General features: G+C 36.7%; 2 long non-coding RNA genes and 1 pseudogene across 2 annotated transcripts; 1 reads left to right on the top strand and 2 right to left on the bottom strand.

The window, feature by feature from the left end:
* Positions 1-10,846: 10,846 nt before the first annotated feature.
* LOC150007780 (uncharacterized) lies at positions 10,847-24,338 on the bottom strand. Its single transcript, XR_016511839.1, has 3 exons — positions 24,299-24,338; positions 19,393-19,463; positions 10,847-11,062 (listed from the first exon to the last, which is right to left on the bottom strand). It is a non-coding gene; the product is annotated as an uncharacterized LOC150007780 (long non-coding RNA).
* A 27,902-nt stretch (positions 24,339-52,240) lies between these two features.
* On the bottom strand, positions 52,241-133,786 carry LOC150007778 (uncharacterized). Its single transcript, XR_016511838.1, has 3 exons — positions 133,733-133,786; positions 97,985-98,037; positions 52,241-52,304 (listed from the first exon to the last, which is right to left on the bottom strand). It is a non-coding gene; the product is annotated as an uncharacterized LOC150007778 (long non-coding RNA).
* Positions 88,770-89,694, top strand: LOC150007779 (small ribosomal subunit protein uS5 pseudogene; annotated as a pseudogene).
* Positions 133,787-144,179: the final 10,393 nt, after the last annotated feature.

Genomic DNA, 144,179 nt, shown 5'->3' with positions numbered 1-144,179 from the left:
AGTGCCACCAAGAAGGTGGGGAAGTGAAAGCTGTATGTGAAATGATACAAAAAGTATTCTTTTAAAAGCTGCAGGACCAAGAGTGGAATGGGAAAAGGACAAATGGAGGCAATGATCCAAAGGGATAATCTTTCAAAGCACAGAGACGTAAAATATACTCTCTAAATGCAGTGATGCTGTGCAATGTTCCATATCATTAAATTATACCTGCCTGGAGTTAATTTTTAAATGTGCCATTTACAACAGTTAACAAAATGAGTGAAGGTGATCCTTTTATTTTCATTCTACTTATACTGTGTATATAAGTAGTATTTCTTGGAGAAAATTTCAGAAACCATAGCATTTTCTCAAACCAGATGGCCAGTATTACTATCACCATTTCCATTTCATATATTTAAACACTAGGCAGAATGTTTGAGTCAATCTGCAATAAACCTAAGAAAATAATTCAAGTTCATTGAAGATCAGGCCAACTTATATTCTATTTGAGTGTCTTGTTTTTCAGCTCATGCATATTAACAGGTATGATGTGAGTGTGAATTTACTGAGGCACAAGTCAAAACCTGAGATTTGTGTTGTAACTGTGTGAATTAACAGACTTGCCAAAACCTGTACTGACTGAAACTCACAGCTCCTTCTTTCTAAGCATATCATGTATTAAATATATCTACTTTCAGTCACCTGCAAAGATATCCCTAGCTTGTGAATAATTGTGCTTCCCATGCAAAAACAAATAAAAAATAAAAGTAAGCTTGCTTTCTTCAGAATAATGGTAACCCATATAGTAACTCATAAACCCAAGATATCCAAAACCTAGTGAGCTCATTTATTTGGTCATATCCTATTAGGCACCTACATCATTGTAAGGATGACCTTAGCAGTCTCTCATTTGTCTCTGAGTTTTCCTACAGGCCCTGTTTTTTAAAAGTGACTGCGATTGTTTTGTTTCAGACATTTTTTGCTTTTGGTTTTGACACCCCTTCCCATGTTTATTTTCTATGGATGCTAGGTTCTTTTGGGTATTTGACAGTAAGCAGAATATTACATTTTAGAATCAAAAGACACAAAATACTTACTGTTTTGTAAAATGATTAAGAACAAAGAAACAAATTTTCTGATCATTTAAATACATATACTTTCAGTGGTATTAGGTTCCTCTAGATAAAGCACTCTCATTTTTATTCATATTAATTTCTGAAACAGAGACTAAAATATCTCAGAAAGCTTTCCAAGAATGTTATCTTTTACACCCAACTGAAGCATTCATTGCCAACTACAAAGCTCACAAAACTTATTTTTATAAAAATAAGCTCCCAATGAACAAGACATGGGTATCAAAGCATTATGCATTATTTAACCATTTAGCCTACATATGTGCTTGTTATCATCCCTGCTTTCAGTTGTCTGCATCTAAATCATTGAAACATAAAAAGAAAACAGTTTCAACTGTTGGATGATTATGATTCTATCCAAATGATTCACTGATGAGTAGCCTTTGTTTACTTTTTATTTTTGTTCTGATTCTCCCCTACAAATCTTGGACATTAGCAAAAGTTGCTTCTATAAATTATTCTTCATGAAAATCCTCTTTACATTTATGTTTTATAAGACCATGTCAAACAGTCTCCTGAAGTTCTGAGAAACTATCTACTAGCAAAAATCCTTTGTAAATCACCGACACTTTTCCCTTCACCAGCTGAACAACCCGAGGCAGGAGGACAAGAGCACGTGATACAAGGCAGCATGTTGATCTGCGAGCTCTTGGCTTCCATGTCTTGGGGAATTCTGACATGGGAAAACATTGCAAAGTTGTGCTGCCCTCCGGAAGGGCCCAGTTGCAGCTGTTTTCAAGGTATCAAAATGTTATCAAACAATTACTAAGCACCCTCCATATTTTATCCAGGCTTTTGGCAGGGCTCCAGGAATACAAATATAAATAACATAAATAAAATAGAGTCTCTGATCTCAAGAGGCTCATAGACTAGTAAACAGAAACACACTGAGGAAAATTCAACATAGAATGTGATTATAAAGCATATTCATTCACACTGAGACGCTCTGATGCCAGGCACTACGCTGATTGTGAGAGCAGGAGGAAACTCAGAATTAAGGCCCTTAGTCTAACACAGATGACAGGGGCAAGGGAATTCTGGGTAAATAAAGGACACAATCAAAAGCAGAGTGGTGTGAAATGTCAGGAGCAATGCAAGAATCTATGCTACACACAATTTCCGGAAGATTAAATGCTAGGATTCGAGAAGTGGCCAATGAGATTGGAGTTCTGTGAAGAGGGAAGAGCTGGGTTGAAAATGATCAAAAAGTACCCATCTTTTCAAGGACCCCTTGACTAAAAGGCACTCAAAAAGTTTGAAGGCATTCTCTCAGCAAAGAGAGCTGTTGTATAGAATTTGAATAAAAGTTTCCATGTGATGTAGACAAAAAAAGATTAGAGAGGTACCACGGAAATGAATAGGAAGGTTAGCTTGACTGAAGAACTGAATATTTCACAGACAGACAACACACATATTCACATACACACAAACTCTAGGATAGCAACTTATTTGTATTAGCTAAAAAATATTTACTTAAAACGCAGTGTGTCTAAAGCCACTAGCCAGGCCATGATTACCCTGAAAGTGAGTGAAAACAATCTAACCAGTTTAAACCAGACTCCTGCTCACCTCAGTTCCATATACACGTCCTAGCTTCTGCAACATCTAAAACTGGAGACATCCTTAGTATATGCTTCTGTGGGGAGATTAAGGAGAAGACAGAGGAGCATTATCTCTAGATCGTCCACTTTTTCCTAATCCCTTTCTGACTGTCCTTCAAAGGGCTGGAGAAAAATCAATTCTGTGATGTGAATTGCATACTAACTATTCACAGCTGACCACATCCGCTGGGCAAGACTCACCAATCCCAAGGAATGTACAAAATCAGGTTCCAAAACACAGCCTGTCTGATCATTCTGGCCGTCTAAATTGGGAACTAATTAAATGTTTTAACTGGAAGTTTCTCCTTGCTGCAGCAGAACAGAGTCATTTTGAAGGAAACATATCAATGAAACACTTCTTTGGGAAAATGCAATTCAACTACAAGAAACAACTGCTTCTGGTTGGCAGCACAATCTATTCCTACTTGATCCCTATCCCCACCCCCACCCTGCAATGCATACACACAGGTTAAATATCACTTAGGCTGAGAAGTGTGACCACAGAGAAGGGATGACATTATATCTAACAGATGTCAAAGTCGTCAGAAACTGTTTGTTCTTATGTAGCTAGGATTTTAATCCAGCCACTGGAACTGATGAAAGATTATATAAATTATTTGTGTAAAGGAGCTTTTAGAGCAGCACTTAAACATGTTGGGTATCATTCAAATGCAATAAGATTGAGAGGTTAAGTTATTTATTTCATTTCCATTAGTAATTAGATGTTGGCTGAGCATTTTTCCTGCTTGGCAATCCCTTAAACAGGTATAATATTCTGAGGCAGCAAAGCTCTAATTCTCTCCAAGTGAGGAGTCTCCACTTGAACTTCAGAGGGACAGCTGAAATTATTAGATTAGCCTATGCAGATCTAAGAAGTGAGTCTGATCAGAAACCCCAAAGGCCAGAAAGAGGAAGCTGTCAAGTGATTTGAGATGAGACACCTCCACTTTGATTAATAGCCCAAACTTCTTTAGGAAATCAGGAGCCTTTAACACCGCAAGTCTCATTTATTTTTGGATATCATCCCACTCAATTGTTCTGGATGCAAAAAATTGGTGTAAAACATGAAAACAGAGGCAACAAATACACAAGTAAGACTTCAAGTTGTTAGCAACTGGTCTTAGGCAAAACCTGTCTAGATTGAAGATAGCCGTCAATGTTGAGTGACTTGCATACTTAATAAGAGTCAGAAGTTGTGCAAGGTAATGGTGCAAAAATATAAAAAAGACACATAAAATAGGGTAGACACATAAAAGGATAACTTTGATATTTTAAGGTAAGTTCAATAAGCGTTGTGTGATACACAGAGATAAAGGTATGATAAGTATAGTGTGGTATAGAAGCTCAGGGAAGGAATTCTGAAAGGAAATCAGGCCTAAACTATATTTTTCACAATTTAAATTTTGGTCAGTTTAAGGAAGAATGAGATAAGTACTCCAGATAGAAGAAGAATAACCCAAATAACGTATATGGTTTTACTATAAGCAATTTGATATTACCAGACCGCACCTTGAGAAATGAAGCTTGGTGGGTAATAAGAAGAGAGAACTCAGTAAAAACAAATATCTTTATTTACTGAAAAAAACAAAAAACAAAAAACACTGTTGGAAAAATAAAGAACTCTCTTAAAAATCAGAAAAGACCAATTTTAAATATGATGAAAACGTTTTAATAAGCATATAAAAAATTCAATAGCTGAATAACCAAAAAACTTATGAATATTTGATGATCTCATTAGTAGTCATAGAAATGCAAGCAAACTTTTGTTATGATAAAGACCTTGAACTTTATCCTCTGAGTGATGGTAAGTCATAGAATAAATCTGACAGAAAATAGAAAAAAACAGACAATAGAAGTAGATCCACAGAGGATCCAGATATTGATACAGCAGTTTATATGGGTATAATGGGCCAATAATGGCCAGAATATTCTTGAAAAAGATGAATAAAGTTGCAGGACTTACTTCATCAGATAATAAGACTTTTTATAAAGAAGCAGTAGTAAAGACATAGTGTAATAATGGGCAAATAGTTCAATGGAACAGACCAGAGGGTCCAGAAATAAACACTCAAGCAAATGCTATAGTTTTGATTAAGGCAGCACTACCCAGCAGAGGGCAATGCACTATCTCTTAGCAAATGGTGCTGCATTATCTGGATATGAATATAAAAAATTACTCCTACCTCACATTACAAACAAAGATCAGTTCTAGATATTGTAGAGGTGAAACAATAATACTTCTAGAAGAAAACATAGAAAGATATTTTTTATGATTTGTGGGCAGGCAAAATTTACTTAAACAGGACTCATGAAGGATTAGTCTTAAAGGAAATGAAAAGCTGGGTTACATTTTAAAAAGCAGGGGCTCTGTTAAGTAGGTAAAGAATCTTCTACCTAGGCAATCCTATGTTTCCCATCATGAAGCATTGTTTCTCCGTCAGTTACTTTTTTTGCTGCTTTAGTTCATGCTTAATAAGTGATACCTGTACTTTCATGTTAAAAAAATTAGAACCTTCTGTTAATTAAGACTATTACGAGAGTGTAAATGCTTATATATAATCTGCATCATATCAATATCGCTCCATCCCACAAAAAATGTTTATTCAAAATATATAGTCAGTCAGGGCACATGACTAGGTTGCACGTCAGGTCCCCAGTTGGGGGCACAAGTGAGAGGAAACCACACAGTGATGTTTCTCTCCTTCTCTTTCTCCTTTCTCCTCTCTCTAAAAATAAATAAATAAATAAATATATCTATATATACATATATATATATATACATATATATATAAAGCACTCTTACTAATCAGAAAAAAAGGCAGTGAGCCCATTTTTTAAATGAATAAACACATTACAAAATATTCATCTGAACACAAGAAACATATGCATATTTGATTAGTAATCAGGGGAATGAAAAGTAAAACCACAGTGAGAGTATTAGACATCCACCAGACTAAGTAAACTAAAAAGGACAGACCATACCAAATGCAGGCAAGTTTACAGAGCTATGGGTGCTCTCAAACAATGATGCAGTCACTTTGGAGAACCTTTGTAGAGACCACCAAAACTGAATAGCAGTGTACTCTGTGACCTAATAATTTCATTACTAGGTATGTATTTTCTCAACATACATGCAAAATATTTTCATCAAAGGAAATGTTCAGAGAATCTTTATTTGTAATAGTCCCAGGCTGAAAACTGCTCAAATGCTCACTAACAGTAGAATGGATAAACAAATTATGGTATATTTATATAATGGAATACCACACAAAAATGAGAATGAATATTCCACAACTATACACAAGCATACAATTAATTTCACAAACATAAATGTTAGAGGAATGAAGTTACACAGGAAAAGTATATTACACATGCTTTCACTTTCCAAAATAAACTATGTTGTTAGAAATCAGGATAGTAATTATCCTTGGGGTAGGTAATAACTAGAAGGTGATACAAAGAGGAGCATTTATGGATGCTAATAATATTCTGCTTTTTATCTGAATGGTGGTTATACAGGAATACTCAGTTGATGAAAGTTATTTTTTGTGCACTTATGATATATGCCCCAGTCGGTATATTCTGTTTATTTCACTTCAACATACAGGCTAAAAGGCATCTAGAAGAGCCAAGCAGGTAAAGTAAATGAGAGAATCAAACTGGGTGTAAGAGTACCAACTATAATTATTGTTGTAGTTTGTTCTTAACATTGTATGTTGATGAAAACCATATTAAAACACAAAAATATAGAATATACCCTGTTAGTTGATAAAGGATATAACCACTAGCTGAAACTATTAGGAAACCGGCATAAAATAAAGGCAGAAGATCTGACCTACTCAAAAGCATACTGCTGGTTTCAAGGAGACTTTAATAAATGTGCTCCCACTCATAGTTGCTGAGTATCAGCCCAGTGCATTTTTCTGAAGGAAATTTCTGAGCTTCAAAGAGCCACCTTTGGGAAATATGCAGAGAATAAACTCAAACTTTCACGTGTAGGATTTTCCCTCAATTATTTGCAATCTATTTCAAAACACTGAATATATGTTAGATCATATTATGGTCTATCCAGAATGTATCTAGCCATGTAATAGGAAAAACAGAGACACTTATTGAAGAAGATACAAGAAACATTGTACATAGGACAATGATGTCTCAGTCCCCTTCAAAGTAGGCATGTTGGGACCTCACACAGTTCTCCCAGTTGCCACCAGCTGCCCTGTCATATTTTCCTTAATATCATCAATAATCTGAAATTTCTTCCCTTTCAAATGTGACTTTAGTTTTGGGAAAAGCCAGAAGTCGCAGGTTACCAAATCTAGGCTGTAGGGGGGCTGAGTCACCTGGGTGATTTGATGTTTTCCAAAAAAGCTCTGACAAGATGTGATATATAAGCAGGCATGTTGTTATGATGAAGCTACCAATCACCAATTGCACAACAGCTGTGGCCTTCTAAACATCTGACTAGCTTCTGTAAAAGTATGTTCAAGTTTAACACAAAATTTGATGCAGATTATTTGCTCTACTCACTCAGTCATTTTGTAAAAGGCTAAAGATTGATACGATCTGAAGAGAAACCAGAGTATAACACTCAGTCATTTTGAATGCTGTGGCCACACAGTACACATGCTCAGTCAATGGTGTCTACTGGCCCCACTGACTCATACAGTGAAGTCTTCATTATTCATGCAAGTACATTCCAGTGCCCTCTCCTTGGTTGCCAGGTTACACTGATGTCCCTCAAACCATTCTTGTTATATTCACAACGGCCTCAGAATGCTAAAGTACCGTATATTTCAGCGTGGTTTGGCTAATTTTAATTTCTTTTTTAAAAATTAAGGTTTTTGTTCTTGTTTGTTTGCTGTTATCCTTTGAGGGGCTCTGATAATTTTCCTCCAGATTAGCATCTCCATTATTGATTGTAACTTTCAAAGTCAGTCTATGATGTCATTACTTTTCAGCAGTCCCCAGAGTGGCTGAATGCTCAAATGATGCTTCATATATCCACAGATAATGTCTTCACTTGGCCTGCTTGAGCATGCCCTCCTTCAGAGCATGACAGCTGCTTACATCCACTTAATGGGGAAGAGAGTAGAACTAAGCTAGAGCAAAGGAGATGTAACCAAAGACAATGCACTGTTTGAAGCCCAAGGATGAGAGTGGACATCTCTGTATTTAGTTATTCTTTCTGTATCACTCATAAGTAATTTTTACAAAGCTGCTGCATACAGCTTTTCTTGAAATGTAGCAAAGCAAGCAATTGCATGGGAACCTCCTTTATACGTCTTTTCCTCTCACTGGTTACTTCAGATGAAACATTTAGGAAGCAAAAGAGAATGTTCATATCCAATCCCAGGATGATTAGCTGAACATCTAGTTCTCTTTGGTTACTGTCACAGTGGGTGACACTAATAAGGGAGGGAAATTAACAGGATGCCAGGGCAGCTGGACTTGGGATGGTCTATGTGGAGCTCCAAAGGGCCCCCCATTCACAAGCTCCCCAGGCCAAAGAGGAGGAAGTTGCTAAGTGTCGCATTCGGGGGCAGAAGAAAGCACCAAGACCTGATGACCTAGCAGTGGGGGGTCAGCAAATCGCAAACACCTCTTGGGATGGCAAGTCAGCACAAAGTTCCCGGAGCAGGATATTGGGCTTTTCTCAGGAGAGTGCCTGTGTGTCTTTGGCCCCCGCTGTGCCGAGGCTGGCATTGGGTCTGTGCTATTGTCCACTTCACTAAAACCAGAACTGAGGGAGCTGAGGTAAGCCATTGACCAGAGTGTTTCCTCAGCTCCTGAGGAATGTTTACTGAAGGGTGGTGTTTTTCAAAGCCTTTAATAAGAAGTACACCATGTCCTCCGTACCTTTATTTTTCTAAATGTGTGGAGAGGACACACTGTTTTTGCTTTCTGCCAGCATTCCAAAAGATTCTTTGTCGCTGTGAGTTCCATGGCTTCCTCTGAGCGTGGATAGCATGACCAGGGCTCTGTCCTGCAATACTACATTCAGGTTTTCCTACAAGAAGAACCTTACTCTGTAGACACCCCAAAGCTAAGGCCCATCAAAGGTGTAAACTAAAAAAAAAAAAAAGCAATGTGGATGGGAATAAAAGTAGAATTCATGTTTGTCTTCAGGGCTCTAAGACAGAAATAAGAAAAAAATGTTCTATTTAATATCTTCTTCATGTCATTTTGATCCATCCTAAAATTTAATGACAATAATGTAGGCAGGCCACAAGACATTATACCAGAAAATAAACTTTGTGTTTAATAAGGTAAATATGTGTTTTCCTAACTCAAGCACTGATACTTTGCTGATAATTCCACTATGCATCAACCTTTTAGACACAAAAGATGTTCCTCCTTGCAAAACAACTAGCCTGGTGTGGGGCTTACATTCTCCGCTGAAAAATAAAACAATATGAGAGATGGAGGTTTTCTAAGAATCCATAGGGAAGAAGTTTCTCAACTAACCTAAGAACAGTTTGCAGACACTCCTAAAATGCTCCCCAATCTTGAAGGATATGAGAAATTCTGAGCTCTGTGATCTGAGGGTGCCCATTTTTTAAAAAAATTATATTTATTGATTTTAGAGAAACATTGATTTGTTGTTTGACTTATTTATGCATTTGTTGGTTGATTCTTGTATGTGCCCTGCCGTGGGATCGAACCTGCAATCTTGGCGCATCAGGACGATACTCTAACCAACTGAGCTACCCAGCCAGGGCTGAGGGTGCCCATTTTTAAGAACTAGTTTGCATTACGGTTTTGGATTTCTTCTGAGAGCATCCCAATTACCTTCAGGCATCATTTTCCAAAGCAGGGCAGTGAGATTTAGGTGTCAGAATTACTTTCTGGAGAAACATGAAGGGGAAGCTTGCACACAGTCTCTAGAAACTACGGCAGCTGAGCAGGTAGAAGTGTCATCAGAAGGATCTTTGTAGGATCCAAGGGCAGAGCCCTAATTTTTGAAGGGGACAAAACAACGGGTGCTCTGGACATCAGTGTTTCAGAGACTAGACAATGGATAGAAAATTATAGACACTGCCTTAAAAGAGAAAAACTGTCACCTTAGATCTTAAATATCAAAATGTGAAAATAAAGAGACTTATCTGTAAAGAAGAAAAGCTCTCCTTTTCAAAAATCGGAGACTTGGGAAAGATACAGAAAATTCAGGAACATAGTCTGCTGTAAAAAAACACATTTTTTTAAAAGGCAAGCATTCTAAATGGCTCTTTTTTTAAAAAATAAGTTAAAAATACACTCCTCTATTAAATTAGCATTATCAAGGATATTTCATCCATTAGTCTAATATAAGTGCCCAGTGCCAACAGGATCTGAGATTTTTAAACATCTACAAAAATTATTGAAACCTGAAAAAAAAAGTATTGGCTCTAAACTGAAAAATGAAAGCTGTAAAATGGAAATGAATAAATAATTAAATGTCTACAAAAAATAACATTACATCAACTAGTCAACTGCAACTCTAATTTGTAATTGCAGTATAAATTATATTTAATGTGGAATATGGGTGGATTTTAACTTGTTTGATACATTATACATGTAGGGCAGCCAAAAATAAGATCACAATTTCCTGAAAACAGTCCTGAATAACATCAATATGATAAAAATGGCAACCTGTTTTCCTAAAGGCACTGGAAGTTAAACTAAAGGAAATAGGAGAATTAGGAAGGTCCATGTTAAGTACCAAAACAGTATGTCTTGAAGAGAATAATGCCACCTCTCTCCCAAGAACAGGCAATACTGGCTGAAATCCTCACCTCCCTCCCCCTGAATTAAGGCATTGCTGTATAGTAATGTTTTTTTGCGGGGGGGGTGCGGGGGTGGTTGGGGTTTAAAGTGCACATTTTTCTTAGAAAAGGTAAATAGGCCATTTAGAAAATCGATTTGATATTATTCTTTGGGGGGTGACATCTAGTGAGTGTGGGCGGTTAGGGGTATGGGGGTGTTTTAAAGGTGAAGAAAGACCCAGCTCTGAGCAAGGCAGACCTGACTGAGAAATAAGTAATGTCATACACTGGGTATGTTACAGAACGGAAAGAGTTTGCCCACCTGGCAGTAGCAGAGCCAAACCCTAAACCCCAAGAATTGCAGTGGAGAAAAGACTAGCTATTTTATTACAAATCGCGCCACCCAGGAAAATAGGAAGCTAATGCTCAAAAGCTCAAACAGATGGCATGTAGGTTACAGATTACATAAGGCAAAACCACAAGACACGGTGGGCTAAGGGGGTTGGGACAGGCGCTGGAGGCTGATTGGTCGGAGGTGAGGTAAGGGTGATGAATCATTTCTTCAGGTCTTGAGGAAAGCTCTGAGGTCAGTCTGCCTTAAGGCCTAGGAATTGAAACATAATTTAGGTCAAGATGTTATCTTTAGGCTGCCAGAGGTCCAAACCTTGTGACCATTGTCAGGTCTGGGCTACTGTCCTCTGATGCCTTGGGTAAGTCTAGGTCTCTGAGGAGCATTATCAGTTCTCTCTCTCTCTCTCTCCCTCTCTCTCTCTCTCCCCCTCCCTCCCTCGCAGAGAAAGAGAGAGAAAGGTGATTTTGAGAGCTAGGGTTTAAAACTAAATTTAATCAAAGTCAAAACAACCCTCGGTTTCAGGTGGGGCAGTTAAGGTTGGGACTAATTTTAGATTTTGATATCCTCACTCGATCTTTCCTATTGAAGGTAAATGATCTGCTTCTTAGTATCCTCTAAGCATCCAACAAATGCAGTACTAACCCATTAGTGGATACCCTAGTGATATAATCTACATTTAATGGACACAATGGAAAAATAATGGAAAAATATTTTCTTTATTCCTTAAAAACTGCTTCTTAAAACTTTTGTGACCTCTCCCTCTCTCCCTCCCTACCTCCCTCCCTCCCTTTTTTTCTCCGCCTTCCCCCAACACAATCACAAATACAGAAGTTTTGTCAAAAAGTCTGTGATGTTAATTGCTAAACCAGGAGCTATATAAAACCAAGCTGGGGGAACTAAGTAAAGGGTAGTTCAGCACACAACTAAGAATCTTGTGATTCGAGGAGCTGTGGTATTTTATGCAGTGTCAAGTCATTACAGGCTATTATGGAACAAATAATTTTTAGATTTTTATTTATTATTCATGAAGTGGCTTCTGGACCTCTTAAACTGAGAAGGACAAAAATAAAATCAGACCAGGAGGTAAATTAGGACTAAATGAGACATGCCTACAAAGCAGGGTGTGGATCAGGGCAGGAAGTTACTCAATTAATTTAACAAAATTAATTTTGATTTCCTAATAACTCCTTGGGTTTGGCTTTTTTACATAATTGTCCTCAACTTGCAACAGTTCTGTTGATTTGAAGGAAAAATCAAGATTGAGGTTCACAGGCAATTTAAATTTGTTATTATTTTTTGCCTATTTAAAAAGCTGCTCACTTGGACACATTCTTTCCTGTCATCCTAAAATTTTTAGAAGCAGCTCTTTAATTCAACTTTATTTAAAATAAACAAAACCTGTCTTTTTTCTTGAATGAATAAAGCCTTATGATTTTCACTGAGAGAATAGAGAAAATGTTGTTTTCTTTGTATACAGTTTTTAAATATTTTTTCCTCATTCTTTTTCATCTTAACCCTTAGAATTACACAATCCATTCTTGTTTACACATTTATTTCTTTTTAAAATTTTTTTCAGTATATTTTATTGCTTATGTTATTAAAGCAGTTCCAGTTTTTTTTCCCCTTTGCTCCCCTCTGCCCAGTAACCCCTTTCCCTCCAGCAACCCCACCCCCCTTAGTTCATGTCCATGAGTCATGCATATAAGTTCTTTGGCTTCACCCTTTCCTATATTATTCTTAATGTCCCCCTGTCTATTTTGTACCAACCGATCATGCTTCTTAATCCCTGCACCATTTCCCCATTTCTCCCCCTTCCCCTCCCAGCTGATAACCCTCCAAATGATCCCCATACCTAAGATTCTGTTCCTATTCTGGTGTGCTTAGTTGGATTTTGTTTTTATTCTTTAGATTCAGTTGTTGATAGCTGTGAGTTTGTTGTCATTTTAGTGTTCATAGTTTTGATCTTCTTTTTCTTAAGTAAATCCCTTTGACATTTCATGTAATAATGGCTTGGTGATGATGAACTCCTTTAGCTTCACCTTTTCTGGGAAGCACTTAAGGTGACAACAGAGACTTCTGTTTCTGATAAAGTGGCAATACAGCCACATCCTGGACAAATAAGAACAATTTTCTCCCATACCCATAATTTTCCTGAGTTGAGTTTTCTCAGGAAGCTGAAGTATTTTCTATAATAGATGGTGTTTTCCTGTATAAAATGTAACCATCTCTCCCCTGACTGCTGTGGCTCAGTGGATTGACCACTGGCCAGTGAACCAAAAAGTCACTGGTTCAATTCCCAGTTAGGGTACATGCCTGGTTAGCAGACCAGGTCCCCAGTTGGGGGCATGCGAGAGGCAACCAATCAATGTTTCTCTCTCACATCTATGTTTCTCTCTGTCTCTTTCTCCTTCCCTTATTCTCTCTCTAAAAATAAATAAAATGTAACTATTTCTTTTTATGTAGCAGTTGGGAATCTATCCCACAGGAATACTAACATCTGTGTGAAAGACATGTGCAGAATAATGTGGCATTGTTTGCATCATTGAAAATTTGAAAACAGTCTTAAATGTCCTATCAAGAGAGACAAGTTTCCTAAGGAGTTATTAAAAGGATTAGATGAATCGATATGTGCTGATACAGAAATATATTTTGTTTGATGATGAAAGCAAAGAAAAAAAACATGATTTATTAAATGCCAAAAGCAAATTACTGGATATGTAGTCCATGATTACACATATATGCAAACACACACACATAAAAAAATAAACCTGTTTATTCCCAAACTTTTCTACATATTTACATGTATATGCAATATATATGTGATATATATAATATGAAGTGAATGTCAGAGAATGACTTAACTGCGACTAATCTTAGAACTAAAAAGAATTGTCATCTATATTTTATCCCCCTTTTTAAAAATCCTCACTTGAGGTTATGTTTATTGATTTTAGAGAGAAAGGAAGGAAGACAGGAAGAGTGAAAGAGAGAAACATCAGTATAAGAGAGAAACATGGATAGGTTGCCTTCCGTACATGCCCCAACCAGGAAACAAACCCACAACCTAGGTACGTGCCCTGACCAGAATCGAACCCCCAACCTTTTGGTGTATGGGACGATGCTGCAACCGACTGAGCCACCCAACCAGAGCAATATTTGACTCTTTTGATGAACTTAAAAGAAGGACTTCCTTTTATCCTCCAAGAGTCATGAGGGAGGGGATTTTTATTTCTTTTATTCTTAGTTAATCTTGCATCTGGAACATGATGAGCTCTCAACAAAAATGTGCTGAGTGAAAGGACAAACTTTCCTGACCTTGTATCAGGAGCACTGCATTTCATAAATGGTTGACAGATTGGGCCCAAAGTAGAGAAGGAAGAAAAACAGGACACTATTTATAAAAAAAAAATTCTATAAAAAATAAATCTATAAAAAGAATTAGGAGGAGGACAGAACAGTGAAGCGGTGGAGGGGCTATCGTGCAGAAAGAGGAGGAGGAGTGGGAGGAGAGAAAGCCTTGACAGGAGACTACTCAGATGAGGAAAGCAGAGTGCTGGTCCCAAAGGGGAGACTGACTGTTAATGGGCTCTGTGTTCATGCTCTCCCAAACGTTCAGAATAGTATAAAGGACATGCAGTGGTATTAGGAAGTAGATTCAGAAAGACAACTGTGACATTGCAGAATAACTTCAAAACTGGGGGAAAAAAGTGGCCCAGAGGATCATTGTTTGTATTTGTCTGAATATGGCCCTTGATTCCAGTTTTGTGACTGCAAATTATACATTCTCCTTCTTCCTCTTTTAAAGCTAAATGTCTTTCTTTAGTTTTTGAATAAAGAACTTACACTTGAGTCACAATTGAAGAATTTAAAGCTTAAGTTGGTTTAATTAAAATATATTTAAAGTGGTAGACACAGATATAAATGAATTTTACCATAATGTATTTCCATTTTCTCTGATGGTTATTGATTTCAAGTTTAATCTGTTGTTTGTGAATTGATTAAATTGTTTGTCCTTCATGAAGCACTTGAAAGTGGCTTGTAAGCCACTTTCTCCTATGACTAATTACTAACTTTATACAGTACAAGTCTGTATGTGTATGATCTCTTGGAATTCTTTAGGGTCACTTATTTTACAATTAGTTATACTCATTCTTTTTCAAATCATGAGTTTTCATTCCTGATAAGATCAGAGGTAGAGAGCTGATGCAACACCAGATATTCTCACAAAGATATACAGTGTGGAAGAATAAAAGCTTACACTTTATAAAGGCTAGATGAATTTTAGTTATAGAAATAATATATTAAATTTGGAAATATGATTCTCTGTGGCTAAACTGACTACATGTCCCACTTAGCCAGGACAGTTCTTACTCCTGCAGTCCTGCTATAATTAATAAGGTCTCCTTTTGAATTTGTCTAGGTTTGTAAATAAGTTACATAGTTATCCTATACTAAGGAAAAAATGGTTGACCTTACCTCAGATTTCTGTCTTTACTCTCTTCTACTCCATATCATATATTTTCAGAAATTATAGGACATTGCTTGGATAATGATTGAAAAATAATGATATCTGAACCTCCCTCAGGATGTTGAGGAATACCTGTTCAGTTGAACTACAACAGGGTCCCAACTGTGACAGGTCAAACATTTAGAACAAACGTTCTAGGTCGTGTTTTTGTAGGAAGAAAATTGCTTGCAATTCCACCTTCTTACTAAAATGAGAGTCTTTGCTTCTCCTTATCTCTATCTCCTCAAATCCCCCTGATTAGGACAAATAGCATTATAACAAGGAAATTGCTGGCCTAATCCCTGCAAATCATAATGGATAAACTAAAATTCCAGTGCACTAAAATAATCTGGGCTTTGTCTTGAGATAGATTTTAACATGCACAACAAAATCAATTCAATACTTTGAGAAATTGAGAGCCTACACCACTTCAGTCCTATGTAGCTTTCTGAGTTTATCACTCTACTATTTCTAACTGTCATTAAATGAGCACACTTATTTGATATTCCTAAGAAGCACTTGATAGTCTCAGGATATTTTTTCCAATTTAGTAATCACTTTCTAGCTTCAATCTTTCATTTAGATACTAATTTAACTGACTGTCAGAGAAGGAAAACTCTGACTCCAAAAAACCTCCGCTGCCTTGCGGCATGCCTCTTCAGGGGAAAGGCTAAGGGAGTAAACCCCGACAGAAAACCCGGAGCCGGAGTTCCTAAGGCGGTTTGATGTTGTAGTCAACACCGGCAACTCCTGCGGCGCACCTGAAGCCAAGCTGTATTGACTCCGTCTTTCCCTTGGACCCTTCAGCTGCGAAGAGAGGGGGGGTCTGCTGCATGGGCAACAGCAGACCCTCCATATCACCCTGCCCAGGCTCTGTAGCTTCAGCTTCAATGGAGAGGACACTCCAGCGTCATCACAAGATGTCGATTCAACATGGGAGGAGACAGATACCATGTCACTCCCGAGTCGGACTGCACAGCCATTCTCGGCGGTGCAGATAGACTCTTAAGAAGCTACACCATCGTCTCTCGAGACGGACGGCTGCCGAGATTAACTGACTGTCACACTTTAATTAGGTTGGAGGCATGTATATTAAAGACAAGAAAGAAGTAAACTAAATTGGAATGTACCATAAAAAATGATGGCTCTGCTTTTTTTTTTTTTTTTTTAATGTTGTCAGTAGTGATGGAGATAGTTCTTGATTTTTTAAGCTGTGGCCATTACCATGGTTCATATATGATAAGGCATGTTGGAAAGCAATCTCTTCCTTCTCATACTCATTCAGTAAGCAGTTGATATTCTTTTATAAATACCTAAAACTAAACATTCTTTGAGTTAAAATGGCATTACAGAGGAACCTTGGTTCTTGAGCTTAATTTGTTTTGGGAGGCTGTTCGAGAACCGATTTGTTTGAGAACCGAATCATTTTTTCCCATTAGAAATAATGTATCAGCATGAAAGTGTTGTCAAGAACCAAAGTTTTGTTTGATAAATGAGACTTTTTTTTCCTTGAACAACTTGGTTGAGATCAAATTGTTTGAGATGGGAGATGTTCAAGAACAGAAGTTTGGCTATATTGTATTAAAACCCTTGTAGAATGTTATTTTGGCATTTTAGATTTCAATCATGAGCTGTTAAAAAAAACAAAAAAGCATTAACTCTTGTTTTATTTCCCTTTCCAAACATGTTTTGCATTTTATTTGATTATAAGGGTATTCATATAAAATTCTAATTTCAGATATAACAAATTCTCCCTTGCTCATGTACTTATTGACCTTTGGAAGTATCTTGCTTTCTTCAGTCTCGACAGGGTCATCTTTGATCATTTCTCCTCTCTAACAAGCCTGGACATGATTGTCGATGTCTGAGCTTCTCCTCCTGCATGTCTTTTTGCCTCTAATCTCTTCCCTACATTTATGCCAAACTCTCAGGTTAGCATAACTGTTTGGAATCCTTCTTCAAAGCTGCAATGACAAAGTGCCCAAATATGATCCAGCTTTCATGGGGAGGTCTTCTCAAAGGAGCTTCCATACTTTCTCACACTATTTATTCACATCACAAAAGCTGGCCTAAAAGGGATCAGGACATGTTGGCAGCCTAGGAGCCATAGTTATAATACACTTGAGCTGCTGTGTGGACCTGCCCTCTCACCATATCCAGAGGCACAATTCCCAGGCTTTGGTCTTCATTCGGTCTTGCTGGTTTCTTGTTTCCATGGACTCTTAATTCACGACTACATCCCGAAACTCCGCTCTGGACTGACTTCGAGTCTAAATGCTGCACCCAGCCACTTCCTCATCCTCAAAAATGAGCTTTATAAACCTGTTATCTCCATTCATATGTAAGACTCATACCAATGAAAAGAACACTTTTTGCTTCTAGAACTCTCCATCAGCAACAACCTCTAGCTTAATCTACTTAAGCTATTCATGACTGCTGAAACTCTCAAACTTGCTCTTCTTATATAGTATTCTCCTACGATAATCATCAGCATTATCCTGAAACATGAATGTAAGAAAAATGTTTAAATGTCCCAATGTTCATTATCCATTTCTCTGCTTCATAATCTCTGGTAATTCCCCATAAATGATAAGCACATTGCTTGCTTTGGTAGATAAGACTTCTTAAAATCAAATTCCAAACCTTCCAACCTCATCTCTAAGCAGTTTATAATTATCTCTAGGTATCCACACACACCCTAAATTCTAATTAAGCAGGACAAATAACACTGTTCTCCCAACTTATCATGCATTTAAATCTTTTTGTGCAATTACTCTTTCTCTTTCATTTGTCTGCAAATTCTGCTCATATTTTGCCTAGTGAACCTATTCATCCTCTATAAACTTATTAATTGCCAGCTCCTTTAGAAAGCCCTAGAAGGCAAAAATTGCTTATATAGCACCTATTACAGAGCACTAATTATTAGTGTTGTCATGATTTCTCAAGCTGTTGTTACTTGAGGGAAAAATATCAGTGACCATAGGGGGTATCTCTACTTGCCAAATTAGAAAGACATGGATTAGAATATTGGTTGTTTAAGTCTGCAGAGATCATTTGCACTGCAACTATGATGTGAGACTTTCACTAGGCCTACTCTAAAAATCCAAGACCCCAGAGAGAACAGACTTGTGCAACACAGAAGAAGAAAGCACTGTTGGAAGTATGTGGGTTCAAGAAAACTAGCCTTCTTCTGAAATCCTAGTACCTATAGAATTGTAACCAAATGCATTTTTCTACTTTTGTCAAGACTTGACTGTATTAATAACAGAGCCCTTCTAACTATGAGATCAGCAACCATGCTTATACTCTGCTATTTTTGAAGAATTATCTCTCTGTCCATATTCTGAGGAGCTGTTCCTAGTCTTCTATATAGTAATTAATTCATTCAGTAAATAGGTCATTGACCAACTGCTGGGCATTAAACAAGAGAGATCTGGTCCTTGCTCTCATGGAGCTTTAATTTTATTATGCAGCAGGAAAATGTTAACCAACCAATTCTTTTTAAAATTTTCATTATCAGAAGTTCAGCAAAAAGAGAAGTACCGACAGCTTTGGCTTTGTATATAATACTACCTAACCCAATTTGAAGATCAAGAAAGCTTCCTTCAGGAAATTCATATTTATTTAATATTTGATTCTTTTTGCTTATGTTGAATCCTCAGTCTTGGCCTATCTTCGTACTTGATATTTCTTCTGAGTTTTACCTCATAAGGCACAGAGTAAAATAGTTCAGATTCTCACTTGTAAAGATCACACATAACCTAAGGTTTGTTGCATTACTTCTTTACCTTGTAGTCCATTATAAATTGTGTCTTCCTCCTTTCAAAATTTGTTATATTTTTGCTATTGTAATTCTATACTAATAAATACATTAGAAAAATTAACTGTGAAACATTTTATAAGGGAAGACATCACCTGGACAGAGCAGGCGTATGGATATTTACTTTCTGTATTTTGTACTGTTGTTCAGCTAGTAATTTTAAGAAGGAAATCTCATTCTACCAACATAATGAAAAGGCCAGGGTTAGATTAAGGTAAAACTTACTCTTTCTCTTGAGTATGAAAGGGTACTTACTGTCAATATTATTTTCATAACCAATGTACAGGTTATAATGTGAGAGGATTCTATAACCCGAATCATGCAGCCTAGAAGAGAAAGGCATGGTGAGTGAAGTAGTGGGTGGCTGGGGGAGAAGATACATTCACTTTAGCATAGCTAAATGTTGAAACCAACAGAAGCTAAACTTCTTGAAAGTCCATCTCAGTAAAAGCCAACACTCACTTCAGGACAAACAATGGTTTCTCTCATCCTATGTCCTGGCAAGCTCTTCATATTCCATGTAACTTTGTTCAGGATAAAGCAAATCGTGGCCAAGTTTACCCTTTGCATATGAGAGGGCAGAAACATTTGCCCTCTGATTTTGAGGATGTGAAATGCGTGTCTAGTTCCTCTTAAATATTTTATTTTGTTTTCATTGTTTTCCTGTGAATTTGTTAGGAAGATAATCTTTATTACTCTAAGTTTCCATAAAAAGTATTTCTTAAAAATAAAGAGCCTTTTAGCTGAATGGCCATAACTATTAGCTTAGCTCCTATATCCCTCAGACTAAGTCTATTCCATTCTATTAATACATTCTTCTTTCCTTTTTAATTACAGGTAACATACAATATTATATTAGTTTCAGGTATACAACATAGTGATTAGACATTTATATAACTTATGAAGTGATCACCCCAATAAGTCTAGTACCCATCTGACACCACATAGTTATTCCAATATTATCAACTATATTCCCTATGTTGTGCTTTACATCCCAGTGACTGTCTTTATAACTGGCAATTTCTACATCTTAATCCCTTCCTCTTTTTCACTCATCACCCCAACTCCCTCCCATGTGTTAACCATCAAAATTTCCTGGTTAAGTTTACTTGGTTCCCTTAATACATTTTTTTTAGCCTCGAATTGAAATAATTCTAAGCCAAAGAAAGGTAGACACACTGTTTAAAAAAATGAGGAGGTGATCTTTTAAAAGTAATTTTCTATGCCCCTAAGGCAACCTGGATAACTCTCTGCAGTTATTCTATCTAAATTTCATCGGAGAATGAATGTTCATCTCGAGACTATGAAATCCACCCTGTCTGACTAAAGGCCAGCAAATGACTAACTCAAAATTTGATCTTTGGGGTAGTCACATGGCATCCAAGGAAGTAAGACTTAAAAACTCATTGTGTAAATATGAGAGGCAACCATGTGTTCTTTCCATGTAAAATTGGATTTCATTCCCTTGGAAAGGAAAATCACGACAGCAATGATGAGTCACAGTTTTCACATCACCTACCAGCATCTCCCTGTTCTTTTTTCAGAGCTCTGGCATTTTCGAATGGCCTCTGCTCCATCCACAGCAACACTATGTTAATTTCTTTCTCAGATCTGTTTTATTTATATATTTAATTTGTTCTTACCATTTATTTACATTGAGATCCTGGACACCCTACATAAGTTCTTAAGTATGACTAATTGTACCCCAGAGTACTATGACTTCATATTGGGAATAACTAAACATAAGGAACAAAGAACTGAAAAGTCTATGTTGTATGCCATCATCTCAATTAGTATGAAAATCTGTACATAATTTGGAACATATTCTTGGGGAGGGAGTGGCTAAAAAAACCAGACATTGTATTAGTTAACAATTTCTATGTAAGAAAGCACTCTAAATCTCAGAGGCTTAGAACAACAAGGAGTTACTATTTTTCTTAATTCTGAATATTGGCTTGGTGGTGGATATTATTTCACCTGTGTCTGCATTCAACTAGAGAATTAACTGGGATCGTCTTAGAAAAGCTAAACCACGAGTCCTTATAATATTGTGATCTCAGGGTCCCATCCCCAATGCACAAGTAAATATTAAGATCCTGCTTATGTCCATTTGCTGATGTCTTATTAGGTAAAGCAGGTCACATAAGTCAAGCCAAGAGTCAATGTGGAAAGGACTACATAAGGGCATAAATGCCATTACCTACCAGAAATATGGTAATGTGAGAGCATATCTTATTTTCACACTGAGAATGACCCCTAAAGAATAATGACTTACAGACATCTGGGCAAGATGGAAGAATAGGTAAACACTGTGCCCACCCCCTCCCATGACCACATCAAAATTAAAATTAAATTATAGAACAACCATCCTTGAGAACCACCTGAATATTAGCTGAACAAAATTCCTATAATTAAGGATATAAATAAGAATGCCAACAAGACTGGTAAGAGGGGAAGAAACACAAACCAGGCTGGCCCCATACCTGCTTGTGTTACTTAAGAATCAGGAGAGAGACCTCTGCTGCAGAGTTTCCCCCTGGGGAGCGAGGGCACAGTCCTATACAGGGTTCCCCAGCCTGAACCACCAGTGCTGGGAAGAGAAGGCCTTACAACATCTGGTTGTGAAAATCAGTGGGGATTGTATCTGATGAGACAGAGCTACTCTAGACCAGGCTTTCCTCTAAAGTGGCCAGTACACGGACTCATCTGCTCACAAACACTTGTCCTAAGTTCCAGAGCAGGTACAGTTGCTCAAAAAGCACCAGGGACTTATAGAAATGAACTATCTGAAATTGGCAAGGGCTGGAGGGACAATTCTCTTCAAGACTAAGGTGCTGACAGGAGCCATTCTACGTTGTTGAGCCCTCTTCCCCTATAGCTGACAGGGGCACACTGAAGTGCTGGCAGGCATCATTGCTCCTTTGCTGAGCTCTTCCCCCCACAGCCTGAGGTTCAGGCAAGCACCAAATCTGAGTCTTCATTAATCTGGCTAATACTGCTCTTGCCCCATCTTGCCACTCAGTCCATGCATCCATCCTGAACCTCTTTTAGAGGCTAATTCACACCAGTGGCCAGCCTGGGCCTGTGCTGTGGCCTTTCCTAAAATGTCTCAGAGGTCCATAAACCCCAAACAAACAGTGGCTGGTCTTGGCATTCACTGTACCACTTGCTAAGTCACCCAAGACTAACCCTGGTGGCAACTGGCCTTGGTTCACAGCATAACCACTCCCAGGAGCCTCCAAGCCCAGCACAGGCAGCTTCCAACTAGATCACCCTGTAGCTCCTATCAAGTGGTCCTGGGCTGGGCATAGGCCGTGACTGCCCTTGGTCTGCACCACAGCCTTTCCTAAGAGGCCTCAGGACCAACACTCCTGGTGACCAACCTCAGACCACACCAGATTACCACCCAATTAATGCCATAAATGGATTCGGCAGGCACCAGAGTCCCACTAAGGTGCATCCTTCTCCACTGGGGTCAGTCCCTGCACAATAGCTTGTTGGCTATAGTCACAGCTAATCCTCACAGACAGTTAGCCTGAGGGTCTATCCCAGTCACTGATGTGCCATCATAAATGAAGGCTCAACTACAACAGAAGACACACACAATCTACACAAAGATATCCCTGTGGCACCTGGCTTAGGTGAATAGGAAGACTATGTCACTGGGTCTCACAGGACACCTTTACAGAAAGCCATTCTGCCAAGACTGGGAGACATAGCAGATCTATATAATATGTAGAAATAAACACAGGGAGGAAGCCAAAATGGGAAGACAAAGACACATACCTCAAATGAAAGTACAGGGCAAAACTCCAGAAAGTGAGCTAAACAAAATGTAAGCAAGATGTCTACCAGATGTAGAGTTCAAAACAGTGGTTATTAAAAATGCTCAATGAATTTGGGGGAGAATAGACTGTCTGAGAGAGAGCTTCAACAAAGAGACAGAAAACAAAAAAAAAAAAGAGCTAGAAAATATTTTAAAAAGTCAGAAATGAAAAATACAGCACCTTAAATGAAGAATACATAAGATGGCATCAATATCAAATTAGATGAAGAGAGGACTGAATCAGCAGTGATTTGAAAGACAAGGAGCAGAAAACAACCAGAAGAGCAAAAAGAAAATTGATTTTAAAAAATGAGGAAAGCTTAAGGGACCTCTGGGACAATATCGAGCATAAGAGCATTTGCACCACAGGGGTACCAGGAGGAGAGAAAGAGCAAGGCACTGAAAACCTATTTGAATAAATAATGATAGAAAATTTCTCTAATCTGGTGAAGGAAATAGACATACAAGTCAGGAAGTGTATTGTCCCAAATGAGAACTCAAAGTGACGCACACCAAGACACATCATAATTAAAATGCCAAAGGTTAAAGACAAAGAGACAGTCATAAAAGGAAAAAGAGAAAAGCAGTTAGCTATGTACAAGGAATCTCCCATAAGACTGTCAGCTGATTTCAAAGTTTCAACAGAAACTTTATAGGCCAGGGGGGGGTTGCACAAAATGTTCGAAATGATGCAAACCATGAACCTACAACCAAGATTACTCAAACAGTAAGGCTACCATTTAGGATCAGAGGAGAGATAACGTGTTTCCCAGACAAGAAAAAGCTGAAGGAGTTCATCGCCTCTAAACAGTAGTACAAAAGGGTTAAAGGGACTCCTTTAAGAAGAAGAAAAGAGAACATCAGAAATATGAACAAAAAATATCTCAAGGAAAAAATGCTCACTGACAAAGCCAAATACATAATAAAAGCAGTGGGTCAACCAACACTAAAGCTAAAACAATGACTAAAAGGCAAAAATAGGAAGATCATGTGTAATTACAATATAAGTTAAGGGATACACACAAAAAGTAAAAAATGACAAGAATATATTTAGGGAGGGGTTGAGAAAAAAATGGTAGTGCTTATAAAATGTGTTCTAACTTAAGGGACCACCAACTTAAAATAGACCACTATAAACATAGCTTAGTATATATGAAGCACATGGTAACCACAAACTGAAATCTACAAGAGATATACAGAAATAAAAGAAAGGAATCAAAACATAACATTACAGAAAGTCATCAACATATAAGAGAGTAAGAGAATAAGAAAGGAACAGAGAAGAGCAACGGAAGTAGTCAGAAAACAATTAATAAAATGGCGGTAACTACTTACCTACAAATAATCCATATGATTTCACTTTTATCTGGAATCTAAAAAAGAAGATAAACAAACAACAGAAATAAACTCATAAATCAGAGAATAAACTGATGGTTGCTAGAAAGGAAGAGGGTTGGTCTGGGTAAAAAAGGAAAAGAGATTAAGAAGTACAAATCGGCAGTTACAAAATAGTCATGAGGATGTAAAGTACAGTTTAGGGATATAGTCAATAATATTGTAATAACTAGATATGGTGTTAGGCAAATGTTAGACTTATTGGGGGGATCACTTTGTAAGTTACATAAACGTTTAACCAGTATGCTGTATACCTGAAACTAATATAATATTGAATGTCAACTGTAATCTAAAATTTTAAAAATTTAAAATAATGACTTGTATTCTAAATTTAGCATAATTACACACTTGGAGAGAACGTAAATTAGTGAATGGGTTGCCAATATGAGAATGAGGATTACTGATTAAAGGATTATTGATGTAGACTGTGAGTATATACCAAGTAAAATGTAAGAACAACAAGGAAAAATTCATACCTAGACACATTACAAAGAAACTGCATACCATGCATTAAGGATAAATACCAAACATTTCTTTTTCAAAAAAAGAAAAGAAAAAAGAAAGAACAATCTTTACCATTAACAATCTCGTCGGCAGCCGTCCGTCTCGAGAGACGATGGTGTAGCTTCTTAAGAGTCCATCTGCACCGCCGAGAATGGCTGTGCAGTCCGACTCGGGAGTGACACGGTATCTGTCTCCTCCCGTGTTGAATCGACATCTTGCGATGACGCTGGGGTGTCCTCTCCAGTGAAGCTGAAGCTACAGAGCCTGGGCAGGGTGATATGGAGGGTCTGCTGTTGCCCATGCAGCAGACCCCCCCTCTCTTCGCAGCTGAAGGATCCAAGGGAAAGACGGAGTCAATACAGCTTGGTTTCAGGTGCGCCGCAGGAGTTGCCGGTGTTGACTACAACGTCAAACCGCCTTAGGGACTCCGGCTCCGGATTTCCTGTCGGGGTTTACTCCCTTAGCCTTTCCCCTGAAGAGGTATGCCGCAAGGCAGCAGAGGTTTTTTGGAGTCAGAGTACCATTAACAATAGATTATATAATACTGTAGAGTAGTATCTCTCAGGTTCTGAAATAAATAACTTTCAATTAGAATTCTATACTTAATTAAACTATTATTCAAGAATAAGCGTAATAAAAATTTAGAGCAAAAATATCTTGAGAAATTGCTACTTTCAAAGTGATATGTAATGGTTAATAAGAATTATATGGGATTGGGTTTTGTGATTAGTTAAAGCATACTGAGATCCATATCATGCATAAGAGAAGCACTATATAGACATTTTGAATAACTTTAAAGTTCACTTAAAAAAGTATGTACTTAAATAAAGAGCATAAAACTTAATGAGTGTCCACTAAATGAAGAGAAATATAATCTGTAGCTTCAGAATCAGCAAAGGAAATAAAGGTAAATTTTCTAAAAGTTTTAATCAAAGGAAATACAGAAAAGAGAAAAACTAAGCAAATAAAATATATGGAAAATAAGGTCAAAGCTGTTAGAGGTCAGTAAATTATAATAAATGGTAGTAAACTAATACATTAATAGAAGAAATTATTAAATTTATTTTTTAGAAATCCAGCTAACTTTATTTTAAGATGCAAACAAAGACCATAGAATTTGGCAATAAAGGAATACAAAAATATATAACAGGCAAGTGAAGATGAAAATAAAAATTAGTAATACGAATGTGAGATATGTTAGAATTTAAGGTAAAATTAATAGAAAAATGAATACAATAATCAATAATAAAAATTTTATATGATACAGTTTCATATACTGTGCTTTTTCCAGTTTCACTATTTTCACATACAAAATAACTCCTCCTTGAATAATATTCATTTACAATGGGCAAAATTAGTCTCAAATGTGAAAAGAAATTCATAGTTTTAAAAAGACTTGAGGAAAATGTGACAAGAATCCCTTTAAAAAAATATCTACAGAGATGTCTACAAAGGCTAGGCATATGTTTTTAGTCTTATACCCTGTGGGTATTTGTAAAAGAGGAAAGTTATTCTAACCTCCTTGGGTAGGCATTTATGGAGCATCTCAAGCCCTGAATCTTTTGGATGTTGAGGAGACCCACCTGCCCACAGCAGGAGCCTAAACAGGATGGCCAGAAATCCCAAGAAAATAATCAAGACAGAAAAAAATATGCCATCGTCAGCTTCTGAATAAGAAACTGGCTCACAGTCACACACAAAGCCATAGACTAAATAGAAATTTTCCGTTCTAAAAATGAAATGTGTGCAGAATTCTTGGTGAGGGTTGTCCATTACAACCTATACATAATATTATCATTATGTGCAAACCTACTCTGAATTTTCTTTGTAGGAACAAGCTTCTTTCATTAAGATATTTTTGCTTGGTGAATGGGAGATATCAGAAGTGCAATGTGACACGGTCCAAAACTGCACAGCATGAATCCTAAAAACAAATCTGTCTTCTCAGCTCAGTCACAAAATTTTCACTTTGCTACATGAACCAAATTTTCTAGCTCAATTGGTTTTTACATTAGTAAAAGATATCCTCACGCATTCTTAGCAGACTGAAGTCTAAAGATGTAAGAAAGATCGAGATGTCTTGAGGAAATCTGTGAGTTTCTGTGTGTTTCTTTACTTTGTGTTTCTGTGTGTATAAAGAAGAAGAAAATATAGTATTCTACATTTATAATTTGACCTGACTGAGTCTCTTATTTTCTAGCAGTGATGATCTGTTTACAATTTCAAATGTTCTTATGAATATGGGCAAAAAGAAGACTGGGAAAACTCAATGTCCACATAGGAAACATTTGCAATCAGCCCATAGGAGTAATTGAACCCCGAAATGTAGGATAAATTTCTCTTGCCACATCTCCACAATTCATCATGTTAAGTTACTTCAGAATGAAAGGTGTCTCTATCACTGTGTAGTTTAGCAGCAATGTATGTACCTAGACTCCGGTTTCTGTCCTGCCAAGGGCTTAGGTGACCAACAAAAAATAACTCTGGTCCTTCCTGCTCAGTTTCAATATCTATAAAATAAGAAAAAGTGATCAAAAAATGAACAGAAGTTGCAGAATATGGAGTTAGAAGAATTGGGTTGAGGATCAAAATGACAACTCTTGAGGCAGAACACCTGCAGGGTAAGTATACACTGAACAATTTCTGCTGCTTCAGCCTCTAAAGCTGCCGTCAGGAGACGACCATGGAGGAAAGATGCTCAAAAGCTCTCTATCACGAAACGCACCATGTATACTTCCTCCAGTTATCAGAGTGCCTCCTACTCCACATTATTCTGTTTTACTTTAATATTTTATTTAAGGCATTTTACTATCAACTCATTGGTAGTGCTCTTCTGAGAAATAATGTTTCAATGGAATATGGTAATTTTGTGTGTGAATTTACTTATATATTGAAAATTTTTTTCTTGTGATTTAAACTACAGAAACCTTTAAACAAACAATGCCAGATCTTCAATGGGAAGGCTCTGTAAGTGAATCTTAGAACTCCAGAGCCAGAAAGGAACTGTAGACAATGTTTTCCAATAATACCATTCACATGGATCACACAGCCAGGATATGGGAGATTCCTGTCCCTGGGCCCTTAGCCCAGCACTAGTTCTATCATCAAAGACAATAGTTTTTTCATGAGTCACTGATTTGCCAGTTGCTGGCAGCTTACTTTGTTCTGATCTCTCTTCATAAAGAACATAGGACAGTTTAAGTATTCTGAGATTTTTCATTAAAAAAGAGAGAGACCTACCAAACAAAACCAATCAAAACCTGATAAGCTCAGTAAAGTTACCTCCTAAGTACTGTTATGGTACAATAAAAAGTACCACTTTTATTGCAGGTAGTTGAACCTCGTGGTCAGAAGCATATATTCTAGAGTCATGAAGACCTGTGACTCTACTGCTTACTAGTTGCAGGACCTTTTTGAGCCTCAATTTTCTCCTTTAAAAATGGAAATAATAATAATAGTTACTCATATAGGGTTGAGAAGATCATGTGAGATAATCAATGCACATACTCTGGTCAGTGATTAATGTAATACATGTGCCATTATTATAATTTCCTGACATATATATTCCTTTATATATTTTAATGCTATTAATTAAAATAAACTTCTTCAAGTTAATGCTAAATATCGCAATAAATCATATCTTTAATTTTTATGTCTATTAATTTCATTTGATCCACTCTAAAATCTGCTAAAATAAAACACAGAATAGCCAAAAATTTGTTCTAGATTTTCTTTTCTCCTTCATCCTGAAGATGTTTGCTCTGTTAAGGTACTGAAAAGAAGAGCTTAGGAATGACTCTCCGACTTAAATCTCAAATTCCTAACACAAACTCATCTGGATTCAGTAGCTTTCCTGGTGTAGGTGTCGTGGCCTCACAGTGTCGTATTAGAAGAGCAGCTGCCCTCTACTGCAGTGGCCTGGCGTGAAGAGGGGAGGCTGTGAACAGCAAGCACCATCCTCCATACTGATGTGCTTCTGGGAGGCTAAGGGCCTCACACTCATGACTTTATGTCTGCAGGAGAGTTCAAAATACCAATTTAAACAAACTTAGAGAGAGAAAAAATATATTCGCATGTACAATTTCAGCCAGGAAATTAGGCTTAGCTATGACAACAGGTTTAGAAGAATGTGTTCTGTTAAACAGACTAAGTCCAAAGCATCAAAGGCCTAAATCTTCAAAGAGAACATCTCAATGCTTCATGAATAATTAAAGCCCCCCAAATGCAGAGAAGATTGTCTCCTCTGACCAGGCATTTCTCTTAACTGGCTAAACCTTGTCTATTCTTCAGGGCACCAGCATCATCCTTTCTTTAATGCGAATGACTACATTTTCCTAGAAACATCCAACTATTCTTCTCTCCCTGGGGGTAACCAAACCAGATGAGCCTTAGTACTTGTAATACCAAGATGCAGAGGCTTATTTCTGGCTTCTACACAGCTAACAGGGGCCATAGGCTTGATGGTCTGGGGACTGCCCATGGCCTAAACTGCAACAACACCTTATAAATACACTTTCCATTTGTAAATTTTACTATAGATTTGCGTTTACCAATGAAAGGCACCCTTGGACAGGGAGACCGAAAGCCATGAGAAGAGATTCCAGTTCTGCTATAACTGGCTAAACTATTAGATTACTCTAATTTTTGTCTTGTTTTCTTCATCTAAAGAATAACTTGAACTACCTGCGCAGGTCATTCTATAGTTCTGTGCGATTTATCAGTTATCACACAACTTACAATGTCTTGTGGTTGTTTGGGGGGTGCTGTTAGTTTCTTTGGCCGTTGCTTCTGCACCGTAATTCTGGGAAATCCTGAGGAATGCAGTGTTCAGTAGAAACCTCTCTCATGTCTTTAAATACGCAAGGCACTCTGTGTGCACTCATAAAGGGCTCAGACCTACTGCACTGGAAACACCTTTTCTAGAGTCAGAATGAAAGCTGAAGATAGTGCCTGGGAAAATTCAGAATCCTTCCACGTACTTCTACATTATCCTCCAGAGTGCCTGAAATTCCATTTATTCTTCAAGCACTGAAATAACCCTAGTATATATCAGTAACAGCTGAAGAAAGAACATCGTTTTGACCTCACCATGTATGGTTTCAATCCAACTGTTTCCATTTGCACATCACATGCTATTCACAAACCTGACATACAGTCGCTCTCTCCCAAAAGGGCAAAGGACGTTTGCTGGGAAGAGCATAGCAATTTCATCCAATCACTTGGAGCTTTTATTTTTAACCCAGCACCGATAGTGGAATAGCTCATTTCGCTGGTTATAAATAGGTTCTGGAGCTTATCACTCTAGCTCACTGGGAAAGAATGCAAACAGTCCCAGGAATGAAATACTTGAGAAGATTGTCCTGCTTGGTAAGAGCTATTTGACTTTAAATGACAACATTTTCCTCCAGACACAGAGAAAGCCTTACATTTGTAGCCTGTGAGTTTCTCATCCTTAGGAATGATGTGATGTTTTCATATGAGATAAAAAAAAAAAAAAGAGAGAGAGAGAGAGGAAGTTGCATCAGTGGTAAAAATGTGCTGAGCAATATCTTTCTCCCTCAGTTGGCCTTTAAAAGAATGTTCATTATTTTGATCAAATCTGTGTGGTCATACTACATCCTCCAAGAACAAGCATAGTTCATGTAAAGGCCTGTTCAGAAGGACATCTAGGGAAGCCAAAAGCATGACGCTACTAGAAACACATGACAGAAGACTCCAAATTGAGTCCATAGAATCAATAGTTTCAGAAAATAAACTTGTTCTTCTTGTTCACAAAGAAGTGACTGCGAGAAGCAGTCTATATTTTACATACACATTTTTTCTTTGACTAAAAACCAATCAATGAAGACAGTTACAATCACATTTTTCTTGTTTAATAATCAGTAAACTGTCGTATTTTTAAAGGGGATTTTGAAGTTTTAATTTCTAAACCTAGAAATATTTCTCAATTTTACTACAAGATAAGGAGAAGGCTCATGATAAAAAGGCATGGCTCTTGACTGTGGTAACAAAATATAATTCTAAATGGTTTCCATGTTTCTAGGTTTTAAACCTAGATAACTTGCCTTTTACCAGAACTGCCACATCTCAAACTCAAATGTACATGACAGTGATCTCCAGCTTTTATGTGGCTGGTATTCTTTTCTTGACCTGAATCCCTAGGTCTGCAGGTGGGAAGTGGGAAATTTTAGTGATTCGGGATCTTTTGAAGAGTTAGAATAAATAAACTTTGTTCAGAGATGTTGTATAGAAACATCTGAACACACCACAATGATGTTCAATTTAAACAGTATGGTACAGAGTTTTGTATTCTAGTCTGGTCCATATTTGTAATGCAAATTAGAGTTCTAATGATACCCAAAAAATAGCTTGTGTCTATAATGTTGTTAAAGCATTTAAGCAAGGAAGCCTTTAGACTGAAGTGTCTCTAATGCCCCAGTAGCCTACATAAGCAAACCCGAACCTAATCCACTCAATGAACTCAAGAAAAAGAAACTTAAGAGCAACCAATTATAAACAGCCAACTAGACTTTCCCAAATAAGGCAACTGCTTAAGCTATAACCAATCAATTTTTTTATTTGCTTTGGTTTAGCATCTTCGCTGTAAAAACTTTGCTCCTGGCTTCTATTCATGTGGCACTTCTGAATTCAAATTAATACATGCTCAAATAAACTCTTGAAAATTTTTAATATGCCTCGGTTTACCTTTTAATCATGTGTAACTAATGACATTTTTACCAAAATCAGAAAGTGGAAAGAGAATGGAACAATTGTTCTAACACTTTTTCAGTTGACTCTTAGACTAAGAAACATAAAACTATCAAAAATCAAGGAAATGTACATGCATATGTGTAGTAGTGGTAGTGCTGGAGCCATGAAACACCAAAAAACAGTTTATTACATGTTTTTGCTAGCTGAAACTTTAAATGTATCAATATAACTCTAATGACTTGCACACACAAAGGCTTTGCTTCAGGCATTTAAAATTTTCACCTATAGTTAATAGGGTATCTAAATAAAGTTATTTTTTAAGTGAATCTTCTAAATTGTTTTTCCTTCAAAAAAAAATTCTTTCTCTCTTCCCTTTCAATATGAGAATGCCCATGCTAATTCTCATTCTTAGCAATGTATAGAAGATATCCAAGGTGGCTATTAAAATATTCATATACACATGACTGACTATATTTTCTCTAATTTAAATGTATCCTTCAAAGCATTTTTAAGGAGGACTCATTTCATCTTCTTGGCTTTTGGGGTTTTCCCCAGGACTTTGCCAATACAGCCCTAAGAGCCCACATTTCTCTGGGCCAAGTAATTCTTTATCACAGCTGTGTCACCTGCCATCAAAATCCCCAGATAAAATAAATATTTTAATTAATTGCATAGAGTGTAATCAAGCATGGTACTCTTGATGTTAACTTGTGCACCTATAAAGTCTAAGTTTTAAAAAGTAAAACTGAAAAAATAAATCTTGACCTACTTGCTTTTAAAAAGTGGTAAGGCAGTTCAAGGAGCAGAACACTTAGAACACACAAAATACAAAGGCTAGGTTTTGAAGTGGCCCAGAACCATACTTGAGGCTCAGTCTACCTTTACAATTTCCACATACTTAGGAAAATAGAAAAAATGAGATCGTTAGTCATCTTCTCTTGTCAAACTAGGCTGAGATCATTTAGTATCTGGACAACAATTAGTCTAAGTTTTAAATCAAGAAACCATATCCTTCCATTAATTCATAACTACCTATAATGTGATACCAGTGCGACAAATATAATAAAGTATATTATAAGGTGTGGTGTATAAAGGGACACAGGAATCTGAGATATATACTGACCTTTCTAATGAGTATTAACAGTAGTCCAGGTGCTAAGCAAATGGATCTTACTGCTAATAATCATATTACCAAGTAAAAGAAAAAAAATTAATTTTTTTTTTACAAAATACATTTGAAATCAATGTAACTGCAGAGGCATGAGCCAGTAGAAAGTGAATGAAAATTAGAAAATTTTCTTATATTAAAATTAGAGCAATTTCCAGAGCCTCCACTTACTTTACACTTGAATATAATTAGCTTTTATCTTAGTTTCAGTTACAAAACCACGATCCCAGGTACCATTTCCCTTTTCTTTACAGTTTAAACTTTTTAAAACCAACATCAGCAGTTTCACATCCTCTCTTGCACCTGGAAAAGTGCTGTTTCAGACTTACAGGTTGTCCGTCAGCTCTCTCTTCACGTCACTTCTTAGCTCTAAGTACAAAGTTGGGGAAAATGTCCTCTCCAGAAACAGCACCTTTGGTATACACCTTGTTTATCCATTCATTGTGGCCATATAGTTTCCTGGACTTGTCACCCACAGATGTCAAAGCTATGAAGATCTTTAAACTACAGACTGTGCTCTTTGCATGATGAGAAGGAAAACCATACAAAGAGTGTTTCCAAAAGAAGCATTGACATCTGGTGGGCAGAAGGTTGAGTAAGGTTCCAAAATAGAAAGACAAAATTTCCTTTCAGACAAGTCTGTATATCATTCGGTTAAGACATATCATTATATGTCAGGTTATGAAAAGGACTTGACAAGTGATTTTCAATTTTTAGAGAAGATCAAATAATAGGAAATGAATGTGAACAGTATCAATAAATGGATCAATGAAACATAGAAATAAGCCTCAACTCTGCCAACAAACAAGTAATAATACTGAGTACATTTTTTAAAGATTTTTATTTATTTTTTTTAGAGAAAGGAGAAGGGAAGGAGAAAGAGGGAAACATTGACGTGTGAGAGAAACATCGATTGTCTGCCCCTCTCACGCCCCCAATTGGGGACCTGACCCACAACCTAGGCATGTGCCCTTGACCAGGAATTGAACCACCAAACCTTCTGTTCACAGTCTGGCGCTCAACCCACTGAGCCACACTGGCCACGACTTGAGTATATTGTTTTTTAAATTTCAGCCTTTTAAAAAATTTCAACTTTATGAATTATAATGGACAATGAAAATTGTAAGCTATTTCAAGTGTACAGAGAGGTGATTTGATATGCATATATGTTGTGAAAGGACATCCCCAACTAGTTAATTAACATGTCCATTGCCTTAGACATTTATCTTTTGTGTGTGTATATGTGAGAACATTTAAGTTCTATTCTCTTAGCAAATTTCAATTATACTACACAGTGTTATCAACTACAGTTACCGTGTTATACATTAGATCCTCAGAAATTATTCATCTTGTAGCTAAAAGTGTGTATGTACCCTTTTACTGACCTCTCCCTAGTACAGCCAACCACCAAACCAACAGCTACTTTTCTACTCTGTTGCTATGAGTTTGACTTTAAGAAAAAAGGTTTCATATATAAATAATATCATGCAGTATTAGTCTTTCTTTGTCTGACATTTCATTTAGCATAATGCCTTCAAGGTCCATCCATACTATCACAAATGGCAGGATTTCCTTCTTTCTCATGGCTGAACAGTATTTCAGTGTGTGTGTGTGTGTGTGTGTGTGTGTGTGTGTGTGTGTGTGTGTGTGTGTGTGTCACATTTTCTTTATCCATTCATTTGTCTTTGGATGCTTAGGTTGTTTTCATATCCTGGCTACTGTGATTAATGTTGTTGCAATGAACATGAGAGTGTCTCTCCAATATCACATTTTTATTTCCTTAGGATATATACCTAGAAGTGGAATTGTTGGGACACATGGTAGCTCTATTTTTTTAAAACAGTTTAAGGAATCTCCATACTGTTTTCCATAGTGGCTGCAGCAATTTACATTCTCACCAACAGTGTACGAGGTTTCCCTTTTCTCCAGTCCTTGCCAATACTTCTTATTTGGTAGTATCCATTCTACCATGTGTGAAGTGATATCTCATTGTGGTTTTGATTTGCATTCGCCTGATGATTAGTGATGCTGAGCACCTTTTCATATTCTTGTTGGCTATTTGTATGTTTTATTTGGGAAAATATCTATTCAATTTCTCTGCCCATTTTTAAAATCATTTCTTTTTCTTTTTCTTTGCTGAGTTGTATGAGTTCTTTACCTATTTTAGATAATAAGCCCTTTTAGATATATGATTTTGTCCCAGTCCATAAATTGCTTTTTCTTTTTCTTTTTCTGGCTTTCTTTGCTGTACAAAGCTTTTTCATTTAATGTAATCCCACTTGTTTATTTTTGCCTATGTTGCCTTTGTCTGAGTATGCTTTTATGTGCTTAGCATTGCATTTAATATTATAAAGGATTGAGAAGTTTTGACATAATCGTTGCCCTCATAGAGTTTACATTTGGGAAGAAAACACAGAGCAAGCAGAAATGAAGTTTCAACTATGGCACTAACAATAATGACTGACGGTGGAAGAAGGACTTGAGCTGGACCATGGAGGTGAGTAGACTGACTGAGTAGGACTGAGGAAAAATGGAGAGGCGCTGTTTAGAGTGGAGGGCTGAAATAAGCAGAGCCCATAAACAGCCTAGCACATTGAGTAACAGGAGATTATTGAGGATCCTGGTTTGCATGGAGAAAGGTTGCATTGGAAAGTGAGAGGATATTATATTGGAAAGGTAGAGTGCAGCTAGATATTGTGCAAAGAGGACTATAAACCTAGGTGAGAAGGAATGAAGGGCTATTGTACTTTCTTTAATACAAATTAAGTCATGCATTAAGAAAAGTCAGTCTGATATTTTTTTTTTGCGGGACTCTTACAAATGTTTCTCAAATTTGGGCTTGTCTGGAAAATATTGTAAAATTAGTACTTACGGCCTAAGTTTTAAATTTTTGTTAATAAGATGATTTTTATTTGGGCTAGTATCTTATTCTAGTGCCATAAATTATGCAGCTTAAGACTGTAGGATACATTTTGATGTTATATAAAAGCTGTTGGAGAATTATTTTGTATATGCTCCTAAAGAAGTTAAAGTTATATGTAGAATCAATAAATTTATTTATTCACTCCCTCATTAGTTAATTCATTCCACATTCATTGAGCACCCACTCTGCCAAGTACTCTACTAGGCACCGAGAGTAACAAGAGAAAAGAAGCAGTCCATGTCTTCAATAAGTCCAGTGGGAAAGATAAACATAAAAGTCAATAAAAAATAAAACTGTGTGTAACAGAGTAAAATGTCCACTTGCAGCACCTCTTTTAATAAGGAAGATTATTTTGTCAGAGCTCAAAGTAATCCAAGAGACATGCAATCCTAGCCAGGAAGATCAGTTGGTTGTAGTAGAGCCATCTCATATATCAAAAGGTTGCTGGTTTGATCCCTTGTTAGGGCATGTACAGGAGGCAGTTGATTAATGTTTTCTCTCTCTCTCTCTCTCTCTCTCTCTCTCTCTCTCTCTCTCTCTCTCTCTCTCCTTTCTTATCTCTCTAAAAAAAAGAATATCAGTAAAACATGTCCTCAGGTAAAAATTTTTAAAAAGACATACAAATTCCAGGATGTGACAAAAGCAGTGTTTCTAAACACCTCCTATTCAATGCTGGTTATCAAAATGTTACAATGTTAGAATGCACAGGAGGTTTGAGTTATTTGACCTTGAAGCCTCCGTATGAGCAGCGATGGTGAGCAGACTATCTCAAAGAAACTCATGTGCCCTAGACGCCTGTTCCAATTTTGTAAGAAAATGGTAACAATAGGTTATGTGTTTTTCTGTCCCCAGAAACACCTAGGAAATGTCTGCTGCTGCAATTGATTGGTTGCTATTAACCTTAATTTCACCAAAGATGGTAAGTCTAAATAAGCAGAGAGACTATGAGGTGCTGTTCCTTAGGCCCCCTTTCAGTCATATTGAATGGAATAACTTACGAAGGTCTAGCGTTAGTTCAAGGATCTCCCACCCTCAAATTATTTTAGCCAATGGTTATTGAAGGTTGGCATTTTAATGGACTCAAATCCTTCCATTAGAGATAAAACCAAAGGCTTAAATGAAGATGCTTAGTTAATGTAATGTAAATGACTGAAATTCATTCACACTCAAATATGATTGAATCCTTCAACCACACTATAAAGGCTGGTATCAAATGCTCTTGTGTTTACATAGGAGGGGAAGGCTAGAAAGCAGTTTGAGAGAGTGTGCCAAGAAAGGTCAAAAATGCGGAAGCTGAGGGCCGTGTAAAAGGAATACAAATTTCATCAACTTTATAGTTTGCTTTGAGATTGACTGCTCAGCTCCAAGGGTGTGTAAGTTGATGCTGTTCGTGGAAGCTGAACCTTGTATGCAGCTGCATCCCACCAGTTAAGTAAGGATCACATTATGTTGCAGAAGCCAACCCTGTTATACGTGATTATACAGATATTATTTGTTTTCTTTTTGCACAGAAATGATGTTAACTCAAGATTATTTCTCGAAAAATAATAACATTTAAAGGCAGGGTATCTATCCAAGGAGGATTCCAGTCCTGGAACCTCCTCTCTCAGGCTATGTGATCTTGAGAATGTAACCTGACCACTCTGTGCCCAAGTTTTTCTCTGTACAAAAGGATGAGAATAGTACCTAATTCAAAGGGTTGTTGTGATGGTTAAAAGAGATAATACAGAAGAGAGTCTTTATACACAGAAAGCTCTCAAGTCATATGTTATAATAATTTTCTATACAGAACTAAAAATGTCACCCAAAGTCACTGAACTGACTTACTTGGGACAAAGTTAAGCATGCTCTGGTAAAAGAAAGACTGGGAAACTTAATTGATTAGACATTCACATTGTATTCTGAAGACTACCCTAGAATATCCTGCACTTCTATGAGTCATAGAATATGGTGTCATCAGTATCTAACCCTAGAAATCTTTGAAGAATGGGCCAACATCAAAGGCACTTTCCTGAAGGCTTCAATAATAAGCTGCTCAAATATTTATCTCCAAGTATTTAGATAGTAGAGAAGACGGATCACCTAGAGTCTTGGGGTAAGGTACAACTCAGAGGCACCTGTGGCAAGTAGAAATTCTGCCTCTTTTGTGTACATTTTGTGTTGCACACCCAAATATAACTGCTTAAGTAGAGAGAGTCTTCACAAAAATTCTAAGATGGATGTTCCAGGAAGTTTCACCTTGTTCATCCTGCAATATCAACCACCAGCAACCTGGCATGGGTTCTCAAGATTCAGCTACTCTAATTTGAGAAGCATGACAACAGGAAATACAAACAGAATTCCATTAACGCACTGCTACTGAAATAGGTCACACAAATTATTTAGCATAGTTATGAAATGAGGCACAGGGACGATAAAACTTGACTATTCCGGTTCTCTGGCAATTTCCATGTGTATCAACAATTTGAAAAAAGTTAAAATGTGATTATTAAATGCACCTTTCATTCACAGGATTTTATTTTCTTAAAATACATTCAGAAGGTGTATCTGATTCTCAACATACGGTTATCATATTGAGTTAAAGTCATCATATGGATCCCTGATTAATGCCTTGGGCTGACCAAATTACTCTTATTAAAATTTTCAGATATATATATAATTTTATAGCATATAGTTTTTAAAGGTACAATATTTACAATATTTCTTCCCTAATTTTTTTACCTTTTTTGGCCATGGAAGGGATGGGGGTGGGTGGGAACTATTTAAAAGAAATAAACAAATCCACTTAACTTTTGTCATTCTTCAACAAAACAGGAAAAACAGTAGCGACTAGCCAACAATGGCATAAAACTGGGACTTGACACGCTCAAACAAGAAACAAAGCTAATTAATAAAATACTAATTACAACAGTTTATATATTTATCCATCACTTTTGATGGCTTCTTCTCATGCTTCTCAATAAGGAGCATTAAATACCAGCTTCAATCACTTGGACCTTTTCCAATTCCTTGTGGAATTATGCAGGGTATACAGTACCTCTTCTGGGGCATGTAAAAAGTTCTTGGATGACTGCCATTAGTCATTCTAAATATACAAAAATGAACTAGTTTAATTACAGAGGAGATATTTCATGGATATCATTTTGGCAGTGGCATAAGGGTAAAAAATAATCTCTCCATGGAAACCAAGTACAACAAGGAAATTCTAATTAAATAACATGTATTACATAGACATGAGCCACATTGCTTTGGTGTTGAGCATTTATTTTCCAACACCTTTTTAAAAATAGAGTATCACATTCAAGTGAAAGGTGTTTCTTCCCCACAAAACAAAATTAAGTAAAATCAATTCATCAAAATAATGATATGCACTTATGGATAAACATGTTGAGTTAAACACAAAGGTTTATTATTGCTTCAACCCAAAGCTCCACAAAACTACCATTGAAAGAATATAAAGCTTAAAGTAATGAAGATAAAAATAAGAGGATTAAAAATAGAGGAAATGGTGCAGAACTGAGCCATCCTTCCAACTGTCCAGAGCAAAAACCTTAGCATTATCTATGACTCCACTTTTTCTCTTTATTTACTTTCATTTTTTTAATCCTCATCCAAGGATAGGTTTATTGATTTTAGAGAGAGAGGAAGGAAGACAGGGGATGGACTATGTGTGTTGGGTTGGGTGGAGAAATCACCAGCGCCAGCAAGCAGGTCCTTAAGAGCATGAGAAGAACAAGAGGGTTTTTCTTTGTTCCCCTGAGTTTATATTAGTTTCAGGTATGGGACACATCAAGCCCTTCTTTCCCCAGGCTGCACTGTCAGGCCTCTTTGGTTAGGCACGTCCTCCGCCACCATTTTAACTTCTATTGCACATGTGCCTGCCTTCTCCTAGTCCCACCCCTACCTGGTACCAGACGTGGGTAGGACAGCTCTCTCCTCTATCTTGCTAGTCTGGTCCATGCTCAGCATAAGACACCCGCCCCGCCCCCCATGGGAGAGACTCCTGTGGTTCTCCCTCATCTCCTGCCTCCCATGTCCTAGTCTATGTCCTAGTCCGTATATGAAAAGCTGCCCACTCTTGGGACCCACTGACAGAGAGTGACCAAACCCAAAGCCTGAGTAAAGGGACCCTGGAAACTACTCATGGCAGGCAGCACCAGGCGCGGCCTCAGCGGGAGGGGGCAGGGCATCTGCACCAGGGGTGGAGGGTCCGCAAGGGACGAGCTGGGTTCGACAGGGGTTCACAGTCCTGCAGAGGCGCTGCAAAACTCAATGTCCTTGCCATGGCCTGGGGCAGTTTGCGAAGGTATTATCTGTCTGCACACCACGCCATCAGTGCTTGAACCTCCGACTTCAGTCCCTGAGGGACGTGGCTCAGTGTAGAGGCAGCTCCCAGGTTCCATTCCCACGGCCCAGCTCCCCGTCTCCTGATGGTCCCTCCTATCCCCCACCCTCCGCCCACTCCCAGCAGTCTGGGCAGGCTGTCTATTGGTATCCTGATCGGCCAATAAAAGGTAAAACCTTGTATTCTTGATTCTCATACACATCTTTACTCTAAAGAACATGCAACTTATAAGGACTTTAAAGCTTACTAAATAATGGTGAATGACTTTGTGGTATCTCCAGGCAACACAGAAAGCCACCCACATGGCAGCCCTCTTGCTCTCTTTTTATGCTAATAGGCTTGCAAACATCTGAGCTAAGAGAAAGTGACAAAAAATAGTACCAATAAAGTTGCTTAGATACTAGGAATAAACATACATAAACTGTTTTCTGTTCGGCATGAATAGGCATAGATACACACAGTGAAAACAGAAAGCTTAAAATTGTGCATTATAAAGATAGCAGGACTTTTGAAAAGTCCAAACAGCTGTTAAGTAACCCTTAGTACTTAGTGAGGGCTATTTTATACCATGAAGTCTTCTTGTTTTGCTCCACTACTAATAATTGAAGAATATGTTGTCTTATACCTATAATTTGCATTGCTTTGGTACCATACACAATGTAGCTATGTTACAGCTATTTTTAATTATGTTAAAAGTAACATTATTCTATGAAATCTTGCCACTGGCCACAGCATAGATGAACGTAGGAGGTACTGTGCTGAGTGAAATAAGTCAAAGAAAGGGAAATGCCACATGATTGCACTTATATGTGGATACTAAAAGATAAAATAAACAAAACAAAACAGAAACTAAACAAACTCATAGATACAGAAAATATTTTGACCTTTCCCAGATGTGAGGGAGATGGTAGAAAATGGGGAAGGGATTAAGAAGTACAAAATTGGTAGTTACATAATAGCCATGGGGATATAAAATACAGCATAGGAAACATAGTCAGTAATATTGTAATAACTATGTATGGTATCTGATGGGTACTAGATTTATCAGGATGATTATAAGTTATATAAATGTCTAATCACTATGTTGTACACCTGAAACTGATATAATATTGTATGTCAACTCTAATTGAAAACTAAAAAATTATTTTTAAAAAAGTAACATTACTCTAAATAAAACAAATGACTCCTTTTTATTTTTGTAGTTTGAAAATATTTAGGGATAAAGTTTTCAACTCAATAACATTATAGATTTCTCCCTAATTTTAAATTTACTGAAAAATCTAATTTCCTTTTGTTCTTGACTCCAGGTCTTCAATGATTTTAACTCTGTACCAATAGATTTTGTACATACCAAAAAATATGACATTTAATGGAAAAGTAAAAAGTTAGCTAAGAAATTTTTCTCTTGAAATCGTAGTTCTTAAAAATTAAAGCTGGAAGTTCATTAGAAAATCGGTTTTGAAAACTGCCAAACCCAGATCAATTTCAAAATAACTGAAAAGTCTGTGAATTCCAATTTTCTCTACTTGGACTCACTACTAGTTTAAGATTATGAGACTTAGAAATCAGGTGGTGATTTCTCACCCATTGCTTTGCAAATTAATGTTAGCTTCATAATTGTAGGAGGATAAATGATGGGAAATTCTCCCGGGAATTACTCCAGCAGGACCCGGAGAATAGCCACACTTTCATATAGACAAATTATTTTATACTGTTTTTCAAAAGTATATTTATGGAGAGAGAGAAAGAGAGAAGAATGGAAGGGAGGAAGGGGCATGAGTGCTTGCATGCTATCGTCTAGGTGTACGAATGTAACATACAATGGGCATTTTATATATTTATCTTTTATTTACTCTCTGATTGCACCAGAACACCAACATCTCTCAGCAATGCACAACCTCTAGCATCAATGTTCAGTCCTATAGCAGGTCCCTGGTAGGTTTCATGGAACCTTGCCTTACACAAGTCTAACTAACTCCCAGCCAAATATCCATGGTGAATCCTCACCCAGATTTTTTGGTGTCTACCCTCTGTGCAGCTTTCTCTTCCCTGTTACCCTGTTTTGCAACTTCCAGCTGCTTGAAAAACAGCCACAAACTGCTATATATGCTTCTAAAATTCAGCAAGTCTGTGTATCTGCTTGGGCACTCCACCCTTGTGCAGTGGCAAGAATCTGTCCCAGGCAAAAGAATTGGGGAAATAGTAGGGCTCACCTGATGTTTTTCCTTTATCTCAGTGACTATGGTCTCAGGAGGCCTATTCTTCAGGACTGAAACACTGTTTCACATGGTTACTTTTGTTCTTCAGTTGTTTTTAATGAGAGGACAATCCCCTACCAGTTGTTCTGTCATGGCTGGAAGTGACAGTCTCCTCTGTTCAACTACTGATTTTATTTACTAGTTACAGAAATATTCATGTTTCCTGCATTTTCTGGAATCAATTGTGTGTTTCCAGGAATTTTTTATATTTCCTGGCAATAGGTTACTCATGATATCTTCTTGTTCTCATTGTAATGTGTGCAGCATCCACTCACTCCTAATATCATTTTTGTGACTTCTCTCTTTTTCTTGATCAATTGCGTCAGAGGTTTGTCAAATGTATGAGCCTTTTCAATGAAATAATCATTTTTTGTTGGGTTGATCCTCTATTTTGAAGGTTTCTCTACTCTGAGTAGCTACCAAGGTAGCCCTCATAGTGAACTACTATCTCCCTGGGACTGCCGATGCCTCAGGGAGGGGGAGCGGAGCTCAGTGAGATGAAATGCTGCAGGTGAATCTGAAAGTGTAACCATTAGTATTTTCTGGTTCCTTTCTACAATTTTATCAGACAAATGTTTCCTTTCCAATTTATAAATGTGACACTAGACAAAGAGAAGCTTAAAATTTCACAAGTCCTGGTTCAAACACTATGATATTTTGATTTTATGACTCTATTTTTTTAATGTACAGCTAATGTTTTAGTAAAATAGAAAAGGAGCCAACAAAATACTTCTAAACTATAATTAGCTAATGCAGAAACTAACACTTCACAAAGCAAAAGGATCTTAAAATCAAAGAACAACATTTTAAACAGGAATATTAAAGGTATCACTTCATTAATTTTTTATTAATTTTCTAGATCGCCTGTGTCCCATATTAGTAATATGTATAAACAATACTTAAAAGAACTTTTAATTAATATGTTGTAAAGCTAAATTTCCCCTCTAAGCTCAGGAAGAAATACTCAATATGACAGCAGTTACCACCAATGTGGCCTTCATCTGTGCAGTCCAACCACTTCACACTGTGCCACTTATATAACCTGAATATGTCACCCCAATTCAATGCCTTTGCCCATCCATTCTCTTCCCTACATCAAAATTAGTCTTCTTGTGTGCCTCACCTTTCCTTCAAGGTCCATCTTGGATTTAACACCTCAATGGGTTCTTATCTCTGTCCCCTACTCTCCAAAACCAAGTGTGAAATAAGTTTCCAATCTCAAAGCTCCCATGGTCTTTTGTTCTCATTTCTCACCTAAAGATGCTTCTTGATTTACAGTAGAGTTACTTCCCAATGAATCCAGCATAATTTGAAAGTATCGTTAAGTCAAAAATGCATTGAATACACTTAACCTAGCAAACGTCATAGCTTAGACTAGCCAACCTTCAATTGCACTCAGAACACAATATCCAGAAAAAGCTGACAGCATAGTACACTGTAGTTTATTGTTTCTTTACTCTGGTGACCACACAGCTAAATGAGAGCTGCAGCTCACTGCCACTGCCCAGCATCAAGTGAGAATATCAAACTGCATACCACTAGCCTAGAAAAAGATCAAAATTCAAAATCCAAAGTATGATTTCTACTGAATGCATATCATTTTTGCATCATCATAAAGTTGAAAAATCATAAGTCAAACCATTGTAGGTTTGGGACTGTCTGTAGCTTTTTATGCATTGGGGGTTTTGATTTGTTTGCTTTTATCAAGACTTGATTTTTTTTTTTGTAGAGAAGTTTTAGATTACTATCAAATTGAGCAGAAAATTCATTTCTCATATGAGTATACCACTTGCCTTTACACATACATAGTTTCCCCCAATATCAACATCTCCCACCAGAGAGGTACATTTGTCACAAATGATGAACCTAGATTGATGCATCATTACCACCCAAAGTCCATAGTTGATATTACAGTTCATTATTGTTGTAGAACCTTTCATGGATTTGGAAAAATGAAAAATGACATGTATTCATCATTATTTGTGCTTTAAGAAGGCAAAGAATAAATTTGACCAGGATACACAGAAACTGTAAGAGTGAGCAAGAACACAGTTAAGTCAATATCTATACATAAAGGTTTGGTTATTAGTCTTTTCTTCAGATATATGAGGACTTATACTGATGGGATTGTATAAGGAAGGCTGCCAGCTGTTCTCATAATCATTACTAAGCTCTACCATTTTCAAGTAAACTCTTCACCATAGCAAAAGTAGCAATTTAGAAGCCATACTTCTAAACAGAGTCAGTTCAAGGCAAGAATAAGAGTGGAAAATGTGGTAGCCACCTGCCATTATTTTTGTCTGTGTTTCCTTCATCCATTCCACCCTTCAGCATATTCATGCCACCATGAGGGACCTCCACTGGGTATCCCTTGAAGGCCATCATACCTAGGCAAGAGCCCTCACCCCCAAACCTTCCCTTCCCTGCACCTTCCCTATATCGACTATACTTCCTAATGGGCAACTTGTTTGCTTATTTGATAAACTAACTTCAAATGATGGCTTATAAATTATAAACTCAATGTTTTATCCACTCACTATAACAAATCATATCTATTCCCAAGATATTATTAAAATCAGTGACTCATGTGTGGGCTTCAATTACAATGATAAGAATAAGCAGTGTAATGTTCATGTAACAATTTAAAGTCTACAAAATTTTAAACCTATATTTTTTATACTTCAGTCCTTAAACAAAAGAACCCAAAAGCCATTACTGTTCCTGCTCCTTGCCCTCAAAGAACAGGAATGTGTAGTGTAAAATGGAGCCCTGATTAGGCTCCACCTTCTCAGTACATGGGATACACAGACAAGACCCAGACCTGGTGGCCTCACGAACATTTTGCTAATACTTGAGGAAACTTATCAAATGATAATATAAGTGAAAAAAAAAAAAGTTAAATCCCAAGACAGTAAGGACCAAAAGCATTAAAATGAGCTAGCTAAATATATGACTCCTGAAAGAATCTGTTTTGGAAGATTTCCAGAACAATTCAGGACTGTCAGGAAAAAGATTACCTATAAGAGCAACTTTTTAACACCAGTAATTTTAGTTTGTTTCAGTAGTGAATGTCTTTGAGAACTATGAATTGCGATTTTTTAAACACACATACACATTCTTTTTATTGCTCTTCCCACAAACATATTTTCTTTAAATCCTCAGTCTTGCCCTCTGTAGTTTTACATACCACTCCTTCTCACAAGCATATCACACAAAGTTTATGAAGGGTTATCCTATTTCCAGGTAGGTCTACCTCCCAATCCCAGTGAATTGCTCCAAGAGCAAATGCCTGGGCTGTGCACATGACCTTTAGCCTTGCTTCTAAGGGGCAGCTGAGACCATGTAAAAATTGCTTTCAGCATACTGTAACTAAACTCGCCATCTTCCTTTCTGGCTTCTGAAAAAATACCCCTTCTCCTACTTAAAATATTTTGTTTTTGGTGAGTAAGAGAAACAATACAACCAGTTTTTGATAACTATTGTAGGTAATATGTTATTAACATTTTCAAGGTATATCTAAAACATTACACCATTTGATTTTTTCTAAACAATAATATTAAGGTAGATAATATTTCTATTTTACAAGTGAGCCTCATGGCACACAGCTAGAGTTGAGATTAGGAACCAGGTCTCTGAATTCTAAATTCAATACTTTTTCCATCATAGTCTTCTGCTCCACCTTATTCAAGTGGTTTTTGTTCTCTGTGTTTCTCTATATTAATATGAATTATAACACCTGGATAATAGGAGAATACTTTATCTGTTTCTCTTTCTATAGCACATAGCATAGTTTAACTAGTATTTTTAAACACTGTGCATCTAACAAAATTAGGGGTATTGGATTTCTTTTAGTAGGTTGTTATATTTTATGAATGAGAAACCTAAGCATCAAAAAGGTCAAGTATCTTATCTAATTCACACAGTATGTAGTGGAGACAGGATTTAAACAAAAGTCTGACTCCAAATTCTATGGTCTTCCCACTAAATAAATCATCACACCTTCTTCCAGGGTTATCTCTCTGGTAAATTCTACCAGAAGCAAATTTACTTTGCATAAAACACTTAGTCTAAGACTATCCTGATTAAAATTGGTCATGATCTGTCCCTGGCCTAAGTAAATCTGAGGCAAAGCACATGTTCACTTAGCACTAACTACATATTTCCTTCTGGATATTCTCTACAATAACAGTTTTCCTTTGGGAAGAGTCCAATTCCTTAGCCCTACTGTCATAACGCTAGATGACTCAGGTCAAACTAGAGCAACTCCAAATAACCGCTAAACAAGACCCTAAGAATGTCAATGACTCAGGTATTATTGTTCTCAGATTACCTTGGGTGGGGTCATGACCACTTACAAGTGCAAAAAAAGAAAAAGAAAAAGATTAAGTGATACAAGATGGGGAAAATTAAGGAGAGGTGTTTTATTACTTTCAGGCGAAAAAAAAAAAAATTAAATGTACCAATAGACTATAGCATAACCTGATAAATAATAGTCATCAAATTAAACTTATGTTTTCCTCTTTTGATTGAAGAAAAATGCTAGATAAGACCTGAAAGTAGTTGCCCTCTGAAGTCCTCCAGGAAAAGTTTGTTTTGTCTTATGTATAAAAGCATAACTAGTACTCAAATGGACTTGATGTCCCTGTTAAGAATGAAAAAGACGGTAAACAGATAAAGGGGGCTGATAGCATGTTGCATGGAGGCATTCTTTACCAGCCCCTTGGATTGATTGCTCATTTCAAAAAGGAGGAAAACATTTCCTGCCTTAGTGCATAACAGAGAAAGGCAAATAGTCTGGAATGACCTCAGAAGATTTAGCAGTCTTCCAAAGAAAAACTGAGTTTTCTCAACGCTTCAATTAGCTGAACATTTGCCAAACCACTTGGAAATTTTCTGCATTCAAGAAGGAGGAGTCTCACCATGAGAGGTATTCTTCATAAGAAATCATTATAACCACTGAAAATATTGTTATCATTAATTGAATGAGTGATTATATCAGAATTCTTAGTGTGTTTCTCCAATTCCCTTCATTCCTATACAAATACAACTAAAGTAAAGCCTGTGACTTACTGACTTATGTAATCCCTTAGGACTTAACTTACTCCTTAACATTGTTCCAAGCACTGGGGATACAAGGGCATTTGATCATGGATATTTCTTGAGCATATACTATGATACTGGCACTAAGCTAGAAAATGGGATATGATAATGAACTAGACAGTCAACAGTCCTGCCTTCCAGGAACTTTCAGTCTAGTTCAGCGAGTCTTAATCCTGACTGTGAACCGGAACCACTGGGGAGTTTTGAAAATAGACCACTGACAAGACCCCATCCAATACCAATTAAATCAAAGTCACTCGTTCAGAGGTAGATGCAGACAATAAAACAGAAGATTACCATATGAACACAATGTAATGATTGGGAAAAATAAGGTATATTTTCAAATAGCATAGAAAGTACACACAATCCACATTCACGGCTGAGTAACATGTTTTAAATTATTTATCCTTAGCCTTGAAAATAAAGGGAGTAGCAGCATTCTGGACAAAAGGAGCATGAAATTCAAAGGCACAGAGGCACATTCCTGATGCAATACAGTAAGTGATACTGCTACTTTTCTTGAGTATAGCATGTGTAGCATATCCATTGGTTGTATTACAGATTAAGGGGGTGGGAGAGAGTAAAGTGGAAGGGGCAATCTCTGGGACTGGATTAAAAGTAAGACTGAAAGATACATACTTCTTTTACACTGATGGGAACAGGATATACTTAATAATAATATTATATCTACAAGACAGAGATGGTATTCAGAGAGTAAGACAACAATGATGGGCTCTGTGGTCTCTGCTCTGGTGTGGTTGTGCCCAGAAGGGGTCTGGAAAAGATTACTCTGACATTTCAAAGGTGTATGTTGTCTTCGACGCAAAAAGACAACAGGCAACTTCCCTTAAAGTACAGATTGAAAGTATGAGGGGGGAACAAAATTTCCTCTACCCCCAAGGTTCTTCTGACTGGTCTAATAATCAAATAGACATGAGACAGATTGGCGAAAGAAAATTACCAAATCTAATCCATATATATGTATGGGAACCCTGCATACGTGATAGAGTCAGAGACCCCACATACAGGAGAGGTTGAAAGATAGAAAGGGGGACTGAGGTATATACGACATTCGGAGCTAGGAATGAGGTAATGCTCCTTTTGGGGCTTCAAAGGGCATTGTAAGAAGAGAACAGAGGTTTAGTAAATAGAAGTTTGCCCTGCTCTATAAATAGGTCAAAAGAAATTATCTCTAATAAGAACTTATTATGGGCAAGGCTCCTACTTCAAATTTTTCTAGGTAGTTGGGGAAAAGTAGAAGTTTCTCTTGAGTCTACTGCTAAAGTTGTCTTTAGCTCAAAACAATCTGCATATCACAGATGCATACCTTGGGACGACTCATTCTAGATCTCCCCCCACCATAGAAGCTACAGGCCTAGGACATGACTATCTGCCATTACCCACTTTCAGGAATTTTTATGTTCAGACCATCCTACGTGGTTACTCTAGGTCTCTCAGTTTGCCTACCATGCTGGCTTCCCCTAAGTTTGCCAAGTTTAGTATGTGGCCCCTTGCACACAGACAGGAGGAAACTGAAATAAGAAACTAATGTGATCATTACCCATTCTTTTACTTTCTTTACCCCTAGGCCATGGATACTTAAATTTTGCTGGTTGTGAAACAACTACTCAGTAACCACAAACTGTGTCATCTCTTAATCACTGGAGGAAATCAACAACTGATCTGCTAAAGCTATCTGTCATTATCCACTTGAATAAATGTCCAGCTTTCTCTATTTCCCATCCAGCAAAACCAGTCATTTGCCTTGCTCTTAAGACTTTCCCAAGACCAAGCCCTGAAGAGCAGCTGAGGACACTTAATACCCTTGTTCCCAAGGAGAGGAGAAATCATTGGACTATGGATGGAATGATTGGAGTTTCATGCACAGACCTCCAGTGGAAAGAGAAACTATGTATTCTAAAATGGTTATTAAAGCATTTGTCATCTTGCTTACTTGATAAAGCAAGAAAGGGAATAATTTATTTTCCTTGGAAATTATGGTAATTTAAACTTTTTTTCAGACTCTTTTATAATTGCCTCTATGGGTTTCATGAAGCCTAAAACACATTTTTGTTATTTATAACCATATTTCCCCCACTATTCATAAAATAGTGAAACAAAGTTCTTATAAGGAAAAATTTAAGTACAGTACCTGCTTGTTTAACTCAATATTTTGATTTGATTTAAAAATCAATAATTTATTTTAGCTAAATGACAGACATTTTATTCCTATGTACAAAGAAGTCAGCAATTCCTCTCTACCTCCCACATTCCATTTGGTCACAAGAGATAATGGCTGCATTGACAAGAACTATTTCCAGTTCCTGTCAAGGGTCATTTCAGAAAGAAGCAGAAGCAAAAACCTCACACTATTATTTTTATTTTAAAACATTTCAAAATAAATAACTAGTTATTGGCCTCAAGGGTCTTCTTGTTTCTGCAAATGAAAACCTTGGGAGGAAGTAGTTTGATGCTGGTGAAGCACCAGGTTGCCCAGATTAAAAGGGACCAAAGACAACAGCCCACACCTAAGCATTAGCTCTCTGCAGCTACAAGTCAGACCCTGACTGCTCTCCCATTGGGCTCTGTTAGTGGCCTTCTGGGGTCAATCATGGGAGACTAATGCTCACTTGAGACAAATTAGGGTATTTTGAGAAAAGTCAGAGAGAAGAATGCTACATCCTACATCGTCGTCGTCAGCAGCCGTCCGTCACTCCCGAGTCAGACTGCACAGCCATTCTCGGCGGTGCAGATAGACTCTCAAGAAGCTACGCCATCGTCTCTACATCCTACAACATACATATTAATAGCAACTACCATTTACTCCGGTCTAGGCACCACGCTAGGTGTTTCATAGACATGGCTGGTTCTCCCTGAACTGATTTCCCCATCCATACACTGCAAATATAATACCTACTGTTACCAGAATCAAAAACAATGACAATAATAGAGGTGCACCCACAAAAGGTGCTCAATAAATGTGTTTCTTCCTCTCTTCTCCCTGTTTATCTTCATCTGCCTCGTAGTTGCACTTACTAGGTTAATTACGCTGAATCAATTTCTCCTAACGTGAGAGGTAAAAACACTTCAAAGCCTCACTAATCACTGACCTTCTGCTATAACTAGGAAAATATGTCTCTTCTTACCTCATTCCCCAAACAGTCTGTGGATGCACCTGTGCACAAGTGCACACCACATGCTGACATGCGAGTTGCTCAGCCCTGTCCCAACTGATAGCTATAAGCAGAGCAAGGCGGCATCACTTCCAGGGCAGTTTTGTTTAGAGCTCTCCGGTGCCCACGGAGCTAAGTGAAATGTGTGATGTCTTAATTGCAGATGAGCAGCAAAGCAATTTTCCAATAAGAATAAGGTGAGCCATGTCAGAAAACAAGAAGTCCTTATCTAATTTGCTGCTCAAAAAAACATTGTGATATCCTCCGGAGGCCAATATCTGGTTACCTGATTCAAAACAGAAACATAATAATAATGAAATTAAGAAATAGTATTTAGCCCAATTTAGAAGACTTCAGAATATCATAGGTACTCTAGACCCGCTCTGCTCTCTATGGGAAAAAATAGAAAACAAAGTAAATTCTTTCTATCCTTCTCAAATTTCATGGTGACAAAGATAAAAAAACTCTAAGAAAAAGAAAAGCAAAACAAACAAAAAATAAAATTATTTCCATGATGCACCTTACTTATTTACTCCTAAATATATTTCCCTGATCTACTTGTTATTCTGGAACTCACTAGCAGGTACCTTAAATTTCCAAGAGTTTTGAATGTATGACTTATGTTAGGTTGCCAAATAATTACCTTTGAGTATCACCTTCCAGTTTCAGGATCTTTAGTAATAAATTTTGCTGGTAATGAAGAATCTTTTCTCTCCCCTCCCCATCCCCACAGTTCTGGTGGAACGTTCATAGTATGATGTTGCAATAGACAGATGAGTCCCATTTTATGAGACTGCCACCAAACTGATGATGTCAACCCACTGCTCTTTCATATTGTTTGTAAATACTTGAAATGGAAATCTTAGGATCATAGATCAAACATTACAAGGTTAAAAACATTACAAGGTAAAAACGTCATGTGCCTCAATTAGAAGTTATTCTGCTTGTTTCATATTTTCCATTTGAACTTTTTTTTTAAAGAGTCCCAGTTTCTCTGAGGTTTTTCTCAGGAGGCTAAAATGTTATGCCTAATGTGTTTTGCCTAAAATGTTATCCAAATAATTCAGTGGGAAGACAGAGTTTGTCCCAATAATATCACCATTGCTTTAAAAACCAGAGTAAGAATTATGAATAAAACAGTTAAGTCAAAATGGAATGCCTCAAATTATCAGGATTATTTCAGAAATTAGATCTTAGAGTATTTTACACATATATAAGAAGTCAGTTAGCATGTGTTGGGCCTTTTCAAAGACTGTACCATTTGCACAATAAATCACCCAACTTTTAATTATGCTATTCAACCAATCTTTACTTAAATCATCATATTGCAGGTTAGCAATTTGGGCTGGTCAGCTGGATAGTTCTGGTCACAACCAGACTCATTCATGCATCTCAACCAGTTCCTGGAGTTAGTAAAGTTCTGGTTAGTCAAGGATGGTGTGATGGGCCAAATAATAAGCCCACCTCCACCCAAAGATATCCATATCCTAGTCCCTATAATTTGTGAATATATTACCTTATATGGCAAAGGGAGATTAAGATTGCAAATGGAATTAAGGTTAATCAATTCATCTTAAAACAAGGAGACTAACCTGGATTATTTGGGTTCACCCAATACAGTAACAAGGGTCCTTAAAATTGTAAGAGGGAACCAGAAGAGGAGGTCAGAATAATATGAGCTGAGAAAGACTCACCTGCAAATGCTGGCATTGGAGGTAGAGGAAGGGACCATAATCCGAGGAATGCAGGCAGCAGCCCCTCAAGCTGGAAAGGGTAAGAAAAGAATTACCTCCTAGAGCACGGGTCCCCAACCCCCAGTACCCATCTTTTGCCTATAGGAACCTGGATGCAGAGCAGGAGGTGAGTGGCATGCAACCGAGCAAAGCTTCATCTGTATTTACAGCTGTTTCCCATTGCTTGCATTACCACCTGAGCTCTGCCTCCTGTCAGATCAGCAGGGGCATTAGGTTTTCATAGGAGCAGAACCCTACTGTGAACTGCACATGCAAGGGATCTAGGTTGCACGCTGCTTATGAGAATCCAATGCCTGATCATCTGAGGTGGAGCTGAGGTGGAGCTGAGGAGGCGGCAATGCTAGTGCTGGGGAGTGGCTGCAAACACAGATAACCATTAGCAGAGAGGCTTGACTGCACAGAGATCGTAACAAATCAATTGCTTGCAGACTCATATCAAAACCCTATCAATCAAAACCTTATCAGTGAGTGGAAAGTGACAACTAAGCTGCATCTGGTGGCAGGCTATAAAGCTACCCACCACCACCCTGTCTCCACCCCAGGTTCATGGAAAAGTTGTCTTTCATGAAACCGGTACCTGGTGCCAAAAAGGTTGGGGACTGCTGTGCTAGAGCTTCCAGTAAAGAACAAAGCCTGGGTAATACCTTGATTTTAGCCCAGTGAGACTAGTATTGGACTTCTGACATACAAAACAGTAAGATAACAAATGGGTGTTCTAAGCCACTAAATTTGTGATAATTTGTTGTAGCAGCCATATAAAAATAGCACAGATTATCTCATCTGGAACACTTGGTCTCTGCTCGGCATGTTCTTTTACACTCTAGCAGCTTATGTCATGGGGTTTGTTCAGATGAAAGGTAAGCAGAATCCAAGAGGCTGAGTAGGTAGAGTGCTAGGCCTATTGATATCTAAGCCCAGAATTGACACACCATCGTTTCTGCCACATTCTATAGGCTACAGCAACTGACAAGGCCAACCCATATTTAAGGACTAGGGATATAAATTCCACCTCCTACTGAGAGGAGCTGTCAAGTAGCTCAAATAAAAGGAGGAAAGAATTAAATCTACTTTTTTAGTCTACCACAAAGACTAAAATCTTCATACCTCACTATTGTAAATTTTTTAGGAACTGGTTTTAAAATGTGACCAATGATATTATTTTAAAAATAAAAAGTGTGTGGTATAGTTTTAAAAATTTATTAGTTTTAAATTGTAATGCTATTTACTTTTCTCAAGAAGTTAAATCCTATTTTTTCATTTAAATTAAGTTAATATTATTCAGGGTGTCTATGTTACCTGGATAGCTAAAGGAGAGTTATCTGATAGAAATACAATGAGAGTTAAATACATAATTTAAAATTTTAAGAACCCACATTAAAAAGGTAAAAATAAATGGGTCTAGTCAAAGAACATGTATAAATGACCCACAGGCATGGACAACTGGGTGGGGACTGACTGTGGGAGAAGAGGGGACAGGGTGCGGGGAAGCAAGAGGGGTAAAAAAAAGTGGGACAACTGTAATAGAAAAACAAATTTTTAGTGGGAGAAAAATGAAAATATAAAGAATGGAAATGCAAGTTCAGTGAATATCAGAAGGACAAGGATTTTCCTTCACACTGTATACTTTTCTCCCTATCTGATCCCTCCAGCATTTGGCATTCTAAAGAAGTAAGTAATGACATAAGGTTCTTTGCATAAGACTAATAAGACCAATTGTTAATAGAGGTTTTTTTTTTGACCAAGACTTTGACTGGAATGTCATGCCTAAAGGAGACATGCTTGGGCTCTGGTTGTTACCAAAAAGCTCTAAGGAAATGACTTTCGAAGGTAATTAAAGCCCACGAGATAAAAGACTTGGTACCTTGATTGGTTGTGCGGTCCACAGCAATCTTCCCAGGGAAGGAATGAAGGTTGCTTTCCTGAAAGATAGCTAGAAGGAACCTTAAGGCACAATGGAAAACCTGAAGGACTTGGAAAAGACAGGTGTTTACAGGCAAGGCTGAATGACAGGTATGTGGCTCAGCTTCTGTGCCCTGATGGACAGACTGAGGGTCACCCTAAATGTCCCTTGTGTAAGTTCCAGCGAAGCGGAACTAAAGATCATAAGTGATCATTTGCTGCTCTTGTTGTGTTTATGCAAATGAACAGGATAAATTAAAAATGGACTTAATGCAGTCCTTTTAATGACAAGGAGGGTAATCTTAGGGAGAAAAATCATGATTCAAGGAAAATCACAATGATCAGTGGTATACTATAAAGTAGTGCAGCTAACCATCTTTAAAGTTTATTTTCATTTAAAATTTGTTTTCATTTGAAAGTTAAACTAGGTCTGTGATATTATCAAAGATGTTTAATTTACAGGCAAGAAGAATGTCAAATGTCTTGCAACTGGATGTCTTTCCAATAAGACAGTCTTACAGATTTAGAGACTTGTTTGTGGGTTATGTTTCATAAATTAACATGTGTTTTCTGTTTTCAAAGGGCATAAGCCTATCATCTCATTACCTGAGTGATTGTCTGTACATATTGGCCTCACTTAATCCTGTCTGCACCGCTGCCTCCTGAGACTCAATGGTTTGGCTGAACTAAGTGGCTGGGTTGATGAAGTATGGGGTGGTCTGTGGGCTTCACTTTAAAACTGGTTTCTCTTTTCTATCTTAATGGTTTGGACAGAAAGAGCTCAGAGGTCTGAGAGGGGGGAAACCTAAAATATTTCCCTCAGCCCAAACTAAGTATAATGGGCAAAAGGGTTTTGGACAGGTGTGACATGCTTGGCACACCTTCCTCCAAAGAAGCCCTTTTTTCCCTAATGTGGGACATTGAAAAATTAATACCTGCCTTTTGTCATCTAGTGGTTATGGATTGAATGATGCCTTTTAACCCTGTTGCCATCTGTTGCCCCCAGAATACAACAAGGATGCCAGCCTGTTAAACCAAGCACGCCGTGGTCTGGGGACAGTCAACTGACCTGGAGTCTGCACAATCCTTCCCCATGTGGGAAGGCCACCCTTCCCCCAACACCCCACTCTTATTAGCGATTTCTGGACCCAAGGATAGGTAGGACGATGACCATGTCCAGCTTGAAGCAGCTAGAGGAGCTCAAGACCTTCGCCCATTGTCCTTTATAAGATTATAAAGGGTCTTAAGTATGAGAGGGAGAGACTGTTATTTTTTATTGTTAAAATATTTATTTATTTATTTTAAAAAGAAGAAGAATATATGAAAGGGTGAAGTGGGAGAGCTTGTATGTATGACCCATGGGCATGGACTTGGAGGGGGGGATTGCTGGGAAGCGGTGGTGCAGGGCGGAGGGGAGCAAAGGGGAAAAAATTGGAACTATTGTAACAATATAATCAATAAAATATACTTTTAATAAAAGGTAAAAATAAATGGGGAACAAAAATTTAATAGCATATTTTATTTTATTTAACTAAATATACCTAAACATTATCATTCACCATGTAATTAATATAAAAATATTAATGAGATATTTTGCATTTTTTTTGTATTAAGTCTTCAAAATCCAGCGTGCACTTCACACTTCTTAGAAAATCTTTATTTGTATTAGCTATGTTTTGAGTGCTAAGTCATCCCAAGTCTAGCAGCTACCATACTAAGGAGATTATATCTAACGGATTTAACCTAAGGAAGCCCCAGGCAAAATTATAAGCTGCTAGAAGTTTGTCATTAGTATTCCTCTTCTCTCTTTTCTGCATTGAGGCACCTTCCTGATTCTCCTCTCAAGGGCCCCAGAGATTTGCTGCCCACATTCCTGCTCTGGAAAGACAAGAGAGAATAGGGCATGGAAATACATTGTGATTTAGACAGCCCTGGATTTGAAACCTAAAATGCCATTTACTGGACCTTACAACATAACTTAATCTGAGCTTCAGATTTATCATCAAGACATATCTCACTATTCTTCATAAAACTTTTATAAAGTTCAAATGCAATGATCTCTATAAAAGCATTTAGCACAAAGCTTGGCAGAATAAGAAGCTACTATTAAGTTTTTTAAATCACATCTGTCAGGAGAAGGCAATGCCTAATATTAACACAATGGTCTGCTTTAGAATTTTAGGTGGCAGGCACAAGCTGCCCAGGGTATTCCTTCAGAGGAAGGGAATCAGTCAGGAGTACAAACAGATGGTGCGGAAAGTGTATTAGAAAGCAGGTACCCTGTGAGACCCCTGATACTTCTAGACTTCTCTCCTAATGTTATAAAAGAAAAATTAGATTTTAAGAAGCCATATTTCAATTCAACATAATATAATTTATAGTTATTTTCATTGTGAGAACACTTCTCATCAGAATATGGCATAAACGATAAACTGGGTTTATATACAGAGTTCTTTAAAGCCTAGAGGCATATTGATTTTCTTAAATTAGGCAAACTACAGTCTGACTAAACACAGCGATGAAAATCAAAACAAACAAACAAAAAGGACAAATCTTGTAGTTTTTCTTATGAGGTGGACAAATCTAAACGCTGCTACATAATACCAGTGAAGTTCATACTGTCTTAGCGAATCACTGTTCTTACAAAGTGAACAAAAATATACAATTATTGTTAGCTTCCCAGAAAATGAATATAATATCAACAAATTAATATTCACTTCCTGGGTCAGTCAGATTGTCCTTTTGCATTTCCAAGACATACAGTCAGAACTGCAAACACAGTGTCTTTGGCCTTCAGACCACTGATTGCACACCAAATATCCGACAGATGTAATAGTGGGGCAACATGATAAGCAGGTGATGTGGGCTCCTGGGCTAAATGGGCAGCTGGTCAGACATTGGAACACCTTTCTAAGTTACTTGATGGATTACTTTCTTGAGGCTGCCGTAACAAAGCACTATAAAGTGGTGGCTTAAAACAGCAAAAAATTATTGTCTCAGAGTTCTGGAAGCTAAGGCTATGCTCCCTCTGAAATTTGTCTGGGAATCCTTCCTTGATTCTTCCCAGCTTCTGGTGGATTACTGACAATCCCTGGCCTTCCTTGGCTGGCAGTGGCCAAACTCTCATCTCTGTCTTTGTCATCACATGTCCTTCTCCTTGTGTGTGTGTCTTCATGGGACAATTTCTTATAAGAACACTGATCATCCTGGATTAGCAGTCCACCCTACTTGAATGGGATCTCCTCTTAACTATTTACATCTGTAATGACTCTATTTCCAAATAAGGTGACATTCTGAGATACTGGGGGTTAGGACTTCCAACCTATTTTTTTTTTATAATTTATTTGTTTGTTTGTTTATTTATTTTTAGAGAGAGGGGAAAGGAGAAAGAGAGGGAGAGAAACATCACTGTGTGGTTGCCTCTCACTTGCATCCCCAACTGGGGACCTGACATGCAACCTAGTAATGTGCCCTGACTGGGAATCGAACCAGCAACACTTGGCTCACAGGTCGATGCTCAATCCAGTGAGCCACAGCAGCCATGGCCCAACCTATCTTTTTGAGTGACACAAACCAACCCCTAAGACTTAGTTTAATTAGGATTTGAATAAAATGGTTGAGAGGCAATGTAGTATAGAGGCAGTGTAGTGAATCCTTACCAGTCTAAATGAATCCCAGTGAATTCAACCCCGAGCTTTGCTGCTTAGTGTGTAATCTCAAGAAAGTTACTTAACTGCAGGTGCCTCGGTTTTGTCTATAGGAGGATAATGTAGTAGTACCTAACTCACAAGGCTTCCTGAGGTCTGAATTAACATAGAAAATGCCTAATTAGTGCCTACCACATGTAAATACTATAAAGGTGGTTACTAACAGCTATGCTGCTGCTTTGTTTTGATTTTGCTCTTACAGTTATTTTTCTTTCTGTCACTTATGCTTATTGTATGTAAACAGAAAAACTTTCTAGAGAGAAATTTGGCCACACATGTCAAAAGCCTTAAAAAATGTTTATAACATTTGATCCAAGCATTCTATTTCTTTAAAAAAGTATTCAAAATAAATAATTTAAGATGAGTGCAAAAGTTCAGCTACAAGTTTTTTCATAGTCCTATTTATAATAACTAAAAGCTATTTCTGTAATGACTGATTTTTAAAAATCATGGTCTATTAATATAATCAAATATTATCAATAACAAAAACTTGAATCTGAAATAATTTTGACAAGAAAACACATTTATTATTAATTGTTGGGTGAAATGAGAACAAAAGTACAAATAGTAGCACTAGTCAATAGGTTTTCTGCAATAACAAAAATGTTCTATATCTACTCCATTCAATATGGTAGTCAATGGCCACACCTGGTAACCAAACACTTCAAATGTGGCTAGTGAAAGTAAGAAACTTGGTTTTTAATTTTATTTTTAATTAATTTAAATTTAAATAGTCAGATGTGGCTCATGGCAACAACATAAACAGCTAAGTCCAGTATCTTCTGTTTGATTCTTCTGCTCCTTCTTTCTTCACTTTCCTTTAAAGTAAGTCTCTCTCATGTCCCTGTCCCTCCCTCCAAACTCCACTCTACAAGTAATCCCCACTCTCCTCCCTCTATTTTTTTCTACATGTCTCATCTGGTCTCAGGAAATAATGTAATAAAGTACACCTTTTTTCAAGGAGTAATGGCACTTGATGTGCTACTTGTTTTGTAACGTATTTTGGAATTTAATTTGACCTACTGCCAAAATAATCTCATGAGAATTTCACACATTAAGCTGAATATGGAGTCAGTAAATAAAATTATTATTGACCATATAATAAGAGACCTTCCCTATTCACATTTTAAAACATTAAATGTTGCTCTGAGAATAAGCCATTAGACTTATTTAGTGAGGACACTAATGTGCTAAACTATGACTAAAATATAGAGCAACTGCAGCTTTGCTGAATTGGTTTATTAGCTCTTGTAGTTTTCTTATGGAGTCTTTAGGGTTTTCTCTGTAAAGGATCATGTCATTTATGACTAGAAACAATTTTACTTCTATTCCAATTTGAATTTTCTTATTTCTTTTTCTTGTCTAATTGCTCTGGTCAGAACTTCCAGAACAGTGGTGAAGAGCAGTGGTAAAAGTAGGGTTAACTTATTCTGCTCTAGATTTTATGGGAAAAGCTTTTTATTCTCTCACCATTAAGTATAATGTTTTTATTTGCATATGGGCTTTTTGTTTATAAATACCCTTCTCCATGTTGAAGAAGTTCCCTTATATTCCTAGTTTTCTGAGAGTTTTTATAATAAAAGGCTGTTAAGACTTTATAGAAGTGAATTACTTCCAGGTAATTAACATCCTGTAAACAGAACCTAGTATTGAGCTTTGCATGGTCAACAGCTTAATAAGTGTTTGCTGAGTTAAACCAATTTGAAAATAGCAAACACCAAAAACCTGAAATCACATGTCAAGAGACATTCTTCGATAAATTATTCTCAGAGATTCATTTGGAGAGGTTGGCTTTTTGTTCCCCACACAAGCCATATAATTTACATACAAGTCTTTTCTAAAAATCACCTCATATACTAATTAAATTTTAAAATATGTAAAAAGTTAATTCGGACACATAATATCACTAGTAAATACAGTTGTCTAAGAACACTTCTGGATTTAAACAGGCTCAGTCAAATGAGGGCATAGGGAAGCAAAGCCTCTGCCTGAACTCTCTGTAAAGGGTATGCAGCTTGGGAGCCTGTGTCAGATATAAAAGGTTCCTCGAGAGTTCGATGTTAAATTTGAATATCTGAGAGTTTTCTCTAATTAGATCATATGACATAAATTTTTTAAGTCTATCAACATCAGAGTAACGTTTTGTATAAGGGGCCCTGTAGCCTCCACCTGAAGGCTATATTTTTCCTCCTGGGTACATCTGTGGCATTTCTTGCTAGGTATGATGGCCCCAGGTATGTTATTTTCCTTTCAGACATCCTAAGTGGACCTTGCTGATGAAAAAAAAAAAAAAATCCACAAGGAACATGCAGTACAAAATAATATTTGTCACTGATGTGGTAGAAATAGAAAATCACACAAACAATTTGGGAATTATAGGTTCATCACCACTGGGGTGAAAAGTTATAGACCATTTCTCACCCTCAATTATCCATTGGTTCCCTGTTGTGCCTGAGCCAAATACTTGGTTTCTTTGCATGCTCTTCTAACTTCTCCTCACCAAGATCTAACACTCAAAAATGCCAGCCAGGAGTGACACTGGCCAGGTTCTTGGTGAATACCTTGGAGGGCAATAATAAATGTTTACATGTAACTCATAATTAATCATCAAACTTCCTTTTGGGAAAAAAAAAGGTTTGGGGGTATATTTTACTGTCTGGGGGCAAGAAATGACAGGATGAGAAGAGAGGAGAAACAAGTCAGGGGGGATGATTGAAAACATTTGACTTGGCTTGAAATAAAAGTACATATTTCACACATATTTTTAACCAACCCCAAAAGACAGCCTGACTTCGAACATGCTGAACAGGAAGCCATTTACTGTTGGAATGCTTGCTGAGCCCATCCAAAACACACACACACTCCTAATACCCCTGGGCTATCTAAAAAGGGTTGGGGTGAAAATATTTCATTTATATGTGCAATTCTGCTTCCTGTTTTATTTTTTCCCTCTCTGCCAACTCTGTTTTTCAAACTTTGTGAAAAATGATAGGAAACCCATTTCATTTTTCTTCCCACCCTTTATTGACTCAGCTGTACATTCTACCTCAATTTATAGCTCATACCTGGCTTGAAGACCAAAGAAAGAAAGAAAGGTAAAGACGGATGTTAAACTCTCATGGTTACTGTGGTTAAAAAGGAATCTGGGTGGAGAAAAGCTTGCTGTGGTATCAATATCAAGGGCAGGAGGGTGTGGAACAGGGGCTGGCCTTGGCTTTGAGAATGTGTGCATTCAGTAGTATGCATGCAAAAAGAGGGAAAGGAGGAATATGGAGAGGAGGGAAAGGAGAAAAGAGTTTTCTGAGTATTAGATGAGTGACTGGAGACATGGAATATTAGTATATTTCAAAGAAACAGTCTGGTTATCAAGAAGAATTTTTAAGTATTTCCAACAAAAAATAGAAAGATTCAAATAATTAAGAATTATAATTCAAGCAAAAGATTTTCCAAAACTTTCTTTAACTATATTGGAGTGCTTTTATGCTTAGTTTAATGTTGAAGTTATGCTCTTTTAGAATAAAATGAGTTCCAGATGGGTGTACTTTACTTAGTGTACCTGTTGCCCTTATTATGTTATTTTGATTTCATGAACTGCTGAATCAATGTGCAATAAAACATTTGAAAGAAAATCTGAAACCAAATGGAAATCCAGCAAGTTTGAAGTTCAGATTTCAAAATTCTTGAACTCAATTTAATTTTCCCAGAAAGCTGACCACACTCTATGGAAATCCCGTCATAGGAAGGGTTTTATAATTGAGAAGTTTGTTTTAAATACTTCAAAGAGGTGGGGAAACCTGTAAATACCTGAGCTCAAGTATTTCAACACTGGCTCTTGAAGCTATGTTTCAATAATTAATTTCAGATAGATTAACACTCTAAGTGGAACACCATTCTGGGACATTCTACCTGTCACTACGGGCTTTACAATGCTTTAATGCCCAGGTAACTGGTCTGCTTTCAGCTCCTACTTGAAGTTGATAAGAGCAAGGTAGAAAACCACTTCTAAATTCTTGTGGAAATATTCAACTGTATTGTAATACAGTTCCTTGTGTCTTTTGTTAAACCTCCTTTCAAAGTTTATAAACAAGAACCATGATAACATGAATTTGTACTTTTGAGTTCAAAAAGAAAGCCAGACTATATTAACCTAAAAATACTGTGTGGCCACAGATGCACACTGCTGTGAGCCCCACACAGTTCCAGTTAAGACTACATTACTGATCCTTCCCCCTGTAACATATTCTCACAATGCCTTATTTTACGGAAGGTGATTTAAGAGATATCTGATATATTTTCAAGGTAAACTACAGGGGGTGGTCAGTTTCACTGCACAGTTCCAGCAGCCATCTGCAATAATCATTAAGACTACTGTTACAAAATTCCTGAGAGCAGTTTCCTCACAATATTAGATGTTCTGGAACTATGTGCCATTGCACTATTGTATTCACTCACCTATGAAACGTGCCCTTCCAGGGGTGTGCTGGTAAATCAACTATTGAGGTAGGGGAAGAGGCTGATTGCAATCTTGGCCAATTTCTATAGTATAAATTCTCCCATTGTGGTCAGTTCTAAGACACTGACTTGATGATGTCGCTGAACACAGATATAAGCCAGCTCCAGCACATCACTCATGCCAATCCAACACCCCAGGACCAACAGAATGTGTCAGAAGAGGATACCCTTCCCTCCTAAGTGTCCTTGGGATCCAGATAGCTTCATTCTTTACATCTGGTGACCAACAAGCCAAAGAATCATGAAGCCTTAGGCACTGAGATCGACTTTGGGTAGGTAAACGCTCAGCGCTACCTTAAGGAGGCCAGTCAACCTTCCTGACCTTTCTGCTCCTATTTCTCCCACTCTGAACCTTCTTCTGTGCCCTGACTCCGGTATCCAGTTGGCACCCTGAAGGGTCTCCCAGAGATGGGTGATTAGGGATTTACTTCCTCTATTAATTTCTACTAGAATTGTGCCTCCTAGAGTTAAAAATCTAACTCCAGTTCCCTTAACAGTAAGTCAAACCACTTTCCACAGGTAACAACTCAAACTGCGCTTGACTAAGGGTTTGGCTACTGCTAAAAGATGCCAAACCCATCTCCTCCGCTGTTCCTCTGTGACCAGACACTCTAACCCCAGAGGTTGGTGCTTACCTACATTGGAATGGCATTTTTGCTACATTCCCTGAATTTTGGGTTTTCAAGGTTGCAGTCTCTTTGTTGAGGTGGGGGCCCTACAGCTAGTCCTGTATCCATTACTTCCTTCTGCTAAACTTAAATCCCTTCAGTGTCCTCCCTATTTCCACATTTTGATGTAACCCTCCTGGAGGCCATTCCAGATAGGTACTGAGTAGAACTAAACATTCTTCTCAACCTAACATAACCACTTCCAGTTTTTCAAACATAAAGGTCAGTTTAAGGTCAAGAAATGACTCAAACCTTTCCATGTATAACTGTAATTTTAAAATTTTTAATTCGGTGACAATAGTCTGCATATGACTAGATTAGGTATGTACTATATGTGATGCCTAGCATGGTACCTGTATACAATAATAGTACAGAATTCAGGTTAACTATGCTCCAGACACCATACCTCACAATCAGACTTCTAAACAATCTTTTCATTCCAATCTTATCCCTATATAAAGCACATAGCAGGAGCGACCACCTTCAAACCTGCATCTGATCAGGTCATAAAACGTAAAATTATTTAAGCTTTCCAATATTTTCTCACCCAACCAAGAATTAACTACCCAGGTCTTGTCTAAGCCTACAAAGCCTTTCATGCCCTGGCCTCTGCTAACTTTCCTGCTTTCTTTCTGATTCTCATATCAAGCTTCCAGCCTTCACAGGAGCATTGCCTTTGCTGTCTACCACCTGGCATACTCTTCCTCTAGATCAGCATATGGCTATCTCCTTTTTCGTCACCAGATCTTGGATTAAATGATATCACTTCACAGAGGCTTCCCCTGTTCACCTAATTTCAGTAGCCATGCAGTCACTCTATCATATCACCTTATTATAATCCTCTCCATAGTAATTTTATCCTTATGTGCTATGTCTATTGTTTATTCATTTATTGCCTATCTTCCCCATTAAAGTGTAAGTAGAGGTTCTGTCTTTCTAACCAATGTATTCATAGAGCATCTAATTTGTAAAACAGTTACTTTTTTCAGCCTACAAATAATATGTGTGTATTGTTGCAGACTCCTTGAAAGAAATCCTTGGTCTTGTCCCATCTATGGCTGACTACATTAGATATTGCTTCCCCTGAAATCTAGCCAATTATAATCATCACCCAACTATTTGAAACTGAAGGCAATAGTATCTAAGTCCCAAACTTTGCCAGTTAGTTCCTATGACTAGGCTGGCCAATCACTGTCTCCCACAGCAATTGAATCTGTGTTCTTCCAGGCCCCTATCTTGACATGAATAGGAATCACTAAGTACCTCATCATGTAATGGAAAAGGTATATACCATAAAACCTTATCTCTAAAATCTGGCATTTCAGCATTTTAAGTATCACATCACAATAAGTAGATTGATTCATCTCCAGTTATTGCAGGAAAAAAGAATGGGATATGAAAGAGATGGAAAGCTACTTTATAGAAGCAGAGGTTTCTGGGTAATGGTAGAGAGTCTTCTAGGGAGGCCTCAAGCTAGTTGACTTGGTATTAAAGTCATGGACATTCTTGTGCAAGCACTATGCCAAGGTATTTTATAGGAAGTATTTTTGATGAAACTACTTTCACATAGCAGGCAAATTACTTTCTTCACTGTCTCTATATAATTAGTAGAGAAAACAAATTTTAAGAACAAAGAATATCATTCATAAGCTGTGTTTCACAATAAATATGAATTATCCAACTGAGGACTACTGTTGCAGACATACAGGCTGAGAATGTGGCAATAGTGTCTGCCAACAAGTGACAATAGAGACTGAGAATTTGGCACTAGTGACTAATCCAATATGGACTGGCAAGGAATAGAAAAACAGAATGAAAACCAGAGTAAAAGAGAACAGAAATTCAAAAACATGAGGACATGGATACTTGGACTGTGTCTCTTGAAGTTTCACCAAAACATAAAACCACTGGTAGATTTACTCATTTATTATTTGTTGGTGCTATACATGTGGAATAACAAATATGATATGATAAATTGTTAGAGACCTAAAAAATATATAAGCCACTTCATAAGTGTGTTTGATTCTAAACTAGTTATTTCAGTTGAATCAAGACAAACTAAAGAGCACACCTTTTGTAATAATTGAGAGGTATAACTTGAATCAAGTGGACACACACTATATCTTTAGTCATTTATCCAGTGAAGGTAAAACAGTTTACAAATTCCTGTAGCAGGCTTCCTTAAAACACTGCACCCAATTAGGTGTTCCTCAAAGAAAAGAAAAGGAGAAGGTGACTTTGTATGCCCATATCAGTTTTGAGAATACTGGATTAAACAACGTCAAACATTTATGTCCAGATGCTTCAATAAGCTAATGTGCAAGATGTATCTCCAAGGGTATAAGAGGCCACTTTCAGATGATCATGGACTCCTTTCTACATAAAATATCTATTAACCTCTGAAAAAACACTATGCAGGGAACACTGCCACAGGAAATGGTGCCTTTAAAAGTTTCATACTTGTTATACCTCTATTAGGGAATGACAATAAGATTCTCAGTCTTCTACCACTGGGAGCTATAACAAAACAAAACTATGATGTTCTATAAAATCTCCTAGAGCCTTCTGCTCAGAGCTCATTAGCTTGAATTTGTGCACACAACCAGACAGATCCAGGTGCAAGGAATGCTAGAAGAGTGAGATTTAGATTTCCCAGCACCTGTGGTAGATGGAGGTATAAAAGAGAAGTTGGAAACCGGTCTGGAGATTTCACAACTGTAGTTCATGATTTGAAGGGGAAGTATCTGGTTTGTACCAACAGATATTAAAATGTGCTAAATACAGTTACAATATTAAAATAGTATGGTATGGGAGCAAAAATAAACATACTAGAAATAGACCTAATATATAGCTCAGTAACTACATTGCGTATAATATATTTAGTATATTATAAAGATACTTTCTAAGTCCATTAGGAAAGAAAGGTTTACTCAATAAATAATTACAGAAAAATGGTTAGCTATTTGGAAAATACATAACATTAATTTCTACCTCAAATCATAGTCAATATACTTAAGAGTTTAATGCTGTCGTTGTTGTTTTTTAAGGCCCAAAAGAAAAGATGGCTATGAAGATTTTGTGATTTTTAAGTTTACTAAACATAAAAGGTAAGACCAAAAGAATAAAAATACTTCATAGATAAAGGGTCAGTAAAATTGTCTTAAAAAAAAACAAAAAACAATGGCATGGATCACAAAAAGGATCCCAAACAAAATGTAAAAATAAAACCTTGGGGAAACCAGTTGCCAAAATATGACAGATAGCAAGTTGATATATTAATAGGTCAAGAATTTCTACAAATAGGGAAAAGAAAATGAATAGACAACTTATAGGGAAAAAATATATAATAAAAGCATTAAATTTTTTTCTAAAATAGTCAAAGAAATACACATTTAAATTAAGACATTATAATATTAGCATGCAATTACTTATTTGAAATAAAAATTTAAAATTTTGTCATCAGTGTGCTATAGTATACAAGGTCATAAGTTAGAAGTAGGAAGGTAATGTCTCACAATCTTTCTGGAATGCAATTTAGTCATATATTTAATGCTTTTGGTTTTGTATTCCACTTCTAAGAAAATTACCCTAAAAAGTATAATAAGATGGAAAAATGACTCAAATTTAAGAATGCTCATCATGGTTTAATTTTTAATGACAAATATGAGAAATAATTCATTGAACATTTATTAATCATGTGATAATAATAATTGCTTACTTTATTATTACTGACTGGCTAATTAATAATTATTAATGATTATGATTTATAATGGCTTTATTATTATAAGGATACTAATAATTTGTGCCAGAAATTATACTAAATGTTTTGATGAATACAGATTAACCACTTAATTCCTTATAACAACTGTATAACTTTGTATGATTATTTTTATCTCTTTTTTAAGGAGAAGAAACTGAGATACTGAGAGGTTAAGTAACTTGCCCAAAAGCACCCAGCTGGCAGACAGCAGAAATGGGATTTAAACCCAGGCAGTCTGACTCCAGAACCCATGGTCTTAACTCTTACACATATTACCTCACACATCTATCCATAAAATTGAACATGAAATAGTCACTGAAATGTTTTCAAAAACTATTTAATGATGTGGGAACATAGTTTCATTATAATTAGGGAAAATATTATTCCACAAAAATATATGTATTATCCCAATTTTGGTAACAAGAATAATATACATGAATAGGAAAACTTAGACTTCTGGACAAGATGGAGACATAGGTAGATATGCTTCACCTCCTCATGCAACCATAGAAAGAATTACAACCAGATCTCAAAAAATAAATAAATAAGTAACAACCAGGACCATCAGAAAATCAAGCTATGTGGAACTCTGACAACCAAGGATTTAAAGAAGCCACATTCATCTAGACAGGTAGGAGGAGCAGAGTAACAGAGATGGAGCCAAGAGGCAGTGTGGCTTGCATAGGCAGCAGCAGCAGAACAAACAATTCCACATTCATGAATGGGGGATAAAAATCAGGAGGGATACCCTGTGAGTGAGTAATCCCATCCCCAGGCCAGATCACACAGCCCATTACCACTGGCTGTAAAAACAAGTGGGGGTTGGGGTGGCAGAAGAAACTTTCAGATTTTCACTGCTTAAAGGGCCAACATGCTCTTAGAACATATGAAAACCACAGGGCAGCAACGGGAAGGGCACCAATTGCATATGGGAAGAGGGTGAAGTGACTGGAAACAGGGCAAGTGCTGGGAAAATCACCAGAAGCATTGTCTGCTCTCTGAGCCTCCTACCACAAACAGAGCCACAAAATGGTGAAGCTGGTGGCCCCACCCTGGCGATTACCTAAGGCTCTGCCCCACACAATTTACAGGTGCCTTAGTTACATAGGCCACGCTACTAAGACAGGGAGAAAAGCAGCTCTACCTATTACACAGAAACAAACACAGGAAGACTGTCAAATTGAGGAGGCAAAGAAATATGGCCCAAATGAAAGGACCGAACAGAACCCCAGAAAAATAACTAAATGACAGAGATAGCCAACCTATTAGATGCAGAGATCAAAACACTGTTGATAAGGATGCTCAGAGAACTCACAGAGTACAGCAAAAAGATAAAGGAAGAAATGAAGATTACACAAAGTGAAATAAAGAAACATATACATGGAACCAACAGTGAAGGGAAGGAAGCCAGGATTCAAATCAATGATTTGCAACAAGAGGAAGAAATAAACATTCAACCAGAACAGAAAGAAGAAACAAGAATGTAAAGGAAAAAAAAATGAGGAGAGGCTTAGAAACCTCTAAGACAACTTTAAATGTACCAACATCTGAATCATAGGGTGCCAGAAAGAGAAGAAGAAAAGCAAGAAGTTGAAAACTTATTTTTAAAAATGATGAAAGAAAAATTCCCTAATTTGGCGAACAAAATAGACATACAAGTCCAGGAAGCACAGAGTCCCAAACAAGCTAGACCCAAAGAGGACCACACCAAGACACATCATAATTCAAATGCCAAAGGATAAAGATAAAAAGAGAATCTTAAAAGCAGCAAGAGAAAAGCAGAGACTTACCTACAAAGTAGTTCTCATAAAACTATCAGCTGATTTCTCAAAAGAAACTCTGCAGACTGGAAGAGGCTGGCAAGAAGTATTCAGAGTGATGAAAAGCAAGGACTTACACCCAAGATTACTATATCCAGCAAAGCTATCATTTAGAATGGAAAGGCAGATAAAGTGCCTCCCAGACAAGGTAAAGCTAAAGGAATTCACCATCACCAAGCCATTATTACATGAAATGTTAAAGAGAGTTATTTTAGAAAAAGAAGAATAAAACTATGAACATTAAAATGACAACAAACTCACAACTATCAACAACTGAATCTAAAAAAAGAAAAAAAACTAAACTAAACTAACAGAATAACCAGAACAGGAAGAGAATGATAGGTATGGAGAGCATTTGAAGAGTTGTCATCTGGGAGGGGGAAGGGAAAAAATAGGGGGAAAGCTGTAGGGATTAAAAAGCATACTTGGTAGGTACAAAATAGACAGGGGGATGTTAAGAACAGTACAAGAAAGGGAGAAGCCAAAGAACTTCCATACATTAGCCATGGACATGAACTATGGTGGGGGTGGGATTGCTGGAGGGAAGGTGGGTACTGGAGCAGAGGGGGGCCAAGGGGGAAAATGTGGACAACTGTAACAGTATAATCAATAAAATATACTTTTACTTCTATATCTCCTTCTAAGAAAAACTTAGAAGATACGTGCGCGCACACACACACACACACATACACACACACATACTGTATTTTTCACTCCATAAGATGCACTTTTCTTCCCCCAAAGTGGGGGCGGGGGTGTCTGTGCTTCTAATAGAGTGAGTATTGCATCACAGACTGTGATGTGTATTACCTGACCTGTCAGCGGTGGTGACAGCTGTTAGACGAGGAAGTGGTGGGCCATGTAAAGCCCTAGGGATGCTTTACTGTTGAATCTCAGGGTGTCTGGTCAGTATGAAGATAGCGAAGAAAGTGATATCAGTGATTGTGAGCAACTGAGTTTCATAAATTCTGACACTAGTGATGATGAGTTCTTGGGGTTCCCAGAAAACTAGAAGAGTACTTGAACCTTAAAGTCTCTGCTCATTTGTTAACGACAGTGATGATGGTTCTAATACCGCTATTGACTGCTGTTCGCTTTACATGATTGAAATATTATTCTGTTATATTTTATTAAATATTTTAGTACATCATTTGGTTCAGAATATTTTTTTCTTGTTTTCTTCCTCTAAACCTACGTGCATCTTATGGTCAGGTCCATCTTATAGTACGAAAAATACAGTATATGCAAACCTCAAAGTAATTATCCTTGCCTGGTAAGAAAGCTGTAATTTTCATTTCCTTCTTTATATTTTCATGTGTTTATAAAGTTCTAAAGAAGACATGTGTTACTTTTATCATTGGAAAAGAATGCAAGTCATTTATAAAAGTAATAAAAAATATTGGTATATAACTAGAATAATTTATATCCTCTTGCCTTATCTTTCTAATTGCATTCTCAAGCTAGTACTAAATGGCCTAACTATGCTTACAGCAATATGAGAGTTGCAGCTATGCACTCAAAGCTGCCCCAGTTATAGAATTCATTCCCCACTTATGTATCTGAAATGCTGCTTCTAGCACATTCCTCACAGTAATGCTGAAGACATCCCACAAGGACTCCATAGCCATTGCTGAAACAAACACACAAAACCCCTCCGTTATAAAATTTCCAATTCTACCAATTGAGAGATAGAAATATTTATCAAAATGATTACTTTCTTCATTTTTCTTTCTTTCCCTTTCTTTTCCTCACTCCCTCCTTTCCTTCCTTCCTTCCTTCCTTCCTTCCTTCCTTCCTTCCTTCTTCCCTTCCTTCCTTCCTTCCTTCCTTCCTTCTTCCCTTCCTTCCTTCCTTCCTTCCTTCCATTCCTTTCCTTCCTTCTTTCTTTCTTTTTTCTGCAAGGACATTAAAACATTCCTGTTTATAGCCACTACTATGCGCCTTTCAACCATAACCTATTACCATGATTAAAAAAACCCTCTCAATTTGTTTCATGGAATTCAGACACAGCTTGGGCTTCTAAACCAATTTAAAAATCTTATTGTGTAGAACTTGCTTTTCTCAAGCCCCTGACTACTAAAGACAGAAGACAACAACAACACACACACACACACACACACACACACACACACCACTTACCTATAAAGAAAAATTGAAAACAATTTTACATAGTTTTACATATATTATCTCATTTTAGCCTCACAAAATCTCTTTGAGGTCATAAAGATGCAAACCCTTGGGCCACTGGAAAGCTTTCAAAATAAAGTTAAATTATGACATAAAAAAAAACTGAAGTATCAAAGTTATTCACATACCACAGAGTTTCAAAGGCTAAAAGCTGACCACGAGTAATAAAAAGCAATGCGCAAGTAAACGAATGCAGGAGTTATGGTTAGGGCAGATTGCTATTTGGGGTCTGGCTAAAAGATCTGCAATAAAGCACTGGCAAAGCTAGATTGATCTTCTCATCCTACCAAGAGGATTTTTTAAAATACATCCTGAATACAAATTATTTATTTTTCTAGGAGCACTTTTTGTCCTTGTCCTTGTCAAACCTCACTTCCCTAAAAAACCATTCTCTACCCTCAATCACTGGACAGAGGTTTTAAATCCATCAGCCAGCTAAACACAGGAGTGGGTCTCTGGGGCCCTGGTATGACTGTGCCACCAAGGGAGTATGAGTGTCAATAACTAAGTCAGCCCATGGCCTTCATTCAGTTTGCCCAGAAGCAAAATAGAAATAACAGTGCTTATTTTAACTTCACACCTGATTGGGAATGCAGACAGCGCCTTAAAGTTACTCTTCCCTTGCACCTAAAAACAAAGAACTAACTAGGCAAATCAATGGGGGAAATATGACAAGATAGAACTTGATTCCAAACAAGCACAGATCTAATCCAGCCCCTTGCTCCTTCCAATGTCAATGGTTTCCCTGTCCCATGGGCAACAAAATCCAAACCATCTGCACTCTCCTGAAAGAACCTTCCCAATCCGACCTTTGCTTCTTTCCTAAATCAATACTCTTGCCCTAGTGCAGTTTATACACAATTCACAGAATACATCCTGCCCCATCTTGTCTCTGAGCCTCTGCTCATTGGACATTCTTCCCTCCACTTCCACGGGTTGAATTTAACAGAAGTAATTGTGATTATTAATTGAGTTTTCCCTTGTGCCAAGCAGTGTTCTCTAAATTATTAATGTTTATCACCCCACAGGAATCTCACAACAACCCTGTATTGTTCCTTATTATAATTCTTATCACAAATGAGAAAAGCAAAGCATATAGTTGAAAATTTTGCCTTTAAGAACTAAACAATTTTTTGTTTTGTTTTATATTATATTAATTTAATCATTCTTTTCATCTGTGATTGATTGATTGTGCCTGTTGTAGGCCATTACATGACCTGCCTTGTATGACAGCTACTTGTTCAGTGGGCCCTAGAGTGTAGAGAGGGGTGTCTCTAAGTGAGGTCCCAACACTTTGGGGGTCCCTAAGATCCCTTCAGGGGTTCTATGAGGTCAAAACTATTTTCATAATACTACTAGGACCTTATTGCCTTAATGGTGTGCATTATCACACAAATACACAAAATAATTGCAAAAGCACATACTACAATACTGCTATTTTCTGTTAAACCAAGCATCAAAGATATTTTTAGAACATAAAACAATGCCACTTTGCTAATTTTTTTGTTTGTTTTGGAACTAATTTTTATTAAATGTTTATGTTTATATATAATGAGTTTAGGAGTTTATTTTAAGATAAACAACACATACAAATTAAAAAATTTCAAGCAATTTTTAATATGGCCAATATAGATCAGTATAACCCACATAAACAAAAGCTCACAAGTCCCCAGTTTTACAATATTTTCACTGAAGTATCATTTCTATTGAGGGTCACAGACTGCCTACCCCTAATATTACTTAGAGAAGTATTTTTCACCCAAAATTTCAATAAGATATACTGTCTGTAAAATTCTGTAACAAGCTGAAGTGACCAGGCTGACATAGTAGCTGAGTGGCCCCCCATGACACCAAGCTCCTGTTTTAATTGGTCCCTCAGCAAAATTCCAGTTTAGTACACATCATGACCCTTCAATCCAAGAAATTTAGATGTCCTTGCTTCTCTTGCTAGTACAGAAAACAAAGCCATCATCCTGACTTTTTTGTATCTTCACGTGGTTCTTAGTACTACATCTTATACATACTAAGTGCCGAATGAATTTTTATTATATATGTTGACTAGGAAGACAAATTATCTTGAATTTTCATAAAGATTTTTCAAATATACATTTTCTAATGAATAATTAACATGCTAGTTACAATTTTCATTTCTCCTCATTCAAACAGTTGTTGGCATGTTTTGGTTATGAGTTTAAAAGTAATACAATTCCACTTCATTTATTTTTTTTTTAAACTAATTTAGGCTTCATGATAATTATATACTGGATTTGTCCAAAATAGTAATAATTAGTAAATTATATTAAAATATACTAAAAATATACTGAAAATACTATAGAGATGGTATTACATGAACCCTGCAATGTCTTTAAAAGGGATAAATTATTCTTTTGAAGTAGATTAGGACTTTGAACATTAGGAGTTTACTCATCTACTTTAGAAGAGGCAACTGTGATAAATATTAAAAATTAGAATGTTTATCTGAAGCTTCTGAGTATAAATTGGTCTATAAATGTTATAAAATACTTCCTTCTGATCCAGCCAGAATCCCCATGAAATCAACCCAGCTAATGTGAGTTGGTTCTTCTTAGTCTGACACCAAAAAATAAAATTAAATGGGATGCTAGGAAAAAGGGGAGGAGGAAGGTCCTAACAACCTGAACTTGACCCACTTTAAATGTGATTATTTTCCCCAACAACCTTGCATATCTTTGGTTATTACCAAGCAACATGCAACTAAGACCATTTCCTACAGTAAGTTTTACGTGAGCCAATTAAAGGCATACACCGAGAACTAATAATCAAACCCAGATTTCACTGGGCAACTTCATTCCTTTGATTATTGTGTTATTTCCTGCATGTCTAAGGGCATGATTTGTTTTTTAATTTTTAAAGTTTTAGATTTAATTCCTGCTACTCCTTATGTTATGAATTTGCCTGAAGTCCGGTTTACATCCCATTTCCTTCCTGAAATCTTCAATGTCTTTCTTCCCCATGATCTCATCTGGTTTAAATGCCAGGAGGATCTTTTATGCTCACCCATTATGACTTCCTCATTTTACAGCGAGGACAACAAGGTCACAGTGGTGACTTGCCCAAGGTTAAACAACTAGAAACAAACAGGGCCCAAACCAGACTTACTGTCCTGGATTCCAGGCAATTTACTGTCAAAACCACAACACTGCCACTTAATTCTCTTCTCTCATGTTTTATTAACAGTTTCATGACTATGTATTTTGTTTCTCCTCAAAAATTTTCATCTCAAGAGCAAGGACCATAGCCTCAATGTAGCAAAGCCTTGAGCTTATGATCTTAATAAATATCTTAGTTTAAATTAAATCAGAAAAAAAAAATTTTAGAGGCATTTTTAAATAGAGAGGGCAAGCTGCTAAGACAGTGGTATATCTTAGCAATGACTATTCAGTAAACTGAAAGCCAAGGAAGAATAGAGAACGTGGCACACTATTTTGCATAGTGTCAAACTTAAATTTGTGAATTTCCTTGCTCTTTTGACTGAAGTGAAGGGGAGGAGTGTGACATCATTTTTAAAACATAATTTGAGTCCTTGCTTTTTTTTTTTTTTTTTTGAAGAAACAGAACACACAAACTGTTTTCATTATCAAATATTCACACCTTTCATAAAAGCTTTCTTAGTATAAAGATCCATTACTCTGCAGAGTTCAGAGAACTTTGTTAAGGTTTTTAATATATGTTACAACATGGACGAACCTTAAAGACATTAAGCTAAGTGAACTATGCCAGACACAAAAGGACAATTATTGTACAATTCCACTTATATGAGGTATGTAGAATAGTAAAATACACAGATACAGAAAGTAGAACAATAGTTATGAGAGTCTAGGGGGAGGAGGAAAGGGGAGTTATTGTTCAATGAGCATAGAGTACAGGATGTTTAAGAAGTTCTGGATATGAACAGTGATGATTACACAATAATGTGAATGCATATAATGCTACTGAACTATACACTTAAAATGATAAAAATTTTAAATATATATTTTACTATAATAAAAAATTAAATGGTAGCATATGTGATGATGAAAACCAGGGGTATAAAGCATGTATGTGATATTTTAGCTATTTGGAAGCAACCGTTCTGTTTCATTCCATTGTTCATCATCATGTAGACACAGCCTCTGGGAGTATGTTATTGATGAGCATAAAAGACTCCCTTGCAGGTTTTTTCAACAATAAATTATTTTAATTGTCAAGACACAAGTGTTTTGTGTTTAATTAATGATTGCATGCCTTCCTTAGATGTTAAAACCTACTTTACAGAAGTTGGGCCTCAGGAACTTAGTTGCTCAAATTTTTTTTTCTACACTTGGAAGTCTTTACTACCTTTGAACTGTCATATTTTACTGTAGTGTTCCATAATTCATTCTTAGTCATACAAGTTTATCTGGAGTTGTTCCTTGTGGGATGAAACACCAGCAAAACTATGGACTTCTGAAGTATGTTCAACATTAAATACAATGGTTTTCTTCTACATGTAGAAACACTGGCCTCATAATAGATTTTACCTTAGCAATTGGGGAAATATTTTCTAATACAATAAACTCTCAAACAGGATAAAGGGATGTAGGGTAGAATTTTCCTGGAAACTAAAGAAATTGCTCAATTTTTTCAAGAATTCCCAAAATAATTTTGCTAATTAATATATAAACCCTTTTTTAATTATGAAATTATCTACTTATATCTATTTAAAATAATAATTTGAAATAATTATAGTAAATGCTATTTTAGTTCTAGTAATTAACTGTTATTAACAAAGACACACAAGTCTTTTTAAAAAATATAATAACAGTAATAATAATTAGAATGATGATGGAACAGTCTCTTCACTTTTATAGAATACCATAATTGGAAAAGCACCCAAAACCTTATCAATATACAACTTGGTCTCCCCTTTAGGATCTAAATTATTTTTAAAAAACCTAAAACAGAGATGAGAAGAATAAGTTTTCGTCATGACCTTTGTGGTTTACACTGTTCTAAGCAAATAAAGACAAAAAAAAGAAAAAGAAAAACAATAAAGAACTCTAAACTCTAAATGGGACTGAGGATATAATATTGATAAATATGTAAACATTTCCATATACACATGCACATACACAGCGTCTTAAACATTGTGATAGGTTCTACAATTCTATTAGCACACTCTATTTTAGGAGCAAAGTTTAACTGAAACGCCCTTCTGGGTGGGACTGAGAACATATTTAAAAACTCAGTCTTCACTAAGTGATAGTATCTCCTAGTGGTTGGGTACATATGCTCTCAAGCCAGGTTAAATTTAATTCTTAACCCTTCTATTTGCTATCAGTGTGACCTCAGAAAATTTACTTAATCTTCTGTGGCCCAGTTTTTATAATGTGTGAAAGATGGTTCCTACCTAATATGTTTATGAAAGAGGAACAACTTCCTTAATACACATTAACACTTCGGACTGTATCTGCACATACTAAGCACACACAAAGCAGTAGTAGTAGTTGTTGTTGTTGTTATTTAAGATATTATTTTACATAGGTTGCAAATTTCCACATATCCTTATGAACTAGCATCTGTACTCAAGTTGGGGGACCCCTGTAAATTCCTCTGATGAAACATTTTAGGAATACGTTCAACTTGTATTGAGTAGAATGATAGCTTAGAAGCCAATGCATGAAACTAATTTTCAGGAGATGATGTGTAGCATTTCCCTCTGAAAATATTAAGAAAGAAACAACTAACTCTCTTTTCTGAATGACTCAAATATTCACCTGCTCAAAGGCAGACAATTAAACAAGTGAATCGTGTGAGGTTCCCTTGAGCCCCATCATTCCTTTTTCTGCAGGTATTAGTCATCAGGCTCTCAAGAGGATCCATGGCCTTTCCTGTTTGAGGCCTCATGAAGGCTTTACTTCCATTTGCCTTTCCTCTACCTAACAGGATTTTTCAGGAAATGGATAGCATTTCAATATTGGAAATAACTGATGATTTCCAGGGCTTCTTGAGGTTAACACAGTCTTGCTGTGTTGGGCGTAGGCCTCTTGTAGCTGGATGACACAGTGAGAAGGGGCTACTATGTGATATTAACTGGTGTACAGCAAGGAATCCCTTTCATGGCAATAGATTCTATGAGTGCTAATGGGTCCCTCTCTCAGCTCTTGGCACAAAAGGTAGGAGTTCGCATTAACCCTATTCAAATGGGTTCATGAAAAGGGGGCAGTTTCATTGCCCTTGTGACCAAGTGGGTCCCTGTCCAGGCTGCGCTGACCTCTCCATTGACCCTTTACTATGTCACATCAGGGAGCTTCAAAGAGCCAGTCTATTCACTTGTGTCCTTTTCTGTTAAATATCCAATACACTGTTTAGTTTGATAGTGACTCAAAGGGAAAGAACTTAAATAAGTAGTTCTTCCAACCCAGACCAACTCTGTTAGTCTGTTCTCATTCACTCACATTTGTTGTTAGGATATGTTTATTACAGTCTGTTTGGGTTTAGAAAGTAACATATATTTCAGTCCCTGTCTTCCTTTTCATGCAATTTTAGTAATATATGAATAATATTAACAAGAAAATAGCTGGCAAAAGCAAGCTATTACACTTCTACAGTCCAACCTCCTATTGTGATGTTTAGGACACCTTCTTTTTCTCCAATAACACCAAAATTAAGAAAATGCAAACACAGTTATCAGAAACCATTCTCCTCTTTTAATTTGAGAACCTTTATAATTCTAAAACTTTTCCCCACCCAGCCTCTGCTCTCCACAGCCCCTAATATATTATGTATTAAGCAGTAACAATATACCAAATTCTATAAAAGACATAATATCCAACAATTACCTACTAGGTTCACAATCTATGCTACAGCTGGCTGCAAGAGCTAGAAGCTGTCACCTGAGATTTTTTTGCACTTGGAGGTGATCCAAGAAAAAATCCTTCCTATCAAGATTTTTAGTCTGGGCCAGTAATACCTCCTTCAGAATACTTGTTCAGGTGACATTTTACCATTCCAATGATAGCACTAAAGGGATACAGTAAAGAAAAAAACTAATTCTAAAAATGCCACAAATTCCAAGAGAATCAGACTGCCTGCCTATTCACCACCCCAACAGTCATAGCCTGTAACAGCCCAGAGCCTGTGCCTTTGGTCATGCCTTAGACCATTAGTCGCCTATGTCCCTGAAATTAACCCATGAAAGTGGCATGACACTCACAAAACACAGGGCAGATCTGAATTACATACATCTCTAGTGAGAACCAAGTGGAAAATTCTGAACCCTCTCGACTTCCCCCAGTTCTTTCCTTCTTTATAAATTGCCAGAACAATAGCAAAAAGTGCTTTTCTTGGTATTATTTTATGTTGTCTCTCTGTTCTCTTCTCTCCTCTCCCTTCCCACCAAGTCTAAAACCCCTAGGGATCTCTGGCGTCAAGGGTGCTAGTCTGTTACCTTAGAGACTGTTTCTTTACAAGGCAATGGAGTGGCAGAGGGCATGCCTTTGCTGCTTACCTTGGCAGCTGTGAATTGCCGAATGCTGCTCTCATGAATGCAAGTCATTCACTGCCATCTGGACATGCCCACAGGTATAAACATTTTTTCATGAAAGAACCAGGGAATACACCTTGCACCAATAAATCTCTTGAATGACAAGCAAAGCCAACTCACATGTTGGAACAGCTATATCTCATTAAAATGGACAAAAGTCTCTAAAGGCATTGCTGCTAATTGCTTCCAGACAAGGTCAAATTAAATGTTTACTCTATACATCCTTCAGCCTTATCAGGTAAACAGTATGAGTCAGGATAGGGGATGAGGTATGAAAAAGGTATAAAGAGGCTGTCAGCTTAAAGTGGATGACCACTAAGTTTGACCCAAGAATAAATACACTACCTTAAAGAGTCTGGAGAGGTTATCCATTTCTTACTAGCATTTCTGTAGATGGAAACCCAAGAGGAGGGATTTTTTTCCCTTGGCTTGGTGAAATAAGACTGGCACTTACCCCATTCAAAGGCATTTTTATATTCCTCATAAACAAACATTACAGATGAAATTCTTAACATATTTATAAAAGCATAGACTGTACTTGATTGGGGGTGAAGGAGGAGGATGAAAGGGCTTTGTTAATATTTCCTTGTAAACAAAGTCACTATGAACATTGGAATTTAGTGATATCCAGCTTTAATTTTTCTATATATCGAATTTTTTATTGAAACATTGTTATACCTGGTATGAAACTTTTAAATAATTTACTAGTTTCTTAGGTATGATGTCTTTCATATATCTCTGCCATAATCATTCACACACATACACCAACAGAAGTAAAAAATATATATAATTCTAGCCACATTCAAGTTTACATAACCAATATACCAAGACCTCCCCTAGAAAGAGATGAGGGAAGAGAAATCTTAGGCAAAAAATAGTTGACAATATTTCTAATATGCCAAAAATAAGGCAACAGGAATAAAGAACAAAGAACTGTGGGTAAAGGATAAGCAGACATCAGGGTTTTCCTAATTTGGCCACTTGCAAAGAAACAAAGTTATCTAAAAATCTTTACAAACTGATTAAAGGACCAGGGAGTTGACCAGGTAAATTGCTACAAAGATTACATCACTCTTAATACCCCTGCCACACCACTGATTAATCTGGTCTGGTCTCAGACACAACTTGGGATGGAACTAGGACGTTTGTAACAACATATCCTCTTGCCATAACAAGATGTGATATGTTTTCCTTCCTTTGTGATAAAGCGTTCCAGTTTAGTAAGAATCTTTGTTTACCAGACATAAAAATGTTGATTTTCAAGCTGTTAAATTGACCTTGGGTTTTTCTCTCCCTCCCCTCTTTGCCTTTTGCCTTTAAAAGTTCAGGATGTCTTAAACAGTAACTGTTACATTCTGTCTAGCAAGCCTGGACTGTGGACAGTGATCTAACCTCTTGGAAAAAAACATGGAGTTCACCCAAAAACTGAGAGACATTCTCTTGCCCCAGCCGCCAGCTCATAGGTTTCAAAGCTCTAGGACAGATCTCATGAACAGCTTGAGACTCTAGTATGTAAGCTGGTAGCGCCAACTCAAACACAGAGAGCACTTCAACAGGTATAAACAGCAACCACACACCAGCCAGGTCCCAGAAGGCAGGCACTGAGGGGGTAAAAACCAGGCCGCAGTCCCCTGCCTGCGTCACTCTGCGTCAGACCCCTCCTGTGTCTGGGACACATGGAGAAAGAGAACCTTCCCAATTGGACTGGAACTTGAAAAAGTCAGAAGTCGCATGTTAAGTGAATAGAGAAATAGTTTTCCTCTTGGAAAAAGGAAGGTCTTGCTTGCTTACACACATACACACATACACATTCACAACATCTCTGCAGCGATCAGTCACCTATAATCATTCTGATTTGCTTGAGAGAAGCAAAACTAGCCTTTGATTAGATATGTAAAAAATAAAGCCATTACTTTTTCCTTTGGGGATTCTGCTCTCTTGCCTTAGAGTATTCTCAGCATCCACACTTGAAGGGCCTACCACACTCTTTCAAACATGCTTGGCTTTCGATACAGTATTAACATCCATTGCTGGCCTCAAGCTTTCAATACGGACACAGCCACTAACCTCAATGACTCCAGATCAGTATGTATGGCTATGCTGAATGCCACCATAGAGCTTTTCAGACATAAAAACACTGAACTTCCTGGGGAGTATCCCTTTAGTCCACTGAATTTTTAAAGCTAGACTATCAACCATTATAGGTGTTATTAACTTATACAACAATTTTCTAACATAAGATGTAAGAACATTCTATTCCCCTCGGAGAGTTTGTCAGCTAATTACCTTTTTATATAGGCAATTGCTTATTTTTAAGTTCATATTTATTTGTACTTCTTTTTTATTTTGTACTTAATTGTAGTTCACTCAATAAACTTTATTTTGATAACTATCAAATTGTTGGTTTTTACTCATTCACTCAACTAGCATTTGTTGCTATTACAAATATGATAATTTATATCTCCATCATCAAGAAATATGGAATCGCTTTGGAAAAGTAGACTTCAAAATTATACATTAGAAAGTTTGCCATTCAAAATCCCTCAATCACTCCTATATTTTCAGTAACCGCCATTAAATTATCTGTGGAAGCACATATCTGAATTTTCCAGGGAATTTTATGGGGTTACAAGTCACAGAAAACATGGTTTGTGCTACAAAGGGACTCACAACCTGGGTAGATTAAAATGTGTCTCACTTGTCTCATTTATATTTGGAATCTGAGACATAAAATAAGCCTCTCTCTAAAAGCCACAGAGTTACAATATCATTGAATGTTACAACCAACAACAATTAATAAGGCATGTGTGTGGATATGTGCCAGTCAAATTACAAATGACTGGATGTGACCTGTTCAAATTTGAAAAATTATGTAGGGATATTCAAATCAGGGATATTCGAATCATTTTGATTATTAGCTCTGTCTGGAGCTAAATAGAAGAAACAAACTTTTGTCCAAGTGGGGACTGGCCTCTGCTTCAAAGTTATTAAAATCTGAACATGTGTAAAGTACTTTGTAAAAGGTTCCCTGGAATACAGCAGTAACTTGACCCTAACATCACTAATAAGCCTTCATAATGAAGTGACCCTTACATTGGTTTTGAACGCACCTGAAAGGCTTCTCAAATCTGGATGAAGCCATCTGGCTCTTAAAACAAAGGGTTTTGTGTAATGAATAATTATTTTTCTATTTATGAATATACAGAGTTAATCAGCTTTATAAAACTTAGGAAGAAAGCTATTTTTCTTTTGATTTACTTGAAAGTAAAAATTTCAGACTTAATTGGATCACTCATTTTTTGTATTATTACTTTAGTTACAGTGTGGATCCAGCCTTAAAGGTTACATAAATGTCATTTTAGTGAAATTAAATGGGCTAACATGAACTATTGAGGTCTGTACAAAAATAGTCCAGCCATTGTTAATATAACAAGAATAGTTTGAGGGACATCAGTGTAACCTGGCAGCCAAGGAGAGTGGCCTGGAATCTGCATGCGTGAACGATGACAACTTCACTGTACTAGTCAGTGGGGTAGTAGATGGCAATGAGTGAGCATGTGTACTGTGTGGCCGTCCCCATTCAAAATGACTGAGCAAGTAGAGCAACGAATCTGCATCAGATTTTGCATTAAGCTTGAATATTTCTCCATGGAAACTATTCAGATGATTCAGAAGGCTTTTGGGGATGATGCAATGAGCGCAGTGCAAATAAAAATGTATCACAAATGCTTCAAAGATGGTCAAGAATCTGTTGAAAAGGATCCATGTTCTGGAAGGCCTGAAACAATCACAACACCTGAGAATGTCAAACATGTATGGGCTGCAATCAACAAAGACTGGCAACTGACAGTGCAAGAACTAGAAGCTGATCTGGGGATTCCAAAAAATACTGTGTCCAAGACTTTGATGCAGGATCTTGGCATGAAATGTGTCATGTCAAAGTTCGTTCCACAGTTACTGCTACCAGAGCAGAAGGAACATTGCGCTATAATTGCTAATGACTTGATTCAAACCACTACCAATGAACCAGAATTCCTCAAGAAGGTCACATCCAGAGAAGAACTGTGGGTCAATGGCTATGATCCAGAAATGAAGGCTCAGTAGTCCCAATGGAAGTCGCCTGGTTTCTCCACACCTAAAGGAGGCACAGAAAAGTCACAGCAAGATCAAGACCATGTTAACTGTGTTTTTTGATTGGAAAGGTGTTGTCCTTCATGAGTACATCCCTCCAGGCCTAACAATTAATAAGGAGTACTGCCTCAATGCTCTTTGTCAGTTGAGAGATGCAATACAATGAAAACAGCCCCAACTATGGGAAATTGGTGGTTGGCAGCTTCATCATGACAATGCACCCTCTCTTGCATCATGTCTCGTGCAGAGGTTTTTGGCAAAACATCAAATCATCCAGGTGTCTCAGCCCCTACACAGCCCATATTTGGTGCCCTGCAACTTCTGGCTTTTCACAAAACTAAAGTCACCTTTGAAAGAGAAGAGATTTCAAACCATCAGTGAGATTCAGGAGTATACGACGGGATAGATGATGGTGAATGGGAGAACTGTGTGTGGTCCCAAGGTGCCTACTTTGAAGGGGACTGAGGCATCATTGTCCTATGTACAATGTTTCTTGTATATTCTTCAATAAATGTCTATTTTCCATATAACATGGCTGAATACTTTCTGGGCAGACCTCATACATTATGTTAATAGATTATGTGCTCTCAACTAAGAATGAGAGGACAGGTTTCCTGCTAGTTTTACTTGGTGTTCTCTGTTGCCCAAATCCTCTGCAATTTGCATAGAAATCTAGATTTGCTGATTTCAATCAACATCAAGCATTTGTGAGCCTGTTGACATATACCCTTTCTTTTTCTGCTCACAACAATGTTATTTTTATGTGTACTATTGCCTCCCTATTTCAGATACAAAAACAAATTCATAAAGTACCATTCTCAATGCCATACTGCTAATAAACAATGGGGCCAGGATTCCAACCTGGTCAGTCTAGGATCTAAAGTCTTTTGAATGCATTGTGCGCAGTTCCTTACTCCAGACCTTGATATGCTCACATATACCATGTCTGTGTTACAACATATAGAATTTGTACATGGGTCCAGGATAAGAATTATCAGCAACCAACAAAAATCACCATGTTAAAGATAAAACATTAAAGGCATTGCATTTCCACTAAAGACAGGAAAAAGGTACAGAAGTATGTTATCAGCATGATTATTCAACATTATGCAGGGTATTCTGGCTAATGCAAAAAAGACAGCAAGAAAGAATTAAATGTTTAAAAAAAGACAAGTCATTTTTGCAGACATGATACTACATCAAGAAAATTCATGAAAATCAAATAAATTTTTATTTTCATAAGCTATTCAACAGTTAATAGTTTTCCTTTTACACTAAAAGTAATTGATTACTGAAATAACTGGAAAATTTCCATTCACACTAGCAAAAATAATTTAAATAACAAAAATAAGCTTAGCATAAGTGGGGTAAAGCATATATTTTTTTAAAGAGAATTATACTATATTAATGCATTACACAAGGAAAGACCTAAATAAATGGAGACACCATGCTCCTGGATAAAAGGTCTCACTATTATAAAGATGTAAATTATCTCCAAATTAATCTATAAATTCAATGCATTCTCAATAAGATTGAAAATGACAACTGACAAGTTGATTCTAAACTTCATGTAAATATAAGATACATTTAAAAGGTGGGCATTGCTTTTTAAGATATATATATTATTTTTTAAACCCATGGTAAATAAAAATAATGGGATATTAGCCTAGAAGCAGTCATATAGATCAGAACAGAATATATACAAATAGAGCCATGACTAAAAGATAAATTGTTAGATAATAAAGGGGATATTTCAGTCCATGAGGAAAGGATGGAACTATCTATGCCAAAAACATGGGATGAGGGGAGGGTGGAGTATAGCCTTCCTTAGCCTAATAAAAAAATGATCATATAATTCACAGACATGGCAGTACAAATGGGGAAAAAGAAAATAAGTTATATAGTAGCCTTAATACATGCACAAAAATAAATTCTGGATGTCGAAAAACTTTATGCAAAATATTTTTAAAATATGAAATTAATAAGAAAAAATGAAAATGTACAGTGGTACTGCCTTTCTCAAGGATAACTTGATAATAGTTTTAAAATTAAAATGTACATAGCCTTAAACCCAGCAATCTTTTTGGTATCTCTTTAGTGAAATGTGAACAAAAAAAGTATGTTTCAATGATTTAATGATAATTTTGTTGTAATATTGAAAAATCGTAATACCCTAAAGGCTCTTCCCTCAAAAGGAAAATCATTAGGTGAATAAAATATACCCATACAATGGAATCCCTTGTAACAAATCAAAAGGATAAGGGGATATATCTGTATAGACATAAATAAATCTCAAAATAGAGACATTAAAGAAAAATACGTGCCATGTATCATTCAAGATTTTTAAGTAAAGAAATTAAAAATAAGAACAAGTCAGATGAAGAGTATAAAGAAAGATATATATCTGTGAATAGAAAAAATACATACTGGTCTCTGATTCTTTTTGTTGACACATAGCTTCTAAATTTCTGGAATTTGGGGGGTGATAAGAGTCTCTTTTGTTCCAAAGAGACAACTCTTGCTGGGCTCCAGGATAGCTTCAGAAAAACCACACCATGATCCCCATCCTCCAGAAGAGAAAAGTGCCTACATGATAAGGCCTCCATAAAAATCCCAGAAGTACAGGATTAGGACAGCTTCCAGGATGGTGAACACATCCACACACTGGGAGGGTGGCACACCCTACCCCATGGAGACAGAAACTTCTAGACTTGGAACTCTTCTGGACCTTGTCCTATATATCTCTTCAACTGGCTCTTCATTTGTATCCTTTACTATATCCTTTTTAATAAACCATTAACATAAGCAAAGGTTTCCCTGAGCTCCATGAGCCAGTCTAGCAAATCATTGGACCCAAAGAGGGAGTCATGAGAATCTTAATTTATAGCTGGTCAGTCAGAAGTCCTAATGACAACTTGAGACTAGAGTCTTAAGTAGAGAAAGGCAGTTTTGTGGAACCAAGCCCTGAACCTGTGGGATCTGCACTAACTCTGGTCAGTGTCTGAATTAAGCTGAATTTCAGGACACCTAATTGGTGCCACAGAATTGCTTTGTGTGGGAACCCCTCCACCCCCCACATGAGATGGTGAATAACTAGACTGTGAGTAAAGGAGAACACAGAGGTTTTTTCTAGGCAACATCAAACTGGGAAAAGAAATGGAATATTGGGAAAAGAGAGCCAATATTACTCTTATTTGGCTCTTTTACAAAAGATTTTATGTGAATTCTCCCAAAATTAACTAAAATTGCAGTGCAATACCAAACAAAATCCCACTTGTTTTCTTTTTAGAACTTGACAATTGATCATTTAGGAAAAAATGCCGAAAATGTAGCTAAATACAGTTTTGTGAAAGAGTAATGAGAAAAAACTTGTTTACTAAACCTCTACACTTACTAAAGTTAAAATAATTAAGACAGTGTGGTATTGGTTCAGAAAAAGACTGGTAGATCAAAGGAATAGAATAGAGAGTCTGGAAATAGATCTCTGTATATTAGTTGAGACTTTTTCTTTTCAAGGAGCATTCTAAGTCTAATTTGCTTAAACAAAACAAAAAGAAATGCATTAAGGAACAGCAACAAAAGGTAAAAACCAATCTATATGCACACATGCTCATAGCAGCATTATTTACAATAGCTAAAAGGTGGATGCAACCCAAGTGTTTATCAACAGATAAATGGTTAAATAAAATATGATATATACATAAAATGGAACATTACTCAGCTTTAAAAGGAGGGAAATTCTAACATGTTACAAAACAGATGAACCCTTAAGACATTATGGTAAGTGAAATAAACCAGACAGAGCAAGACAAATACTGTATGATTCCACTTCTATGAGGTACTTAGAATAGTCAAATTCATACAGACAGAAAGTAGAATGGTGTACCAGGGACCGGAGGAGAAGGGGAACTAGGAATTATCACACAATAAGTATGGAGCCTCAGTTTGAGAAGTTGAAAAAGTTCTAGGGATAGATAGTAATGATGATTTCACAACAATGTGAATATACTGAAAGCCATTAAGCAGTACCCTTAAAAATGGTTAAAATAGTAAATTTTATCTTATGTATATTTTACCATAATAAAAAATTTCACAGGAAAAATAGAGATGGATCTGGGATTACTGAATAACCAAAATCAAGAAATTCAACATCATCAGGTCTGTCTTTCTATGACTTTTCATTGCATTTCTCTGCAAATTGGTTTCATTTATCTTTACTACAAAATACATTTCCCACATGGTGGGAAGCCCAGATGTCAAGTAACCCTTGAGTTTTATAATCAGTTTCAAATTCATTCAATTCCAAGACCAAAAATCCCAAGGAAGGGATTCACTGACAAAGCTCAGATCAGGTACCCGTACTTGACCCAGTTAAGTATGGCTTAAAGGGTGGAGTACCAGTGAACTAGACAATGGCTGTGTCATATAACTGATGAAGACAATATGCTAATTTTCTTTTGGTGATCAAATAATAAAAAAGTAGCTAATATGAGACTTTCATAAATGTATAGAGAAACAGATCTGCCACTTCTAACTGTATAAATACTTTGCATTGGACCAATTCTTGCCCCGAAAACATCTAGATAAGACTAATAAAATGTATCTGACAACAGCTTGAAGGTGTCACAGAACAGTCAAATGAGCCAATAGTTGGAGCAGGAATCTGAGATAAGCAGAAAGCTCTGATGGATCTACAGTAGAGTTTTTCCCACTCTAACGGAGATAATTAGACAAAAACTGGAGTTCAGAGCTGCTAAGGAAAATAGAATTTGAGTATTCAAGACTCCTGAAAAAAGAGAAAACCAGAGAAGTCAGATGGTGTTAAGTGGAATTAAGTTACTTACATTCCCCACAATGTGATAATGTAGCTCTAGTAAGTTAAGTATGAATGCTGTCAATTTTAGGGTAACTTAATAAAGATTTATAAAAGAAGGTACATATAACAAGCCAAAAGGGCAAAAAAATGAAATGATATAATTAATCCAGAAAAGAATAAGAAAAAAAAAGCAAAAAATTGATCAATTAGAAGGAAAAATGGCATTATAGTAGATTTAAACCCAAGTACAGGTAATTTTATTAAATGTAAATAATCTACTGGTAAATATTCTAATTCATGATAAAGAGTGTCAGTATGGATTTTAACAAGCTATATATTATTTAAAAGACTTGCCTCAAATAAAAGACACAAAAAGGATGAAGAAAAAAATCAAAAAGACATACCATGAAAAAGTTAAACAATGAAAACTATTATAGCTACACTAATAATAGCCAAAGACAAAAAAATATTAAGGGAGAAAGAATTATTTCAAACAGAAACTATAATTTATAATGATAATCCAAAGCAAGATAAAACAATCAAAATATACATATGCACCAGGTAACATAGGCTTAAAATATATAAAGCAAAAACTTTAATAGACATAAAAGGAGAAATAGACAAAGCCACAATAAAATACAGATTGTGACCACAGGAGGAGCAATTTGTAATGTCACTAGAACACACTACCCAACAACTGCAAGATATATATTCTCTTCAACTGCAAATAGAACATTCTCCAAAATTAATCATATTTTCAGCCATAGGGCAAGTCTCAAAAAGTTTGAAAGGAATGATACTATATTATGTTAGCATGTTTTCTAACCATAGTAAAGATTATACATCTATATGTTTCATGTACTCTGTTTCATGTATGTATATAGCTGTGAGTACATGAAACAGAGTTTACTTTTGTATTGTTATTTGTTGTATTTTCCATACAACTATAAACCTACTTTTGCCCCATCTTGTATTTGATAACAGAGTATAACATATATGTTCTCACCAAAAAACAAAGATAAATATGTGAAGTGATGAATGTGTTAATTAACTAAGTTTGGGGGAGTCCTTTCACAATGCATATATATATAAAATCACCATAATGTACGTTTAAATATTTTACAATTTTATTTGTTAATTATACCTGAATAAGCTGAAATTTCAAAAATATGTTAAATGTTTAAAATATTTGGTATAAAATATAAATAACATTGAATATCTAAAAATAAACAATTAAATATATACAATTCCCTCTACTACTAAGAAAACTAAATAAATGGAGGGTTACTCCATGCTTATGGATTAGAGGGCTCAATCCTGTAAAACTATAAATTCTCCCAAAGTTAGTGCATCAATTTAATGTAATCTCAATCAAAATCCAAGAGCTTATTTTAAATTGTATATGGACTTTATTTTTTCCTCCAGGAAACACCAAATGGCGGATGATGCCGGTGCTGCAGCAGGGCCTGGAGGCCCCGGGGTCCCCGGAATGGGAGGTGGCCGTGGCGGCTTCCAAGGAGGATTTAGCAGCAGCATCTGGGGCCAAGGTCGTGGTCAGGGTCGGGGTCGGGGCCGAGACCGTGGAGCTCGCGGAGGCAAGGCCGAGGACAAGGAGTGGATCTCCGTCACCAAGCTGGGCTACTTGGTCAAGGACATGAAAATTAAGTCCCTGGAGGAGATCTATCTTTTTTCTCTGCCCATCAAGGAATCTGAGATCATTGACTTTTTCTTGGGGGCATCCCTTAAGGACAAAGTTTTGAAGATTATGCCCATGCAAAAGCAGACACGTGCAGGTCAAAGGACCTGGTTCAAGGCATTTGTTGCCATTGGGGACTACAATGGACATGTTGGTCTAGGGGTTAAGTGCTCAAAGGAAGTAGCCACTGCCATCCGTGGGGCCATCATCCTGGCCAAGCTCTCTATTTTCCCTGTGTGGCGAGGCTACTGGGGGAACAGGATTGGCAAGCCCCACGTCGTCCCTTGCAAGGTGACTGGGTGCTATGGCTCTGTGCTGGTGCACTTCATTCCTGTTCCCAGGGGCACTGGTATTGTCTCAGCCCCTGTGCCCAAGAAGTTGTTGATGATGGCTGGTATCTATGACTGCTATACCTCAGCCAGAGACTGCATTGCCACCCTGGGCAACTTTGCCAAGGCCACCTTTGATGCCATCTCTAAGAGTTACAGGTATCTCACCTGAGACCTCTGGAAAGAGACTGTGTTCACCAAGTCTCCCTATCAGTAATTCATTGATCATCTTGTAAAGACCCACACCGGAGTTTCTTTTCAGAGGACCCAGGCTCCAGCTGTTGCCACCACATAATTTTGTACAAGGAAAATAAAGTGAATTAAGCCTGTTAAAAAAATAAATTAAAAAAAATTATATATGGAAACACAAAGGGAAAGGAATAACAAAGACAATATTGTAGAAGAAAAAAGTAGAGGACCTGCACTATTTGTTCTCAAGCACGTGATTTTGACAAAGCGTAGATAAATCAACAAATCAAACAGGATAGTCCAGAAAAGCAGACATATACGGTCATCTGATTTACAACAAAGACACCACTGTAGCACTTTTCAATAAATGGTGCAGTCAGTTGGGCTATCTACGTCAGGGAAATATGAGTGTTGACTGCTTTTCTTACACCACATAAAATCAATTTACAATGGATTACAGATCCAATGAAGAAAGACAAAACAATAAAATGTCTAGTAAAACCACAGAGAGTGCCTTCATGACCTTGGATAGGCCAAGATTTTCTAAGCAAGACACAAAAGTCACCAATTTTAAAGAAAACATTGAAAAGGTAGACCATTAAAATGAAGAACTTATTTTTTAATGACATGATTAAGAAAAAAAATCTCTAATTTTATATATTAAGATACACACACACACACACACACACACACACACACACACACCAAGGGACATATCCCAGAAAAAGAAAAAACTCCAACTAAAATAATACAAAAAAGAAAGCCAATTTTAAAATGGGCATAAGACTTGAAAAGATACTTCATAATGGAAGATAATCAAAAGACTGATAATCATATGAAAAAGTACTGACCTTCATTAATTATCAGAAAAATACAATTAAAACCATAATAATATACCATTACATACCGATCAGGGTGACCAAAAATGTTAAAATAATATCAAGAATTGACCAGTATGTACAACTGGTGCTAGCTTACATTGCTGTCATTGTAATAATTTGGCACAATTCAGAAAACATTTAAATCACAACTAACTTTATGAATTATCAATTCTATTCTGAAGTAAATGTGTGACAGATATATGTAGGTATACAGTTTATATGCTTGATTGTCTTATGTGTCTGTTACAAAGAACATGACTATGGTTCTTGATAATTTACATATATTCTCAGAATAGAATCCCAGACAGATAAATGAACTATTGAGATCTGCAACATGGGTGGCATAATCATCTAAGACAAACATAATGTTAAGTGGAAGAAACCAGACATAACAGAGTACAAAAGTAATCTATGGTGATAGAGCAGGATAGTGCTTAAATTTAGGGTGGGAAGAGTGAATAATGACTGGGTGGGGACTCAAAGGAGGCTTCTAGAATGGAAATGGACTTTCCTGATCTGGTTACACATATGGCTTCACTTTTTTGAGTCAATACTTGTAACATGCATGCACTTTTCTATATATATGCTATACTTCTATTGAAAAATTTAATTAAAGGAGCATGAGGAAACAAATATTCTTTATTCACTGATGAAAGTCATATAACTCTATAGAACCTTTCTGGGAGGCAATTTGGTAACACTTACTAACTGAATAATTTCATTTCTAGAAGTCTATTATAAGGATATATTCAAAAGGAATAAAAATAAAGAGAATAAAAAATAATAACTTTTGAAGCACTAATGTGTTATGTACTGTTTTTAGAAAACTCAAATATGTTAGTGTATTTATTTGGAATTAATAAATAAATACACTAATTACTAACTAATGGTGTTATCCAACTTATACAGGTGTGCATAACAGTGTTATGTTTAATAGTAAATATCAGGAACATAAATAATTCCCAATAATAAAATAAATATTTGTTCATTTACACAATAAAATGAATAATGTAGATATATATGAAAATACGTTCATAATTTGTTAACAAAATAACAAACAAGTAATTACTTTACAGCTCATTTTCTTTTAAAAACTAAAGATAAACATGCACAGAGAAATAAGCCAGGAAGGACACAAATTAAACTATTAAGTTTCATTATCTCTGGCAGGTAGAATTGTGGGAAGAACTGGTACTTTGAAGTTTATACATTTCACTATTTATGTTCTACAGAATGTTTTACAATGAGCATGTGTGTGTTGTAGTCATGATTAGGAAAAGTCGTTTCCCATCAAAAGTAATAAGAATAATAATACATATTAATATATCCATTCTTTATCTGTCAAAACTTAAAGCAATATAAAATAAAGTCAGAAAATAGCTTATCTTAAAATATATCTAATAAGGATTAAATGGAATATATCTCAACACTTCTGCATTTAATTCCCCTCACATTTTTTTTTAGCCAAATCTTAAGACTGATCTTTAAATCCTTTTCTTCTTAATATTAGTGAACTCCAAAAAATGTGTATGGTAATAAATATTTTTATATCCTCTTTATGAGAAAACTATGTCTATATTTCTTACCTCTTTGTTTTGGTAGTACTGAATGGAAACTTTAATTCACAAGGTCTAAAAGTAGACTGCACAACAACGCAAGTGTAAAAACCATTAGTGGCAGCAGCATTTGCTAAATACTGACATCTGACTGTGTGATAGATCAAGTCAAGCAGCTTTGGGGTATCTAATTCTAAAAAGTGAAGGTATATGGAACAAGAATAAGAAGTTCTTGGCACCTAGGTCAACAGAACTTCTTCTGATAGAACTGCTGTTGTTTCAGCCTTACCTAAGTAAAAGGAATGTTTTGAAGAGTTGGATTTCAAAATAAGTGGGCCAAATTGCGGGACATAAATACTGTATTTATATGTACACAAAGAATGTAGGGCAATTCATAGCCAGGAGAAATCTATTTTAAACCAAAACGTTTAAAATCTCTCTTCATCATATCCTTCTGATTAAACAGTTCATCAAGAAGACAGATTGCAAGTCCTTTAGTATTCATGCCTAAAAGGTCAGAAAACTTTGGCAAGAAGAAGAAGAAAAAGAACAAGAAAAAAAGAAAGAAATGAAAACAAACAAGGGACTTGAAGGAGCTGTGAGCATCCAAACCCTGGCATTAGATTTGGCAACAGGTGAATTTTCTTTGGAGGGTATTAATTTTGTAAGTCAAAGCTATTAAAATCCAACTTCCCGTTTCAGGTCTGGAAGGCATAATGCACAGGTCTCTTGCTCCAGCTCTCCCTAGGGGCTGTATTTAATCCAACTAGTCCCACTCCCTTCACTGGCTCATATTTTAAATGCAAAATCTACTGGCCAAGCCCATTCATTTAGTCTTGCCACATACTGTGTGGAAGTCTATGTCAAGGTTAATCGGGCCTTCCGGGATAAATATACATGGCTTTCCAAAATGCACAAGACTATGGTTCCCAAAAAGGTCTCATGACACTTTTAAATCTCAGATAAATGTTCAGTACTCTTTTGCCTCACAACTTAGTTAGACGAACTGCCATTCATTTTTAAAATGGTTATTCACCACCCTTTATTTTCATCTTACTCCTTCAAGATGCTTGACTCGAACAATCCTTTGACCACAAGAGAACTGATCCATTATGTTTCCTTAATATACTTGCATATCGTCTTCTACTCTCTCTTAAAAGACCACTTCTTTTTTCTTCTTTAACCTCAATTCCTCCTATATCCTCTACCATCAGTCCCATTACAAGGGATGAGCTGTCTATGGCCTGTATGATGCCAACCCTTCCACTTGTGCACTTGTGCACTTGTGCCCAGCTCTGATCCCTTCTTGCCCAAGTCTCCTCTCCGTTCCCCTCATTGCCTATCTTTCTCCATCCTACTATTATTCAAAAACAAACATACTCATCCTCTTCTCATCTTTCAAAACGCTCTCTTAACACCTCTTACCCCTCCAGCTACTGCCTTATTTCTCTTCTGTCACAAAACTCTTCCAGAGTTTTCTATACTTACTGCCTCCAACTCACACACACACACCCCACTCCTACTCCCCGCCATTCTCTTAATCTTATTTCAAGGGAGCTCCCTTCCCCTGCCTCTCCACAGAAGCCGCCTGGGTCAAGAGCAACAAAAATCTCCACACTACTTAATCTGTTATTCCTCAATCCTCATTTAATTGGTCAGTTTTTAACATTTGATGCAATCAATCACTGCTTCCTCCTGAAAATGCTTTTCTGAGCAGACATCTAAGATAAGGCTACCCTTCTGACTTTCCTCTTCCCCAACTGTTTGGTTCTCAGTCTCCTTTTCTGGCTCCATTACCCTCTCAACTAGCAGTTTCCCAAGTCTCAGTCTTTTGTTCTCTTCTATGTGTTTACTCACTCTCTAGGTAATCTCATCCAGGCTCTTAACTCATCTGCTTAAACATTGTCTATTTATTGAGCTTTCCCAGATGTATAATCCCTGCCCCCTGCCCTGACACATCCAGCTGCATACCTGACACCTCCAGTAGGATATCTAACAGGCATCGCGCACGTCAATGTCATAAACTGAGCTCCGCCCCACCCTGCTGAAACCTGCCTCCCTCATGTTTTTCTTCACCTCAGTGTGGCAATCCTATCTGTCCACTGGCTCAGGCCAATAAATCCTGGAGTCTTCCTCGGCTCTTCTTCCTTTCACTTCACTGTTCCCCAGCCCCAAAGTGGAATCCATCAGAAAGCCCTATTATCTCTAGCTCCAAAATATATACAGTAATGGCCAGTATCTACCACCTCTGCTGTGATTACTCTTGTGCACACCACTATCGCTTTCATTTGACTTTTTATAATAGACACCTCCCTGGTCTTCCTGCTTCCACACTGGTCCCTTCACGCACTCTATTCCCAACACAGCTGACAGACTGATCTTTCAAAATATGTGACTCCCCTGCTCAAAATCTTGAATTGGCTCTTTATGTCACTCAAAGTAAAGGGCAAAATCCTTACCATGCTCTCCAAGAACCACCCTATCATGCCCTCTTCAGCACCTCTGTTTCTTCTCTGATGTCGCTTACTACGTTTTACCTGCCTCTGACTCCATCTGCTCCAGTCACAATGACCTACTCACTGTTCCCAGGACAAGCCAGGCTCTCTCTCACCTCAGAGTATATGCACTTGTTATTACCTCTTCCAAAAATACACTTTTTATGTAAGATAAAAACATGGCTCACCACCTCACCTCCTTCAAGTCCTCACTCGGTGAGACATTCCCTGAACAAAGTGCAACCCTTCACATTGTCCTCTCTTTTCTCCACTGTTCTCTTCACTTATCAGCACATAACACTTCTTATGTTTTCTATTCAATGGTAACTTCTGTGAAGACAGGGATATTTGTCCATTTTTGTCATTGCTGTATCCCCAACACTTGTACTAGTGCCTGGGACACAGTGTTTAATTAATTGAATGAGTGAATTCAGTCAGCTTACTGTTAAATGTGTTACTGAAACGTATGTATTTATGGTGAGCAAGAAAAATTATTTTGGATTAAACTGGAAAGCAGAAGAAAGTAGAAGACAGAAATAGGAAGATGAAGGGGTAAAAACAGAGAGGATGGGCTAATACAGAAGATGAGGTAGAACCAACTATTAATAAGATACATTGAGCTGTAGAGGTTTCCCCACATCATACAGGTACTGTCCATATGTAGCTCCTGAGTACCTGAGGCTTGAAGTTCCTAGACAGGGACAGCCTAACTCCATGGCTGTTGAACTACACTCCTACCCTGGAGTCTCTTGAACTATAGCTGATTTTCCAGGACTGAGGATCCTGGGAACACATCCAAGTGACAAGAAGAGTCCTGGACCAGGGATTGAAGAGGGCTAGGGCTAGACTATGGCCTACGAAAGAATCCAGGCCCTGGTGTTCTTGAAAGACAGAGATGGAGCCCAGCTTCTGATTCCTGACAACTCCCAATGGCACTAGACAGAGGTTTACGTCCCTGTTCTACTACTTATGAGCTGATTGTTATTTATATGTCTTTCACCTCCCTGAACCTGCAGTTATAAAATGAGAATGATAAAAGGACATATCTCATAGAGTTATTATAAAAATTAAATGACATGATATATGTACAGAATATAGTCTAGGGCTTGGCACATAGTAAGCATTCCATACATGGTAACTTTTTAAAACTTATTTCAGTACCTCATATATATAATATCTAAGAGTCTAAGAACAAGTTCTTTAATTTCATCTACCCTTTTAAGCAACCAAAAATTTAAAAACAAGCAAAAAACTGCATTATATGAATGACTTGTTTATGAACTCATATAAACAATGCTCTGAAAATAATTTTGAATACAATGAGATGCTTTAAAGACTTTTAATAAAGGACTTCAGAAAGATTTCCCTAGATTGTATAGCAGAGGTAAAAAATAATTTTCCCTTAACATTATGGTCATTACCAAATAACACAGCTTGCTAAAAGAGTAAATTCTGGAAATTGCCTTAGGTGGCCTGAAATAAGTTTGCTGAACAAAAGTCAACTAGAAGTTAATTCTCAGTATTCAATCAACTAAGAGATGATAACCTTTCAGCTGCTACAATGTCAGAAAGTATGTGTATGTATGGAGGGGTGGGGCAGCCAGGGCAGTGGTGAAGGTCAAGGCACTCAGAAGACTCAGAGCAATAACCAATTACCAATCAACATGGGAATACTAAGTACTTCACCACCCTGAGGTTCTAGTACCTACCAACTGAATAACAGCCCTGCTTATATTGTCTTACATCCCACAGGGAATGGCTGATCAAAAAAGTGAATTTAGAACTCTCAGAACTCACCTCTCTTTTGCAGCCTAATGCTGACCTTCCCCTTTGCCCTTACTAGACGATCCTTACATTATAAAACCTCTAACCAGGATGGAGGGGAGAGGGGAAAGAAGGGAAAGGGTCGAGTTAAGGAACTAGAATAAATGACCCATGGACATGGACAACAGGGCGGGAAGTGACTGTGGGAGAGGGGATGGGGTAGGCAAGGTAGGGGAGAGCAATGGGGGGAAAAATGGGACAACTATAATAGAAAAACAATTTTTAAAAAAGCAAAAAATTAAAAAAAATAATAGTGCTTATGAAACCTATTCCCATTGCTATAAAAGTACATGAATTTTGAAAAATAAATAGAAGCTGAAAATTATTACTCTCAAGTGTTCACACAAAAAACACATTCTTTGTGAGTTATACATGTCAGATTATTAACCTGAGATGAAAGACTTTCTGTATTTAATAGGTGGCTAATTTTCCCTACACTACATAGGCAGACAGTTCACTGAAAATAGTAACATTTTACTAGGTTCTAAATAAATCTCCTAAAACATATTAGCTGTTTGACCTTGAGTGGCACATTAACATTCCCTGATGCTCAGTTTCTTCCTCTGTAAAGTGGAGAAGTGGGACTAGACAATTTCTGAAGTTCTTTCCAGAGGTAATATTTTCGAGATTCTGTCTTGAATCCAACATCCTCCATGAGCAGTGAATCCTGGGGACTTCCAGTGCTGGAATCCCCACTACAACATCCGCTTGACCATCTGTTGGCAGCTAATTTACTACCTCCTGAGGCCCTTCAATCAAACTTTCAACAGTTGTTTTCATCAGAAGATTCTTCCATCTATTAAGTTGAAGTCTGTCTCTCTCAAATTTTCACATATAGATCATGAAAACTGAATATTCTATGTAATTACCCCTCTCTGCATCAGGGTTACTATACTGAATTTAAATGACTTCCTTATCAAGCTTTAAAATAACTATATATAAGTAATATCACATATGTATATTGCTGTGGCTGAAGAACAGGGACATCATTTCTTGAGTCAGGTAGTTTTGAATTATACAGCCTATATAATTATATGTTCTTCTTTCTACATTGGGTTTCAATCCAACAAGCATAACAACAATAACCTAGATGTTCTGAAGCATATTTATATTTATTATAATACAGATTCAACACCCATATGGATATCTGCATTGTCATGTGGATTTTGCATAGATATGCTTTAAAAATAGGTAAGTAAAATGTATAAGGCATATGAATATATCATAAAGGATGATATTCAAATAGTTAAAAAGCACTGTAAGATCAACTCAAACGCAGCATTATCATAAGGACTTAGTGATAATATCTTTGAAACTTTATCACATTCAAAATGTATGAGAAGTCTTACAAACAAGGCTTTGAGCTAATGAGTTCTACTCATTTAACTCTGTGACTAATAACATATTCATTTTTGTTTACTTTTATTTGCCACAGTTATGAGCATCCACAACACTCCTATAAATGTTGGAACCCAAATTCTTTTTCATTTTAATCATGAATGAATCATTTTAAGGAGTTTGGGTTTGTTTGATTTCTCTATACTTTCAAATCAACATTAGATTATAATTTCTTATGAAGTCAGAACTCAGAACAATCTACTGAATATTTTGATTTCAGGAAAGTACAAACTGAGCACAGCAATATGCACATTTAAGAAGAGTTGTTATTGTACTTACAAAGGGTACTAGGAACAGACCTCAGCAATTCTGTGCTTCAAAGTAAGCTTGATCTACAATTAGATAAAAAAAAAACACAAAAGTCTTTATGAGTGCCTACCAGGCAAAATGTATCACCCTAGGCAAAAAAGCAAAATCAGCTTTACTATGAACATTATGTTTCAGTTTCCTCACTTGTAAAATGGAGGTAAAATCACCAAACTCTACTGCCTGGTAAAGTGTTTGTAGACACTAAAGCAGAAAAAGCATGTGGAAGAATATTGAAAACCAGAAAGTACCATAGGGACAGTAAGATGTTAGAATAGTTGCAATTACTATTGTTATCCATTTAAGTGCAATTCTTATTAGAATATTAACCTAAATGTCTGAATCCCATATTAAAAAAAAAAAAAAATCAAGCTCAAATTTTCTCAAGGAGAAACTTTCTCAAGACATTTTAGAACTTCCTGCTTATTTTACTTCTAGCCAAAAATACTGCAAAACAGCCACTCTCGTCATTCTTTCACACCTCTGTTTCCAATCCTGGCCAGACTCTCAAATACAAAAAAGATGTGTTAAGATAGTCAGGGGAAAAGTTCAGTGGATGCTACTGAACCTCTAAAACAAACTTTGGAACAAAAGCAATGGCAGTTATTTTTTGGAAGTCAGTCTGTGGTTCTCCCATCTACTGAGATGGTCAATCTGCCCAAATTTTTACAGTCTTAATGATTAAACATTTGAATTGCCTACCGTGTTTTCCTTATAGTTGTAATCCTAATTCCCAGAATTGAAATCTTATATTTGCCTAAGGTGATGGAATGTAGAGGGATCATTCAAACCCTGCCAGACTTGAAAACATGTTCAAAACTTTACATCTTATATTCAGTAACTTTAGTAATAGAGACACTTGATAACAGCTTTATTTCTTTCCTCTAATACCTATTCTAATAAGAACTCACAAGAGACTCAGGAGAGTGTGGAAAGGGAATAAGGGCCGTTCTGTTCTGATGGAATGATCTCAGTGTTCAATGATTTCCCTCTAGTTTGCGCTACAATCATGGAGTTGTGAAGGAGTTCATGTCAGTCTTCTGCAGCTGAAGAGAGAAGGGCTTTAAAGATAGACAAGGAGTAGGATGGGACATAACACGGGAAAAAATAGAATTCTTGATGATGAAAAATCCCCATATACAAAATGGAAACTAATATTCAGGTGGATTAATTTTAGATGTTTTGATGATGTCATTCTTTGAAGGGCCATTAGAAATCAGTGAGTTATTTAAATGGAAATGTTAGAAGGATTTAGGGAGACTAAATCCCCACAATTTCCAGGAAATATAAAGCATGATCTACCTTAGGATGGCTTTAAATGTATAATTAAAAGAAGAAAACTTTAATGCTTTGCTAGTCATGGCAGCTAGGACTCCTGTGCTTTATTTTTTTACCTAAAAGAGGAAAAACAACAGTGAAACTAAAACCACCAATTTCAATTCCATGGGCCAAATCCTAAAAATAGGTCAGACTCAGCTTTCTTATGGAAAGAAATACAAAGTAAGAAAGAAAAAAAAACCAGAAGATCCGAACTGCTTTTCAAAGTCGTCTGAATTTAATGCCAAGTCCACAAGGCCTCTTGGTTTTTAGGCACCTCCTGTGAACTGTGTTGAGCTTTATACAGTCACCAGTGACTAAGTTCACGATGCTGGGATGTGATTTAAAAAAAGAAGTTATTAAAAAGCATACATGCTTAGTTCATTACACTGTTTAAACATAAATTTCGATTATTACAGAGATTTATGTTGGAATAGTTTTAGTAATGGATCAACTCAGACATAACTTTCTTAAAGATGGTACACATCTTGCAAACAAGAGAGAAGGATCAAAATTTCATGTTCTACATGCATTTGCCTTCTAGATGAATCTTTCACAAATATTTATTATCTACAGCCATGCCATGTGTTATGCGGCATATAAAAGTTAAGAAAATCTGAATGCATTAGTGGAAAGAGCTTAAAATAATTTATATAGCATGCCTATCACAGAATAAGTCCTTAGTACCTGTTAGCTACTGCAATAATGACAGCAGCAATGAAGACTCTTTTTCATATAAAACATTCCAAATTCTTGCTTTCATTTTTCACAAATATATTGTGCTATTCATCTCACTTTTAATAACAACAAGCTTTCTTCCTGCAAGGGAAAAAGGGTCAAACAAATGTATAAAAACATAACACTATGTGTAATGTGATTGGGGAGGTAAAAACAAAGTATTATTGTTACTCAAAATAAGGTGTGGAAATCGGGTAAGACTGCCTTCTTGTGGGTTTTGAAAGACAGGAAGTGGTTCAATAGTTAGTTCAGCTAGATTACAGACTACATAAAAGGAATTGTCAGGCAATGTAGCATCTAGTCTTGAATGCCAGGCTTATATTTTAGATTTTTTTTTCACCAAGGAAGATGAAACCAGTAAAGGTATTTGAAGAGGGGAGTAAAATATACATGATTACATGTATGCATGCATATATATGTGTGTCTATACATGTATCACCCATTCATCCATTCTCTCAAAGTGCAACACCACACTACTCCAAAATACTTTTTTCCTTCCTGGTCAATGATTTACCCTTCCATTCTAGGGAGATGATTGTCTGGCTGCACAGAGAAAGCTAGAAGACCTAGGGGTGCACATGAGGCTCTCTGAAGTCAGCACCACGGTAGGCAGGAGCACAGGCTTCAAGTAGGGGGGCTAAGGGACAACCTGGACCTGCAGCATCTGAAGGAGACTTCCTCTTAGGAGACCTGGACATACCATCAGAACAGGCTAGAGGCTGCCTACCTTGTCCCATGAGAGATACCTAATTTGTTCTGAAGTACTCCCACGGGAAGAATTGCATGAGAAGACTAAAATGCTACCCATCCTAGAGGCTGAGAAAGAGTTTCTGCTTAGATTTGGAGAAATATGGGAGCAGGAGCAGAAAACTTTCCTGTCTACATCTTAAGTTAGATGATTCTTTTTCTAGTGCTTGCTGTATTAGTTTCCTAGGACTACTGTAACAGACTGGATATAAAACAACAGAAATTTATTCTCTCAAATTCTGGAGGCTAGAAATCTGAAACCACAGTGTTGGGAAATAATACTTCCTAGCCTCTTCTAGAGTATGATGATTACTAGCAATCTTTGGTATTCTTGGCTTATAGATGCATCATTTCAATCTCTGCCTTTACCTTCACATGCCCTTCTCTCTTATGTGTGTCTGATCCAAATTTCCCTCTTTTTGTAAGGATACCAATCATTAGATTAGGGCCCACACTTACAGACCTTAATTCCTAAGATCATTTTCACACATTCCAGAATTTGGGACTTTAATATATCTTGTGAAGAACACAATTTTACCCATAACAGTTGGGTTGTTGATCAGTGAAGAGAAAATGCTGTGTCTCCTACTATTCAATGGCTCTGTCTAATCCAGTGACCTAATGTCTTAACCAAGGACTTACAAAGTCACTAGTATCCAGAATTCCAGGAGGCAGAGACACAAAGATCTACAGGTGCCTAAACACAAGCATCCAACCTCCTAATACTCCTGACCTCTCCACTACAATCTGCTTAAGGGTCCAGTCTCAAGAACGAAGGAAGTGATTACCTACCAGAAGTGAAAAAACTATACAGCAACCCCATCCTGAGTTTAGATATCTAATTCCAGCAACAATATGGAGGATACACTAAAACTAGATGGCAGATCTCCAGGAGACAAAATAGGAGGTTGTTGCAACAGTCCAAATGAAGGGCAATAAGAGATGGAAAAGAGAGACCCAAGATGGTGGAGGAATAAGTGGAAGGTACACTAACTTCCTCCCAGGACCAATCTGGAATTACAACTTAATTGTTGAAAAATCATCTGGAATAACCAACTGAACACTAGCTGGAGAGAAATCTTATAACCACAGAGAGACAGAGAAGGTCACTTCATTACAATGTGACTGGTAGGAGGTGCAGAGACATGAAAGGGCTAGCAGTTGAAGGGACTGAGAAATGGCTCAGCAGCCAGGGATTCCCCCTGAGAAGGGAAGGGTCTAAACCCCTAACTGGGCTTCCCGGCCTACAGCAACAGAGTGGAAAGTGAAATAGCATTCCCCTGTGAAACAGCTGGAGACAAAGAGCTCTTAAACGAATCACGTACAAAAATATTTTGGCACCCACTTACCCTGAGCTCTAGCAGAGGGAGGGCAGAGAGGACTGGAGATGCCTGGGGAGAATTTGGGGCAGTGGCTTTGAGGAGAGAACTGAGGGAGCAGCCAAATGGGCCCCAGTGCTGACTCATTCCCCATACTGCAGGAAGACCATTACCTTCCAAGTGGCATCATCCTGAGGGGAAGCAAAAGCCCTGCCCATAGGAATTAATCTGCCCCACCCTCAGGGCTTAAACCTGATGGCTGATTACAGATTGAATAGATTAACAACTAAAGGAGACAGAAAAAGGCAGTAGATCTCTGGTAGTCTCCAACAGGCTGCCAAGGACCAGACTGGTACATGATCTGACGCCACCAGGGGCAGATCCAGGAAGTGCAAATCAATCTAAGAAGCAGCAACAAACTAGAGGAATAGCAAAAACGGGGAGACAGAGAAATAAGCCCCCATCGAAAGGAAAGGAAAAATCTCCAGAAAGAGTGCTAAATGAAATAGAGGAAAGCAGACTATCAGACATGGAATTCAAAACATGGATTATAGGGAAGCTCAACGAGCTCAGCAAGCTCAAAGAAAACTACAAAGAACTCGAGGGAAATTACAAGGAACTTACCAGCATGAAAAAGGACATAGAAGCTATTAATAACAGCCAGGAGGAAATGAAGAACACAATTTCTGAATTGAAGAACACAGTAGAAGGAATTAAAAGCAGGCTAGAGGTAGCAGAAAATTGGATCAGCAAGCTGGAGGACAATGTAAAAAAAAAAAAAAAAATTACCAGACAGTGCAACAAAGTGAAAAAGGACTGAAAAAGAATGAAGAGATTTTAAGAGAGCTGCATGAAAACATGAAACATAATAATATCTGCATCATAAGAATACCAGAAGGAGACGAAGAGGAGCGAGGAATAGAAAACTTGTTTGAAAAACTAATGACAGAAAACTTCCCTAACTTGATGAGAGAAAAAGTCATGCAAGTCCAGGAAGCACAAAGGGTCCAGATGAAGATGAACCCCAAAAGGCCAACCCCAAGACACATCACAATTAAAATGGCAACATTCAAAGACAAAGAGAGAATCCTAAAAGCAGCAAGAGAGAAACAACTAATAACATACAAGGGAGCTCCAATAAGGCTATCATCAGATTTCTCAACAGAAATACTACAAATCAAAAGGGAATGGCAAAAAAATATTCCAAGTAATGAAAAACAAAGGCCTATAACCAAGACTACTCTACACAGCAAGACTCTCATTCAAAATGCAAGGTGAAATAAGGAGTTTCCCAGACAAAAGAAGGCTAAAAGAATATATCTCCACCAAATCAGCATTGCAAGAGATGCTAAAGGGTCTGCTTTAAGAAGATGAAGAAACAAAGAGAGACAGAGAGGAATACAAGTACAAAGGGGAAAAATGACAATGAATAAGTACCTATCAATAATAACAAAAGAACTTATGCATCCCTATGTTCATAGCAGCACTATTTATAATAGCCAAGTGCTGTAAACAGCCTAAGTGCCCATCTGTAGATGAGTGGATCAAAAAAGTGTGGTACATTTACACAATGGAATACTATGTAGCAGAAAGAAAGAAGGAACTTCTACCATTTGTGACAGCATGGATGGAACTAGAGAGAATTATGCTTAGCGAAATAAGCCAGGCAATGAAAGACAAATACCATATGATATCACCTAATACAGGAAACTAATGAACAACACAAACAAATGAGCAAAACTGAACCAGAGGCATGTAAACAAGGAGCAGACTAACAGAGATAAGGGGGGAGGGGGAGGGAGAGAAGGGGGATAAGAAGGGGAAGGGTCTAGTAAAAGAACATGTATAAACAATCCATGGACATGGACAATGGGATGGGGATTGACTGTGGGGGAAGGGGTGGGCAGGGTAAGGGAGAGCAATGGGAAAAGAAGTGGGACAACTGTAATAGAAAAACAAACAAACAAAATTTTAGTGGGAAAATAAAGAAAACAAAATAAATAAATAAATGAACCAGCGAATCCCACCACCACCTCCCCCCCAAAAACTTCACATGTAGGAAAGTGAACAAAAGAAGATATAAAGAATGGAAATGCAATTTTAGTGAATATTAGAAGGATAAGGATTTTCCTTCACGCTGTATATTTTTCTCCCTACCTGATTTCTCCAGAATTTAACATTCTGAAGACGTGAGTAATGATATAAGGTTCTTTGCATAAAACTAATAAGACCAGGTGTTAATAGAGGTTTTGTTGACCAAGACTTTGATTGGAATGTCATGCCTAAAGGAGACATGCTTGGGCTCCAGGTGTTACCAAAAAGCCCTGAGGAACTGGGATTGACTTTCAAAGGCAATAAAAACCCACGAGAAAAAAAGGCCTGATACCTTGGTTAGTTGTGCGGTCCATGGCAATCTCCCCAGGGAAGGAACAAACATTGCTTTCCTGAAAGATGGCTAGCAGAGACCTTAAGGCACAATGGAAAACCTGAAGGACTTGGAAAAGACAGGCGTTTACAGGCAAGGTTAAATGGCAGGCATGTGGCTCAGCTTCTGTGCCCTGATGGGCAGACTGAAGGTCACCCTAAAGGTTCCTTGTGTAAGTTCCAGCAAAGCAGACTTAAAGATCATATGAGATCATTTGCTGCTCTTGTTGTGTTTATGCAAATGAACAGGATTAATTAAAAATGGACTTAATGTAGTTCCTTTAATGATAAGGAGAAAAATTGCAATTCAAGGAAAATCACAATGCTCAGTGGTAGACTATAAAGTAGTGCAACTAACTGTCCTTAAAGTTTATTTTCGCTTAAGCTTTGTTTTCATTTGAAAGTTAAACTAGGTCTGTGACATCATCAAAGATGCTTAATTTATAGGCAAGAAGAATGTCAAATGCCTTGCAACTGGATGTCTTCCCAATAAGACAGTATCACAGATTTAGAGACTGGCTTGTGGGTTATGTTGCATAAATTAACATGTGTGTTCTGTTTCCATAGGTCATAAGCCTATGATCTCATTACCTGAGTGATTGTCTGTATGTATAAGCCTCACTTAAGCTTGTCTGCATCGCTGCCTCCTGAGAGTCAGTGGTTTGGCTGAACTAAGTGGTTGGGTTGACGCAGTATGGGGTGATCTGTGGGCTTCACTTTAAAACTGGTTTCTCTTTTCTATCCTAATGGCTTAGACAGAAAGGGCCCAGAGGTCAGAGGGGGGGAACCTAAAATATTCCCCTCAGCCCAAACTAAGTATAGTGGGCAAAAGGGTTTTGGACAGGAGTGATGTGCCTGGCACACCTTCCTCCAAAGAAGCCTTTTTTTTTCCTAATGTGGGACATTGAAAAATTAATCCCTGCCTTTTGTCATTTAGTGGTTATGGATTGAATGATGCCTTTTAACCCTGTTGCCAAATCTGTTGCCCCCAGAATACAACAAGGATGCCAGCTTGTTAAACTAACTGACTTGGCGTCTGCAAGATCCTTCCCCATGTGGGAAGGCCACCCTCCCCTCCACACCCCAACACTTATTAGGGATTTCTTGACCCATGGGTAGGTAGGACGACGACCATGTCCAGCTTGAAGTAGCTAGAGGAGCACGAGACTTTGGCCCATTGTCCTTTATAAGATTATAAAGGGTCTTAAGTCTAAGAGGGAGGAATTGTTACAGAGCAGGGGTCCCCCCAAAAATTAATTAATTTTTAAGAAGTAACTGACATTAGAAAAATAAAAATAAAAATAAATTTAAAAAAGAAAGAGATGGAAAAGACAGGCTGAATTCACAAGAATTTCTGGTAATAGAACTGACAGGATTTAGTAATATTACCAAATATATCTTTCACTAAACTTGAGAACTTTTAGGTCATTATTTCCTCAAATCACTTTCTCTATTGTTTTATCTCTATCTTTAGAGTCCACTTATATTCATGGTAGATCTTCTGATATTATCCTTCAAGTGATAAAGTCTCTGTTCATTTTTTAATTTTTTATGTTATTGAGATTAATTAATTGCTATTATCTATCTTTAAATTCATTGCCTCTTTTTCTGCCATCTTCAAGCTGCTTTTAAAACCACACAGTTATTTTTTTCATTTCATATATTGTATTTCTCCATTCCAAAATTTCTACTTGGTTCTTTTTAAGAATTTCTATTTCTCTGTTGAAATTCTCTACTGACTTATTGTGATATTTTTCTCTACATTTTTATATAGTAATAATAGCTGCTTTAAAATCTTGTCTGCTAACTCCAATTTCTAGAGTAAGTCTCTATTGATTACTTTTTCTTTTGAGTATAGTATCACTCTCCTGTTTTCTTCTAGTAATTTTGTTTTCATCCTAAATCTTGTAGAAAAAAAATATATATATATACATATATATATATATGAATAATATTGATGTTTTATTTGTTTGCTTTAGCCAAAAACACCTTGGCAAACTCAAACTCCAAACTGTTAGCCTTATGGTGGTTAGCAACTGAAATCTTTATTCAATACTTTCAACCTTAGGTGGCTACTCCCTACCACACATGCATACCTCAGAGGTCAACGAGATATTTGGACAAAGTAAACATAAAATATAGTGGGTTCTCCCTCTGTGTCTCCCTCCCTTCTAGAATTCTCACCCTCACTATCCAGTCACCATGGTAACATTGAATACAATGCTGACTAGAGCTTCCTTTAGGTGAAAATCATTAAATATGGGAAACTCATATTTAATGCTATACTCTGCTTCCAAGTATCAGTGCTTCTCCAGGTTCTGCCCACCTTTTTTTTTTTTTTTTTTTTTTGTACTCTAGTAACTTCAATAATTGTTTTATATATATAACATATATAAACGTATCACTTTTAACACACACACGCAAAACACATGTGTATGCCTCTCTGCGTATATAAAATTATGTGTATATTGTCTTCTGGGTTTGTGTATAATTGTTATCATTGCAATGGTTGATCTGATCTGTGATACTCTGTGAGAAGAAACCAAACCTAAGATAAGATTAGATGTATTCCCTGTTTAAAAAGTAATTAGGAAAAAAATCAGTACATAATACAGTCCTTAAATGAAAAATGAGACATGTTAACAAAAAATAACCCAACAGAAAAAATGAGCAAAATAATGAACACAAATAGTCAATAAAATAGAGCAAAAAATCAGCTCTAGCAATAGTCAAGTAACTTCAAATTAAGATAACTTTACACTGATTTTAACAAAAAATAAGACACATAACAAAAGAAGATACGGACCAATAGGAATTCATACATATTGCTTGTGGGACTATAACTTGGTATTATTTTGAAAAGCTGATTATTTGCTATGACCCAACAATTCAATTCCAAAATATTTACAACATAAAAAAAAAGCTCTTTGTGCATCAGAAGAAATGAACTAGGATGTTGAGAGAAGCATATTTCATAGCAACAGCAAAAATCTAGGAAACCAAATGTCCACTTAAAAGGAATGGACAAATTTTGATATAAACCCAAAGGGTTTTTTGTATATTTTATTGATTCAAAGTTAATATTACATAGCAATAAAAAGGAATAACCTACTACTGACATTAATATGTATTATCTTAGCAATAATACCAAGTAGAAAATACTAGATATATACATTATGAAACCATTTTAATAAAACTCAAAAAACAAGTAAATAATACCTTATTTCAATTCACTTGGCTATGTGTTAAAACTATTTTTTAAGAGACTCATTAATTTGAAAATCTGCATAGAGCTTACCTCTGGGAGGAGATGGATAACTAAAGAATGCAAAGGTACGGTATTTTTCTAACTCTCACAAAGTTGATTAATTCATAGATAGTGAAAATGTTCCATAAATTATTCATATTACATATAATTTTGTATGTATAAAATAATATATTAAAATATACAAGGGTCAGAAATTGAAGAGAGTTGGGAAAAGATGCATAATTGCATAATAGCAAGAAGAAGATCTTGCAGCCATGTTTTCAGCTGAGTAAATACTTTACTTGATTAAATAAACTTTTTTTGTAAATCCCAACTAGAATGACATTTAAATTATTAGGTAATAGTATGTCTTTTAGAATTACCATACTTTCTGCAAGTAATAAGGTTTTCAAAAGTCATATTTGTGTTAAAATGATATTCTGAGTATGTATTCATAAACTTGTAATTTGATTAAAATATATTTTTGATGAAATAAGTTTGACTTCACTTTTATGTACAAATATTATGGCACTTGCAACTTAGTACTTTACCTGATAATTTAAATGGACCTTCCCTTTTAGTTTATAACTAGCTTGATAGTAATACAGTAATTATTGCTGAGACAAAAACATATTAAACTCTATCATTCTCAGATAAGATTTCTGTTACAACCTCCTTCTCCAATATCTTGTCTCAAGCGATATGTGCTTTTTTTGTTTAATGTAAATCATTTTGAAAGAAATGCTTTCAGAAGAAAACCATGTATGATTAATGCTGACTTGAAAAGATACCCTAAAATTCTGTGGTCTTCTGAACATAACATGTTTTTAAAAAAGCTATTTGGGATCATATTGTAGATTTTCCAAAAAAGGCCACAGAGAGCCTTTTTCTAGTGATGTTATAGAGTTCATCTTGAAAGCGGCTGGGAATATTTAGGGAAATAGTCAGAATTTGGAATGTAATTAGAGTCTTAGTCATTAGGATAAAGAACATACCAGAAAACAATCAATCTGCCAGGCTTTCTCAGACCAAGGATGGAAAGTGAATTATAAATCCAGAAAAGATTTCCAGAGGAAAAAATATTCCTTATTTCTTTCTTCTACTTACCAAGTATTTTTTAAGTTCTAATGGGTCAGTTTCTCCAACAAGTTTACTGGTTCAGTTTACTGGAACACTAAAAAATAAAAGTGATTAAGAGCAGGGAAAATGCCTATGTGGAGTAAGGCTGAGATCCTTCCTGTTCCAGTGTGGTCTGTGGACCAGACGAGAGCTTGGTAGAAATGCAGAATCTTGGGCCCACCCAGACTTACTGAGTCAGAATCTTCATGTCCACAAGACCTCCACGTAATTTATGTGCACATTAAGTTGAAGGACACACTGGTGTAAATTAAGTTTATTTTAAATAAAATTGCATAAAAACCATCTGCTTTTCTTGAGGTTATTAAATTCCACAGAAATGTATATGAATAATAAGGAAAGCCTAGAGAGAGTTGCCACTATATTCTTTTAATCACTCTTTTAACTTTAAAAAAAAAAACTACATTATATCACTTTTTCTGGATATTTGTCTGTGTGAACTGAAAAAGCCAGAAAAGCAGCGATTTCCCTTAGGATGAAGGACACGTGTAAGATCTTTAAGGGCAATTATTAAGCTGGGATTATTATTCTGTTAAAAATCCTTTTCCGTTTTTTGTTTTTTCTTTAATGAAAAAAAACAAAACACCAAAACAAACCCACTTATCCCAGTAGATATTAACTTTTTAATTTATGAAGTTTGAGTGAAGAAGAAATTAAAAGTATCCAGTTAATATGTTGTCATTAGAATTTATGGTAACCCTTAGAATGGTTAAAATAGTCATAAACTAGCCTTTTTCCTAATTCTTATATATAATTCATCAGCAAGTCCTGTGAGTCCGAGCTCCATTGTATTTCTCTAGTTCTCCCTTTTCTCGGAAACTCTTCTCACCCAAATCACCATCATCTCTCTGCTGGCCCAAACTGGCTTCCATACACCCACTCTGGCCTCTCTCCAGTCCTCAAAGAGCAGTCAGGGGGACCTTTGTAAATGTAAATCATGGCTTAAGGCCTTACACAGGCTCCTGTACAATGGCCTGATGGGCCCTGCATGAAAAGCCCCAGCTGCCCTCACCAAAAGTTACGTCCCTGTCCTCCTTATGGTGAACCATGGTAGCCTCAAGTCCCCATTCCTGCGTCGGAACCTGTTCCTGCCTCTGGACCTCTGCACCTGCTCTTCTCTGCTCACTCTGGTTCCTTTCACACCTAGCTCATTCTTACCCTTCAACTCAAAGGTGACCTGAGTGAGGAGGTTTTTCCTGGCCTGGCCACCTTACCTAAAACAGCACTTGGTCCCTCACACCCCAGTCACTCTAGTACATCACTGTTTCTTTCCTACAATCCAAAAGTATAAACTGTAATAACCTTGTTGATTAGGTCTTCTGTTTATTGCTTGTCTCCCCAATTAGACTTCGTGGTTCATGAAAACAGGGACTGGTCCAGCTTTCTCACTGCTCTATCCCTAGCACCCAGCACAGTGCATGCAACAGAGAGGTGGGCACAAAACATTTCATGAATAAAATAAACTGATATTATCAAGATATGGTTCTTAGATGATTATTAAATATACATTGTAGTTACTATTTTCTTGTAATTTTATTCAAATAGGAAAAACTTAAAACACATTCAAGTAAAATCACTCTACTATAAATTGTCATTGTGTCTCTCCAGGAATAACTCATTGTTTTGAGCACCTACTATGTAACAGGCTCTATACCAAGCATTAGCAATAAAGCACTGAACAAAACACAAAAATTTGTACCTGTGTAGATTTTCCTCTATTGAAAAAAATGTATGCAAATGATGTACAAATCAATTAAAATGTATTAAAATATATCATACCTGAACAGCAACAGCTGATGAAGGTAGAGCTGGTAAGGCTATACACCAAGGTGCTGATGTAATACAAAAAGTATCATTCAGAAAATAAAAGATAATTCCAAGCTGCCTCACTAGAGGTAGCAAAAATCCATTTATTTTGGCTTATGATGGATCTACTTACTACTAAGAAGTAAAAAAAAAAAGTAAGATGAAACAGAAATACTTTTATGTAAACATTCAGATATATATGCAATAATGTTTCTTACATTATTGTTTATAACAGTCAAAACTTGGAAACAATCTAAATATCCCTCAGTAGAAGATTCATTTAATAAAATGTGGTGATTGCAGACTATAGAATGTTATGCAGCCATTAAAAGAATGAGGACACCTTAAAGCTACTGACATTAAGAAAATCCAAGGTATATTACCAAAAAATAAAGCAAGTTCCAGAACAACATAGATAGTATATATTTATTAAAGGTATGTATATATGTACAATGTGTTTACTAAAGTTATGGAAATAGAACTGCAAAAAGAAGGGATGGATGGAAGGAAGGAAGGGAGGGAGGGAGAGAAATGGAAGGTAGGGAAGAAGAAAGGGAGGAAGGGAGGAAGGAAGAAATTGACATAAGAAAAAAGAAAAACCTGAATAGGACTATATCTATGAAAGAAATTAAATCTGTAACTTCTTTCCCAAGAAGAAAACTTCACTCCAAGATTTCATCAGTGATTCCTTGAAACCTTTAAGAAATAACACCAACCTTACACAAAGTCTTCCAGAGAGAGGAAACAGGTGAGCATTGCCCATCTCATTTTATGAGGGCAGCATGTTCAGGTCAAAATCTGACAAGAAATTTTTATAGGAAAGAAACACCACAAGAACAAGTCAACTCTCCCATGAACATAGATACAAAAATCATACACAAATTATAAGTAAATCAAATCCAGATGTATAAAAAAGGGGGAAAAAAACTACCACCACAACCAAAATGGGTTCTCCCCAGAAATGCACGGGTGATTTAGTAATTAAAACCTATTAATAAAATTCAACAAACTTACAGAAAAGGAAAAGAGAAAACTCATGTGGTCAACTTAAAAGATCCAGAAAAATAAAAGTATTTGATAAAACTCAACATTCATTCATGATAGAAAAGAATTCTTAGTCTAGGAATATAGAGAACTTCCTTAATCAGTGATAGCTATGAAAAGAAAACAAACAGAAAAATCCTACAGAAAACATTATAATTTATAGTAAAATAGAAAAAGCCCAACCCATTTCCCATACTCATTGTCTTGAATATAACAGATACACAAAAATATTTGTTGTTAAATTGATAAACCAAATCAGCGAGAGTTGAGATGTAATAATAGAGTTGTTTCAACATAAATGGTTGATATGTATAGGGTAATAATGAACTTAATTGCTGTTCCAAAGATGTTTATTGTGTTATTTGATTTAAAAACTCCAGAATTACAATCATCCTCTTCAGAAATTATGGCAGTACAATGTAAATTAGGCCCAGTAAAATAAATGCAAAATTTAAAACAGGGCAATAGTGATCATGTAGATTTACTACTTGCATATTTGTATTGTTTCCCCACTCCTCTTTTTTTACTATTAGAAAATTCTGTATTAATTATTTTACAGCTGCATTCTTTTGTCTTCTTTGTAAATTACTTCAAGTCAATAGCAGAATTAACCCCTGAATAAATAAATAAAAAACAAATGTGCGTAAGATAGGACTCAGTTAACAACATTCCTCTTTTTAAGACCTCAATTATTATTGTGAGAAAAAAAATCTAAATACCACTATATCCTAAAACACATTTCTCTTTTCCATTTAAAAATGTTTTTAACAGAAATTTTAAAGCTCTCTCAAAATTGAATTACAAGAATTCCCTTTAGTTTTTTTTATTTTGGTAGCCATTTTGAGAAGCACAAATTACTTGTGAACAAAAATTAATTCATAAAGAAATATGAGAGTCATTAACATTGAACATTATCTCCCTGTATATTAAGTCTTAGAGGTTCTGGATTATTTAAATTATAATAAATCTTTTCCTGCAACTTAAACTGTGTAGTCCACATTAATAATAAATATATGTCACATTCTAATATACAAAGACCAAAATTGTGTGCCCATTCAGCTCAACCTTTCAAATGGCTTTCCTTCTAATATAAGGATGATTCCAACACACACATACAGTAGCTATGTTATGAGGTCTTTGAAGGAAAAACCTGTTTAGTCAACTGGCACACAGTGTGTACTCAGTAAAGATGGTGAATGAAACAGATTTAATTCATTTTATTCTAAAATAGAAACACTAAAACATGTTGGGTACAAAATAAAATTATATTAGTAGGACAGTAATTACTACTAGAAAATATTTCCAAATTCTCTTTTAAAAATAAGTAAAACATCTGGCATTGGCACCAGTTGTTAAGAATTGACTGTGATCTAATCCCTTTACATTTGTTACCATATTTAAACCTTACAAAAGCCTTACAAGGCAAATACTATTAGCATACATATTTTATAGATGAGGATCAAAGGCTTAGAGTTACATAATTTGCCTAGGTCACATAGCTACTCAAGGTAGAGAAAGGCTTTGACCTCAAACAATCTGTCTCTCACATTTATTGACCCTTTTAACCACTATGTTACCCTATCCTGAATTTTTTGAACTGCTTTTCACTTACAGTATGTAGTCTTGGAAAGTCAATAAGGAAAGAAAAAAAAAAGCAATAGGCAGACTTCTACTTCCTAAAAGGAGATATGAGACGTAATGAAAGTGCTTGTAATGGCACATACTGAAGCCAAGATGGTGGTTTTTAATAAAACCGAGAAAGGGTGGATTGCTTTCCCACAGAAATTGTGGAAACACAGACGCTGTCCAACCTTAGAAATGTAAAATTGTTCATGTTTTTGATCTCTGGACCAAAGGAAAAACTACAAATTCCTCTGTTTGGAACACTTAATGGAAGAGTTTAAAAGGAAACCATTATTATAATCATGGTACTCACCAGCACTATGAGAATTCAAGCTCTGTCAACATTTTCTTTATAAATTCACTGTTAGGCCTTTCCAACTCATCCAGTGTTATTCAGCTAGAGCTTTAAAATCTGAAATGTAAGATCTTAAATTGTGTGTGATATTATTCCAAGAATTAAGAAGGAAAATGGATATCATGTGATACAGACACAATAGAAAAATGTTTGACTTAGGCAGCATTTTAACAGGTATTAGCTGTCTTTTACTTTGTTTTTCTTGCTTTGGAACAAAGGTTAGGGGAGGAAGGTTGATCTGGGATGGAAGGATGTATTGTCATCTAACCATGAGCAAAATTTGAAAAGCTCAGTATGTTATGTACAGTTGGATAAAGTTTAAAAACCTAGATGCTGTCTCCACTTTCTAAGTCTGCACAACACTTGGAATCTCATAAAGAGAGATTACTTTAAGAATTCTGGCACTTTGCTTTCAGTCTAACTATAAAAAATGAAAGAATAGTCATTTCTAATCCTGTCCAGTACATTCCAGGTAAATGGAAGCAAGAAGACATAGAATAAAAGGAACTACCTCAGTCATTTCAGAACTTCAACAAACATTGAACTAAATTCCTTTCTGAATAAGGGTTAAAGCTGAAGGGATCTGATTCCTCTGACAATGCCTCTGTTCTCTACGTGCCCAATGTTCCTTGACATTATTATTTCCTCATCTTCCCTTCTTGAGATGACTTGCCTCTAATATGAAATCAAAGGTGAAAGGTAATGTAGCAAACAGTACCTTGTGAAAGCAATCAAAATAAACTTACTTAACTTAATCTGGAATTATAGTTCATGTCACCCTCTATCATGCTTAAAGACAAGAATAAATGGTTTGTAGGGTCCCATTAGATAGCTAAGTCAGAAGAGAACAAATGAAACAACGCAATCCAATCAATCCATTATGGCTGATGTACAGTCACAAAATATAGAAGAGACCAAGAAAGATCGGGCCCCTCCCTGATGCTCAAGAATAACAGAGTGAGTTTCCCAAACCCACCCAATTTGACTTGAATCACATAAATGTAACCTGATGTTCCTTCTTTTGTTCATCTATCTAATTAGATTTTTACCTTGATGGAACTTTAAAAAGATATGGTCTACATGAAGTTCCAATTTTAAACTCCCTCTGCCTTCCCAGATTACTAAAAATCAATTGGTTGATTATCAGAGTGAAGAGTGGTTTATCTTTAATTTAATCTTCATTGTATTCTTTTCCATTACTGTTTAGTCCCCTTATACCCCTTGCCCCCAGCAATCACAACACTGTCGTCTATGTCCATGAGTCCTTTTTCCTTTTTGCGCAATCCCTTCGCCCCTTAACCACCTCCAACCAGCTGCCATCTGCTTTTCATATGAGTCTGTCTCTGTTCTGTTTGTTAGTTCAGTTTGTTCATTAGATTCCACATGTGCGTGAAATAATATGGTGTTTATCTTTTTCTGACTGGCTTATTTCACTTAGCATAATGTTCTCCACACTGCTGCAAAACGTAAAATTTTCTTCTTTTTTACAGCCTAACAGAATACCATTGCGTAAATGTTCTGTAGTTGTTTTATCCACTCATCTACTGATGGGCACTTGGGCTGCTTCCATATCTTGGGATTGTAAATAACACTGCAATGAATATAAGGGTGCTTATGTTCTTTCAAGTTAATGTTTTGGGTTCTTTGAATATATTTCCAGAAGTGGGATCGCTGGGTCAAAAGGGAGATCCATTTTTAACTTTTTGAGGTATCTCCATACAGCTTTCCATAGTGGCTGCACCAGCCTGCATTCCCACCAACAGTGCAAAAGGGCTCCCCTTACTCCACATCCTCGCCAGCACTTGTGGTTTCTTGACTTATTGTTGATAGCCATTATGACCGCAGTGAGATGACATCTCATTGTGGTTTTAATTTGCATTTCTCTGATGATTAGTGAGGTTGAGTATTTTTTGATATGTCTGTTGGGCGTGTGTATGTTCTCTTTGGAGAACTGTCTATTCACATCATTTGCTCATTTTTTTAACTGGATTGTTTGTTTGTTTTAATGTTTTGTAAGTACTTTATTAATGTCGGATGTTAACTCCTTATCAGATGTATCAGCAAATATGTTCTCCCAGTCTGTGGTTTGTCTTTTTATTATGTTGATGTTTTCCTATGACATGCAAAAACTTTTTAGTTTGATGTAGTACCATTTGTTTATTTTTTCTTTTGTTTCCCTTGCCTGGGAAGATATATCCAATAAAATATTGCTATGAGCAATGTCCAAGATTTTGCTGCCTATGTTTTCTTCTAGGATTTTTATGATTTGGGGTCTAACATTTGAATCTTTGATCCATTTTGAATTTATTCTTAAGTTTGATAGGAAGGTGGTCTGGTTTCATTTTTCTGCACATATTGATCCAATTTTCCCAATACCATGTATTGAATAAACTATCTTTAGCCTATTATGTGTGCTTGAGTCCTCTGTTGAATATTAATTGACTATAAAGGTGTGGGTTTATTTCTGGGCTCTATTCTATTCCATTGATCTATATGTCTGTTTTTATGATAATACCAGGCTGTTTTTATTACTATGGCCTTGTAGTATAGTTTGACATTAGGTAGTGTGATTCCTCTGACTTTGTTCCTTTTTATCAAGATTGCTGCTGCTATGCAGGGTGTTTTGTGGTTCCATATAAATTTTTGAAATATTTGCTTTACTTCTGTGAAGTACATCATTGGAATCTTGCTAGTTTGATAAGCAGAAAAGAACAAAGTGCCTCTAAAACTTAGAGTAGAAAATTACTAAGCACCTCTCCCAAGCTAGCTGTCACTTACCCCAGGAGTTATATGCCCCAGATGGAACTGGAGTTGGGCAACCATGAAACAAACATGGCCTGCAGTTTCACAAGACCTGAGCCAACACCTGTGCTAAAACAGAGTATCCGTTACTGGCCATGTACCTGATCACAAAGTTCCCTACTGTCAGAGGTAACTGAGGTATAGCTGCCAGCACCCTGATGGGACCTGGATTTTTCCCCCCTTGAGTATTTCCCAGGAGCAAGGGCCATAGATCTGGATTTTCTGTTCCTACAGTAATCATCCCTAACCAGAGGGCATCGTTACAGATCTGACCATCATGGTGACTCAGTAGAACCAATCAGTTTTAGACACCTCATGCTTAGAATGTAACTCTGGACTACCCAGCCAATGGGGAAACAAGGGAGGGCACCCTGCATTAGACAATGTCTGTCCTGACAACAGTATGACTGCCTCGGGCAGCACACCCATTTCTGCAGACTTGTGAATAAATGCCTCGCTTTGCTGCTGAAGTCCTGTGTCCTGGTGTCTTATTGTGAGCATTTCTCACAATAGGATGGCATTGAATCTAGAGATTGCTTTCTACACTATGGACATGTTAATGATGTTCATTCTTCCTATCCATGAACACAGTATTGGCTTCCACTTATTTGTACCTTTTTCCATTTCTTTCTTCAGTGTCTTACAATTTTTTAAATGCAGTTCTTTTACACCCTTGGTTCAGTTTATTCCTAGTTTTTTATTCTTTTTGAAGCAATTGTGAATGGGATTGTTTTCTTAATTTCCCTTTCTGTAAGTTCATTATTGGCATATAAAAATGCAACTGATTTCTGGATATTAATTTTTTATCCTGCTACTTCACTAAATTCATTTATCCGTTCTAGTAGCTTCTTGGTGAAATCTTTGGGGTTTTCTATGTATAATATGTCATCAGCAAATAAAGACAGTTTTAGTTCTTTCTTTCCAATTTGGATGCCTTTTATTTCTTCTTCTTGTCTGATTGATGTGGCTAGGATGAACTTCCAGTACTATGTTGAATAAGAGAGGTGAAAGCAGACATCCCTGTCTTGTTCCCGATCTTAGGGGGAACATTTATAGTTTTTGCCCATTGAGTATGATGCTGGCAATGAGTTTGTCATATATGGTCCTTATTAGGTTTAGGACCATAAACCCCCACTTTGCTGAGAGTTTTGATAATAAATGGGTACTCGGTTTTACCAAAAGCTTTTTCTGCATCTATTGATATGATCACGTGGTTTTAATCCTTTATTTTGTTTATGTGGTAAATCATATTTATTGATTTGCGAGTGTTGTACCAACCTTGCAGTCCTGGAATACATCCTACCTGATTATGGTGTGTGATCTTTTCAATGCATTGCTGTATTCGGTTTGCTAATATTCTGTTGAGGATTTTAGCATCTATGTTCATCAGGGATATTGGCTTTTTTTTTTTTTTCTTCTTCTTCTTTGTAGTGTCTTTATATGGTTTTGGAATTAGGATAATGCTGGCCTTGCGAAATGAGTTTGGGAGACTACTCTCCTCTTGAATTTTATGAAATAGTCTGAGAAGGAGAGATGTTAGTTCTTGTTGGAATGTTTGGTAAAATTCACCTGTGAAGCATCTGGTCCAGGGCATTTGTTTGTTGGAAGTACTTTTTTTTATCACTGCACTAATTTCAATAGGTGTAATCTGTCTAATCAGGTTCTTTGATTCTTCCTGATTTATTTTTGGAAGCTTGTATGTTTCTAGGACTTTACCATTTTATCCAGGTTGTCCAGTGCGTATGCATATAATTGTTCACAATATTTTCTTACAATTCTTTCTATTTCTTTGGTGTCAGTTCTTATTTCTCCTCTTTCATTTCTGATTTTATTTATTTGAGTCCTTTCCCTTTTTTCTTGATGAGTCTGTTTAAAGGTTTGTCAATCTTATTGATCTTATCAAAGAACTAGCTCTTGGATTCATTGACCTTTTGCTTTTTCTGCTTTTTTTTTAGATTCTAGTTCATTTATCTCTGCTTTGATCTTTATTATTTCCTTCCTTCTACTCACTTTGGGCTTTGTTTGTTGTTCTTTTTCAAATTTCTTTAAGTGTGAAGTTAGATCGTCTATTTGAGCTTTTATTTTTTCTTTTTCTTTTTTCTTTTGGTGATAAGCCTGTAATACTATGAATTTCCATCTTAGTATTGCTTTCCCAGTGTGCCACAGATTTTGGATTGCTGTGTCCTCATTTTCATTTGTTTCAAGGTATCTTTTGATTTCTTTCTTGATCTCATTTTGACCATTCATTGTTTAATAACATGTTATTTAGCTTCCATGTCTTTGCTTGTTTTTCATTGTTTTTCTTGTGACTAATCTCTATTTTCATAGCATTGTGGTCAGAGAAGAGGCATGAGATAATTTAAGTCTTCCTAAATTTATTAAGACTTGTTTAGTGTCCCAACATGTGGTCTAACCTAGAAAATCTTCCATGTGCACTTGAAAAGTATGTATATTCTGCTGCTTTGGGGTGAAATGATAGGAAGATATCAATTAAATCCATTTGATCTAGTGTGTAGTTTAAGGCCACTGTCTCCTTGGTGATTTTCTGCCTGGTAGATCTATCCATTGAAGTCAATGGGGTGTTAAAATCCCCAACCATGACTGTCTTTCTGTCGATCTCTCCTTTTATTTCCATTAAGATTTGCTTTCCATATTTAGGTGCTCCTATGTTGGGTGCATAAATGTTTACTAGAGCTATATCCTCTTGTTGGATTGTTCCCTTTATTGTTATGTAGTGTCCTTCTTTGTCTCTTACTATATTATAGCCATGGTTTTAAAGTCTACTTTGTTGGATATAAGTACTGCTACCCCATATTTATTTTTCTTTGCTATTTGCATGAAATATCTTGCTCCAACCCTTTACTTTTAGTCTATGTGTATCTTTTTATCTGAGATGAGTCTTTTGGAGGTAGCATATGTATGGGTCTTGTTTTCTTACCCATTCAGCAGCCCTATGTCCTTTGGTGGGAGCAGTTAAGCCATTTACATTTAAGGTGAATATGGATAGATATGTATGTAGAGCCATTTTATTGTTAGACTGTTTTCCTCTATTTTTTTTTTCTTTTTCTTTCTTTCTTTCTCTCTCTTTTTTTTTTTTTTTTTTTTTCTCCCTCTTTTTAAAGCAACCTCTTTAACATTTGTTGCAGTCCTGGTTTGGTGTTAACAAACTCCTTTAGCTTTTTCTTGTCTGGGAAGCTCATTATTTCTCCTTCAATTTTAAAAGATAGCCTCACTGGGTAAAGTAGCCTTCATTGTAGGTCCTTGCTTTTCAACACCTTGAATATTTGACACCACTCCTTTCTGGCCTGAAATGTTTCTGTTAAGTAATTAGATGCCAGTCTAATTGGTGCTCTCTTGTAGGTAATTACTTGCTTTTCTCTTGTGGCTCTTAGGATTCTCTCTTTGTCTTTAAGCCTTGTCATTTTAATTATGTGTTTCAGTGTAGGCCTCTTTGGGTCCAGCTTGTGTGGGACTCTGAGCTTCCTAGACTTGAGTAACTTTTTCCTTCACCAGATTAGGGGAGTTTCTGGTCATTATTTCTTCAAGTAAGTTTTCGATGTCTTGCTCACTCTCTTCTCTTTCTGGTATTCCCATAACGCAGATGTTGTCACATTTCATTGTTGTTCAAAATGTGTCTTAAGCTCTCAGTTTTTTTAAATTATTTTTTCTTTTTGCTGCCCTGCCTGGGCCATTCTTTTTTTACCCTGTCTTCCAAAATACTGATTCTATCCTCTGCTTCATCTAACCTACTGTTTATTCCTGCTGGTGTATTATTCATCTCAGATATTGTATTTTTTATTTCTAACTGGTCCTTTTTTATGGCTTCTATGTCTTTTTTCATACTGTTAAGTATCTTTATAATCACCATATCTTTATAATCATTATTCTAAACTCTCCATCTGCTAAATTGCTTGCCTCCATTTCATCTAGTTCTTCTGAAGAATTCTCTTGGTCTTTGATTTGGGGTCTATTTCTTTATCTTCCCATTTTGTCTGCTTTGTATTTTCTGTCTTAGATGTCAAACTAATCAGTCTTTAAGCTGATTGGTTGTTAATCTAATCAATCTGTAATCAGCAGTCTGCTTAAGTACCACAGAATGGGGCAGAGTAATTCCTGTGGGCAGGACTATTGCTTCCCCTCAGGCTGATATCACTTGGAGGGGAGTGCTCTGCCTGAGGAAGACGGCTCCTGCAGTATGGGGAGTGAGTCAGCACAGGGATCCTGGGGGCTGTTCCTTCAGTTCTCTCCCCAGAACCGCCAACCCTAGACTCTCCTGACGCATCTCTGGTCCACTCTGCCCTCCCTCTGCCAGAGCCCAGGGTAAGTGCACTGACCCTTTAAGAGGCTCTCTGTATCTCCAGCCATCCCTCCCTAGCAGACAAAAATCCTGCTACTTTTCACAGCTGGATGTTTTCTGGGTTTCTTTCCAGCTCTGGTGCTGTAGTCTGGGTAGTCCAGCTTGGGGTTTAGTCCCTACACTTCTCAGGGAACCCCCCATCCCCTTAAATATCCTTCCAGGACTTCAGCTGCCACCTGTGGGAGCCCAGCCAGCCTTCTCATGCCTCCTCCACACTCCCTACCAGTCACGTTGTAGTGAAGTGGTTTCTTCCATCTGTCCGTGGTTATGAGGCTTCTCTTCAGCTAGTGTTCAGGCTGGTTATTTCAGATGATTTCTCTACAATTTAGTGGTATTTCGAGATTGGTCCTGGGAGAAGATTAGCGTAGCTTCCACTTACTCCTCCACCATCTTAGATCAACTCTAGAGTAATTTTGATTTACTTTTCTGGTAGGTCCTGATATTCCATACCAAAAGAGTCATCAGACTATTTTACCTAACCTAGAATTTTTGCTTCTGGATTTATTTTACCTAGTAAATTTCTGCATCATGTATTCACTTAATGAGTGAAGCCATAAAGTAATAGAGTCCTTTTTAAATAAACTGTCCAATAAGGAAGTCAAGTCTTGAAACTATGAAAATTAGAGCTTTTCCACTATTATGCTTCAAATCTTATGATTCACACAAGGTTCTTACGTACCTTTTTGGCTACAAGTACAACCTAATATAAATTTTAAAAAATAGTTTAAAAGTAAACTCATGTGTCAGCATAATCTAAACATGGAAGGCATCCTCTTATAAGTAGCAATGGTGCTAAAATTCTGAAGTTAGAAAGTTTACTGTAAGTAAGAAGCCAAAAGTTCAGACATTCAACCAAAGTTGATCCAAACCTCTTGGGTTGGAAATATCACAAAAGCGGTCTTTTCCACGAAATGGCCTGTATTTCCTGTTTTTAGCTAAGCTGGAAGTGCAATAGGAACAATACTTATTATGGCATGTCACTGCTTCTACTTTTGGTCTGAAAACACCAAGCAGAGACTATGAGTGTGACAAATCAAAAGAAAAAAAAAAATTGAGTGGAGAGGTGTTCTGGGCTAAGAAAGGGAGAGTTATTGGGAACAGAATTTCCAAACTTGACCACCAGTTAACCATAGCTTGGCTGCCCAATGTGCTATGAGTCACTACCAACTTGCTCCAAAATAACACAAGAACATCTTGGGCTAGATCATTACTAAAGTATATTGTTGATATTATTTCCAGAAAAAAAATAAGCAGAAAGAGTTATTCAATGGTCAAATGGTACTCATGTAAATTTCTTTTTACAGAATAATCTGGAAATGAGATAGCACGAACAACTTGCTAGACAGTCTGATAATGTTATTCACCACATTCATTTAGAAATTTTAGTCAAAAATCACAGCTCTCAGGAACAAGGTTGATAATAACTCTTCACAGGAAGAGTGTGAAATTGTTAAAAACAGAACACACACTGAATTGTCAAAATCAAAGTCTGAAAAGTTTTTATGGATTGTGGTTATGGAGCTATAGTTTTCATTTTCTAAAAGGCCACTAAATGCTGCTGTCTCTAACTTAATTTCTTACCATCTTCAAAACTAATACTTAATTGATGAACTCAAACTACTAATATTCAACCAGTTCATTAATAACTCTATTGAATTTGTACAATATTGATTGTACTTACTCAATTAAGAAAGAAAATTTGGGTGCTATTTCTCTTTTCTACTTGATTGCTCCATGTTAAAGGAGAGGATATAAAGTTGGACAAGGCATTTAGTGATACAACATGTAAGCATCCTCTTCTAGAACCTGGAAATATTACTTGCCCCTAATAAATCAGCCCTCAAAAATGAATAATAATAATAGTAAAAATACAGGAGAAAAAGGAAAAAATATTTAGGATTTGTAGTCAGAATGAGAGACCCTGGACAGCATACAATGTTGACACTGACCTATAAATGAAGTTCGTGAGGCCCTCCAAAAAAAACTGTGAAAAGTAAGAAAACAAGGAAATGAGACAGCAGAACTGAGATGCAAAACAACGTCCTCATCCATCCCTTGTGGAGGTCCAGCAGGCCTAGCAAAAGGAGGAGCCTGGCAGCCAGGGAGGCATCCTGGCTATCTAGGGCTTGGTGGTGCAGTAACACAAACTTGATTAAACAGAAGAGCAGAGAATGCATTGCTCAAAACTAGCCCTGGGGCAAGCTCTCCACCAAGACCAGGCTATGAAGCCAAGAAGAGCAAGAGGCGATAAGGCGCCCTGCCGGAATCACAATCAGAAAGATGGTGAAAGGGCACAACCTTTGTGGAGAGTAAGGATGACAGGCCTAGGACGTGCTTTTTTGGTGGGTGCTGTGAACAGGGACCTGCCCTATAGTCTGAAGCAAAATCCCAGCACTAGTGTGTGTCATTTTGTTATTTTGTTGTTTCCATGGGCTTGGCAATCTCCATTTTGCCACAGTCCCTGCCTTTCCTCTTTGTTTATACCCTTGACATTTTGTATGTGTGTTGCTTTGCGTCCCCAGGAGTCTGTACTCCAGATCTGAGTAATACTCAACATAAAAACAGATTAATCAAGTGAATATACAGTATGTTTATTATTCGTTTCCATGGCTGGGTTAATAATTCAATCATGTTAGTTAACAGTTAAAAAGAGAGAGAGAAAAAATAATAATGGGTCTCTTGTTTGGTGGCAGTCCAACTTCCTTCCTGGAGCCATTCTGTTGGCAAGCTCTGAGACATGAGCTCTGCTGGGGAACCAAGTTCAGCGGACGGTAAAGCCTGGAACACTGTAGCTGGACTTTAAATTAACAGACTATGCATGTTTGTTCAACTTTGACTCCATAACAAAAAGACCACCTTTGATCTCTTGAGAAGGGCTTGCCTAGCCGAGGTAATTCCGACACAAAGGAAACTCAAACTGTAGAGAAGCAAAACAAATACATTCAGAGTGGCTCTCCTAATGTACAATTTACAGAACAATGAAACCCTTATAGTGAGTTATTTACTGGGGCAAAGGCCATGTCTCATTCGGTTTTTACTTCCCAGCATCTAAGCATAGTGGCTGGCATATGGTAGGCGTTCTATAAACATGCAGTGAACTGAACTGAACTGAGTTGCTTCATATCCCCACCACTGGTCTCCTTTCATCTGGTTAACAACTGTACTTGACCTTGGCTCAGCCGTCACTTCCTCAGAAAGACCCTCCCTGACCTCTCTGACTTGATCAATTTTCCCTAATATTTACAGTTATACTGTTAGGCACATACCTTCAAAGCAACTATCATCGCTATAATTTTACATTTACTAACAATACAAATATTGATATAACAATACAAACTATACACAATAAATTCTGAGAAGGCAAGAACTGTGTCTTGTTGTTTTCCGCTCATGCAGTAAATATTGTTTTTGTTGGCATTCGGTAAATATTTGTTAAAGTAGTGAACCAAGAACCCATAATTTTCATGGTTTCCTCTCATTCTAATAATACTCACAAGTCCTCAAATAATATGAAATAAATTGTCCAGCACAAACTCACATAACAACCAGTGATGGGAAAGCAAATTTGTGGTACAGGCCATCTAGTTAGGAAGAATTTTGATAAGGCAAAAGGAAAATGCACCTATCTTCCATGACGCCCATTATTTAAGTCTCCAACCTGAAGTGCACTATAGAAATGTTTGTGAAGCTATGTTTATTCCTTTATAGGCATCTCAGGTATTTTATTTTTAAAAAGAAGAAGGAAAAGGCAAAACTCATTAAGTCAAACCATAAAAGGTCAAAAACTCTCAAATACTGTCAGTTTCATAAGGCCTAATCTAGCAGACTATGACTAACCTAGCAGACTATGACTAATCTAGGAGACTATGTATATTTTTTTACATAGTTTAGTCACAGGTAAGAAGTTTTTCTATGGTATTGTCCTCTGAACCTTGGGGATAAAGCAAAAACAAAAACAAAAAACAAAAAATCCTGCTCTGATCCAAAATACAGTACTAAAGGATATGAGATGTGGTAAATGATGAGGTTATTTTCTGGATAAAGAAGAAGAAAGAGCAGAAACTACAACTTAGTCATGTTTAATCTAGTACCCAAACAATTATAATAATGTAAGATATCCAATATTATTCCAGTCAACTACTTAAGTAAAATTCCAGAATGATTAAGACTAAATAAATAAAAGCCCATCTGAGAGGGCTGTTGTTTTAATTCAACTGCATCATATATATCAAGCAACTCATATGTGTCAAGCAGCATACTGAGCATGATAGATGCAGACCGTCCCTGTCCTCAGGAACTCAGAAGCAATGAAAGAGTCCCCAGTCTGCATTGCAAGCCCCTCACAGCTACTTTATCTTCCTCTCACACCCTGGGGGAAACTTCTGGCCTCAGGCCGGTCCACAACAGATGCTCTCCTTCCCCTAAAGAGAATTATTTCTCTTCACTTGGCCAGAATCCTTAAGACAAGGTGCTCTGAACCAAGACAGGTTTCAATAAATAGTCTTAGAATAAATTAATTAATTATCCAAATGACATGAGAGAGACATCTGTAAACAAGGAATTGGATGGGAACACCTATAGCTTGCTTTCAACAAGGGTCGGGTTTTCTGACTTGGCTCTCAACTTTTACGTTTTCAAGTGCATTTCTTGGTGACTTATCTATCGCCTGGCATAAAGAAGACATTTTTATGACTGATTTAAGTCAGCCTTACTCAAAAGTAAATGTTCAGCTTTCTTCTTTAACTATGTCTAGTATGTGCAGCAGATACTCTGGCTCTTAGGAGGCAGAAGAATCTTAGTCCTATCAGTGTGTGACTTCGAAGAAATTATAAATTCTCTCTGTGCCCCTGTTTTTTATCTGTAAAATGTTGATATCACACAGTAATTTTATGAGGATTAAATGTGGCAATACATGTAAAGCACTTGGCATAGCGTCTGATATATAGAGTGTGCAGCCAGTGTTGGTATTATGATTAATATTATTGTATTACTTGTAGCATTATTATTCCTCTTTCCATGTACTTTCTTATTGGGGGAATCAAGGTCTTACTTAGATTGAAGAGCTCAAAAAAAGTTTATAAAAAGACCAAGTATCTTCATTCAATCATTTTACAAATACTTATCTGGACTGACCAACTCCCAGAATCAAATAGGTGACTTACTGGGGCTTGGAAGAGAGCAGGTAGAATTGTGAAAGAATAAGTGAAGCATAAGTTAGTGGGACCAAACTAGGTCCAAATCCTGAGGACAGTTAGCATGAATAAAAGGGGTCAGATATAGAAGTGAATGTCAATGTTAAGCAGCATTAAGTCTTGTAAAATCACATTAACCTTTAACAAGAAGAGAGCCCAAGCACGAAGAACTTTCCTACCCATGACTGGACCCTACTTAACCCAGAATGCTAAAGAAAGGTTCCCCATCTTAAATGAGCATAAATCTTATCAGAGAAGGTTTGTTTTGTTATTGTTCATCATCATAAAAAAAAAAACAAGACATAGAAATCATTTACCTTGACAAGAATTATCATCCAAAAGTGAACTGGAGGTTTATTCAGAAATGGAAGTCTAGTCCTGAGGTGAGGATGAAAATCAAGTCTAATGAGGATAATTCCCAAAGGTATTGAGCAATAAAATGGGAAAGTAAAAGCAGCTCCTCAGATAAACACCTATATCCCAGGCTGTTCAAGGCTGGCTGGTCTTACAAGGATCAAAGTAAGCAGCGAACTATCTGAAAGTCCTCAAATTCTCTTAAGTGTCATTATTTGCTGATTGCTTTCTACCAACTACTTATCTGGTGTCCACAGACAACGGTTCATTTTGAAATGCCAGAATCATCCTGCTAGAAATACTCAAAACACAGGAAACTGCATAGGCATGGACCCAAAATGTCCTGTGGTTTTATTGTTGTTGATTTTTATTTACACTAGGGCAGAGATTGGGCAAGGGAGAGATGCCTTATAATTTGTCAGAATGATGAAGGCAACTTGCAAACTAACATTTAAGTTATAATACTGTCATACTTTTATGGATGCTGGATTAGAAACAAGTGACATTATTACTCTCAGCAGTAGAGGAGGTAGCCAGAATTTTCTTGTACCAATTCCTAAAGTACCAGTTCCCACAGGGCAACAAAAGAGGGTTAAGAGACTCCTGTACAAACACTGTAAGAGAAGAGCCCTGAGCTTAGGGAACCTGAATCTTTTATACTGGACAGTAATCATACCTGCCCTTTTCTCTGGAGGGATACACTATCTCCATCTTCCAAGGCTGTTCACTCTACACACATTTTTTTAAATGATGGAATGGAATAAAGTTAGTTACTTCCTCTGCTAATAAGATATATAGAAATGAGACCCATTCTGAGAACTGTGTCTTACTATGATTGTGACATAAAGTACTCACACAGAACATGCCTAAGTGCGTAGCATCCTGTTGGTCAACTGCTTAAGTAACTAGATCTACAAGGCCCTTTCTGGTTCGGGATGTCATCTAATTTGGACAAACCACTATTATACATTCCCAAAAACATTCTCCTGAGCTTGCAAATCACATATAGGTATTCATTTCCTCTTTTTTAAGGTCAGCACAAATTTCTGAAACTCTTGTCTTATACCATTACCCGGAAGGATTTGGAGATTCAATTCATATTGTAAAAGGTTTCTGCAACATAGAATATATTTCTTCCACTATTACTAGAACAGTTTTCAAAAGTATAGTCTATACCTAGTATGGGGTTTAAGGTTGTAATAGTCCTACCTTATACTTTAAAAGCATTTTAATAATAATGCTCCCTGCATCCACTACCAGTCCACCCAAACCTAAGTCGTCGTCGGCAGCCGTCCGTCTCGAGAGACGATGGTGTAGCTTCTTAAGAGTCTATCTGCACCGCCGAGAATGGCTGTGCAGTCCGACTCGGGAGTGACATGGTATCTGTCTCCTCCCGTGTTGAATCGACATCTTGTGATGACGCTGAAGCTACAGAGCCTGGGCAGGGTAATATGGAGGGTCTGCTGTTGCCCATGCAGCAGACCCCCCCTCTCTTCGCAGCTGAAGGGTCCAAGGGAAAGACGGAGTCGATACAGCTTGGGTTCAGGTGCGCCGCAGGAGTTGCCGGTGTTGACTACAACGTCAAACCGCCTTAGGGACTCCGGCTCCGGATTTTCTGTCGGGGTTTACTCCCTTAGCCTTTCCCCTGAAGAGGTATGCCGCAAGGCAGCGGAGGTTTTCTGGAGTCAGAGTTTTCCTTCTCTGATGTGCCCTGACTGGAAGATCGAACCAGCGCCACTTAGCTCGCAGGCCGACGCTCAATCCACTGAGCTAAACCAGCCGGGGCTCACCCAAACCTAAGTAAGGGTGTCAATACTGAATAGTAACAAAGTCATGAGTCCTATATTTCATGCTTACTAGCTATTGCCTTGGGTGAGTCACTTCTTCCTCTACCTTAGTCTCCTCACTGTGAAATAGGTATAATAATACTCACTCTTCCTACCTCACACAATTTTTGAAAAACTCATATAACACCTGTGAAAGCAATTAATATCAAGAAATAATCATACCCTCAAGAGTACATTAGAAGAGTTGAGGGGTAATCAGTCATTTGCATTTGGGATCATATGTTATTGAGTGTCTAGAGGAAACCTCTTTGTCATCAAATTTTGGGGGGAGATTGGGAATGAAAAGGGTAGAGGAGGGAGGAAACACAATGTTACTTCTAGGTCTGAATAAATAACAGATACATAAAATAACCAAGGTTTTATGAAACATTGGCTTTTGATTAATTTTAGTTGAAAATCAGTGAACAGTGAAGAGATAAATATGCTATCCACTTTTCATTAATATCTTCATAAATCTGCCTTCCATATTTTTACCTTTTTCTAAGGCACCAATAATAAGACTACTGTCAGAGTATGTTATTTTCCCCAACAGTGTCAGGGTGGGCCTGCAGGCAATGCACAAAAGTCTCAAGGAAAATAGTTTAAAACCCATAAAAGATGCATGGCAGCTAGTGAAAGAGTTCTCATGCTGCAAATTACAAAGATTTGGATCAAAAATTCTTCTCTCCGCCTAACTTTCCAGAAATGGAAAACCTTATAGACTTTTAATATAGTAAAAAGGCCAGGGGCATAAGCACTGAACAGATCAAAAGTGGGAAGCAAAGAAAACAGAAGAAAGTGGAGGGGGCAGGGATCTGCTAATGAGCCAAATTGTTTTGAAATGAAAACCAGAATAAGAAAGAACTAAAAAGATAGAAATATTAATTTATTCTTGTGACATTATATTTTTTCCTTATAGGAAGAAAACTGGATCTAGATTATTCCCACTCCCTAGAATCTTGTACTCTGTTCTGTTTATAGAAGTTGTCAAATTTTGGCAACAGTACCATTTACAGAAAACATATTTCCCATTGAAATTACAGTTAACAAAACTATCTCTCAATTCCTTAAATTCCCTTGAAATCTCAAATGATCTGCATCAGCCTTGGAATTAGATGTGTCTAAGTATGTTTCTAATAGCATCCAATTGTCTAGAAAGAAGCGATTCATAGAGCTTCTAAGCATGAAGTCTCTTTCTGGAGAACAATGACTTCTGAAGCCAATTTTTGTACCATGTTTTTTATGCTCTATTCTGTTTTCTCATGAATCCTACCTTATTTTGACCTGTTTTATGGTTAATGAAACCCTGTGTTCATTTGTCTGTTCAAAACATCCAAAGTTCTCAATGTTAAATATTTTGTATTTTACAGTTCAAGGAGTTATCCATCTTTTCATTTGTTTTGTACATCATTTTCTCCAATTTCTTGATCTTATTAATCACTGCAATATCTAAATTACCTATGGGTTTATTGTCTTTTTTCTCTTGGGTTTCAGTTATTTCTTCCTGTTCTATAGCATGCCTTGTAATTTTTTATTGCATGATGAATATTATGGAATCTCTAAATGATATCCTCCTTTAAAGAGGATTAAATTTTTTCTGGCATTCAATAATAAAAAGATTCTGGTAGATCACCTGGACCTATCTAGGCCTGATTTAAAGCTTCGTTGGGACTTGTCTATTTCAGTTTTCCTAGGGTAAGGCAACTATTTCTAGCGCTTGTCAGACATGATCTCACTGAACGCCTGAGCATGTTTACCAATGCCTCTTGACCTAGGCAGCATTTGAGTTCCTCTCTTTCTCTGCAGCACTATTTGTGGCTACAAATATCCCAGACCAGTTATTTGGCCATCCAGATGTTCTTTTGTGCAAGGTTTCTTAGGGTCTTTGTCCTGCCTGTATCCAAATTAGTACTTGAGCAGAATTTCTATGCAGATATTTGGGCTGCTTTTCTGTGGTTTCCTCCTCTCCAGAAATTTGTCCCTCTTGTCCTAGCCACCTTGCCCCAAATTCTGTCTTCTTTTTCTTTAGTGCAATAACAATGACATTCTTCTTATATTTTATTCACCAGTCCTATGAATTAGGAAATGCTCTCTTGATAGGAAAAGCCAAGGAGAATTTAAGTTCAGCTTACATGCTTCTCTTTTCTCATAGATCATAACCCCTCTATGTCTAACTATGTTGGTTGCTTGCCTTCAATGTGCTGTCTTACGTATTCTTTTGAGCTTTATAGTCATTTACTGCAGAAGGATTTGTCCTATACAAGTGACTCCCTTCTGGGAAAATGAAGTCTTCAGTACAAATTTTATTACACAGAATATTTAGAGAATAAAGTGAGCTTTAATATAGAAGCAAGTACAGACACATGTATCACAATATGGGCATCAAATACCCTCCTTAACGTTGGTAGAGAAGTAAACATGGATTGACATAACATAATAAAATAAGACAGTGGTCATTGTATGGTGGACAGCCCACTAGGATAGAAAAAGCCTGATTTACTGTCACAAACAAGGATAGGTACAATTATCCTCAAGGTAGCAGACAATTAGGTAGGTACTCATACTGGGGAAGCTAGGTGATCCTCAAAACCCTGAACTCTAATATGAACAAGGCTTCAAGATGGCAAAGAATCCCAAAATGAGGCCTAGCACAGCTGTATGGGACTCTAGTGCTCTAATTAATTTTCCCTGCCAAAAGAAGTCTTTTTTTTTTTTTTTTTTGTCTAAGTGGCTAATCAATCAAGCCCAATCACTAAGAGGAAATGCTCAAGGCTGAAAGCAATTTTGACTAGTTAGGGTAAACAGTGACCTTCACCATCAGTGATTACACAGGGAGACATGCTTCCATCAGGACATCTACTATCCACCACCACTCCACCACCCCTTAAGGTTCCACTGAATTAGACCGTGAGGGATAGACCCCTCCATCATCAGCATTATTCAACCTCATCAGTGACCTAGCCGTCCAAGAAAGGTCAGGGGCCCGCCACCCACAGCAATAAGTAAATTACATACATAATAAGAATCATTTACAAAGAAATTATTTTTTGCTTTAAAAACATCAAAATAAAATTTAAAAATTAATCAATTACCCTGATTTTCTAGTATATATATTTACCATGAAGAGTATTATATAACAATTAAAATTTAATGTTTATAGAATCCACATTTTTAATTCAAATATTTGCTTTCCAGCCAAGCAGCTATAAGAGACACAGTATATATTTATGTGTCTATTTCTATATTCCTCTTATACTTATGAGGGAAAGATGAAGTATTTTCCAACATGTTATTCCCAGGACTTAGCATGATGCCCAACACACAGCAGATGATCAATAAGTAAATAATGAATAAACCAATTAAACTTTGGGATGGTCCAAGGACATGCCCATCATGCTGATATCAAGATAAATGGACTTCCTGATCAGACATGACTCTATACTAAAATTGGAGAAGTTAGAAAAATCTAGATTGCTAAGGGTTCTAAATAATAGATTCTTTACTATAGTTACAAGGTGCAATCAAAAGAGCAGCAGAAGAAAGAATATTTATTCAAGAACTGGCTCTGCCACTGTTTGTCCGGGAGGGTGTCTTTGAGCAAGACACACATTGCCTACAAAGTCAGTGTCCTCACCTATACAAAGAGAGGTGTGTATATTTGCTCTGCAGAGCCTGAGTTCTGCAGGGGTGATAAATCCAGCTCTAGTCCCTCCCTGGCAACAACCATAAGCTCCTCTTGCCTTCTGTAGAAGATTACAGTTGTGCAATTGAGGCCCTGGTTAGAAGTTTGAAAAGTGTAAGACCTTACGATCCCAAAGATGTTTTCCAACTCCACAAGGCCCTAATTTTATGAATATTTTTAACTAGATGATGGGGAAAAAAAGCTGTCAACTTTTATAATCAGAACCAAAAATGAAACCACTTTCACGGTGCTTAGTTTTTGGCAGATTTTCAAAGACAAATTCCCAAGACTCTGATAATTTTTAAACTCACATATTTAATGAATATTTAATCCGTGTCTTAAAATTCATCACAATGTTTATTTTCTGAGAACTAAGACCACCTTTCTAAAGGAACTTTTTAATATATTTAACAAATACTTTTTAGCAAAAAGCCTGAGTTTCAAAGAAAAATAATCTAGTAACTCAGCTGCTAATTAACCTGGTTTATGAAGATTTTACTAACTGAAAACAGTGTCCTCCTCTCTCTCATGTAGGGGCCCTTACCATGAGCCAACAGTGTTTTTAAGAGAGATCAAGGGAGCCCCAAGAAGCCCTCCTACAGAAAGTGAACTTCCACGAAATCCCCAATTTTTTAAATATTTTTAATTGAGATAGTAAATCTTTCATCTTCCTTTATAATATTACTTATTAAAAGTAAATATAATCATATCTAACATTTGGGGGGGGGACTTACTGTGTACTTAAACACTATTCTAAATACTTTAAGTAAACTATACTTCGTAGAATTCTCACAACAGCCCCGTTTTCCAAAGCAGCAGCTGAGACACAAACTCTCACCCTTTGTGAGGGGCAGAGCCAGCCTCACCCAAGTGGTCTGATCTGGGAGCCCAGGTGTGGAACCACGAGGCCACACTGCTACACATCAGCATCCACCAAGGGACATCAACATCGAGGGAATGAAATAAACCAGGATGCTGAAAATTACTAAAAACAATCATCATGATTTGGAATTCATATTACTCTTTCCCATTTGTTTTTATTTTCCTCAAAATATATTTCCCCATAGTAAATTAAATAATATAGAATGAGGTAACAAGAAAGCAAAAAAAGCACTGGATACACAGTTAAAGTCAGGAAACCTGCACTTACCAGTTCTGCCACTAACATGGCTTTGGACAAGTCTTTAAATATGTATTCCAAACCTTAAGGAAAAAAATTCTAATTTTATCTATATAAAAATTCGTAAGGAAGTCATATAAATCATATTCTTAATGACCAAGATGTTGTAATAATTATTATTAAAGGAATAACTGCAACTAAATAGTCATGCTTTAATTTCTATTATACTAGCTTAAACTGAGCTTAAAAAAACTATTTTAAGACAGTTTAAGAATGGTTTCCTTTGTTTCATGGGACTTTTTCTATAGATAAAATTGTCAGCATTTTCTGTACTCTTCCACAACTTCCTGAAGATGAACCACATTAAATAAACTCCAGAAAGGCCACATTTAGAGCATATGGTAATTAGCAAACGTTGCTTAAAGTTTATTCATCTTATAGGACAAATGCCTTGCCCTTTGTTTTTATGTTAAAAAAAAAAAAAAAACCTAAAATTAAAGCACATATTTTTGCTATATTTATGCCAAATAAAAATCTAGTTTACAAATGGAAATACTAAATAGTAGATTTGATCAATATGCCATCATATGTTTGAATTTTCACAGGTATTGCTCTTTCCATTCACTCTTACCTTTTTCATAGTAGGAAGTCAGGCTCTGTGAGTCACTTCTTCATCCTGCTACCTGAAAGCAAAGAACATGGTGGTATTTACAGGATAAGCTAAAAAAAAAAAAAAAAAATCATTTTCCTAAATTTGCTAGCCGTGCATCCAAATTGAAGATTACATTTCCCTTCTATTTAAGATTTTCCCTTATAACAATATCTGTTAACATCTACATATGTAGAGCTTTTATAACCATTTAAGTCAGCTCAGCTTTAATAAATCAACTCAATGAAATGTGTGAGTTAAATATGCCTAACTTTTTTTCTTCGGGCATAGGGACAAGAGATAGAAGTTTTCCCTCACCTTTCTTTTGCTTTTAAATTTTTGGTTAAACATATGCATCAAGAATTACTCCACAAATCAAATGAATATAACATTTTTTAAAAAACAGCCACCAATTTTAGTGAATTTTCAGTTTGGTTTACTTTTGATTTAATGTTCTAAGTCTTTTACATATATAAACATCCATAAAACAGTGACTTTATATTGTTTTACTCATTCATCTTTTAAGTCAGTTGTTGGTTCTCTTGGTTGTCTGATGAGAACAATCACCCACCTCCTTAACATTCAGACACTTGTAGAAGTCACTACTTGGCTCTCAGTGAGTAACTTAAAGTGTTATTTATGTTGGGTTTTTTAAAAGACAGTTGTTATTAACTGAAATTAAGAAAAAAACCATCATGCCTTCATTAATAATTATATTTTAATTAGACTTTTTAAATTTAGAAGAAAAGCTCAATCTGAAAATAATAATGCTAGGCATTTATGTTGGTGTCAAGAAAAATATTGTATACATTAGACAAGTTTCATTTCTTCCAAGTACACTTTATTAGGAAAATTGTTAGTTCTTCTTCTTGTACAATAAAAAATAAATAAAAAATGTACACTCTACTGATGCAATGGTTACTAAAAAGTATAATAGAGAAATTTCTGAATTTAGACTTTCACCTTCATATACAGGTAATTCTAACTTACTGTGATGATCATAAATCTAAAGGGGTGATTTTTTTTTTTCGTAAGAAGCACATACACATTCATATGGTCACTTACCTAACAATAGGTAAGCATTTAAATTCTACTGAAAGCAGCCCTGGCTGGTGTAGCTCAGTGGATTGATCTCTGGCCTGTGAACCAAAGGGTCGCCAGTTGGATTCCCAGTCAGGGTACATGCTTGGGTTGTAGGCCAGGTCCCCAGTTGGGGACACCTGAGAGGCAACCACACATTGATGTTTCTCTCCCTCTCTTTCTCCCTCCCTTCCCCTCTCTCTAAAAATGATAAAATATTTTTAAAAATAAATAAATTCTACAGAAAGCATTATGCTTTGTTCTTAATATACCATATTATCCTACATATATTGATAGGTTACCACACCCTCTTTACTTTATAAAAGGTAATGTGGTATCCGAAAAAAACTATGGAATTTGGGGATTTAGGCCTGGTGGGAATCCTGGCTTTGCCACTTACTGGCTCCAACACGGACATGACACATACTTTCGCCACCAGCCCCATTCCCCTTATCTATAAAAATAGAATAAATTTCATAAACTTGGAGGATTGTGTGAGGATCTGTGTTAACCTACGTAATCAGTCTACCATAGGTCCTCAATAAATGGTAGCCACTATTGTTATTAGTACTATATGTGAGGGTCTCCCTTCTAGACTGTAGAGAGATATGTACTGTGGTATCTCCCCTCTTCCTTCAGAGCAGATGGATAGCCACAGGGAAGCAGTGTGTATGAAGAAGCAGACCACTCACCGACCACCTGGCCCTCTGCCCCAGGCTGTTTATTGGACTGGTAGAATGACATCATGGAAAGAGAGGCTCCCTTTGCCCACTGTGACATAGACAAGACTGTATCACTGAAGTGTGCTTGTCTCTGTGCTCTCTGAAGACAAGAGTCTTTATTTCTTCAATAAACCAGTATTTGAACTGGATGATCTCTAAGGTCCCTTGCTGCCTGCTCTCACATTCAGTGCATACTGAAAGGGTTGCCTGTCAAGTTTCAACAGAAACACTAGATGCACCCTAAAAAGTGTGTAACAATAAAAATGTATATACTCTCATAATATAAAGAGTTTATTAATGGTAACATACATTTCATCTTATATTTATATTGCCTTTTTATGACTTTTCAATTTTTATTTCTTGTTCAATCATCTTCTGTCTCTAAAAACTGTTATAATTCAGGTAGGGTTTGGGGGTTTTTTTTCAGTTAGTTTTCTGAACACAACACTGAAAAGCCAAATTGACAGTTCAAAGCCAGTTATCTGACAACACCATCATTAAAGAGTATATTTGTTCCACAAACACTTACTCAACAAACCCTCAGCAAGTGACCTCTATAAACAGGGTATTGGGCTTGGTACTAGGGACATAAAGATGAATGACTCAATTCTGCTCTTGTGGAGCCCTGTCTGGTAAGGGGCACAGGCAAACCACCATATAGTTAGACAAAGGAAGAGCACCCAACCCAGTCTGGAATGCCAAGAAGGAGACATGTGAGCTAAGAGTTGAAAATGAGTAAGAGTTGGTCAGCCTGTATAAAGGCATAAAGACATGAAACTCTTGCTAGCATCACCATTAGACTCACACTACTGAGTGAATGAATGGAAGAATTTGTTGGGCAGATTGGACAAGTAATTTTCACTTTAGCCACGTTTGTTTCTCAATAATATAAATACTTTTATACTTTATAGTTATCGATTGTTCACTGTGTATCAAACATCCTAGTAGGAGTCATAAAGAAGCATAAATAGAAAAAAATACATAATCTCTGTCCTCAAGAAAGATTCATTACTTCAACAAATATTGTGCTTTCTAATTTTTCCATATGCCTGGCATTTTGCAATTGTCAGAGAAAATTAAAGCAAGGGGAGAACAGAAGCATAACAATGATTTCAGCATTCTAATTCTTAGTTTTGAGGATCTCTTAATTTTACCCTATAAATCTGCAAAATGTCTCTGAAATAATAGAGGACTAAAAATATAATTGATGTGTTCAACATTACAGTAAAGGTAAAAAAATAGGATTCTGGTTCCTACATGCATTCCCTTCCCTAAACTTTCTAATTCATCCCCATGTTGGTTTGAATGAAAACAGCCCATCTATTCGCTTCCATTTTTTGCCACAGCATTCACAAAGTCAAGACTGTTCACATCATTCCTCAGGCCTAGAATGCCCTGAAGGCTCCTCTCTTCTTCATTCTTTAACCCAGTGTATGGCCATAAAAAAGTCACGCCAGGTTTTTTCGTATTTCTTATTTCTCCCTCCTTTTTCTCATGAAACACTTAGTGCTATTTCCCTCCATGACTTGCCACTGACCCATTTTCAGTTGAGAAAGAGCTCTTGAGCCTCATAGCAGGTAGCTCTGTTGTAATCTGTGTTTCAAATTTCCTCAAAAGTTCTTATATCACACCCATCCTCCTGGGTTTTTAATGTCCTGAGTCTCCCAACTATAAGGATCACCGGTTTAACTTTTAGTCCATGTATAATGTTCTGCAGATGGATCACAACATACTTGCAGGTATGAACGAGGTAGCTTTTACTCTCCCACTGTGTTTATCACAATATTAACAACATAGCAAATAATCAAAATAGTTGTGAAATATTTATTTATTGAGAGGGAGACAACAAATGAATGAATGACTTTTAATTTGGGGCATTTGATTAGATTAATTAGTCTGGAAAAGTCTCACACTAAAGTCTTATGTTTAAGATTAAGCAACTTTGGCAATTGCATTTGTTGTTTTTTTAATTACATCAGCTGTTAGTCAATTAGCAACTTTTCCTAAACACCTACTAATGTCACTGTCCAATTTTCTAGAAATAATTTTAAATTATTGTCTTAAATAACATATACACTGTATTCCTTAGTATTCTGAGAAATATAAACTTACCAGGTATGAATACATGAGCCTCAGGAATTGCATTTAAATAACCAATAAATACAAAGTGCTTACCTGTGAATTGATATAGATATGCTATGATATAAATCACCATAGTTCCTAATATCTTAGTAATTATGAAATTTTAGCTATATATAGGATATTTATAGAATATTTTAAAGTTCAAGCTTGTTCCCAAACTTTACGTAAAAAATTCATTCAATGGTGGATTTGTTTGTACTTAATGCTGTGAGAGATTATTCACAAATGTCACAAGAAATACCTTGTTATTTAGAAATTTTAAAAATAGCAATTTTTATGTAAGATCCCCTATGATCTTTGATATCTTTACACCAAACAGATTTCTATACCATCACCATTCCAAAATTTTAGAACTCTTAGAAAGTCTTTGCCCCTAAATGCCATAAAAATGTTATCATGTTCACCCTGGCCAGGTGGCTCACTTGATTGGAGCGTTGTCCCATTCACTAAAATGGTTGTAGTTTCAATCCCTGGTCAGGGCACATACCTAGGTTTCTGGTTCAATCTCTGGTTGGGGCACATACAGGAGGCAACCGAAAGACATTCAAAATTTCTCTTTCCCCCCTCACCTCTAAAATCAATAAAAGTATATCTTTGGTTGAGAATCATTTTTTAAAGTTATCACTTTCTATGTATTCCTTTATGTTTAAAAAAAAAAAAAAGGCTCTCACAATGATGAAGTCTGTTATCACTGAGAATATTTTATAGAACAATACCCAGAAACCATTATGAAGGGGGTAAGGAAACATACTAACTTAACTGATAAGCTTGGTTTAGCACCAAGAACCCAGGTTTTCTCTGTATTTCACTTCAACTCCACATGCTGATCTCTCAGCCACTGCAGGCACTCCCTTGTTGGCCCCAAAATGTCCACAGCACCCCAAAACCTCACATCCTCACACAACCTCTGGATCAACTAGGATTCCAAAGGCATACATGTATGTTGGGGGGAGGGGTTCAATTAGACAGTAAAATAAGCTTGGAGGTCAAGATCAATGTTTTTTAGAAAATGAAATATTATAATCACACATAGTAACATGTCTATAAAATATTTATTTCATTGTGTGTGTGTACGTGTGGGTGTACATGTACTGGATCAAATATGAAACAAGTTCCTACTACAAAGTTTGGTGTAAATATGCCTTACAGTTCTTTCAAGTGCTGGATGAGCAAAATGAGCAAGTTATAAAGGTATGAAATAGCATGATAAAATTGTAAGTTATTGAAACTGGCAGGAACAAAATAGGAGGTCAAAACGGAGTAAAGTAGGAATGGTGGGTAGTGAGAGATAAGACTGGGAAAGATAGGAACAGATAAGGGGCCTTATCTTGGAGGCAATGGAAACTCTGTGAAGGCTTTAAGCAGGTGAGTAAGCACACTGCATTGATGGGTCCTTCAGGCAGCAGAGAAGGCAATAAATTGGAAAAGGCAAATAAAGTAGGTCAGAAGACCAGTTAATGAAAGGAAACTTTAATTTTCCTTTTCCTGGCTTACCTAGGACTTCTGTTGTACCTCACTTTCTCTAATGAGGCAGAGGAAATAATCACATTTTTTACTATTAGTATTATAAAGTTAGATCACAATTTTTATACCTATTAAATACAATTGTATTATTCAAAGGGATAGTTCATTTTCTACTTGCACTGTCCTCTATATTTTGGAGTTATCTTGTCTAGCTATTGAGCTCCCTAAGGTTAAATGTCCCCATATGCACACGTGGGTTCAGTATCATGTATGTTCTGAGGCTGTGCCACATTCCTGTGTCAAGCCATTCTCATCCTCGTTTTATATATATTAGCACTTACTCACTTTCTCTCTCTTCTTCATGATTTTAATGGCAAAATTAGAAACTTAAAATTTCTTCCCTCTCCTACAGTGCAAATATTGCCCATATGTACACAGAGACACATGCACTCACACACATACTTCTCCACTTCACACAGAAGCATTTTCCAGGCACTGTTTTTGCAACTATCACAAAATTATTAAAACTAAAATTGAACAGCAGTCAAATTTATTATTTTACCATCAAAATTTCTACTTGCTCAAGGGCATAAATATAATCTTTATAGATGTATTAGATAAGGGATTCCTAATAATAAGTGGTATCAAATTCCTTAACTGTATTGTTTGTGTCTTTCAAAAACTTATACTCCTCCCTGTAGGAATTTGATAGCAAACAAAAGAGGAGGATCCTTAAGAACAGAATCACAATTTATAATTCACAAGTGACATCACAATGGTATGTATCATTCTAAGATAAGGCTGTCAGCAGAAATTGTCACAACATTCTTTTCTTTCCATGTAATCTGCATAATGCATGACCCAGAAGCCTACTGGGCTAAGGGTTAATATTTGGCAATGTGCTAAGGCAGAAATTTAGTATCTGAAAATATTTAAAGATGAACTTAAAGGAAAGTTTTAATTTACTTTAACAATTATATATTGTGTGCTCACTCTGTGACAGGCATCATGGTCGACTTGGGGTATTTAACCCTAAAAAACTGTCAGAACAATCTTCTGTGGTGGGTGCTATTAGTTAAGAGGAGCCAACCGAGGTTTAGAAAGATTAAGTACAATAGTTTGCTCAATGTTAGGCATTTAATAAAGTGGCTAAATAATGAAATAAGGGAGAAGAAAAGACCTCTCCTGAAACAGAAAGAGAAATACAAAGTCCCACAAACTATATATTCAAGTCAATTTTATATTATGTCTATTAACAGGACATTTAAAATCAAGGTAACAAAAAGTTGACCCAGCTTATTTTATGAAATACTTTAAAGTGTAGAATTCATCTATTTTTTGTAATTAGTTCTTTATTTTTTTATTAAATCATTTTTTATTGTTATTCTGTTACAGTTGCCCCCCTTTGCCCTGTACCCCCCACCCCATCCGCCCCCACTCCTACAGTCAATTCCCACACCGTTGTCCATGTCTGTGGGTCTAGTCCCTTCCCCTTCTTTCTGCCATTACCCACCTCCCCCCGCCCCTTTCACTCTGTTCCATGTTTCCATGCCTGTGGTTCTATTTTGGTCATTCGTTTATTTTGTTCATTAGATTCCTCTTATAGTTGAGATCATTAGTCTTTCACTGATTGGCTTATTTCACTTAGCCTAATATTCCCCAGTTCCATCCATGCTGTCACAGAAGGCAAGAGTTTCTTCTTTCTTTCTGCTCAATATAAGGCCACCTTCCCTCCTTGGAAAGTTGTATGTGAGGTGTGAAAATTATAGGAGTTTGGAGTCCCTGAGCCCTCTCAAGATTAAGACCAGGCTTCGGTGAGTAAGAAGAGAACATCAGAGAGGCATAAGTGGTACCACCATGCTGTGGGACCTCCTCCGTCAGCTCCTGCAGAAGGTGACCAGGAAAAATCTGTGTGACTGGTGGGTGAGAGAGGGGCCTACCTGTAAAGCAATCAGAGCCAACAGAGAATCCATCTGGCTGTGGCAGTGCCTGGCCCTATTGCAAAGTAAAATTGGTTCAAAGTCTCTCTGTAGCTGGACTGGAAGTTTGCTTACTTACCTAGAGAGTTGAAAGCAAGCAGTCAAGTCTCAGAAAACAACAATATATGGAAACAGCATGGCAAAATCCTTGAGTAAGAAGAATCAACAGAGAGTAGTCAGAAAGGATGAAAACACCACAAAAGATTTATTTGGACAAAATCAGCTTTCACCATCTATATGGTGAAATATTTCCAGACATTAGCATGACTATGGTTATATGAAACTTCATCCTAAAATCGTCAACTTTCACAAACATGTATGGATCAATAAGAAAAGTCCCACATTATAAGCCTGCTATTTCTAGACAACACTCTTATTCTCTGCCATGTATAGTAATGACATAGACCTCATTCCATTAACAACATGAAATGAATCACGATTCACATCAAATCATTCCAAGGCAAAAGGAGAGAAGGGAAAACTATAAGCCGGAAATACAACCTATGTTCAGTTTGAAGAAAATGCATTTTCACTGAAGATGGGAAGTTCAGAAAATAAGCACTATGTCAATAACAAGTGGGGAGATGGTTATTAAGGGGTACTTGTGAAAGAAGATCTATGTTTACAGTAGATATTACCTCAATGCAGATGGCCTGTCTGCAACTCTGTCATTTTTATTCATAAGAGTAGCTTATCAGTGAATGATGCAAGTGCTCAGGAAGACTTTTATGATGCCTGTGGTTGGTCTGAGTCTCAGCCTAAACAAGATCATCTTGAGCTAGAGACTGAACATTTTCAGTGTGGGCTGAAGCTGATGTCACAGTAGTACACACCCTGATATTAAGCTTCCCAAAGCACACTCATCATCTTGATTCCTTTTGCCTTTTTTAGCTACACCAGTTCATTAGCGAATAAGAAGCAACACATCTGTCAACAGAGCAAAATCACAAAAATCTTAAGAGTAAAAAAAAATCTTTGTCGAAGTCCAAGGTTCTCTCCTAACATAGATCAGTAAAATTATCTTTCTACTTCATGCTTATCTTAGACCACAGCTTGATACTGATTCTACCAATTCGCCCGCAGTGTTTTACATGGCTTCCAGAGTGTCTTCTTTGAGAAGTTTAAGATCCCAGATAAGAATTTAGAAGTACAGATTGGTAGTTACAAGATAGTCACAGGCATGAGAAGTACAGCCTAGCGTTAACAAGAGATCACTGTATATGAAGACAAGAAGCAGTGGAGTTTGGAAGAGTATTGGCAAGGGTATTCCCTTCAGAAAAGCTGAATTCAAATTCACATGTCTCTGCTTCACCTCTAATCAAGCTTGCGTTATTACTTAGCCTTCTTGGACCTCAATGTTCTCATCTGCAAATGGGGAGAATAATAACCCACAGGGTTATTATGAAGCTGAAGTGAGACTGTTTTTTGAAAGATCTTTGAAATTTAAAGTTTCTAAATAAACAGAAGGTGATATAGCATGTAGGATTCTAATTTCAGAAACCCAGACAGAGCTTTACAGGCTTTCTTGTTCAATTGATCACACAAAATTGGCTTTGTGCATTTGAATGCCAAATTAAACAATGCATTAGTTCACTTTTACTTTAAATCTGATGATGCCAAGAGTTTAGAGTGTGCTTTTCTTCTTCTTAAACGGTGGGAGCTCCAATCTAGAAGATAAGACAGCTTCTCACAAAGCCTTATCCATGTGTTCTGATTTTAATGTATGATTCCCATAGGCACAATTATTTAAAAACCCACAGGTTTTTGGAGAAGCTCTTTGGACAATTAGAACAATTTTGTTCTCAGCATTCTAGAATGTACTGGCAACCAGTTTCCACTTAAGTTAAAAATTTGCTTGTCACTATCATGGTACCACAGTTCACATTATAAAATGAAATGTAAGAAAAACATTAAAACAAATGTAGATAGAGTGTAAAATTTCTGTGGCCTTATGTTAACCAAAAGGACACCATCTTGGTTTCTGAGAAATAATCTACAGAAAACATTATTGATTCAGGCAATAACAAATTTTTAATTGTTTTCTTTAATATTGACACATCATTTCTTACCTAAGGATTCGTGGCACATGCTTCCATTGAAGGAAAAAGAACTATGTGGAAACCCCCTGCCCCATCAAAAATGGAATGAAAACTATAAAATGGAAATGAAGAGAGCAGATGCTATCGTGTGACCAAAGCTGGGTATAGAATTTCTTTTTATGTGTCCTGAAAACTATGATTCAAAGAGAAATATATTGTCATATTTCTTTTATACATATGACATGTAAGTGATATTAGAGGCCTAAGACAAAAAAAAAAGTCTCCTTTGTTAAATATCTCTATAAATTCTAAGCATCTAATTTAAAAACTAAACAAGTAGGACTTGATTTTTCCTCAGCTCTTACAGAGTTTTAACACTGAAGTCACTGCAAAGAAGAATGGTGTTCTCAACCGTGATGGGTTTTTACAGTTAAGGAGGGGTTGGATTTAGTCTTAAGGCCAAGAAAAGCCATTAAAGAATAGTAGAAACAGGTAAATTTAAAATTGCAATATATCATGTAAAAGTACTTTCATAAATGTGACTCCTTGGGCTGAAAGGTGGATAATTTGCGACTCAGAGATGTCTAGTGCCTTCCTGTAGCTCACATGGCAGGAAGTGGCAGGTATGGAACTCATGCCTCTAGCCTTCCAGCCAGTGCTCTGGGCCCTATCTAATGGTTTTTAGAAACTGTTCAAGGGAGCCCTGAAGTTTTGAGAAGGGACTCAGGCTTCTTGGCAGGAGGTGGGAGCACATTTCCAAGAATGAAACAATGGGACCTGGCTTAGTTTGTCCCCACCTCCACACCCTCCAGCAGAATCTCTAGGGGCATATTTATGTATATTTCACACTAGTCCTTTCAAAATATTTACCCTTTAACTTACTCTCATTCTTTGAAATAAGTTATCTGTTTCAATTTCTCTACCTCTTAAGCCTATTTATTTGGTTTCAACAAATTACACACTTGAGAGAATGGTTATCTGCACTTTTTTTCATTCTTACTCA

This window comes from Furipterus horrens, unplaced genomic scaffold (genome assembly GCF_987537825.1).
Source record: "Furipterus horrens unplaced genomic scaffold, mFurHor1.1.pri manual_scaffold_6, whole genome shotgun sequence".
In the NCBI taxonomy this organism is placed as follows: Eukaryota; Metazoa; Chordata; class Mammalia; order Chiroptera; family Furipteridae; genus Furipterus; species Furipterus horrens.
This window is presented reverse-complemented; position numbering and strand designations above follow the sequence as displayed.